The sequence below is a fragment of the Leucopleurus acutus genome (assembly GCF_964270905.1).
Source record: "Leucopleurus acutus genome assembly, chromosome: X".
In the NCBI taxonomy this organism is placed as follows: Eukaryota; Metazoa; Chordata; class Mammalia; order Artiodactyla; family Delphinidae; genus Leucopleurus; species Leucopleurus acutus.
Window position 1 is genome coordinate 14,566,652 of NC_139148.1, and position 144,179 is coordinate 14,710,830.

The 144,179-nt window shown below is 39.3% G+C and overlaps 1 protein-coding gene and 1 pseudogene across 2 annotated transcripts; one reads left to right on the plus strand and one right to left on the minus strand.

The window, feature by feature from the left end:
• The first annotated feature begins 28,222 nt into the window (after window positions 1-28,222).
• LOC309978078 (protein kish-A-like) lies at window positions 28,223-28,481 on the plus strand (annotated as a pseudogene). Its single transcript has one exon. The product of its transcript is annotated as a protein kish-A-like (transcript).
• A 7,614-nt stretch (window positions 28,482-36,095) lies between these two features.
• On the minus strand, window positions 36,096-102,435 carry SCML2 (Scm polycomb group protein like 2; the record flags this gene model as incomplete). The annotated part of the gene is made up of 14 exons (XM_082864111.1): window positions 102,396-102,435; window positions 99,338-99,406; window positions 94,736-94,806; window positions 93,697-93,931; window positions 90,067-90,155; window positions 78,760-79,003; window positions 54,107-54,324; window positions 50,268-50,394; window positions 47,539-47,742; window positions 46,641-46,823; window positions 41,640-41,753; window positions 40,690-40,944; window positions 37,319-37,470; window positions 36,096-36,224 (listed from the first exon to the last, which is right to left on the minus strand). Exons 1-14 carry the CDS (start codon window positions 102,415-102,417, stop codon window positions 36,096-36,098), a joined length of 2,112 nt encoding a protein of 703 aa, XP_082720237.1. The 5' UTR covers window positions 102,418-102,435.
• Between the last annotated feature and the right edge of the window lie 41,744 nt (window positions 102,436-144,179).

Sequence of the window (144,179 nt, forward strand, 5' to 3'; positions counted from 1 at the left end):
TCCTATTAATATCATGAAAATAAGTGAGTCAATGCTTAATATCTCTAGGAGCCAAATAAAGCACTAGAAATATATATTTCCCTATTTTAATTGTTTTTCTTTTTTACCTACATTCCGAAAGGATTTCAGATGTCTACAAAATAAAGCAGAGATAAAGTAAAAGCAAACCTCACAATCATGAGAATGAAAAAGATAAGAGCCGATTAAAAAAAGGACTAAAGGAAGGAAGTTACTATATAGGAACCTAAGTTTAAAAGAAGCTCCTGAATATCAGTATGAACACATAGTTTATAATATATATAAAAATAGATATATAAATATAAATATATGTGTATGCCTGGATTAGTAGACATACACTTATTTCCTAGCTCTGTCCACTAAGAGGGACTAAAATCAATGACACAAGAGTAGCAATGAACACACCTAGTGTCTAGATCTTGGTTTCTAAATACCACTCTCCAATAAAAGGAACCAGAACTCCTTGAAGAGAGGTGAATTCCAGAGCTGGAACAGGGAAAGTATAAATGAGACTACAACACCTTGTGATGTCAGAAAAAAAGGAATTGCTCAAAAAAGAAGTGGGGGCATGTCAAAAGGTCACACGAGGCAACTGGAAGGAGCTCCTGATAGCCAAAGCTGGAAAATTTGATCAATAAAATAGTGATGATATTGGATTATAATTTATATAATACAATAAATGCCCATGCGTACATACTGATATAAAATATGTAATTGAATGAATAAATAAATGGGGAGACAGGACAGTTATTTGTTACTAATCAATTCCAATTAATAAATACAAAGGAATAAGGGAAATAGAAAGTCACCATTAGGCAAACACCACAGTGCTGAATGCTGCAGGTGAGATCCATGAGCTAACTCAACACAGGGCAAAAAGTTGAGGACAGGATATTAGCATAGTCTCAAAGTACACTCCTACCTACGATATTTATTAATTACAAAGGGAAAATAGTAATTTTACAGTGAAAAAAATCCAGAAGACACCAGATGATTGATGTTAACATCACCAGTAAAAAGATACATGGACACCTCATACTCCTGATACGATTCAATGAGGAGACAACATGGTTTGTGTGGCGTTCTCGCCAAAAATGCATAATCTCAATCTATTCAAGAGAAAATATCAGACATATCAAAATCAAGAGACATTTTACGAAATAACTGATCGGTACACGCATCAAAAATGTCAAGGTGGGCTTCCCTGGTGGCGCAGTGGTTGAGAGTCCGCCTGCCGATGCAGGGGACACGGGTTCGTGCCCTGGTCCGGGAAGATCCCACATGCCGCGGAACGGCTAGGCCCGTGAGCCATGGCCTCTGAGCCTGCGCGTCCTGAGCCTGCGCGTCCGGAGCCTGTGCTCCGCAACGGGAGAGGCCCATGTACCTTAAAAAAAAAAAAAAGTCAAGGTCACAAAAGAGAAGGAAAGAATAAGGAGTTGTCACAGATTGGAAGAAACTAAAGAGACACAACTAATTTCCATCTGGGATACTGGATCAGATCCTGGAACAGAAAAAGGACATTGTGGGGGGGATAGTGTAATTCAAACAAGGATGCAGTTTAGCTTATTGTAAGGTACCAATGTTAATATCCTGGTTTTGAAAACTGTACTGTGGTTAAACAATTGCCATAACTTTAAATTATACAGGTCAGTTAACATTAAGGGAAGGGAAGTGTATACACAAGAACTCTTTGTAATATATTTGCAACTCTTCCATAAACCTAAAAGTATTTCAAAAATTAGAAAAGCTACTGAAACAGGGTACAAAACTGCTATGAATTTCTATCAGATAAGGAAAAGAGGAAAATAAAATGGTAAACCGCTCATGTGAGAGAAATATTTCCTTGGGCTCACAGTTCAGAGGTACTCCATAGTCAATGAAGGCTGAAAAAGAATTTTAATCATTGTCTTTATGATAGTAAATGTAAATATATTTGGCAATTATAAATTAATATTACTTAAATATTCAGTCTGATGTACATTCATTAATGACACTTCCACCTTCTTTACAATGAGGTGTTCATGTTTTTGTATAGGAAGGATTTATTAATAAACCAAAAGGAAATATAAAAGAAGGAACTGAAAGAAAAGTTTTAGGACTTGAATTTCGCTTTCAAGAAGCACCAAAGGGGGACTACCCTGGTGGCGCAATGGTTAAGATTCCACCTGCCAATGCAGGGTACACGGGTTCGAACCCTGGTCCAGGAAGATCCCACATGCCGCGGAGCAACTAAGCCCGTGTGCCACAACTACTGAGCCTGCACTCTAGAACCCGTGAGCCACAACTACTGAAGCCCACGTGCCTAGAGCCTGTGCCCCACAACAAAGAGAAGTCACCGCAATGAGAAGCCCGCACACCGCCACGAAGAGTAGCCCCCGCTCGCCGCAACTAGAGAAAGCCCATGCACAGCAATGAAGGCCCAATGCAGCCAAAAAATAAATAAATAAACAAATTTATTATTAAAAAAGAGGAAGCACCAAAGGCCTAAAGGACCTCTGCCCGCTGCAAATACTACAACAACATGGAAAGATATTTGCAGAACTATTTTCTCATTAAGTCAACTACACTTAAGATAACATTTTCCATCAAGCTTAACCCCTTATGTACTTCAGGATGGAAAGACTAGTCTTCCAGTAATCTGGCACCAGAACTGCTTTAAAAGCAAATATTTCTAACCACGAAGAACCAAATGTTATATGGCTTTTAATTTTCAAATAATCCAACAGTGACACTCTGTGGACAAAATAGGAAGCACATAAGCACCTATGTTTCTTAATAGATTAACCTCTAAGACACCTTAAATCCTTTTCTGGAATAAAATAGAGTATAAATAAATAAACAGCAAATAACCATTTGATTTAATTATAATAACTATTTTAAGGATGAATTATGGACTATAAGGATAATTTTAATAGAAATATACCAAGTAGTTATCAATGTCTTTGTTTTAAAAAATTATCTGAATTAGCCCGCATTACAAACTTATTAGGCAGTAAAAATTATATGAAATTATAATATAGATTAGTAATAATAAAAACAATGTTGTCATCTTACCCTTCTATTAATGCTTTATGCTTACCAAAGTGCTTTCACATAATTATGTCAGAAACCATGGCTCTTGGGAGGCAAATAACATTATCCCCCCAAAGATTAAAATATTGGGGCTGATAGAAGTTAAGAGAATTGCCTGTACTGATTAGGTGGTATTACTATCTTCATCCTTATGTAAGTAAATAAATGCATTTTCTGTTAAGTTTAATTATATATAGTTTAATAATCTATTTTATTCAACTTCAAAGATTTAGAAGCATAGCAGAATATGATGAGAATGTAAAGCAACACAACCACTTCAGAAAACTGTTTGGCAGTTTCTCATAAACTTTAATCTACCCTGTGACCCAGTATTTCCACTCCTGAGCATTTACCCAAATTAAACGTAAATATATGTTCACAAAGAGACTTCCATAATAATGTTCACAGCCACTTTACTCATAATAGCCGAAAACTGGAAACAACCCTAATGTCCATCAGAAGGAGAAGGGATAAACAAATCATGGATATTCATACAACAGAATATTACTTAGCAATAAATGGGAATGCTACAACCAGATGAATTTCCAAACATTACTCTAAGGAAAAGAGACCATGACACAAAAGAGTGCATACTATATGATTCTATTTACATAAAGTTCTAGAATAGGCAAAACTAATCTATGATGGAAAAAAACATCCAAATGGTATTTCGCCAAGGTTCAGGGGGTGGGGACTTACTGGGAATAGGCATGAGGGAAATTTCTGGGATGATGGAAATGTTCTTACCTTGATGAGGGGTGAGCGTACATATTTGTCAAAACTCATTGAACTATATACACTTAAAGATCTGTGCATTTCACTGTATGAAATTAAACTCAATCTATTAAAAAGAAATAAAGCAGAATGAAAAACAGAAAGATTTTCACTTTACCATACAATCCATGTTATCCTCTCCTGGAATAGATAATCGCGCTTTTTTGCGCAACGGGATGAACTCCGTTTCCGCTGAGTAGGGGTCACGTCTTCTTAAATTTGCTAGACGGTTCATTTGTGAAACTGGTTGGTCACCTAGCTCTGCTAAACCTTCAACTCCTGAAAAGCAAGGCATAAAAAAGTTACTTCACCCACTTACTGCCTTAATAAACTTAACATGGATATGTTCTCAGAATACCAACTCTAGTTGAACTGGAGTCCTGGCTGAAGTTTAGAGAGCGACAAAATGAGAATTCTTCCATTAGTGATTTAGAATAAATCTTTAAAAAGTGAAGGGTTTTATTGCCCACGCGTAGAAATAAGAATCCAGATCGAACACATTTCCAAATTGTGAAGCGGATGCTCCACAACCTAAAGGCTACAGAGTAAGTGCTGGAGACAAATGAACAACAGAGCATGAGTCCTAACTGCTTTGGTCAAGGAGCTCAGAAGCTTTTTACTCAGGGAGACTGCGGGCCTCCAAATGTGAGTCAGGAGTCTCTTGTGGCTTGGGCCGCCCACCACGGTGCGGCCTGGAAAGACCACTAAAGACATCGCCTCCTCCCCTGCTCGGTGAAAACTGGGTGAGATTACGTCTAAGGTCATTTCAGTGCTAAGATTATGATTGCTTCCGTAGTTAAATTTTAAATTAAACTTAAAGGACTGTATGTGAAAAATAAGCCAAAAACTCTTCTAGAATTATGTAGGCTCGGTTATAGTTCTGAGTCATTCATCTCTGCCACCAGGAGGACATTGAGTGCAATGCTGTCATATCATATCTCGTAGTAGATTTGAACGCTGGCATCACAGTACTGGGAAGGGCGTTAATGAGAGAGCTAGGTTCCCTTTATCCATCCTGAGCCAGGGCAGGAATGAGGCGGAATGAAGGGTTTCGAGTTTTACCTCCTTTCCTGTCTCCCTTTCATTCTATAGTGGAGATACTAAGGAACAAAGGCTCAGAAACGAGAAATCAGAGGAGTTAAAGACTCTTGGGCTTCCCTGGTGGTGCAGTGGTTGAGAGTCAGCCTGCCGATGCAGGAGACATGGGTTCGTGTCCCAGTCTGGGAAGATCCCACATGCCGCGGAGCGGCTGGGCCAGTGAGCCATGGCCGCTGGGCTTGCGCTTCCGGAGCCTGTGCTCCGCAACGGGAGAGGGCACAGCAGTGAGAGGCCCGCGTACCGCAAAAAAAAAAAAAAAAAAAAAAAAAAAAAAAGTGTGTATATTTAGTTCTATACTCTTCCTGAGTTATGTCCTTTTATAATAAACTGTTATTCTAGTAAGTAAAATGTTTCTCTGAGTTCTGTGAGCTGCTCTAGAAAATTAATTGAACCCAAGCAGGAGGTTGTGGGAACCTCTGATTTATAGCAAGTAGGTCAGAAGCACAGGTGACAGCCTGGGCTTGTGACTGGGGTATGAGGAGGGGTGGCAGGGGGCAGTCTTGTAAGACTGAGCCCTCAACCTGTGGAATCTGACACTATCTACAATAGATAATGTCAGAATTGAGTTGAATTCTCAGACAAGCTGCTGGTGTCCAAGAATTGCTTGCTGTTGTGTGGGAAGCCCCAACATACACATTGGAATTGGGTTCAGGAACCTAAAAGAATAGTGTATAATTCAATTGAGCTAAAGCTCAATCTAAAGACAGGCAAATATAATCAATGGTGGGAGATGTCAGGATAGCGCTACCTTGCAAGAGAGTAGTGACTGAAAGGGAGGTGAGAGCTGATTCTGGGGGGCTCAGTGTTGGTTATATGTGTGTATTAATTAGAAAATTATTTAAGCTGCATATTTATGATTTGTGCATATTTTTGTATGTGATAGATTTCTATAAAAAGTCAACCTAAAATTAAGCTCTTTATAAAAAATTCAGAATCTAAATAAAGTAATCCATCACTAAGAAATATCATAACCCTCAGATATATTTCCTTCTTGTTTTCTTACTATCTATATATTTTATTTTTTAATTTTTGTGTTTTTTTTATAAATTTATTTATTTTATTTATTTGTTTTGGTTGCATTGAGTCTTTGTTGCTGCACGCGGGCTTTCTCTAGTTGCGGTGAGTGGGGGCTACTCTTCGTTGCGGTGCACGGGCTTCTCATTGCGGTGGCTTCTCTTGTTGCCGAGCATGGGCTCAAGGCATGCGGGCTTCAGGAGTTGTGGCTCGCGGGCTCTAGAGCACAGGCTCGGTAGTTGTGGCGCACGGGCTTAGGTGCTCCGCAGCATGTGGGATCTTCCTGGACCAGGGCTCAAATTCGTGTCCCCTGCATTGGCAAGCGGATTCTTAATCACTGCGCCACCAGGGAAGCCCTCTATATATTTTATATAGTAGTTTGACTCATATTGTACATGTATTCTGAGCAATTTTGTATGTCATTTATAATTTTTAAAATATTTTAAATGCCTGCATAATATTCCATCATGTATATGTCCATAGGTTATGTTATCTGTTTTCTGTTGTAGGACATTAATACGGCTTCCAATTGCTCATTATTTTGCTATAATGATGTGTACACATTCAAATGTAAATATTTATGTACATCTCTGAATAGTTCTTTATAATGTATATATAGAAGAGTCAGTAGGTCAAAGGCTATGAGCATTTCAGGGGCTCCTGACAGGTGCTGCCAAAATGTCCAAAAAGGTTGTACTAATTTACATTCATAGAAAACTGAAGTACAATGGTTTTTCTCCATTATCACTAAAATGAATCATTTAAAAATTTCTAATTTGATAGATGAAAGTTTTTCTATCCCATTTTAATTTGCATTTCTCTTGCTACTAATGCAGTTGAATATTTTCAGGTGTTTGCTATCTATTAAGATTTCCTGTTCTGTGACTTGTTATTTTTCATGTCCTCTGATCATTGCCCTATTGGGGTTTCAGTGTTTCCTGTTTGATTTGTGTGAGGTCTTGCTATCTTAAGGATAATAACTCTGGAAAATGTATATTTTCGGCAAATACTTTTCCCAGGTAGCGATGTGATTTTTGAAGTCTGATGCTTTTGAGAGAGGGAGTGGTTCTTTATTTTAAATTTCATCAAATTCATTAATACTTTTGTGACTTCTCGAACTACTTCTATACTCAATCTTTCACTAGGATTAGGAAAAACATTCAACTATATTTTCTTCTAGTTTTCCATACTTTCATTTACTAGATATTCAGCTCTCTAATCCAACTTGAAATTATTTGTGACGTGAGGCAAAACCCAGTGGGCTTCCCTACTCCTAACAGTTAACCATTTGTACCAGCATGATTTACTATGTAATATGTTTCTCATATTAATATACTGTAGTATATTAACTCTAAATTCTTTGTTCTGTTTATGATCTTCCTATTGCATTAAATCTGGCTCCCCGTTTCAAAACTAGTATCATAGTATTTCGATAATTGTCCTTTTAAACTTTTTGTGCATTTGATATGGTAAATTACCACTTGTCCCTTAAACAGGTTTTCCCAAGGTTTTTTTTAAAGGTACACTAAAGTATTTTTTCTCATGCAGGAACACTTTGTGTCTCTCCACTTAAGCCTTTTTTTATGACCCTCAGTAAAGTATTTTCTTTCCTTTCATATAGGTTCTGCTATTTTTTATTTGTTTATTCCTTATAATTTTAAATATTTGTTTGTAGCCATTATCAATTGGGTTTTTTTCCTATATATTTTCTAAATTGCTTGATGCTGGTATATGAGAAGACAATTTGTCCTTATAATTTAAAAATTTATCTAAACTGACTCAAGAAAAAATAGAAAATCTCAACAGACCTATAACAAGTGAAGAGATTGAGTCAATCATCACAAACCTCCCAGTAAAGAAAAGGTCTGGACCAGAGGGCTTCACTGCTGGATTCTACCAAACATTTAAAGAAGAATTAACACACCAATCCTTCTCAAGCTCTTCTAAAAAACTGAAGAATTACCGTGATATCAAAGCCAGATAAAGACATTACAAGAAAAGAAAAAGACCAACATCCCTTATGAACATAGATGTAAAAATCCTCAAAAAAATATTAGCAAGTCTAATCCAACAGCATGTTAAAAGTATTATTCAGGGACTTCCCTGGCAGCCCAGTGGTTAAGACTCTGTGCTTCCACTGCAGGCGCTGCAGGTTCAATCCCTGGTTGGGGAACGAAGATCCCGCATGCCACGTGGCACAGTCAAAATGTAAAAAAAAAAAACCAAAAAAGAAACAAAAAAGGATTATTCACCATGACCAAGAGGGATTTATCCCAGGAATGCAAGGGTGGTTCAACATAAGAAAACCAATCAATGTAACACATCACATTAATATAATAAAGGGGGAAAAAACACATGATCATCTCAATTGATGCCAAAAAGGAATCTGACAAAATCCAACATCATTTCATTATAAAAATTCTCAGAGGGCTTCCCTGGTGGCGCAGTGGTTGGGAGTCCACCTGCCGATGCACGGAACACAGGTTCGTGCCCCGGTCCGGGAAGATCCCACATGCCACGGAGTGGCTGGGCCCATGAGCCATGGCCGCTGAGCCTGCACGTCCGGAGCCTGTGCTCCGCAACGGGAGAGGCCACAACAGTGAGAGGCCCGCGTACCGAAAAAATAAAATTCTCAGAAAACTAGGAACAAAGGGAAAATTCCACAACTAGATAAAGGGTATTTATGAAAACCCACAGCTAACGTCACATTCAATGGTGAATGACCTGAAAGCTTTTCCCCTGAGATTAGGAGCAAGACAAGGATGCCCGTTTTCACCACTGCTATCAATATTGTACTGAAAATTTTAGCCAGAGCTATTAGGCTGTCAAATGCTACTTTGAACACTTACAAATGATTAAAATGATAAATATAATGTTATATATATTTTACCACAATAAAAAAATTACCTAGCCGCCTTTTCTGAAATCTCCTATTCTGAATTTTTATGTCACTTAGATAGATAAAAAGGATCCGACTATAAGTACTGCTCTGCAACCTCCTTTTTCCACTAAACATGTATTAGTCTTTCCAAACTAATACCTTTAGGTATACTGCAATCAGTTTTAACAGCTTCTCAGTTTCCTATCATGCAGATAGGCCATGCATGATTTATTTAACCAGTCCCCAATTCATGGATATTTAAGTTACTTCTAAAGTTTCCCTCTTGCAAAGAACGCTGCTGAACAGTCATGTACTTCTGCAAGTAGTTGTATGGGATAAGTTCCTAGAAGTAGAAATGAGATGTCAAAGGGCATCCACAATTGAAAATTCTCCTCTAGTTCTTTCCCTACTATCAAGGAGTCAGTCAGATGTTTTGTAATACACTAAGAAAGCATCCTGTTGGTCTTGAATATAGTTTTAAAACCAGAACTGATAACAAGTGATATCAAATGACTTTTGGCATCATTTAGACCAGGGGTTGGCCAACTACAGCCTGTAGACCAAACCCACCCTGCTGCCTGTTTTTGTACAGCCCAGGAGCCAAGAATGGTTTTATTTTTTGGTGGGTTTTTTTCACATTTTTAAGTTTTAAATTTTAAAAAACACAAAGGAATATTTCATGAAATGGAAAAATTATAGGAAATTCAAATTTCAGAGTCCATAAAGTTTTACTGGAACACAGCCATACTCGTCTGCTAATATAATGTTGTTTTCACATTTCAACAGCAGAGCTGAGTAGTTGCAACAGAGCCCTTACAACTGCAAATCCTAAAATATTTACTATCCGGTCCTTTACAGAAAAAGTTTGCTGACCTCTAATCTAAGCAACAATACTTCAATGTTTTAAAGAGTAGGAAACTCAAGTCTCTAAGCAAATGGCAAAGAGCATACTGTCATATAGTTACTGAAGGAATGTTCCCAAGGGGTAACGTCTCTTGGCTCTGTGTATAAGTGAGGAGGTGAATGGCCTCCCATTTCCTTCTTATTGTGGTTGAGAAGCAACCACTGAAAGGACAAGTAGCTAGAGCTCTGGTTGCAGGATTCTACTTTCCAGGGACTCTTTTTTGGGTGCTAATGTAAATGATGCTGTGTTTTTAATTTCAAGTTTCATTTGTTTACTGCTTGTATATAGGAAAGGGATTGACTTTTGCATATTAACCTTGTATCCTGAGAATCTTGCTATAATTGCTTGGGAGTTTTTTGTTGATTCTTTGAGATCTTCAACAAAGACAATCATCTCGTCTATTCCACGGACTCTTGGCCCAAGATGTTTCTCCCATAACTTCAGTTTTTGCTTTGCCCCCAAATAGTTATAATTTTAGTTGCCAGGTATAAATAATTTTTCAGAAACAAAATATATTCTCCCGAACACTTTCCAAGGCTACCTCCCCACTTCCCGTAGAACAAAAATAGAAAAGAAGACATGACAAAGCTTAAATGAAGGGAAAATGAAAGCACAAGTAAACACTGTGCTATTAACACAAAGCTTCGCCCTCTGATAATAACTAATTAATGTAAAAATTAGAGGAATATTTAAGCAATTTACTGGAAATGAGGACCAGGGAGCAAAATTTCACACAGGAGGAAATTTAACAAAATTACCATATGACAATTGGGATGGTTCCTCAGAGGTATCACTGTCGCCTTCAAAATCTGGTTGTAGAGTCAACACTTCATCACTGGAAACTATGTTCTCAGTAACCTCTGTATCAGAATCTTCTACTATCACAAGATCAGCATCATCATTGGCATCACTGTCCTCTTCAAGAGCTATAGTAATATAAGCTAAGAAGAAGCAAAGAGAAAGGGTATATTAGATACCACATTAAATTGAAAGTTTCTAGAGGAAACTACCTTATAAAGTTATGGAGTGTTTAAAAAACATTTTAGCTGAAAAAAATTACATGAAGCATTTTCATATCTCTAATTTCAAGTTAGCTAAGACATCAACTGCTTAGTATGAAGCTTTGAGATATATGTGTATGTACACACACACAAATAGTATTATTTCTAGGACTTCCAATTCTATAGAGCAATAAATTTCTTCTCCTTTAAGGAACTGGACCACAGAAAGATGAAAAGGCAGAGGGCTATGTACCAGATGAAGGAACAAGACAAAACCCCAGAAAAACAACTAAATGAAGTGGAGAGAAGCAACCTTCCAGAAAAAGAATTCAGAATAATGATAGTGAAGATGATCCAGGACCGCAGAAAACAAATGCAAGCAAAGATTGAGAAGATGTAAGAAATGTTTAACAAAGACCTAGAAGAATTAAAGACCAAACAGAGATGAACAGTACAATAAATGAAATGAAAAAAGCACTACAAGGAATCAATAGCAGAATAACTGAGGCAGAAGAATGGATAACTAACCCGGAAGACAGAATGGTGGAATTTACTGCTGCGGAACAGAATAAAGAAAAAAGAATGAAAAGAAATGAAGACAGCCTAAGAGTCCTCTGGGACAACATTAAACGCAACAACATTCGCATTAGAGGGGTCCCAGAAGGAGAAGAGAGAGAGAAAGAACCCGAGAAAATATTTGAAGAGATTATAGTCGAAAACTTCCCTAACATGGGAAAGGAAATAGCCACCCAAGTCCAGGAAGTGCAGAGAGTCCCATACAGGATAAACCCAAGGAGAAACACACCGAGACACATAGTAATCAAACTGGCAAAAATTAAAGACAAAGAAAAATTATTGAAAGCAGCAAGGGAAAAATGACAAATAACATACAAGGGAACTCCCATAAGGTTAAGAGCTGATTTCTCAGCAGAAGCTCTACAAGCCAGAAGGGAGTGGCATGACGTATTTAAAGTGATGAAAGGGAAGAACCTACAACCCAGATTACTCTACCCAGCAAGGATCGCATTCAGATTCGATGGAGAAATCAAAAGCTTTACAGACAAGCAAAAGCTAAGAGAATTCAGCACCACCAAACCAGCTCTACAACACATGCTAAAGGAACTTCTCTAAGTGGGAAACACACGGGAAGAAAAGGACCTACAAAAACAAACCCAAAACCTTAAGAAAATGGTAATAGGAACATACATATCGACAATTACCTTAAACGTGAATGGATTAAATGCTCCAACCAAAAGACACAGGCTTGCTGAATGGATACAAAAACAAGACCCATATATATGCTGTCTACAAGAGACCCACTTCAGACCTAGGGACACATACAGACTGAAAGTGAAGGGATGGAAAAAGATGTTCCATGCAAATGGAAATCAAAAGAAAGCTGGAGTAGCAATACTCATATCAGATAAAACTGACTTTAAAATAAAGAATGTTACAAGAGACAAGGAAGGACACTACATCATGATCAGGATCAATCCAAGAAGAAGATATAACAATTAAAACTATATATGCACCCAACATAGGAGCACCTCAATACATAAGGTAACTGCTAAAAGCTGTAAAAGAGGAAATCGACAGTAACACAATAATAATGGGGGACTTTAACACCTCACTGACACCAATGGGCAGATCATCCAAAGAGAAAATTAATAAGGAAACAGAAGCTTTAAGTGACACAATACCAGATAGATTTAATTGATATTTATAGGCCATTCCATCCAAAAACAGCAGATTACAATTTCTTCACAAGTGCACAAGGAACATTCTCTAGGATAGATCATATTGTGGGTCACAAATCAAGTCTCAGTAAATTTAAGAAAATTGGAATCATATCAAGTATCTTTTCTGACCACAACGCTATGAGATTAGAAATCAATTACAGGGAAAAAACCGTAAAAAACACAAACACATGGAGGTTAAACAATATGTTACTAAGTAACGAAGAGATCACTGAAGAAATCAAAGAGGAAATCAAAAACCACCTAAAGACAAATGACAATGAAAACACGACAGTCCAAAACCTATGGGATGCAGCAAAAGCAGTTCTAAGAGGGAAGTTTATAGCAATACCATCCTACCTCAAGAAACAACAAACATCTCAAATAAACAATCGAACCTTACATCTAAAGGAACTAGAGAAAGAAGAACAAACAAAACCCAAAGTTAGTAGAAGGAAAGAAATCATAAAAATCAGAGCAGAAATAAACAAAATAGAAACAAAGAAGACAATAGCAAAAATCAATAAAACTAAAAGCTGGTTCTTTGAGAAGAAAAACAAAATTGATAAACCATTAGCCAGACTCATCAAGAAAAAAAGAGGGAGAGGGGGCTTCCCTGGTGGCGCAGTGGTTGAGAGTCTGCCTGCCGATGCAGGGGACACGGGTTCGTGCCCCGGTCCGGGAAGATCCCATATGCCACGGAACGGCTAGGCCCGTGAGCCATGGCTGCTAAGCCTGCGCGTCCAGAACCTGTGCTCTGCAACGGGAGAGGCCACAACAGTGAGAGGCCCGCGTAGCGCAAAAAAAAAAAAAAAGAGAGAGAAACAGGACTCAAATCAATAAAATTAAAAATGAAAAAGGAGAAGTTACAACAGACACCACAGAAATACAAAGCATCCTAAGAGACTACTACAAGCAACTCTATGCCAATAAAATGGACAACCTGGAAGAAATGGACAAATTCTTAGAAAGGTATAACCTTTCAAAACTGAACCAGGAAGAAATAGAAAATATGAACAGACCAATCACAAATAATGAAATTGAAACTGTGATTAAAAATCTTCCAACAAACAAAAGTCCAGGACCAGAGGGCTTCACAGATGAATTCTATCAAACATTTAGAGAAGAGCTAACACAGATCCTTCTCAAACTCTTCCAAAAAATTGCAGAGGAAGGAACACTCCCAAACTCATTCTATGAGGCCACGATCACCCTGACACCACAACCAGACAAAGATACTACAAAAAAAGAAAATTACAGACCAATATCACTGATGAATATAGATGCAAAAATCCTCAACAAAATACTAGCAAACAGAATCCAACAACACATTAAAAGGATCATACACCATGATCAAGTGGGATTTATCCCGTGGATGCAAGGATTCTTCAATATACACAAATCAATCAATGTGATACACCATTTTAACAAATTGAAAGAGGAAAACCATATGATCATCTCAATAGATGCAGAAAAAGCTTTTGACAAAATTCAACACCCATTTATGATAAAAGCCCTCCAGAAAGTGAGCATAGAGGGAACCTATCTCAACATAATAAACGTCATATGTGACAAACCCACAGCAAACATCATTCTCAATGGTGAAAAACTGAAAGCATTTCCTCTAAGACCAGGAACAAGACAAGGATGTCCACTCACACAACTATTATTCAACACAGTTTTGGAAGTCCTAGCCATGGCAATCAGAGAAGAAAAATAAATAAAAGGAATACAAATTGGAAAAGAAGAAGTAAAATTGTCACTGTTTGCAGATGACATGATACTATACATAGAGAATCCTAAAGATGCCACCGGAAAACTACTAGAGCTAATCAATGCATTTGGTAAAGCTGCAGGATACAAAATTAATGCACAGAAATCTCTTGCATTCCTATATGCTAATGATTAAAAATCTGAAAGAGAAATTAAGGAAACACTCCCATTTACCACTGCAACAAGAAGAATAAAATACCAAGGAATAAACCTACCTAGGGAGACAAAAGACCTGTATGCAGAAAACTATAATACACTGCTGAAAGAAATTAAAGATGATACCAACAGATGGAGAGATATACCATGTTCTTGGATTGGAAGAATCAATATTGTGAAAGTGACTATAGTACCCAAAGCCCTCTACAGATTCAGTGCAATCCCTATCAAATTACCAATGGCATTTTTTACAGAACTAGAACAAAAAATCTTAAAATTTGTATGGAGACACAAAAGACCCTGAATAGCCAAAGCGGTCTTGAAGGAAAAAAAACAGAGCTGCAGGAATCAGACTGCCTGACTTCAGACTATACTACAAAGGTACAGTAATCAAGACAATACGGTACTGGCACAAAATCAGAAATATAGAATAATGGAACAGGATAGAAAGCCCAGAGATAAACCCACGCACCTATGGTCAACTAATCTATGACAAAGGAGGCAAGGATATACAATGGAGAAAAGACAGTCTCTTCAATAAGTGGTGCTGGGAAAACTGGAGAGCTACATGTAAAAGAATGAAATTAGAACACTCCCTAACACCATACACAAAAATAAGCTCAAAATGGATTAAAGACCTAAATGTAAGGCCAGAAACTATCAAACTCTTAGAGGAAAACATAGGCAGAACACTCTATGACATAAATCACAGCAAGATCCTTTCTGACCCACCTCCTAGAGTAATGGAAATAAACAAAAATAAATGGGACCTAATGAAACTTCAAAGCTTTTGCACAGCAAAGGAAACCATAAACAAGACCAAAAGACAACCCTCAGAATGGGAGAAAATATTTGCAAATGAAGCAACTGACAAAGGATTAATCTCCAGATTTTACAAGCAGCTCATGCAGCTCAATAACAAAAAAACAAACAATCCAATCCAAAAATGGGCAGAAGACCTAAATAGACATTTCTCCAAAGAAGACATACAGATGGCCAAGAAGCACATGAAAAGCTGCTCAACATCACTAATTATTAGAGAAATGCAAATCAAAACTACAATGAGGTATCACATCACACCAGTTAGAATGGGCAGCATCAGAAAATCTACAAACAACAAATGCTGGAGAGGGCGTGGAGAAAAGGGAACCCTCTTGCACTGTTGGTGAGAATGTAAATTGATACAGCCACTATGGAGAACAGTATGGAGGTTCTTTAAAAAACTAAAAATAGAACTACCATATGACCCAGCAATCCCACTACTGGGCATATACCCAGAGAAAACCATAATTCAAAAAGACACATGCACCGCAATGTTCATTGCAGCACTATTTACAATAGCCAGGACATGGAAGCAACCTAAATGCCCATCGACAGATGAATGGATAAAGAAATTGTGGTACATATATACAATGGAATATTACTCAGCCTTAAAAAGGAACGAAATTGGTCATTTGTAGAGGCGTGGATGGATCTAGAGACTGTCATACAGAGTGAAGTAAGTCAGAAAGAGAAAAACAAATAACGTATATTAATGCATATATGTGGAACCTACAGATGAACCGGTTTGCAGGGCAGAAATTGGGACACAGATGTACAGAACAAACATATGGACACCAAGGGGGGAAAGTGGCCAGGGACGGGGGGGTGATGGTGTGATGAATTAGGAGATTGGGATTGACATATATACACTAATATGTATAAAATGGATAACTAATAAGAACCTGCTGTTTAAAAAAATAAATAAAATAAAATTCAGAAAAAAAAAAGAAACTGGACCACCTGGCCCATGTACTATGTGTTCAATGATATGCTTTTAACTTTTAAAGGATACAACTGGTATTACACAACCACACTTTGTGGTGACCATGAATTCCCAAACTTGTTCTTTAAAAATCAATATCGCGCTTCCCTGGTGGTGTAGTGGTTAAGAATCCGCCTGCCAATGAAGGGGACACGGGTTCGAGCCCTGGTCCGGGAATATCCCACATGTCGCAGAGCAACTAAGCCCGTGTGCCACAACTACTGAGCCTGCGCTCTAGAGCCCAAGAGCCACAACTGCTGAGCCCGCGTGCTACAGCTACTGAAGCCCACACACCTAGAATCCATGCTCCACAACAAGAGAAGCCACCGCAATGAGAAGACTGCACACCACAAGGAAGAGTAGCCCCCGCTCGCTGCAACTAGAGAAAGCCCTCGCGCAGCAACGAAGACCCAATGTAGCCAAAAATAAATAAATTTTTTTAAAGGTGACATTTAAAAATAAAAAAATAAAAATCAATTATCAATCCTTATGATAATAAATAATGCAGAAATAATGTACAAAAGTAAATGTTGTTATCAAACAAATTAAATTCAAATTGAATCTCACAAAATGTGAAATAGATGACTACAGGTAAACTAGATGTGAAATATCAACTTGGTAAACCATTCTAATGAATATGAAAAATAGCACAATATGCCAAATGTATGGTCTCTAAATGGGTTTTTTTATTTCTTAAAGTTGATCTGAAAAAGAACATGTTTAAGCTTGAAGTATTAACTCGTAGATCACATTTACATTGCATATCTTGGATTCAGTACATTTATTTGCAATAGACCAAAGTATTAGAATAAAGTAACTAGCTAGTATAAGGTGGTGTGAAAATGTTACTAAATTAGGAATCACATGGTGTAGGCTCCAATTCAGGCTCTCTAGCTATCCAGGGGTATTAACTTTGGGCCAGATACATCTACTCTTTTGCCTCTGTTTTCTCATCCATAAAACTTTGGGATTGAGTTTGGAGAGTCCCAACTATTAAGTACCAAGACTTAATAGTCTTCATGGAAAAAAAATAGAACATTAGAAACTACCTAGTTATCCAAGCAAAAGGAAACTGGTTAAATAAATTATGGTATTTTCATATGATGGAATGGTATATTGCCAATGAGAAGCACATTCTCAAAGAACATTTATTAATATTAGAAATGCTTGTGAAATACTTGCTTCTTAAACGGGGGTAAGATTCAAAGCAGAAAAATACAGCATAATCTTAACTTTGAGAGCAGAAGGAAACATACCAATGGTTATCTCTGGGTGGCAAAATTATCTTCATTAGACTTCTCTGTATTTGTTAAGATTCTCTACAATAAAGCTTAGACTTTATAATCAAGAGAAAATAACAAAGGCAACTGAAATTTTATTTTTAAGACAAGTTTTTGTATATCAACTGATCTTTCAAACTAGTATGAGTAAAGCTACTGACAACTCCACTAAGATTTCTCAGTTAATTGGCAAAATTCTAATTAATTCCTTTAGGTATATGCATAGCCTTCAGAGGCAATTTTTAAGACATTATAATATTTAGAAGTTTTTTGAAGATTATGGTCCCAAGGTGCAAGGAACTAAGTTGCCATGAACTTACCAGATAAGGCATTAGTTCACAATGGTGAGGGCTGAAACCTGCGTTTCACATGACAACTAGTGCAAAGAATATACACAGCAAAACAGGGCAGATTACAATGGCCAGATCATTCCGATGTTTTTAGCAAAACTGTGCGTCAGTACACTGAACAATCACTTTCTAAATCTTCTGCCCAGGACTCTAAAAACCAGCCCTTCTACTCTCCTAGTCAAACTTTAGAGACTACGAAGTCGGCCCGTTGGGGGATAATACCACCAAAATGTGTCCCATCGCCCAGCACTTGCTGCAGGCAGGCTTGAAACTGAATCGAGCCCATGCCCTGCTTTATAAAAACAGTGCGTAGAAAAGTTGCTTGTGAAATCTCTACTTGTAAACATTGAACCAGTTGACCACTTCGTGTCATAAAACCCCAGAGCAGTCCTAATTCGGGGAGAACCGGGTAGAAGAGTGAGGGAAGCGATCCCCAGCAGACTAAATGAGGATCTTTTCTACCGAACTACCATGCTCAACCATACTGTCGGCGGGATGGGTCCTGGAGCTTGCACCGAAGCACTCCCCTGCTTTACAGTGGTCCTCACATTTTGCAGTGTTCTGACTCCCGCATCTGCCCTCTTGAAGCAAAGAACAGGCTCTATGCGCGGGAATTTCTCCACACACACATCTTTATTTTCTTTCTCCTCATTTGCATATTTGCTATAAAACAACGAGGCTGCCCAATCTGTCTTTGGTCAAACGCAGTTACGATCTAAGCCTCAAAATCAACGTCTCAATCTCAAAAGATGTTATAATGAATCAACTCGCTTGTTTATCAATTCTTTAAACTCAAAATTCTATATAAAATTTTGGTGGTGAGCATGCTGTAGGGTATACAGAAGTAGAAATATAATGTTGTACACATGAAACGTATAATCTTATAAACCAATGTTATCTCAATGAAAAGCAAACCCAAAAAGAAATAAAAATAAAGTTGTAACATTAAAAAAAAATTCTATATAACGTCGGAGAGTCTTGGTCCTTCCTGGACCCCTACCTCCTCCGACAGGGAAAGAGAAAGGATAATGGATCAACTTGTCCCAGAAAGTCAGCACCAAGTACTGAAAAAATAAGTAGCCAAATCTCAAAAGCTCACAGGTTCTGGCATCCTGCGAGAGACGGTGGGAAACACACCCCACCCCCCGCAGCGCTGCTACAATTTGAGGTTGCCAAAGGCAGACTCACTCTTCCAGCAAAGCAAATCCTCTCCTCCAAAGAGTTTCCCAGCCGCTAAGCCAAATCGCTTTCCTGGAGCAACAAGCAGTGCTCAGCAGCTGCTTGCGGTGCATGCGCATGAGGCCTTGAAAAAAAGTTCAAAGGAAAAACCGCTGCTGCGCAGAACTCCTCTGCAGCTAAAGCGTGGCACGCCGCCCTCTGGGGGGCGCAGGAAACAACCGCGGTCGCCCACCCTCTCGCGAGAGGACGGCTGTTCTACTACGGCCGCTAGAGGTCCTGTAAGGAAATACCGCCCTCATGCAGGAAACGAGGCCGGGCCTCGCCACGTGCTGGAGCCACGAGAACCCTGGGGGCGGAGCCAGCTATGGGTCACCTCAAGTCCCAGGGACGCCATGAACCCTGGAGACCTGAAAGCCCCAGGATCCCCTCCATCCCTCAGGACACCATGAACTCTGCAGACACCTCGAGCCCCAAGATCCTCTCAAGCCCCTGGGACGCCATGAACCGTGGGATCCCGGAAGCCCCAGAGTCCCTCGTGCGCCTGGGATGCCACGAACCCTGGGACCCGGAAGCTCCAGATCGCCTCAAGCCTCAGGGACACCAGGAACCCCGGGGACCCCAGAAGCCCCAGATTACCTCAAGCCTTGGGGATGCCATGAACCCTGGGACCACACAAGCCCCAGATGGCCACCAGCCCCTGGAAGCTATGAACCCTGGGACCTCGAAAGTCCCAGAGCTTTCAGTCCCTGGGACACCATGAACCCTTGACCCCAAAAGCCCCAGGACTAGCTTCAGCCTCTGGAACGCCATGAACCTCGGGTACACCCTGAGTTCCTGGGATGCCTTGAGCCTCAGGGACGCCCTGGACCCAGGGCTAGACTCTGCCCGCAACACCCGGGTTCCCACGCGCGCCCTGACCAAGCTGGGACCGCAGCCGAGAGGCCACCACCTGACGCGCTGTGGCCGATTAACAGCCAGTCCCACGGTCACGTGTGCAGCCCTCTAGATGGGCTGGGGTCAAAACCTGTTAGAGCCTTTCCCCGGGCGGGGTGAAGAGAGGCAGAAACTATTGGGAAAGCTTCGGGGAGGGCCCCTTACCCTTTTCCTCAGACATCGTGAGGCAGGGAGCCCAGCTCTGACTGCCTCCGGCTCAGCGTCTGCACTGCATCCGGGTCGCGGCTGTGCACACCGGAAGACAGACTGTAACGGACCGAGGCGGTAACGGAAGGCGCAAAACCCGCCCAGGTTTCTGCGGCTGCGCAGTAGCACGGGGCGTGTGCAGTCGCCTGCAAGGGAGGGGGGGCCGAATGCGCGACGGAAAGTGTGGCGCCATGCCTCCTTCACTTTATACCTATATGCAGATGTTTTTAACTGTACTTTTTTCCACACATACAAAAAGCAATACAAACTGGTAGCCACCAGCGTAATTCCACCCCTTACAAAATGTTCTTCACATACAACACACCATAGAAAAAGTGTAGAATGTAAGAGATTTGAGTTCAGACTTTGTCTAAGGTTTTCCGGGGTTTGTACTCATATCCAACACCAGCTTTGGGAACAAATCCGGAATAATCCAACTTTAGAAATGTGCCCTTAATAAGGCCCACTAAATCTGTGCCACCCTGCCCTTCAGCTGCACCACTCTCTATTTGCCATTCTCCACTGTAAGAAGTCAGTATTACTGTCCCATATTAAAGATGAGAAAACTGAGGCTTAGTTTCATTAACTTGCTCAAAGCCACAAGACTAGTGGCAGAGTTATCATTTGAACACACGTATTACCCCCACCCCATAGCACATGCTCACATCCCGTGTTATTCTACCTCTTGCTCAATTGCTTCCAGAACTTTCTCACATCCCTTGAAGCCTGTTCCAGTAGGACATCTGTTCTAATAAAACCTACACCAAGACACTTTCCTACAGCCCCCTGGTAAGGAATGAGTAGCTCCTTCTCTAGGATTCCACAGTGGGTTCCCATCACCTCCTTTTAGCACTTAAGTCACTTTGCCTGTTATTAGAAATCTTTGTAGACAGTCTTCTCACCTAAGTTCCTGGAGAGAAGCACCACATCTTATTTATATTTAAATGGCACTTTCTTCACAAGGTTCTAAGAATTAAATATTATAAAATATAGAGCACCCACCACAGTGCCTGGAATTTTGGTTCCATTTCACTGTGGCAGTTATACAGTGACTCTTGGCACTGTGCATCTCCTCATTTGGGGGGAAAAGTGAGAGAGAGTTTCTTCACTAGTAAGTTTCTACCTTGGGTAGAAATGTAGAGTTGCTTCACTGGGGTATGGGAGTGTAAATATGTGTAAGAGGGTGCACAGGGAAGCTGAGTAATAGAAAGGATGCACTATGCTGGTGTTAAAATCAAACACAAACAGAAACCAGTCTTGAAAATTCCCTGAGCATACAAAACCAGTTTAGTCACACAAGCAAAGTTTAATTTAGTTTATTTTGCAAAGCAAGTGAGGCTAACTTAACCTGGGTCACTTCTTGCTTATGCCTCTGAAAATCACAGGTGAAACTTAAGTTATTCCCCAAAACTGATGAGGTGACCACTAACCAATTCCCTTTCATTTAAGAAAATTCTAATATTATAACCAATCACTGTGAAGAAAATCACTGCGTCCACACTATATAAGCTGCTTTATAACAATATACTTCTGAGTCTCATTCCATGTTTTAGTTTCAGTGCTCCTGGTTTGCAAACTGTTCTTTTGGTGTGTGCAAAATAAATTTTCTACTAATTACTGCCTCACCGATTCATCGGTTTCACTTTTTTTTTTCTGAACTTTTGACACTGGTACTCCCTTTCAACCTCACATTCACCCTTTAGCCTGCTCTGTGGAAATGGATATGGACCCTTAAGTTTTCCCTTTGCCAGTAGCACAGTTTAAGCTTCTTTCAGTAGGAGGTGCTGGAGAAAGATTGTAGAGGGAACAAGTTTTATCCTACAGGGCATATTGCCAGCAAGTTCCAGAGGGTCGATTTACAGCAAGTTCCACCAGTACAGCAGCACAGTGATTTGTATCATTCAGTCATAGTTGTGCCCTCTTGGGCCCACTATCAGCCCTAGAGGTAGTAACTGTTCCTCACAGCTGTTATTCCCATTTTCTTTTTTTCTTACTAGCCAGTCCCTCATTACTCCAATCCACTGTTATACTTAATACGTCTTTGTGTTAAACTTTCTCTGTTCCAATTATTGTGTGATTTTTTTCTCTTCATCGTACACACAGACTGATCCACTCACCCAGTGTACCCAATGTCTGTTCCTGGAATGTAACTGAACATCCAGCAGATGCTCGACAACCCCTTCACTTTCATTTCTAGTCAGACCTCTCCCTTCTTTCACTTGACCCCTCTTCTCCATGAAGGGGCACAGAATGGAAGGTGGAAACGCTTTCTTAACTGTGGTTCTCTCCTAAGGCCAGCTTTCTTCTCCTAGTCTACCTAAGCTGCATCAGCCTGAATGAGTAGGGTGGAACATAGTGCCCAGGAGACCTTGCAGATATGGGAGAAGTGGGAGGAGATGCTGGTAGTGCCATCAACCTAGGCTTAGGTATGAGCTGAGCCACCATCCCTACAGAAGAGGATGTCTTTCTGTCTTTCTTTCTTTCTTTCTTTCTTTCTTTCTTTCTTTCTCTTTCTTTCTTTTATTTTGGCTGTGCCAGGTCTTAGTTGCAGCACACAGCATCTTCATTGCAGCATGTGGGATCTTTAGTTGCGGCATGCGGACTTCTTAGTTGCAGCAAGCAAACTCTTAGCTGCAGCATGCATGTGGGATCTAATTCCCAGACCAGGGATCGAACCTGGGCCCCCTGCATTGGGAGTGTGGAGTCATACCCACTGGACCACCAGTGAAGTCACCAGGTTGCAGTAGTTTTGATGGAGTTGGCTGGATGGAGTTTTGATGGATGGTTTGATACCTGGTCTGGGAACTAGATCCCACGTGCATGCCGCAACTAAGAGTTCCAATGCCGCTACTAAACTTGCCACAACGAAGATCCCACGTGCTGCAACTAAGACCCAGTGCAGCCTAAATAAATAAATAAACTACTGCAACCCTGATGACCAACCAGGCACATGAAAAGATGCTCAACATGACTAAGCATCAGGGAAATGCAAATCAAAACCACAATGAGATATCACCTCACACCTGTCAGAACAGCTATCATCAAAAAGAACACAAATAGGGCTTCCCTGGTGGCGCAGTGGTTGAGAGTCCGCCTGCCGATGCAGGGGACACGGGTTCGTGCCCCGGTCCGGGAAGATCCCACGTGCCGCGGAGCAGCTGGGCCCATGAGCCATGGCCGCTGAGCCTGCGCATCCGGAGCCTGTGCTCCGCAACGGGAGGCCACGGCGGTGAGATGCCCGCGTACCGCAAAAAAAAAAAAAAAAAAGAACACAAATAACAAATGTTGGCAAGAATGTGGAGAAAAGAGAACCCTCGAACACTGTTGGTGGGAATGTAAATTGGTGCAGCCACTGTGGAAAACAGTATGGAGGTTTCTTTAAAAACTAGAAATAGAACCACCATATGACCCAGCAATTCCACTCCTGGGTATATACCCAAAAGAAACAAAAACACTAATTCAGAAAGATACATGCACCCCAATGTTCATAGCAGCATTATTTACAATTGCCAAGATATGGAAGCAACCTAAGTGTCCATCGATGCATGAATGGATAAAGAAGATGTGGGATATAGATAGATAGAGAGATAGATAGATAGATAGACAGATATAGATGAATACTCTTCAGCCATAAGAAAGAATGAAATTTTGCCATTTGGAACAATATAGATGGACTTGGAGGGTATTATGCTAAGTGAAATAAGTCAGACAGAGAAAGACAAATACTGTACGATGTCACTTATAGGTGGAATCTAAAAATACAACAAACTAGTGAATATAACAAAAAAGAAGCAGACTCACAGAAATAGAGAACAAACTAGTGGTTACCAGTGGGGAGAGGGAAGGATGGAGGGGCAATAGAGGAGCAGGGAATTAATGGGTACAAACTATTATGTATAAAATAAGCTACAAGGATATGTTGTACAACACAAGGAATATAACCAATATTTTACAATAACTATACATGGAGGGTAACCTTTAAAAATTGGGCATCACTATATTGTACACCTGTAACTTACATAATATTGTACATCAACTATACCTCAATAAAAAATTAAAATTAAAAAACCAAAAACCAAAAATGAAATAATTGATTATATTCAATTCAAATTATTCAATTTTAAATAAATAAATTTTAAAATTATTGATCCAGCAAAAAACAACAACAACAAAAACCAACGCAACCCGGGGACGGATTTCACAAGGCAGTACTGAAGGCTGCCAATCAACCTGAAACGCTGGGGGCTGCAGAGCCCAGGTGTGGAACCTCACACTTGACCAAGACCTCTGTCCCTGCGTCCTTGCTGCCCCCTCCCAACTCCCACCGCACGGGGCCACGACGGGGCTGTTGGATCCAAGGCCTTAAGAACACTTCCCAGTGTGGGGGGCGGGGGAGGGGTGGCAACAACACAGGAACAAGTTTGACCAACTTACATTCTCTTCGTAGAGACAGGGAAAAGCCCAGGAGAGGCACAGAGCACAGCCTGCGTCCCAGCGGTTGTGAAACTGCATCCCATTGGGTCATTAACGCCGAGATGTGTGTGTGTGCGCATGCGTATACGTGCACGTCGGGGGTGGATGTGCGTGAGAGAGATTGAGGGGAAGATAGGGCTACGATGGGGGCTGAGAATAGGAGACTCTCGAGGGAGGACACAGGGGTAAATAAGAGCCAACCCCTCTCCACTGCTGTGTGAGCTACAAAGAGGTGGTGGCGTCGGGCGAGGAAAGTGTGACAACAGCTTGTGTGCCTCCCAGGCTGAGCCTGGGCCTGGGACCCCGGCTCCGGGCAGCAGTGCGGCGCCCTCCCCCCCCCGCCCCAGGTGGTGGCACAGGACTCGGGACCTCTCCTCACGTGCCTTCTTTCTGGCGGCGACTCGAGTCCCACGTGGCTTCCTGGCAGCGGTGCGTGGCTCCTGGGTGGGGTGGGGAGGCCCGTCCACACCCCATCACACTTTCGTGCCAAGAAGCGGCCGCAGCGCCCGCCGCCCTCCCCGTCGGGCCCAGAACTTTCTTCTCCTGAGGGAGGTGCGTCCGGGTCGGCAGCGTGGAACCCAGCTGGCCGGCGGTCGAGGCTTCTGGTTGCCTTCCTGGGTTCTTCCCCGGCCCAAAAGCTCACCTAAGACCCCTGCTACAAGCTGGCCTTCCCAGACCTCGGGCGATCTGGAAAGTAACCGCTAGTATCATTTGAAAGGAAAAGGTGGTTGTGCTGGACCGTCTGCGGGCTGTGCTGAACCCAACAAACAACTCGGGCCACCTACGCCTCTGAGAAGAGCTCAGAAAAGGTGGAATGAAATCGTTGGAGTCGCCCCCAAGGACAATAAGTGGATGGGATACAAGGAGGGCACAGCGCACCATGGACGAACAGTTCCCTTTGCTGAGAGCTCTCCTCCCTGCCCCCGATAGCTGCCAGAATGATCCATCCAGAATCCAGGTCTGCTTGTGTGACACCGCGCCACCCCCCAGTTTATAATGAATAGCTTCCAAAGCACAGCCCTTGAGAGCCATCCAAAGCTGACCCAAGGGCCTTCCTGTTCCAAGGCTCGTTCAGCTCTCCAGAACCCATGTTGAAATTCATTTTAAGAATGAATTAAAATCTTCTTTAATATCAAGGCCACATGGCTGCTTTCCTGGGGCTCCAGTATATCAGGAGTGAGCTGTGAACAGGATATGGAAGAGGGAGCAGCAGTGGAGGGAGAGGCGATGCTGGAATAAAGGGACAGTTCCTGCACCCATTGTGTCAAGCTGCTTCCCATCCTCCAACTCCCTGACTTCTCACACCCCTGGAAGGAAGTCGTGATCCTCGCCTCTGAGACTTTAGCAAAGTCCCACAGACAGAAATCAGCAGAGGAGGGGAATCTAACCCTGAGTCCCTTGGGTACATCTTTCTCTCTCCAACCTCTCTGTAACATATCTGGAAAGAAACTGATGCTTTGGGACCAAGATAGTGCTTCAAAAGCAGAGACCAGGAAAACACCAAGGGGTCCTTTGTGGACAGGGTAAAGCCAGGAGGAGCCTGCCCTGAGGATGTTAGGCCCCAGCACACCCAGCGGCCTGCAGAGACCTCCGCATCAGGGCTCCCCACAATGGAGCACTGGAGATTCTCCACTGGGGCTCAGGGGAACACTATAGAAGATTATCTGCTATTTAATGTAATCCTCTTCTGTTAAGTTTCAGATCTTGTACTATTTTATAACATGCACAGGAGTATGTGTATTGACCTTTCCCTGAGGGGCAGCCCCATCCTGGACTCTCGTGGCTTCCCAGGGCTGAGCCCTCACTGGCTGCTGCCCCATCACACTGCAGGCTGTGAGGATTGCTTCATAAGCCTCTGAACCAGCTCTTCAAGCTCCATGAATTATCCCACACCACAGCAAAGAGAGGCTGACGACAACTGGACCCTCCCCCAAGCCGGCCCAATGGCAATTTCTAATAGTCTCCATTTTTACTGGTCTCTAGAATCCCACCGGGAGCAGCTCAAGCCCTCCCCCTTTTTCTGAGCCTGAGGTCCTCACACATACATTCCACCCCAGCCAGTCCTCCCGCCCCTAGCTCTCCCTCTGGGCCAGTTCTCCTCCAGACACCGCCCCTCCCCTTCCTTCGTGTCTGTATCAAGAGAAGGGCTCCTTGTGTCTGAGGGCAAGCTCTCTGTCTACACACCAGAAACCCCAGGCCCTTTTCCCTATCTGGAATGCCAGAGCACAGCCAACCTACCCCAAAGGAAAACAACCACCCCTGGCCAAAGGCTTACTTCACCCCTTTAGGTACCTTTGATCGTCTTTGGCTACCCAATTACGCCAGTTGCTGGAGGAAAGATGTGACAGTGTGGTTCTGAGGCATTTCTCATCCCTTCTGTACCCCACTCACACTTCTGCTAGAGTCACTCCTGAAATATCAGAATGCCCCTGAGATTCGCTTGCTGTCACTCTACAGTTCCCATTCTAACTAATGAAAAATTATGTCCACTCTAACCTGGGGAGGCTTTCAAAGAAACAGGTCAGTAACCAAAGATAATTGAAAACAAATTCTAATATTTACTTGTTTTTACATATTCATTGAAGGGGCCACAAATCATAAACTGCTCCTAACTCCTCTAAAATTCCCGTCCTTCACAGCTCTCAGCCCTCACGTCTGCCCACTCCCAGCCTCTCATGCTATGAAGCCACTGATATAACGTGTCCTTGTCACGTTCTCTACCTTATACTTTTCATCCCATGCCTTAAGCTTCAACTATCATCTTTACATGCATGATGATCAAATATGTGTGTGAGACCAAGAATGCTGGTTGTCTACAAAATCAGTTCTCCTTTTCTTAGATTAAGAGCCTTTTGACTGGGCATGCAGCCGCCTAGTTAAAAGACTCCCCAGAGCCTAGGAGTGGCTGAATGTGAACATGGATGTGATGGCAAGAGTTAGAACAACCATACTGGGCCAGGAGATGGAAGCCACATGCCGAGGAAAGCAGAACAAGATGAGAGGAGTGTGGATCCCTGATAATATGTGGAACACCTCCTACTACCAACATGAAACAAGACAGGAGTACGTTTGTATCTTTTTGAAAGTCCTGAGATTTGGGGTCTCTCTGTTAAAGTACCCAAACCGATATCCTAACTAATGCAATAACTGAAGGAGAGAGGAGGAGGCATTTTTACTCCTCTGTGCTTTTCTTTCCTTGCAACGCCCATCCCTCCAGGGATTTTTTTTTTTTTAATCATTCTTGGAACAGGGGCAGCAGAGGATGGAAAATCCACATCCTGAGAAGACTTCTCCCACAGAAGGACCTGGCTTCCATGCAGCTCCCCAAAGGGCCGTGCAAGCTGCTCCGCAGCTCTGGGCTAACCAGCTTTTCCTCATGCTCCTACAGGCAAAAGGCCAGGGGCGAATGGATCTTTCTCTAACTATGCCACTCCCCGTGTAGCTCCCTCTTCCTTTCTCTTTCATGTTCTTTCTCTTCATGATTACAAAGCCCTCTCCCATCCCCACCAAACCCTACTACCTCCATTAAAAAACATCCTCTCTGGATGTGGCTGGGGCTTCGCCGGCCTATGTTTGCCATTTTCAATTTTTCAGAGTCTGTTGACTGTAATCTTGCTGCTTCTATGTACCTGTGCTTATATTCGATCCTAGGCACCCAGCCTCCTGGACAGAAATAAAGCTGGATTCTTGGGTATATTTTGGAAGTGTGCTAGAATTGGTGAACGGAAGAGTCCTTATGTGGCAGCATGCTGTACTGTGATGGCCTTCAGCATCCTCTTCATAAAGGAGCTTGGAAAAATGCCAGAATTCAGTTACCATGAGATTTAAATATTAAAAAAAGGACTTATCTGCTGAAAATAATGGAAAGAATGGTTAACCCTGTTATCTCTGAACATTGAATGAGATAAAGTTCCAGCGGCTGTTCTCTATTTTTGTTATTGGACCAATGTTCTATATAATTAGGATGTAACCATTTAATACTCAGACTTTCAATATGTCTGTAACAGTCAACCTCAGTACCGTCACTACAATATTACATTCTGCATATGTCATTCTGTTGTGTCAGATACCAGTTTTTAGTGAGGTATCTTTAAGGCACATAGTAGAAAACAAAATTGGTAAATTACTCAAGTTCCTTTCACTGTGATTTGGAAACGATAAACCTTTACAGAATAAGACTTCTTTTTGGACTAGCTTTTTTATTAAAAAAAAAAGGTCCAATTTGTGTTGGTAAGGACTGCATTCATATTTAATAATGCCTGCTTTTCCTCTGGTCACACTATTTTCAGCATTAACCAGAGTACCTCTATTCTTAGCAAACTGTAGTTTATTACAGGTGTTTAAACTATTTAAAACAAGCCTATGCAGTTCTTAAGGAGGAAGATAAATGAGATGTGACTTGAGAGTACGATTGAGAAGATGTTCCTATTTAACATAAAAGAATTCAGAATACTTGATTGGTGTTATCATCTCTGAAACCTCTGATTAAGTATGGATGTCTTAAGCATAAATTTGACCAGCTAACAGTCATTCTCTAAATAAGACTATATGCTTAGAGTAAAAAGAGCTAAACAGAACAATTACATAATGGTAATCTTATATGTGTTTTTCACTTTTTTTGTGTTAGATCTCTACATTTTAGTTACTCCAAAATGCAAACTCTGTTTTTGTTTTTAATACAGTACTTTAAATCTAGTTTATGTTTCGTCTATCAGCTTGAACAGGAATCTTGTGTAACTTAGTAAGTGATGACAAAGTTTTCAAATCTACTTACCATATACCATGGCATAAATGTCTTTGAGCTTTGATGATAAAGGAAGACCTTCAGTAATTTTCATCAAGGCAAGAGGAACATTGGAAATGTGACTTGTAAATTTTGTAGTAGGGCAGTTATTACACATTTATGGTTAACATTTCTTAAGGTTCAACCAAAATTCAGTTAAAATTTCAAAGCGAAGGAGAACTTCTTAGCTAAAAATTGCCATGATAAATAGTATTAGATATTGTTGGCAGCTATTAATTCCCCATAAAAAGAATAAACCTTTTTTTAAGAAAAGCAAACAAACATCCTCTCTGTCTCTAAATTCCATATGGCTCTTGTCCTAGAAGATAGAAACATATCCTTTTATTTCTAGTAACTCATTGGTTGCGTCAGACCAGCATTTAAATTGTCTTCCAATACCCAGCAACGCTTCTCAAACTTGAGTGTACCAGAACTACCTGGAGGGCTTGTTAAAACAGATTGCAGGGTTCCACGCCTAGTTTCTGATTCAGCATGTCTGATGTTTCTTTCTAACAAGTTCCCAGATGGAGCTGATGCTACTGGTCCAGGATGGCACTTAGAGACCCACATTTGATCTGTCTTTCAATACTGTGGCCACACTTGGCTATTGAGCACGTGAATGGGGCCAGGGTGAAATGAGATGTGCTCTGAGTGCAAAATACACATCCGGCTTTAAAGATGGCACACAAACAAAAAGAATGTAAACTATCTCTTTAATAATTTCATATTAATTACTTGTTGAAATGATCATAGTTTGCATAGATTAAATAAACTATTATTAAATTGATTTTACCTGATTATTTCTACATTTTATGTGGATATTGGGAAATTTAAAATTACATATGCTGCTGGCATTACATTTTTTTTTCTTTTTTTTTGAGGCAAGGAATACGACTTTATTTGGAAAGCCAGCAGACTGAGAAGATGGCAGACTAATGTCTCCAACAACCATCTTCTGGCATTACATTTCTATTCGACAGCGTTCTAACAGACAATTACAGGGAGATATCAGATGGTAAAAAAGAAATATTGGGGATGATTAGGAATTTGAATACTGTATGAATGTAGGATGATAGAAGGGAATTGCTAATTTTTTAAATAAACTTTTAATTTTAGAACAGTTTTAATTTACAGAAAAGTTATTAAGATAGTGGAGACAGTACCCACACCCATTTTCATACATTATTAGTATTTTATATTGTGGTACATTTACCACAACTAATGAATCAATATTTGTACATTATTATTAACTAAAGCCTACACTGTATTCACATTTCCTTTTCACCTTTCTCTGTTCCAGGATCCCATATTATGTTTACTCATCATGTCTCCCTGGGCTCCTCTAGACTGTGATAGATTCTCAGACTTTCCTTGTTTTTGATGACCTACAGTTTGGAGGAGGACTGGTTAGGTATGTTGCAGAATGTTCCCCAGTTGGGATTTGTCTGATGATTTTCTTCGTGATGAAACTGGTGTCATGGGTTTTGGGGAGGAAAACCTCAGCGATAAGGGGCCATCCTCATGCTATCATATCAAGGGTACATACTATGAACGGGACTTCTCGCTGTTGATGTTGACCTTGACCACCTGGATGAGGGTGTCTGTCAGGTCTCTCCCCTGGAGAGTTCCTCTTTCCCCCCCTTTCCATACTGCCCTCTTTGGAAGGAAGCACATACTTCTCTGCACAGCACACACTTAAGGAGCGGGGAGTAATGCTCCACCTCCTTGAGGGTGAGTGTCTACATAATTTGGGATTCTTCTGCACAGATTTCTCTCTTCTCCCCTATTTACTGATTCGATCGTTGATTTACAGCAGTATGGACTCAGGGATATTTGTTATACTTTGGGTTATAATCCAATACTGCTTTATTTTGTTGCTCAAACCGTTCCAGACTTCCTGGCCACTGGAAGCTCTTTCAGTTCGCTCCTGTGTCCCTTTGACATTCCTCATTGTTGTGCTTTCTTGGAGCACATCCTTCGACACTTACAAGATGCTCCAGGCTCAACTTGTATATTCCCCGTCCCAGTCCTAGAATCGGTCATTTCTCCAAGGAGCCCTGCTTCCTCTCATTACAGCATGGTGTTAGAAATGAATTATTAATTTTTAAAGTATGATAATGGTATGGTCACTTTTTTAAAAGTTTATCTTTTAGATATACATACTGACCTATTTATACATTAAATGATCTATCAGATTTGCTTCAAAACAACGTGGAAATGGGAGATCTGAGTGGGAGTGTGGATGAAACAAGATGGGTTATGAGCTGATAATTATTGGAGCTGGGTGGTGTCCCTTCACTCTCCTTATTTTCACATGTACTTGAAATGTACTACAATGAAGCTTTTTTTAAAAGTAGCTGATAGAGCTAATATTTGCTCATTGAGTCAGGTGTTTTACAGGAGCCGTCAACAGCGAGCACAACTTTGACCTTCTATATTTATATTTTTAAATTCCAACTCCAAAGCATGCAAAAGGTGGCCCCAAATAGGAGAGAAGAATATTAGCCTGGCTCAATCAAAATGGAACCACCCAGCCAACTGGTTTGCAGACATAAGATATAAATTGTCAGTAGGACATGGGACAGCTTTGTTAAACTTAAGGGTTTACAGCTCACAGTTACATCTTCAAATCCTAGTTAAACAAACACACACACGCGCGCGCGCGCATGCAAAACACCAACAGATTTATTGAAAGCACTTCGTTTGTGTCTCTGACAAATCTTTCAGTATATTCATAAAGATGAGGGATTTTTTCAGTTCTCCTACAACAAGCCCCAAATCTCTGGGCCTAACTGCCTTTGCCCTCAGAGTCCTCTGGATCGGCCATCTCCCATTACTGTTCAGACACATCTGAGCTGCTCCATGGTGGTGGCGGGGAGCCACACTGCATTAATGAAGTACAAGCATCAATAAAAATGATTTTCTTGTAAACTGGGAGAGGTACTGGAAATGGCCGTGTTTTTAAGAAGAAAATTTGCTTTTGTGTTTTTTTCCGTCAACCAACATCTAAGTATCTATTATGTAGGAGATAGTATGCTAAATCCTGGGAATACAATAATAAAAGTATCAGCCCTGGAAGTGCTCATAGGAAAGAAACTTAGCATTTCTGAAGTGGCATCTGGCAGCAAACTCGGGAAACAACAGACTGGGGGGCCCAGACGAGAGAGAGCTGTGAGAGGTAGGATGCCTGGGACCAGGTGACGTCAGGGCTGCGGTGGGCTGTGGACGATGAGGAGTTGAGGCCAACACTGGCAGGCACTGTGTCAGGTGCCCAGATGCATCAGTGGGTGAGGCGCTGTTAAGGCAGGGACTGGAGAGGGGCACATCAGCAAAGGAAGGTGGGGAAAGATTCAGGTGTGATGAGGAGGTGCTGTGGGCTTGCAGGTGGAGACATCAGTAGACAGTGACATACCCAGGCCTAGAACTCAAGGAGAAAGTTCAGGAAAGAAGCTGTGGCTACAAAGGTAGGGGTGCTTATTGTTTTTCTTGTTAGCATTTCAGAAGTATTTCATTAACTTCTGAATTTTATGTCCCAGACTGTAGCCTGTACTAACTTTGTTTCCTGGGATTCAGAGTGTTCTATGTAGCTTAGTATGTACTCAATTTTGTGAAAGCTCCATGGATTCTTAACAGTGAATTTTCTCTTTGAATCTAATGTCTATCAATAATGCCTTTTTAATTATACCAGTATCTGCCCTTTAATTTTGCTTCCTTATGTCAAAGACTGAATGATACAATAAAGTCTTTTTGCTGTTGCCTTTTGTACTGCAGGGAGAGTGGGCAAGCTTGGTCTTAGTATGCGATCATTGTGGAGAGCTGCTTTCAAGGTTCAATTTCATCAATATGCTGGACAAAACAGGGGAAACATCAGGAGGGATCAGACACAAACTGTCCACCATGCGTTCTGAAGGTGGGCCCTGGCTTACATGTCCTCCCTAAGAGCTCTCTCCATTCCCTGGATCAACGTCAGAGCGCTTAAAAATATAAGCAAGTCCTCACATCACACTGTAGAAACAGCCCCAGAAATTTAAACATACTTCATTTACTCAACCAACTGTGAGTACAGTCCCTTATGTAGCTTGAAAAAGCAGCACTTTTCCTCCCAGAATCACTGTTGCTAGTCATGATGTTTAATTTTTAATTTCTAATATTACAGAAGGGCATGGTTTTTTCATGTTTACGGAGGGAGTACCAATTTAAAAGTCTGGGAAATTCTATTCTGAACCATGTACCATAAGACTCTCCAACAATTAGAAATCACGTAGACAGAAGACAGAAAAAAGCACATGCTCAATGTACCCAGAGGGCTTTAGAGCTCAAGTTGCAGAATCCTGCTGCCTACAGAAAGTTGAAGAATGGACTGAGGGGGAACACTAGAGCAAAGATAATTAAGTTCACAGGTAACCCGCGCTAACACGGCATGACAGTCTCTGGACAAAAATTTACAAACCAGATAGTGAAAATCGACACCTCCATTCCAGTTACTTGAGATCATCATCCCTGGAGCCTCAGTTACGGCCCGGTTGTCTCCAATTAACAGCAGTAACAGTTTCTGGGTTCCAAGGCAGCAGCTCCTGGTGCGGGTGGGCTGAGGGGTCGGATCTTGAAGGTGATTCAACCACAACCCTGAGCCTCTAGGGCTTTTCCACCAGTTATGGTGGGAGAGCTGACGGCTGAGTAGCAGTATGGCTTCTGGCCCCCAGTGGTAAAAAAGCAGCTAGAATTGCCAGCCAGATACATGAACTCAGGTGGGATGAGATATATGGGGGCACTGGCATTTTCTAGCACACTTGCATCACTGCCAACTAACTTGAGTACAGATAAAACTCATTGATTTAACTTCTTACTGCTTCCCCGGGGTCTCATTTAAGGCCCCTGCAAAAGATCAGCCCTTTGCTCCTAGGAATGGCAAGTGTTAAAACCAAGTATTTGGACATATAAAGCCACAAACTTACTAGAGTGCTGCTTTTTCAACTATAGCTGATTCATACATTAATATAATGTGGTGAAAGCAAGTAAAATCAAATCTGAGGCTTTGACATTAATGGCTGTGGTTATTAAACTTTATTATATTTTAAAATCTGAAAACTGTAAAACAGTATTTATACAAACACCTGAGGACTGTTTAACTGGGCACAGCATCTTCACACAAACAATTTGAGAGAAGACCAAGTTTAAATTAGAATTTTGTCTTATAACACAAAATGAATAACATAGATGAAACCACCCTTTAAATAGAAGCATTCTCATATAAAGTATATTTGGTTTTCTAAAAAAGAAAATGTACATTCTTGCCCCTGGTGTACATTTTATTGGCATTTATAACAAATGGCTAATACTTTTAGCACAGATTCTCATAGCTTATTAACATTACACCAAACTTATACAAACTAATTAACAATAAACATATAGCACCATTTCCCCTTGAAAGTTCTAACTTTAAAAATAAAGCCCAAAATGATAAGGCTGAATTAATGCATCTTCCAAAATTTAGCAGAATAAATGGCTCAGAACTAAGCAAATTAACTAGCAACATTGCATAGGACAGAGAACTTCCCTGTATGGAAACCAATCTATGGATTGTTTCTTATCCCCTGAAGACTAAGCTGAGAGGTACTAGTGATAGCAAATGATGCACGTATATTTTTCAGAATAAAAACATCCAACTATATAAATAGTTCACCATTACCTCTGTGGCAGTGCAAAGTGCCATATTAAATTCAAAAACAACAGATTTGTTTGAATACCTACAGGTATAGAATAATATATAAATATGGTATAGTATCTGTATGAAGAATAAACAGACAATAAAATATATATATTTTAAAAATTTGGGCACAGGTGTCCTCATATAGAGATATGAGAAATGAATGCCTAGTTAAATGTCTAAGCTTAGAGAAAATATGTAAAGTTTTGAAATAATGGGTATTTCACTGAAAAATTTTAATCAGACTCCATCCAAACCACACTTGTAGTATAATATCTCCTGCATAAAACAACCATTCTATCTTACAATTGTTTGAAATTTATCAAAAACTGATAAGAACACTTTATGAAAGTTTATAAGCTTGTTTTTTTTCTTTAAATATGAACAAACACAACATACAGAGAAATAATAACGAAAGGAAAATAATTTATATGGCTATTCCCTTTCCGGAAATTGGTAGAACACAAACAGAACATTGCAGTAACAGACATAAAATATTTGAAAAAGAGATGATATCTACAGTTGCATCTTTAAATTCTTTTCTAAGGAAAATTTCTCATGGATTTCACTAGAGAGCCTGTCAGTCCCTGATACTTTCCCCCCTTTGGGATGTAGCTGTTTTGGTTTTATATATAAACATTAATCAAAATCAATGGTGTTTCTCTGTTTCCTGCATTAAGTATATTTGTAAACTGTACAATTAAATAATAAATTGTAAAGTGTAAAATAATAAAAAGACATAAAGGACTGCCAAGTTGAATATGCTAATACTAACATGTTAATGTGTTTTAAAGAAGTAGACTGGACTTGTAATGTAGTTCTGCAATTCTGGATATAACGTAGTTTTAGAGGAACTGTCTACAGAACAAAAACTGCTACGAGAATAAAAATATTTTTAAATTAAAAAGTTATCAAGACAATTGAAAATTATGTCTAAACTTACACATTTTTTTCAATTATATTTTCCTTCTTTAAGTTTTTCAATATAATAACATAACTTTAAGGCTGGCCCCAACTTCAGCCCCATATACTTCATCATCACATCACTTTTGAGTAGTAGCAGAGCCTTCCCATCAATCTCCTACAGAGAGAAAGAAATTATAATTACTAATACTGATTTCATGTTTTGTCACATTACGTACATATAAGAACATGTAAAACAGGGAGCAGCTGTACATTCTCAACATATATTCTCTGAATATGCATTTATTTCCTGAAAACTATTAAAAATATAACTTATATGTGAAGCATCATTTGAAAATTTCTAAATTCACTTCAAATTTTAAGAAAAAGGAAATTTAACCCAGTATCTTTGAAAAATGGCCTTAGCATCAAACTCTGATTTTAAATACTATATGTTGAATAAAATACCACGTATTTATGACAAAGAGTAGAAAACTGTGAACTGTAGAAATGAATTTCAGACAGTCATTAACTTTCTTAGAAAGGTTGAAATATGAGTATATCAGTATTAACGCAAACTGTAAATGTGCTATACAGTGTTGTCATTATGTTGAAAGCTATTCAGTTAGTTGTGTGAAGCTAATTAGATACGAAAACTTATTACTGATTTTCTTACAACGTCAAAAAGGATACATAGATATTTGGTCATGAATTTGTTAGAAAAGACTATAAACATTATTTAACAGACACAAGGCATCCTCCTAAAATTCTTTATTTCCTTAATTAAGCAATTTATTGTCGTGGAAGCATATTATTTGGTTTTCATGAGTTCCTATTTAAAATAAAGCTGCACTTAATCTTTTACAGTTACTGGATTCATCAGGCGTCATAACAAGGAGGACACCCTGTCACAGCTGTGGTCACCCCTCCTACTCACGGTCCTCGGGCCGAGCAGGGAGCAGGTGGGGAGGAGGATCCTTGTAGCTGTTGTTAGAAAGGAGAAGAAACCTGAGAGTGGCCATGCCGAATCATCTTCTCTTGAGAACTTGAAGACTTGTAGTATTTTAGGTACCCGGGTACCCATTTAAAGCACAGATCCAGCCTCCACCCTTTAAGGCTTTAACTTTGGGCAAAGTAAACTTTCTCGCATATGGAATAATCAGTTGATAGGGTTCCCCCACCATCCACACTAATCAGTATCCAACTGAAGGGCCTGCACAGAGGTCATTCAAAGTCATTACGGCAGGAAAACCGGATCAAAAGATACATTACATGTTGCATGAAGAGGTCGACGAGGGGGCCTGATATCTGAGGATCTTTATGTTTCATAAACTGTATCACTTCATCCACAGACCAGGTTGAAGGGTCCTTAGAGAAGCCTTGTTTCAGGACACTGGGGTCAGGTACAGCTATATAACTTGGAGCTTCAATGGGGGGAAAAAAGACAAATCATACTTGACCTGATCATTATCCTGAAAGAAGAGATGTTAGGTAGGGAGTAATTGTCTCATTCCTGGAACCTTGTGTGAAGTACCCCGGCATGGACCCAGGACTCCAAGGTAAAATCCAGGGAAAGCCTAGACAAAGATGACCTGAGGATGGCTACTCAAGAATGTCCCACCTGACCTCCCCCAAACAACAAAAGCAGCTTCGGAAGACACCTTACAGTTCCAAAGATCATAAAAGAGACTGAGCAATCCGAGGCCACTTTGGCCACAGGAAAATACAGCAAAAGATCTGTTACTTGGGTTAAATTAGGCTAATCTAAGCTAACTTATTGCTTTCTTACTTTAAATATTTCAAAGAATTTCTCTCAATCTTTCTCCTCTTGATATCTCCAGATTAGGTTTATTTTACTAGCTAATTGCAGTGGAAATCCCCAGAATTTACAGTTTGATAGTTGCTTAAATTTATTCACTTTAATGTATTCAATATGGATGGTTTTTAGCATCACTTTATTCTTTAAATTCCTGTTTCTCAAGCCTTAATGCTTATCTGAATTTTGAAGAAAACAAGATTATTTTGTGCTTAGCTAGGTCAGAAGTAACTTTAACATTATACTGAATGCCTCTTTCAAGTTTCACTGCATAGTAATAGATATTTTGGTTGAAGGTTTATATGTTTAAAAAAGAAGTAACTAAGACATGAAACAATTTAAGTGCTCATACCTCAAAAAGTTATAGCTGTGCCGTTCACTACACTGTATTGAAATTTCTTTGTGTCCAGACACGCATTCATTTACTCAACCAGAGTACTTGACTCTCTAAAGTTAGTGTATGATAAGAGAAGTGGGTTTTGTAATTTGCTAGGAGGATTTGTTTCTCTAAACAAGGACCGTCAATACAAATTTAATATTTTTGTATGTGTGAATTAGCCAAAAGTGCACCTTTTCTTTCCTATCCTCTGGGCTCTGGCCATTTTATGAGTATTTTGAGTATTCACCCAGGGAAAGGGCAAAGAAAAACAGAAGATAAAAGAACTCACAATGGTAAATCTTATTTATTTTCTTTTTAAATAGCGTAACTTTGATATGAAATAAAAACTCTTTAGTAAAATCTATCCTACTTTCTACTTGTCAGAGATAAAAATGTTGGTCTACCAAGAAATGCTGCTGGGCTGTATCAACCCAAGTAAAAACGATGATGGTATAGACCATGCCATGCCTAAGGCATTCTAACAATCCAGACAGAAAAGTCTTCTCCTTTAACTCAAAACAGACTCAATTTAATACTTAAAAAATTACTGGTGAGGCTTCCCTGGTGGCACAGTGGTTGACAGTCCGCCTGCCGATGCAGGGGACACGAGTTCGTACCCCGGTCCGGGAAGATCCCACATGCCGCGGAGCGGCTAGGCCCCGTGAGCCATGGCCGCTAAGCCTGTGCGTCCGGAGCCTGTGCTCTGCAACGGGAGAGGCCACAACAGGGAGAGGCCCGCGTACCGCAAAAAAAAAAAAAAAAAAAAAAAAAAAATTACTGGCAAGGCTAACCATACCTCTAAATTAACTTATATTTGTGTGGGATTTTTGGTTTCTGTCATCAGAATCTGGTATAGTTATGCTTTGAATAACATATAACTACTTTTACGGATTACTACAAATAAACTATATGTAAAGATATGATTTCTGGTATAAAATTATAATTTTATATTAAAAATAAAACGGGCTTCCCTGGTGGCGCAGTGGTTAAGAATCCGCCTGTCAATGCAGGGGACATGGGTATGAGCCCTGGTCCAGGAAGATCCCACACGCCCCGGAGCAACTAAGCTCTTGCACCACAACTATTGAGCCTGCGCTCTAGAGTCCGTGAGCCACAACTACTGAGCTTACATGCCTAGAGCCCATGCTCCGCAACAAGAGAAGCCACTGCAATGAGAAGCCCGCGCACTGCAACAAAGAGTAGCCCCCACTCGCCACAACCAGAGAAAGCCCGCGTGCAGCAACGAAGACCCAACACAGCTAAAAATAAAATGAATAAAATAAATTTATTTAAAAATTTTAAAAAATAAAAAATTTAAAAAATAAAAATAAAACAACTGTGAGCTCATCTATTTCTAATCTATCATGGAAAATAATTTAACTGGGCCCACATCTTCAAAATAATCAGAGAAAGTTATGAACATTAGTGTTATTCAAATAATTACATGAAATAAATAATTATGTGAAAAATAATCAAAGTCCAGTCATGCTCTTCTCCTTAATGGCTCTGTCTTATATACACTAGGAGATCAGAAGGCCTGTCTTCATGAACTCATATATTGTGAAAATATCTAAAAATTCAGTGACCCCTTTATAAAATGAACATCTATCTTCAGTCTCTCTACAAAAATCACTCCAAAACCAGAGACAATCTACACCGAGTAGGAGATGGGGGTGACGATATTAAATGTATCACAGCATGTGTACAGTGCAGTTGCCCATAGATAATATCCATTATGAAAGGCAGGGGAGTTAGTTGATTCCTACTTCCTTTACTCCTCAACCTTGCCTAGATGCCTATCTGGTGACAAAAGACAAAACACTTATTCCTCTCACCACAGCACCCTTAACCCTTAAAAGGGTACAGGATAGTAGCTATCTTTGCACTTGGAAGGCTGCTCTGGCTCTTTCCAAATGAAGAGTAGGATGCTGTCCTGTTTATACATATCATGTTCTCCTGCGGGGTCTGAGGGAATGACTGGGAGTGTGGAAAATGGGGAAACGCCTGCAGCAACAGAATGCCAGAGGCTAGATCTGGGAACCACACACAGGCTGGGGCCAGGAAAGGTCTCAATAGGGACAAGGAAGAGAGGACGTCAGAAAGAAGAGGGAGTGCATCCTTCCAGGCCTCAGAGTCATGTGAGGGTTGTGAGTCCAGGCAGTACCCAAGGAAATGATAAATTACAATGGATAGAAAAGCACTAAACTGAGAAGTCTCCATCAGAAACATGGTTGGTGATCCAGATTCCCAGAAATAGTTCTGTAATGCCATGAGGATTAGAGCATGTGTAGCAGCTTGGCCCTGAAAATGATGTGAAGGGGAGGACTCGACCTCCTCACTTTTGGCACTTTCTCCAATGCGATAAACTCTCAGGGGATGTTGTGGGGCATGGAAACCTTAAGGGGAAAGACAAACACACTGGCTGAGAATCACTGTTTTTGAATATACCTTCACTTTTCCTCTGCATCTGGAATGTAACTTCATGGTGACTGCTCTTGGGAGGTGATTCGGTCCCTACCAGTGTTGAACTCGAGGTGCATGGCACACTTTGAGAAACACTACTGGAGACCGGAGTATGAGTGCTTATAGGATTTGTGCTGGCAGGATTCAAAGAACTTGCTGGATTTAGTGGTGAGTTTTTGGACTCTTCAGAAAGCATTTCCCCTTTGGGCATGCCATTTCCCTCAGAAGATAATACTTCTTCTACAAGAAAAAAAAACACAAAGGCAATAAGAAAAAAGACAAAGGCAATTATCTTCAACAGACTTACAGCTCGAATACTATTAAAAGGTCAAAAATCCCCTAACTGCCAACAATAGTTCACTTAAGCCATGCTATACTGAACCACAAACCTCTAACACAAAGCACATGGCCATCCCCTTCTTGGTGTTTATAGTAATGGACACTGTCCTGAAATTCAAATTGATTCTAATGATATCACCTATTTTTCTCATGGCAACTAACCCTTGCCAGTCTTGCCACCAAAACTATGAACACCTCACTAAAGCATTTATTTTTAGGAATGCAGTTCTTCACAACTCTTTGTTACAATATGATCACAGAGTTGGTTTCTAACATTTGCTTACTCCTTGGGCACTTAAAACTTTCACTGGAGAAATGTACTAGGTTTTTCTATTCCTCTTTCTATCAGCTTTTAGCAATACAAAGCTGAATGGAAAATATGGCTATAACTGTTTTTCTTTAATCTAAGAAGAAATGACAACTGTGCACTTCTGAAGGGAATGAAGTGCTCAACAAAGCTGCCAAAGTAGTAGCCTAACTGCCAAACTGATTAGGGGGAATATATTCCCCAACTTCCAGCATCAACACTCAAGAGCATATAAGTGATAGAAGAGTGACTTTTCTCCCCAGTCTTGCAACATGTAAATACTATTTACCTTCAGAGGCATGCACTTCTGTTTTGGGGCGCTTAGGAGAGAGAGTAGCAACATAAGGCAGAGGTTCCTGAGAAGGTCGTTTGGTGCTTTTCTTTTCTGTTGTATCTTCTTTTACTGTTTTCAAAAAAAGAAATATCTGTTATAACTAATTAATATACTCAAGCGTTTTCATATCATCAGCATAAAACACTTTTGTTTCTAAATCATTTGCCTACTATAACTTCATCAATAATTGATCAATTATTTATGAACAAGATGTGTTCATTTCATCCTATTAAATATTTCAGTGATACTATATTCAAGGGTTAAAGGCACTATGTTTAGGCTTCATTTATTCTAGGGTCATCACATCTTTCTAACTCTCACAGGCCAACAGTGAGGCAACCAATTGTAATGTGTCTAAAAAGACCTGGGAAAATTGCTCCCATGAGCAAGAAAAGTTAAGAATTCAGAGAAGTTAAAGAGAAGATAGGGTACAATGAACACTCCATTTTATAGGCAACAATCCTGGCCTAGGGGTACACTTACAACAATCCTACTGGTTACTTATCATCAACCAAATGCATTTCTTCCTAAAGGACCACACTTTAAGGCATAATCCTGAAAATAAAGACATTTCAATTTATTAATTACACTATTACACTACATTAGACTACGTTACACTACATTATCGATCAATATTTTGATTTAATCTCCAACTAAAAGGAAAAACAAAGTGCAATAGAAATCTATAAAGTAGGATAACAGACCTCCAGAGAGAAGAAAGACTGCAATGAGAAAGTACCAAAGTCAAACTTCATCTAGTTCAAAATGGCTGGGGGCCAGGCATGCCTCTCAAAATCGTCTGATGAGCAATCTTTAGCCATCCATTTACTGACTGATTACTAATGAGTCTAAGAGAGCTCTCACCATTTGATTTTATTTTTAATCATCAACTACAAAACTAACAGGCAAAACATACTTCAGTGAATGAGAGATATTTCTACAATTAGGACAGTTAAATTCTAAGAAGAGAAATAATTGACTTTTTTCATACCCATTTAATGATACAGAAAATTAGAGTACTAAAATATACAGTTTCTATAGTTTTCTATAGATATTTACCTCAGAATCATAGGAAGATCAGAAAAAGTCTTTACTTATCTTTTACTTGTAATTTTATAATACATTCTTTATGAAAAGTTTATGAAGCTGGTATATGGTCTACTATCTGAGGTTGATACAAACATAAAACTGATTCTTGACTTCTGCTTCTGGGTATCGTAGTGAGCTCAGGCATGAAACTGTTCCTGCAGAGATAACTAGAAAAGGCCAGATAATTTACAAAGTACTTCAGAAGTCATCATAGAGAAGCACTTCCAGGACGACTGATTAAGGACTTCAGAAAATCCACTCCTTCATAAAAATAATGACAGCGCTGGCAAAATTAACTTTTTCAAAATTGTGGACGTTAACTAAAGGATTACAACAACCCAAAAAGCATTTTATTCAAGAAAAATGGCTGAATCTCAGAAAGAACAACAAATTCTGTGGCATTTTACCTTCCCTAATATAATCCCATTCACCCCAGTTTTGCAGCAGCCTTGCAAACCAACAGCTTCGCAACTACAGTAGCTGTGAAAGCCAGCAGCCAGCCTAGCACTGAAGGGGGCACAAAGGATTTGGAACTCTCCAAAAGCTCCACCCACAGAGAAGTGTCACTATTTGATCAATCTTGCAGCTCACTGAAAACCTCTGATCTCTGGGCTTGTTCTATCTGACCTAAATCAGAGCCTGCTCTGTGTGAACAGCCCTATCCAAAGCACTGGTCAAAAACCAAACCAAAACCAAACCAAAAACCCACAACAATGGCAATTGTTTAACACTGCAGCTTCCAGAGGTAGTATTACCAGTTGGGGCTGACAAGATGCTGACCAAGAAGCTTAAAAGGAAAAACTGGAGAATGAGATGTCCATTAGGGGACTCTGAAAAGCACTGAGATATTCCTGGGAATCTACAAGGCCATATGTATGTACATGGTTGTATGAATGCTCAGGAAGACTTTAGAAGGCCCTAATCTTTCATTTTTTGCTGACCTTGAAGCTCTGCACAAAGCAGATTTGTAAACTGCCTCCTGGAATGTTCAAGGTAAGTCCCAACACACACTAAGAACCCCTTCGCAAAGGCTGGGAGACATACTGGTTCCAGGCACTTAAGAAAATCCCTGTCCAATCATTAGCTGACCACTAAGCTAAGTGAACAGACTTCAGTAGCCACATATAACAAAATTAGACCTGGAAAAGTCATTACATTAGTCCAGGAGAGTCACTAAAAATCCAAACAGCACCAGCAACAACAACAGAGCCTAGGAAGGGGGAGGGAACCTAATTTTCAGAGTTGCTGCGTTATATTACTTTTAAATTTCAATTAAAAAATTAGGAGACATGCAAGGAAGAGGAAAGTATGACCCATACACAGGGGGAAAAAAAGTCAACAGAAACTGCCTCTGAGGAAGCCCAGACACTGGACTTACTAAGCAAAGATATCAAGTCAGTTATTTTATATATGTTTAAAGAACTTAAAAAAAAATCATGTCTAAAGAACTAAAGGAAAGTGTAAGAACAATGTCTCACACTATCGATAAAGCAATAAAAATTATAAAAAGAACCAAATAGAAATTCACGATTTGAAAAGTATAATAAATGAAATTTAAAAAACAAAACAAAACCCTAGAGAGGCTCAACAGCAGATGTGAATTAGCAGAAGAAAGAATCACCAAATTTTTTAAGAGGTCAATTGAGATTATATAGTCTGAGGAACAGGAAAAAAAAAAGAGAGAGAGAGAGAGAAAAAATGAACAGACTTCAGAGACCTGTGGGACACCATCAAGCATGCCAGAATAAACATAATAGGAGAGTCCTGGAAGGAGAGGACAGAGAGAGTAAGGAGCAAAAAGACTATTTGAAGAAATAATGTCTAAAAGCTTCCCAACTTTAATGCAAAACATTAATCTGCATAATCCAAAAAGCACAAGAATCTCCAATTATGATAAATGCAAAGATATTCACACCTAGAAAAAACAGTCAAACCACCAAAAGCAAAAGACAAAGAGAATCTTGAAATCAGCAAGAGAAAAGCAAATCATCACATACAAAGGATCCTCAATAAGATTAGCAACTGACTTCTCATCAGAAACTACAGAGGCTAGAAGGAAGTGGGATGACATATTCAAAGCACTGAAACAAGACGGTCAACCAAGAATTCTATATCTAGCAAAACTAAACTTTAAAAACTGAAGGAGAAAATAGGAAATTCTCCATAAAGAAAAACTGAGAGAATTCCTCACTTATAGAGAGCTACCCTATAAGAGATACTAGAGAGACTCCTTCAAGTTGAAATGAAAATAGAGAATAACTTAAATCCACATTAAAAAAAAAAAACAGTACCAGTAAATATATTTGTGTTTATAACTCTTTTCTTCTCCTTTCTCATTTAAAAGACAACTACATAAAGCAATAATTATAGGACTTCCCTGGTGGTGCAGTGGTTAAGAATCCACCTGCCAATGCAGGGGACACAGGTTCAAGCCCTGGTTCAGGAAGATCCCACATGCCACGGAGCAGCTAAGCCTGTGCACCACAACTACTGGGCCTGTGCTCCAGAGCCTGCAAGGCACAACTACTGAGCCTGTGCTCCAGAGCCCGCAAGCCACAACTACCGAAGCCCACGCGCCTAGAGCCCGTGCTCCGCAACAAGAGAAGCCACTACAATGAGAAGCCCATGCACCACAACTAAGAATAGCCCCCGCTCGCCACAACTAGAGAAAGCCCACACGCAGCAACGAAGACCTGACGCAGCCAAAAATAATAAATAAATAAAATAAATAAATTTCTTTTTTTAAAAAAGCAATAATTATAAAACTGTATTTGGGAGCTTATAACGTATAAAATATAATTTGTATGACAATAATAGCACAAAGAAGTGGGCAGAAAACAAAGCTATGCTGGAGCAAAGTTTTGGCATAATATTAAAATTAAGTTGGTATTAATCCAAACTAGACTGTTGTAAATTAAGATGTTAATTGTAATCCCCAAGGCAACTAACTAAGAAAATAACTCAAAAAAATAGTAAAAAGAACAAGGAAAATAAAATGGTACACAAGAAAACATCTACTTAAAACAAAAGAAGGCAGTAATGGAGGAAAAGACTACCCCCCCCCGAAAAAAAAGAGAGACATACAGAATGGTAGATGTAAATCCTACCTTATCAGTAATTAAATTAAATGTACATGAAATAAACACTCCAGTAAAAAATCAGATTGGCAGAATGGGTTTTTTTTAAAGTTGTATTACAAACTTACACTTTAAATTCAAACACACAAATAGGTTGAAAGTACAAGGATGGGAAAAAATATACCATACAGACAGTACTTAAAAGAGGACTGGGGGGGCTCCCCTGGTGGCGCAGTGGTTAAGAATCCGCCTGCCAACGCACGGGACACGGGCTCGAGTCCTGCTCCGGGAAGATCCCACATGCCACGGAGAAACTAAGCCCGTGCACCACAACTACTGAGCCCGCGCTCTGGAGCCCGCAAGCCACAACTACTGAAGCCTGCATGTCTAGAGCCCATGCTCCGCAACAAGAGAAGCCACCGCAGTGAGAAGCCCGCGCACCACAACGAAGAGTAGCCCCCGCTCCCCACAACTAGAGAAAGCCCATGCGTAGCAACGAAGATCCAACGCTGCCAAAAATAAATAAATAAATTTTAAAAAACAAAAAGACCCCACAATGATACACGTTTCAGGTTTTGATTCTCAAGTTAATTATGAATACAATAAGAAATTACTTTTCCACTTTGAATGAACAAAAACTATATACTATACATGTCTAATTAGTTCACTGTGGCTAAAAGGTTTACTTTGAGGAAGACGCAGGAAAAACTGAACTATGTAAGATTCTCAAGTTAATGTAGAATCTAATATAAAATAGAAGCACAGTATAAAATTTTACATTTTCTCTTACCTGAATTATTTTGATCATGCTCTGCAGGACTATGACCATTACCTCTGTAAGAGCTAAAAGGCTGGCTACTCAAAAGGTTATCACACTGCAGGCTGTGGCACAATTTCTCAAGAAAGCGAAGAGCAAATGATGCACTGTTCACTGGAGGGAGCTGGATGGAATGAGTTTCCCCATCAAAGGAGGCTATTATAGGGAAGAAAAGATGTCAGAGTTACATCACAGAAAGATGAGAACCACATCAAAATGAAAGTCATCAATTTAGGAAATGTATTATAAATCTAACGTGTGGTTTTTGTAATTTATAAAGGAATAATCTTAAATTATAAAAGTTCCTCTCATTCAAACACATAGTCTGAACTAATAAAAGCATTCTTGTTTAAAAATATTCATAAAGTAAACAACAACAACAGAAACCCACTGATGTACAATAGTTTCTGCTCTTCCAAACATTCCATGGGTACAAATGCAGTATCTGATCATACAATCATGAAAGCCATGTGTATCTTACCTCTTACTCACTTCTTGAATCACATTTTTTACTTAGAGATTCTTACAGATTAGTCTGTTTTCTAAAAATATTAAAATATATTAAGCTCACTTTATCTATAGTGAGCTTAATACAGCAGGTAAAAGGAAAAATCTGTACCTCTTACCTCAATATACAGTATTACTCTGACATTATTTGTCTATTTTGAAAGTTAAACTTTCCAAACCAGGGTTAAAAGTCTATAAACATATAATTATTATACATATTCTATTACATTAATATAGTATTCAAATATTATAGTTAACAGAATATAAATTTATAAAATAATCTATGTATTATAAAATCCTTGCCTTCTTGAAACCTAAAAACAAATTAGGGAATAAAAGCTCATAAAGGATTAGATGAGCATACCGGTTATCACTTCTCCTCCACGATCATCTGGCTTAAGGAATCCAAAAACAGTCTTACTTTGAATGGCACAATCCACACAGGCCTGCACCGTCCGCCGGAGCACCACATTGACAGGGCCTGGGCCAAAGTGATCGGGCAGCTGCTGGATTTTATTCTGATCCAGGTAAGGGCCAGAGCTTCCATATTTGTTTACATAGACACAGACTTGATTAAAAATGTGTATATAGATATAACAAACAATGAGATTGGTTAGAAGGAACATAAACACTACATAATCAATCACTGTATATCCCATTAGCCACGCTTCACTCAAAGATAACCTAAACATAGTTACTATCGGTGATCATTTCTGCTACCTAAAAATATGTATGTAAATATATTTTCACATTTTGTAAATATATGAAATCTAGAAATAAATAATCCAAATGCTTATTCAATTTTCTAGAATTCTGCCCAAACTGATTATAATAAAAACAATACAAGTTTTAGTAACATCATAAAACAATTCTTCACACATTCTCAGGTTATATAAAATGGCTTAAAGTCAAGAATATTTTCACTTTTTAACAGCAATCACAGTATAAGAATTTTCTTTCAAAACTGGTCATATTAGCACACTCCTTTTGGACTGAATTTATTTTAAATCAACAATATTGCACTCTCGTTATATAGTATTTTCTAAAGTAACCAAATCATTTCAGATATGTGTCACAGTAAGTTCTAATGACCTAGAGAAATTTTTTTCATTAATTTTTTTTTTTTTTTTTTTTTTGCGGTACACACGCCTCTCACTGTTGTGGCCTCTCCCGTTGCAGAGCACAGGCTCCGGACGCACAGGCTCAGCGGCCATGGCCCATGGGCCTAGACGCTCCACGGCATGTGGAATCTTCCCGGACCGGGGCACGAACCCATGTCCGCCTGCATCGGCAGGCGGACTGTCAATCACTGCGCCCCCAGGGAAGCCCTTTTCATTAATTTTTAAGAAAATAAAAATGTTCTTTATATACATGCTGAGGTTCATGGAAGAAAATTTTAAAAATAAATGCTTTCCTTCGTATAATAAAAGCATTTAGAATTTAGAAGCAAATAATCTATAATCACAATCAGTCAAGTTTCTATAATTTTTCTTCACTGAGAATCAACAAATACAAATTAACACAGGTAATCAACGTAATATGATTATTAACAGAAAATATATTGTCCCCCTAAATCAAGAGGCACATTATTTTTATCCACTACTCAATTTATTGCAAAATTTTCATGTATACAGTCTATATTTAGTACAATAAAAACCCATTAAGGGCTTCCCTGGTGGCGCAGTGGTTGAGAGTCCGCCTGCTAATGCAAGGGACACGGGTTCGTGCCCCGGTCCGGGAAGATCCCACATGCCGCGGAGCGGCTACGCCCATGAGCCATGGCCGCTGAGCCTGCGCGTCCAGAGCCTGTGCTCCACAACGGGAGAGGCCACAACAGTGAGAGGCCCGCGTACCGCAAAAAAAAAAAAAAAAAAAAAAAATTAATCTCACTTTCACTATGTTGAAATATATGATACTTAAGCTTTGTGGCAATAGCCAGAGGAAGGATAGACTCTGTCACAGAAATGAAACACCTATTAAAAACTTAACCTGAGATGCTGATGGCATGGACAAAGTTCTACTGAACACAAGTGAGCTAAACAAGGATTTCAATGTTTATACTCATTTAGCTAGGCTCCCCTCCTAATGGACTAAAAATCAGAAATAATAAAGAGACAAAATGAGGTATGTAACGGACTTCCCCGGTGGCACAGTGGTTAAGAATCCACCTGCCAATGCAGGGGACACGGGTTCGAGCCCTGGTCTGGGAAGATCCCACATGCTGTGAAGCAACTAAGCCCGTGCACCACAACTACTGAGCCTGCACTCTAGAGCCCGTGCTCCACAACAAGAGAAGAAACCACTGCAACGAGAAGCCTGTGCACCACAACAAAGAGTAGCCCCTGCTCGCCAAAACTAGAGAAAACCCATGCGCAGCAACAAAGACCCAACACAGCCAAAAAAAAGGGGGGGGGGGTATGTTACAATAATCATTTTTAAAGTGATTTCTATTTCAAAAAATTAAATTATAATTTCTTTTTAATAAGAAAAGAAAAATTGAGGGGAAAAGTCCAAGGAACAGAAGAATGTAAGAGAGATAATTAAGGATCTAGGAGAGGGAGCAAAAAAACTTGCTTTAAGTAACAGGAAAGGAATAAGGAAATTTGCAGGAAATGACAAATAAAAGGGACTGACTAGTTTGGGTGTCTGTCATTTCACACTCTTCACATAGCAAAAAACAATTTAAAGTCATCATGCCCCCTGACAGGCAAGGATCTGTGAAAATTTTATAAGGCATTAAAATAAGGTTTGAGGTACCTTAAAAATACATACAAGACAAAAAAGACAAATTGTGAAATGAGATCATGGGAAAACAAGAATAGATTTGACAATAATGTAAATTTTATAAATCTTACCAAGAGGGATATCTTAAGGGTGTTGAATTTTCAAGTGACTTATGTATTTAAACAAACTTTTTCCTTGACATCAAAATGAACAATCAGAATTTCAAAATATTTTAATATGAAAAATGCTATAAGAAATGTTTACTATCATCTTTTTTCCCTCTTATTTTATTTCCAGGACTTCAAAGACACTGAAAATAATACAACAAAAGATAACTAATTTTACGTTCTTTTAAAAATATTAATTTACCTGTAGACATCACTATTTTAGATGATCCAGGAACAGTATCCTTATCATATAAAACACCACCACGTCCTCTGGCCAGCATACTGACAGAAGCTGAAGATGTGGAACATACAACAGGAATACGTTTTTCCTATTAAAAAAAAAATATTCCTAGATAAGGAGGTCATAAAATTATTGGCATCACTGGTTCACAAATGATCAGTTGTCTGAAGTCCTCTGGGTTGGAAATCCCTGTGTCACAAACTGCAGCACTTTTCAAACTGTGCTCCTAAAAGGGGCCCATAAGCTGGTCAGGTAGGAGAGGAAGAGACCAAGAGGCTGGGATTCCCAATGCTACCCCCTGTTCCAACTAGTCACACTTCAGCCAAAATAATTCACTCTGTAAAACTTGTTTTATTTTTGAGGTTCCCAGTAAGTTTTTTACACTGCTGAAGTAGTTTGGAAATCTAATCCAGCAATTCATCAGATGAGGGTGGGGGACCTCAACAAGGCAGAGGACAAAGTTTGTCTTCAGAAAGCAGTCACTCATCTGGGTTTTTACCATATCTAGCCTGCAATTCTCCATATTACATACGATAATTATGACAAAATTGTCAGTGGCTTGCTAAAGTCCATACAAAATTATGCCTATTGTATGTAAGAACCAAATGTCTCATGGGTATTATTAACATCACTAGTGTTTTGTTTATTTTATATCAACTCTTGGGGTTTTCTAGGAGCTATCTTCTAACACAACTCTTCAGTATCAGAGAAGGGGATCTTGTGCCTAGAAAAGGTAATAATAGAAGATATTTAAAAGGCAGGGAAAAAGGAGAAAAACACAAACAGTGTTGTTGGATTTTTCTTTATTTGTTTAAATTAGTGACTGTCATTTGGGTTCACAGTATCTTAGTAAATTATTTTGAAAATACTAAATTACAATTATTGTGTCAATATATTCTCGTTCTTTCAGTATTTTAAAAATCTAAAATCTAAATCCTTTGACTTAAGACATACCAAAATAGTGTGTTTGCACTAACAATGTAAATTGAATACATTTATTTGGAAAATGTGCTTCCACACTTCCATACTTCTAGAATGCTTAAGGAAGGGAAGAAAATAATTGACAAAGGAGAGTACAGCAAAAACAATTCTTACTCTAGTTCAAAGAGTTGAATCTTCATCTTTTTATGATGAAATAATGAAGCTAAAAAAGATGAAGGTGGATTGAAATGCTTCCTTTGCAACAAAAAAGTTTATTATCAAAAATATTACATTATCTTTCCCTTGCCCCTCCTCACCGCCATACAACAATATTTTCAAAAAGATTTCTTCAAAATTGTCAAACCAGCATTGGAATTATTTGAAAGTAAAAGAATGAAGAGAAACTTTTTGCAGTTATCATACCTTGACCATATACCAGCTAATCACAAAGACTTTTTCAGCAACTGGAAAATATGTACTAAATATATGCATCAATGACACCCTTGATACATTTTAATTTTTAAAATGCATTTAAAATAAATGATTTGCCTTTAAATTTCATTAACTTTCCTTAAGTTTATACAATTTATTTTTTTAAAATATTTATTTTATTTGGTTGCACTGGGTCTTAGTTGTGGCAGGAGGGCTCCTTAGTTGTGGCTTTCCAGCTTCTTAGTTGCAGCAGGTGGACTCCTTTAGTTGCGGCTCGAGGGCTCCTTAGTTGTGGCATGCGAACTCTTAGTTGCGGCATGCGTGTGGGATCTAGTTCCCTGACCAGGGATTGAACCCAGGCCCCCTGCACTGGGAGTGTGGAGACTTAACCACTGTGCCACCAGGGAAGTCCCCTTATAATTTATTTTTAATTTAAAAAATTTCATCTGCTAAGAATTTACATTAGAATAATCTGCTTATTTGATTTTTTCAATATTTATGATTTTATATTTGAAAAATATTCAGTTTTATTGACTTTTGATTTCTTTTTTTTCTTTTCTGCAGTACACGGGCCTCTCACCGTTGTGGCCTCTCCCGTTGCGGAGCACAGGCTCCAGACGCGCAGGCTCAGCGGCCATGGCTCACAGGCCCAGCCACTCCGCAGCATGTGGGATCTTCCCAGACCGGGGCACGAACCCATGTCCCCTGCATCGGCAGGCCACCACTGCGCCACCAGGGAAGCCCTGACTTTTGATTTTTATTTTATAAATTTTGAATGCCTTTTAAAATAAAATACCAATGTAAGTTTTTAAAATCAAAATGGTATTGTCATTTTGCTCCATACTGCAAACATTAGTTGTAACAAAATAGAAACGTTATATATATTGATATCAGGTGGCTGAACTCAGAAATGTTTAAGGTAATACTGCTGAAATTTAACTCAGTTCTAACAGATCTAGAGAGATTCTATGTCTTTATATTTAGAGCGTATTTCTTGTAGACAGGATGTATTTGGATCTTTTAAAAAATCCATTTTGATAATCTCTGTCTTCTAATTGAAAAGTTTAGTTTACTAATTTTTAAAGTAATTATTAATAAGTTTGGGTCTGGGTCTACCACTTATTATTTGTTTTCTGTTTGTTTCCTCTGTGTTTTGTTCCTCTGTCTTACTTTCCTCTTTTTTGTTGTTGTTGATTACCTGAATAGTCCTTAGAATTCTATTTTAATTTTCCTATTGGCTTTTTAGCTATATTTCTTTGCATTTGTATTTTTACAATATGCTCTGGGAGTTTCAATGTACAATCCACACAAAGTTAATATTGTACTACTTAACAGAAAATGTTGAAACCTTGCAATGCTACAAATCCATATCCCCAACCCCTAAGCCTTTATACTATAATTTTTTAAAGTATTATATCTATGTATGTTATAAACCCCACAGGACTGTATTATATTATAATTATTGCTTTAAATAGTCCTATTTTTGTAAGGAAATTAAGAGGAAAAAAGCAAAAAGAAAGTCATTAGTATTTTTACCTAGAGATAACTTCCTTCAGCATTTCTTATAGTGTTTGTCTGCCAGTGATGAATTTTTTGTATGCTTTTACCTGAAAATGTCCTTAGTTCTTCATTCTTGAAGAGTATGTTTGCTGAATATAGCATTTCGTATAACACCCCTCCTCCTATGTGTATTCCCCCCAACCACAGTCTGTCTGCTTCCATTCATTCTCCAGTGTCTTCGGGTAGCTGCTTTTTCTATTACTTCCAGGTATTAGAGTTGTTTTCTTTGGGGGAGAGTCAGTTAGGTAGGATGTGACTTTAGCATCACTGAATTTATCACACTGATTTCCCCCTCACCCCCATTTTACTGAGGTATAATCTATGTACAGTAAAATTCACTTCACATTGATTTTTAAAGTATACTGAGTTTTAAATAAACTGGCTCGAACATAAATACACCCATGCAGTATTTTCAATGTGGTTTTGAAGAGGTCGAACACTATTCAGTTTTAAATTTATCCAAGAAAAGAAATAACAATCTTGATTGTTACACAGGCCTTAAAAAGCCTTATATACTTATTTTTTAATTTTAATTAGGTATAGTTGATTGACAATGTTGTGTTTAATTTCTGCTGTATAGCAAAGTGACTCAGCTATATATCCTTTTTCATATTTCTTTCCATTATGGTTTAAGGATATTGAATATAGCTCCCTGTGCTATATAGTAGGTCCTTGTTGTTTATCCATCCTATATATAGTTTACATCTGCTAGTCCCAAACTCCCAATCCTTCCGTTCCCCTCCCCGCTCCACCTTGTAAAAAGCCTTATACACTCTTGGTACATTCCTAAAAGGCATCATAACACTCTTAGTAAGTCCTAAACTGTGTGTTTAATAATAAGGCACTACAGAGACCTGTAATGCAAATTAGTAGGAGATACAACTAACCTTTCTTCCTGAGTTTGGGCCTTTTTTCCTTGGTGTGATATTTTTAACAGAACTCCCCTTCTTGGGGACTGAAGTATGTGCAGGTGGTTTAGTACGACCTGATTTCCTGATCTGCTGTGTTGGTAATATTACAGCAGTTTTCTGTAGAGACTGCATTGAACGCTGGGTTGCTTTGGAAGGAGAAGGCTGTGTTTTTGCTATATTCTTTGTAACAGGAACTGAGGGAAAAAACACACAACACAAAAATACAATTAAAATAAATGACATAATTAAGGTATTTTCTTCTTATGATTCAAAAGAAATTTAACTCAATCTTTAAAAATATTCCAAAGGTCATTCATTGAAAACCACTTAAAATAAAGGTACCATTTAAAATGACGTTTTTGGTATTTATTTAAGATTTCAGATTATCAGGAAATAGTCTGATTCTCCAGAAAAAATAAAGAGGCTTTTACAATAAGAACCAGTAACTTCCCACTTAATTAGCACAGTGAAAATTTCTGTCAATTTACCTTTTGTCTGCTTCTCATATTTTTAGTCCTTGGCACAGAAAAGAGTTTTTCCTTCAGAAAATTATGCCATAAATACAGGAATCATTTTGGCCACCAATATAGAAAAACAACAAAGCAGCTACCAACGGCTCCTGCTTCATCTTTTAAACGCCAGGGGAATCCCCCTAACTAGATTTTTTTAGTGGCTAAAATACATTATGTTCCTATATGTATGTTTAATAGTAAAGCTTCATAAGCTATAATATAGACTCTACATTAACATTGTCATGGAAGGACCACTATCATGCCCAAGTGATTTGTATCTATTAGTTATTTGTAGCCCAATCGAGACAGTTTTAATATTCCAAATGAAGATTACCTGCCAGGTTACTCTTGTATATATTCATAGTTAAGTAAAGAGAGATATTTTTAGTATTAATCCCTTAATAATTTCATTAGTACAAAAAAATGAACTTTACTTTATAGTAAATAGTACTAACGTCAAAAAGTCTTTACACGAAGAGTTGTATAAGTAACACATTTATACATCTGTGCAAAAAAAAAAATCAACTACTTTTATTTTGAGGGCTTCATTTTACAACTTGAAATGAATCTACCACCTTGCTTCTCCCATCCTCAAAGACTATGTGTAAATGTGACCTCCAAAAAAAAAAAAAAAAAGTGACCTCCTATGACCTCCCACATCTTCCCTGCAGCCTTTTTATCTACCTCTATCAATTACCTAGTCCAGAGAATGGAACAGCTGCCAGGGCAAATGGAAGACCACTTAACTGCCACCATCACTTTCCCCCTCCCCTTATTTATAGTAATTTACCTACATACACCAGCCTTTGTTTAACTCTTTACCATCATCTACCTCATACTCCATACCCACTTCCACTTTCTTCAAATAACTCTAGTAACCTAATTCACATTATTTCTTCTTACTGAGTCTCCCTGTTATCATCTTCAGGAATTTAAATATCATACTTCTGATGCTCCATCATCCCGATCTCATCAATAGACAAGATACCTCCAAGATAACCAACTACCTCCAAGATAACCAACTGTGCTTCCCTTCTCCACCTCCAACTTCCTTACCTGTCATCTTTGCTTTATACCAACTGATCATGCTTTTCATTCTCATTGTGAGATGTAGCCACAAGCCCTCTCCATTTTCATCCAATCTGTTAGCTTTCTTCTGGCTTTACTTTACCCCCTTATCAACCTGCACCCAACTGTCCACCTCCACCAAAGCCCTCATAACTAGTATCCCTTACGTTATCACCCCCTGATCTTCGATCATGTCCAACATGTCAGCTCCAACCACTGAGTCACACTATCATTTGCTCTCTCTGGTCCTGAGCAAGGGTCAGTTCTCTCCTTAAGGGGCCAGAGAGTAAATATTTTAGGCTTTGAAGGTCACACATGGTCTCTGTCATACAATCTTCTTTGTCTTTCTCTTTTTTTAAACCCTTTATGAATATAAAAACTATTCCTAGCTCACAGGCTACATGGGCTAAATGTGGCCCTCAGGTTGTAGTTTGCCAACTCCTGCTACAGAACATTGGGATACTGTAGATCACTGTAACATCCATGCTAACCTCAACTGGGGTGTCACTGCTTCAACTCACTGATTTCCAAGTATGTTTCAATGGCAGAACATTTTCCCCTTTTTAAGCTCCCCTCTCCCTCTCACCCCATTCCATTCAGCAAATGACCCTACCATACTTTATGAGAAGATTAAAGGCTATCTTTTGGGAGTGATCATAACCATCCCATTCCTCCATCTTAAAATACTTTTATTTTCATTCATTCTCATCTCTTCCTGTTGTATCAAATGAAGTTTTCTCCCTACTCTTCTAAGCCAAATCCCCTTTCACTTTTGTCCTAATAACTATCTTCTCTGGTTCCTCTGGAACATTACAGTTTCAATTATCTCCTCTCTTCATGGTATTTAATCACTTGATCCCCAACTCCTTGCTCTCTCTTACAACCCTCATATATCCCTTATTTTGAAGTCTCCTTCCCTAGTTTTTGGTACTTTCAAGCCCTTGCATGAATCTTCCTTCTACTCACTACCAAGATACAAAGAAGAATCGCCTATACTTCATACTTCAGTTTCCTTATTATTCTGGGCTTCCTTAGTCTCCTATAATAAGCTTTTCTTCCCCCAACCATTCAAAAAGAATTCTTTCCAAGGTAATGTCCCCTTCCCAGTAACTAAATCCAAATAAATCCTCATTCTCTTGTCCCCACCTTTTAATATATGGCATGAAGAAAAGGAAATAGATTGCGCTCTGGACCTGAGTTTAAATTCCTGTACTAAGTTAGTTTAAGACAGAACCTAGGCGTATAGGAGGTCCTCAAAAAATGTTTACTAAATGAATGAAAAATATTTTCAACCTGCAAGCCAATGTTAGACCTCCAAAACAAGTATATTTTATATAAAGAATTGTAATAAAATATTACTTTGTGGAACATGGCAAATGTAATGAAATCACTATTTGATCTAAAAAATTTGACGTTTGATATTAATAAATCTTGGGACACAAAATATTTGAGCCATAGCTTCAAATATTCCCCCCAAATATAATATTCTATTACAATAAAACTCCTTGATGCATGGTATATATATATGTATGACCAAAGTAAGAAAAATGCATTATAAAAAATTAAAAATTTTTCACTTTAGAAAGCAAGCTTTTCAACGGCAAAGACTCAATTTGATCCACTGCCATATCCCCAGCACCTAGAACAAAATACTTTTTTAACTACTTTAAAGAGGAATGAGTAATCATTCAATACACTGAACAGCAAAATTAAACTATATACATTATACATGTATTTTTATCTCTCCTCCAAAGAGCAATCATATAACATACACACACCATGCTAAAACTCTATTCAGTATTAATTAAACTATTGAAAAAGAAAATAGATTTGTTTAAAAGATAAGGTGAAAATTATATATAGCACTACAACCATGTGTTCATAGTGGTTACAAAGTGAGTAAAAACCTCTTTGAAAAAAGTATGTAAAATATACAGAAGGATGTGCTAATCATCTTTAATAAAAGTTTTATGTGAACACCTAACACAAAAGATACCTGGTTCCTCAGTTTATCTTCAGGTAGAACAGACAATGTTTGGGTAAGAAAAATGTCCAGGAGATATGAAGTTACTCAATTATGAAAATGCAAAAGAAATGAATAAATCTTGGGAAACAATCAGAAGGCAGGAAATAAAGTCAAGAGTAGCCCTGGAAGCCTGGAACAGGGGGAACTGAAGAAAGAAAGGAGGTAGACGCCAACATGTACTGGCTACCCGTTACATGCTAAGTGCTTCAATATCTGTTATTGCATGTAATCCTCCCAAATGTCCTATGAGGTAGGTATTATTCCCCACTTTATACCTGAGGAAACTTAGGCTCTGTGCGATTAGGTAACTTTGCCAAGATCACCCATTTGGCTAAGAGACTTTTATCTCTTAAGCGCATGCTTTTTCTAATATGCCACCTTGCTTTCTGTCCTCTAACAAAAAAGCCTATTAAATTCACTCCCCTGAGTCAAAGTGCATGTGTTTTAAAAAAGAAGAAGAAGGCCCAAAAGACAACCCTGTGAACTCCTATGATAATTCACTAGTTGCTAGGTGCTCTCTGACAGAGGATGTCTTGAGTTTTTTTAAAATCAGATGTGGAGGCATACTTATAATGAGAAAACATTAACAAGTACAGACAAAAACATGCTGGTAAAACGTTTCATGCCTGGAGATTTAACCTTATTTAGTACTTATTGCCAAACAGTACTCATTAAATGTATGTTTCTGTTGACACATGAAGATGCTTTATTATTGAAAGATACTGCTTGCATTCTCTGAGCTATGAAAAGAGAGTAGCACATACAATTACCATAGAAAAGGAAATACACTTAGAAATGAACAGCAACCCCTATTTCCAGTTACTGTTATACATGTGCTGGTTTGGCTTACACATGGCTGACTTGAAGAGGAACTAAAATGGATTAGAGATATAAATTAATATGTATCTTGCTTTTGATCTAAAAAGACATGATAGAGGTATGGCTGCTTACTGTTCTCCAGATTTTTCCATCCACCATTTACTTAATACCTAGTGTGTTCTTTTTACCAATCTAGGCAATTTAGGAAATCCAGAAGAAATAAATATGGTCCCAGTCATACAGTTCATATTTTATATGTATATTTGTGTGTGTGTGTGTGTGTGTGTGTGTGTGTGTGTATGTATATATATATATATATATATATATATATATATAATTCCTATCTCCTTAAGAAGACAGATTTATGATTTCCTTCTCCTCAAACAGATTGAATGCTATATATATAACCATATGACAACAAGGGCAGAAACTACTGTAAAAACAGATGCCTTGAATTTGAGGCTAGAAATAGACAAAATCAAAATATGATAGCCAAAAATAGAAAAGTAAAATACGGTTTGGAAAAAACAAAATTGAGTAAAAAATCTGTCACTGTAAACATTTGACTTTGGAAACTTTTTCAGACTGAGGAATTCTTTGCAAGTCATCTTCCTTATTTTAAAAATGCATGTACAATGAAACTGTCATTATTCTAAGGATCTTTCATACTGGTAACTATAAAACCAAAGAAGCAACACAAGCCTCAATTATGAAAAACATGGAGATATCAATAGAGATGGTTACACCTAAACTATCCAACCTGGAGGCCTGGCATTCATAGAAACTCAGTCAAGGTACCCAATGTCCCTACCCGGAACTTTGCTCCCTGTTCCATAGAGCCCATGTTGCCACAAACTGATGGGTCACGGGCAGCAATAAAAGCCAAGGGGAGGCAGAATCAAGTGTAAACCCTATGAACTTCGTTCCTTCATTCCTGCTGCCATCCCACACCATAGCACTGGCCTCCTGGACTGGTATCTTCAGACACTACCCTATTTCTTCTCTCCTCTCCCTACACCTGTACCAGAGAAGCCACAATCCTATCCCAGAAACCTTGCTTTAGGAATCAAACGTTCATAACGGACAGAGTTTGCTTTACCTCGGAAACTAGCTTTTTGAATAGTTTTTTTTTGAAGGACTATTATTGTCACATAAGAGTGACTTCACCTTTTCATAAGCATACTGACAGTCTTTTAAATGCACTTATTTCCTTATTTTTTGCAATAAAAAATCCTTTTAGAAAACCTCAAATAAGCTAAGAAAAACTCTTGAAGGAAACCACAAGGGGTAGTTACTAGTGGAAAAGGAAACAAGGAAGCATGTTCCTGACACTTATCACAGCGGGCGTTTTGGAAGGCAGGAACTAGCTGAGGACTATGAATTTTCTCGGAAGAAGCAGGGTAGAGATCAGATGGACATGGAACTCTGGTACGAGCCACTCTTTACACCTATTCTCTCCCCTGCTTCTTACTATCTAGTGCAGAGACACTGGCTCCAGATTAATTACATTCAAATCCAGCTTTACCACATAATATCTATGAGAAATAATAGCTTGGGCAAATTAACTGAAATCTGTACGTGGCACATGGTATACACTCAATAAATGTTAGCTGTTATTATCAACACCATCACCATCCCTGTCTCTATTCTCACTCTCCCTTCCCAGATTCTAAGGGTGCTCCTTGCCTTCTTCCATCAATGGGTTGGATAATGGGGAAACACTGCTGTCAATGCCTAACAAATGGAAGAAAGAAGTTTCCTCCAAAGAAGGAACTCCTATTTATCTACATTATCTACAGCTAATACCTTCACTTCTTTTATAACCAAACTTCCTGAAAGACTAGCTCATGGTCACTATTATTGTCATTTTCTCATTTTTCAACCCTCTGCAAGCACACTTCATGCACCTCTTTTTAGGGAATCTGTGTGCTTACATCACCCATAACCTCCTAACAGCCACTGACAATGATGCTTCTTCCTGATCTTATTTGACTTCCAGCAAGCACTAAACACTTCTTTTTAAAATTCTTTTTTGGATTTCACATGGCTACTCCCTCCTTGTTCTCCTTGTACCTCTGTCACTTTTCCTATGGTGTCCCCCAGGATTAGCTATCTTCTCCCCACCCTCATCTCAGTTTTGAGCACTTTGGTTCACACCCTTGATTTCAGCTACTGCCTACACATAATAATGATTCCCAAATTGTTCTCTTGCTCATTCAAGCATTCACGTGCCTACCTCCCCCCACCACATCCCCAACAGGCCTGTCTCAAGTTCCAGAGCTGTGTTTTCAATAGCTAACAGATAATCTAAATAGGCATCTCAAACTCAACATGTCCAAAAGGAGAATCATCACGCTTATCCTATATGCTCTATCTTGATGAATGCCATTACCTTTTTTTCACCAAATTACCAGAAGTCAGAAATCTTGAAGTCATCTTTGTACTCTTCCTCCCTTCACATGTCTAACCAAGCCTACCTCCTTTAAGTACTTCCTAGTTGTGTTCTTCTTTATGCCTGTCAATGACTTGGTCCAAGACCTCATGACTTCTCACATAAGCTACAATACTAGCTTCTTAATTGGCATTCCCAGCTGCCCTTTCCAATACATACTCTATAGTACATCAGCATGACCTTTCTAAAATACAAATTGTATGTCACTTTTCCACTTAAACATCTTCAGTGATGCCACATTACCCATATGCTAAAATCTGAACTCCTTGGCCTGGTATCCAAGGCCCTCTAGATATCTTCACAGCCTCATCTCATCTCTTCCCCATCTATCATTATAGATTCAGCCATAATCATCTGCTTCAGATCCCCAAACATTCTGACCTTTACTGCCTTTGCAGAGGCTGACCCAAGAAAAGTTTTCCCTCCCTTGTCACTAGCTAAACTACCATGCATTATTTGAAATTCTGCTCAATTACCAGCTCTGTAAAACTCTAGCACTAAGCTCCGAGGCAAACTGTAGGATCTTAATGGTCATATACCACACATACGGCATTTATCTCTACTGGCACAGATCTTACAGCATCTTATCTTTACTTACACATCTATCTGTGTAGACACACTGTGAGCTCCTTTAGGGGAAGGAACCATGTAAGTTCCATTGTTATATCTCCAACATCTGGTCTAGGGTTCCACTGTTATATCTCCAACATCTGGTTATATCTCCAACATCTGCCACATAATGGGCATCCAATAAATGCTTGTTAAATGAATAAATGTTTAATATTCAAGTTTTGTCTCTGATCTTATATTATTATAGAGACAATTCAGGTAGTTTATGCATTAAATAGATGACCACAGCTTGATCACAACATTACAGATTTCTTGGAAAAATACGCTTCAAATACTAATCAACCAACTTAAAAATCAACTTCTAGAATACATTCCATTCAAAAATGAAGGAAGGACTGCAAATCAAAACCACAGTGAGGTACCACTTCACACCCACTAAGATGGCTATAATTTTAAAAAAAGGAAAATAACAAGTGTTGGCAAGGATATGGAGAAATTGAAACCCTCATACACTGCTGGTGGGAATGTAAAGTTGTACAGCTCTGTGGAAAACAGTCTGGTGGTCCAAGAAAAAGTTAAACAAGGACTCAAACAAGTACATGTATGGGCATGTTCATAGCAGCACTATTTTTTTTTTTTTTTTTTTTTTTTTTTGCGGTACGTGGGCCTCTCACTGTTGTGGCCTCTCCCGTTGCGGAGCACAGGCTCCGGACGCGCAGGCCCAGCGGCCATGGCTCACGGGCCCAGCCGCTCCGCGGCATGTGGGATCCTCCCAGATCGGGGCACGAACCCGTGTCCCCTGCATCGGCAGGCGGACTCTCAACCACTGCACCACCAGGGAAGCCCCATAGCAGCACTATTAAAAGTAGCCAAAAGGTGGAAACAGCGCAAATGTCCATCAATAGATAAATGGGTAAACAAATGTGTGGTATATACATACAATGGAATACTATTCGACCATGAAAAGGAATAACCGATACATGCTATGACATGGATGAACTTTGAAGACATTATGCTAAATGAAAGAAGCCAGACATAAAATCACATACTACATGATCCTATTTACATGAAATATCTGGAACAGGTAAATCCATAGGAACAGAATAGAGATTGGTGATAACCAGGGGCAAGGGGGAAGAGGGAGTGGGGAGCAACTGCTTGATGGGTATGGGGTTTCCTTCTAGGGTGATGAAAATGTTCTGGAACTAGACAAAGGTGGTAGTTGCACAACACTGTGAATGTACTAATAAGTGTTTCTGAATTTGTGCATTTTTAAATGGTTAATTTTATATTATGTGAATTTCACCTCATTTAAAAAAACACACTGGGGGAGAAAAGGGAAGAGAAATTTGTATACTTCAAATGAGCCAGAGACTTCACATATATTATTAAAATTTGTGTTTACAATTTTGTAAAGCAAGTATTATTCTCTCGATTTTACATATAAAGAAATAGAGGCTCAGCGAGGTAAGTAACATCCAATCCAGTATCACACATCTAGTCTAGAAGTGGTAGAAATGGGATTCAAATTCAGGTCTATCTCACCCCAAAGCCCACACTCTCTGCTTAAACCGGGTACTATTTTTAATTAGTGAGGGAAAAAATGAAAAGACACGGTCTTTTAATTAAAATATTTTCTATAAACTTAATGAACAAAATGCAGAATTAAGTGGTTGGCTTAAACATTTTTTCAGGTTCAAATCTGAGGAAGCTTACATGTAAACAACAAAGAAAAATATTTAAAGTAATACTGAAAACAAACTATCAACATGCCCTTAATAATCCAGTGTTTTAGGTGCTTCAGTTTTTTCAATTCTCTTGGCTGAATATAAACCCTTAAGGAAAAAAACTGCATCAAATATTGGAGCATCTTCTGATAGTCTTTCTTTACTCTTTAAATTTTCTTGTGGATTTTCTCTAATTCAAATATTTACAATCATAACACATTTTATATTTATCTATTAATTACTAGAATAACAGAGTAAGACTACTTAAGTAGATGGGACCAAACCAATACAATTCTGTATACATGGAACAGAATACAATATATGCTGTCCTCAGTTGGTCTCAATGACTCTTGGCAATGAACATTACTGATTTTTTAATTAAAGTTTCCTAATGTTTATACACCAAAAATATTATCAGTGATTATATCCAGATGGCAGGAATATAAACAATTTTTAGATTTTACTCATCACTTATCTTTGTTTTCTAAATGTTCTACAATAAATACCAATTTTTTCATTAAAAATATAAAATGCCCCAACAAAGATAAACAACCTAGCCACTTTTTGAATAAGAATATAACCAGTCACTCTAAATATTTAGATGTCTCTAGAGAAAACAATTATTCAACATAAGCATTATAATATTCTGTTTTGATAAAAAGCCATACAACTTTTAGACTAGCATATATGTATCCACTAAAAATAACATTAGAAAAACCTACACAGGTTCACTGCATACCTATAGAGACCTTTAGAATCTACAGCTCAGTCTCCAGCAGTTTCAGAATTAAAGAGCAGATCCCCTCATTACCAAGGCAGAAATCTTTCAGAGAAGCTTACTCAGCAGAACATAGTCATAAAAGCATCTCTACTGCCCAAGCAGTTGACCATCAGAGACATATGGGGCCTACCATTCATAGTAGCAGGGGCACTCTGTCCTGGTCAGATACCTTCCCACACCTCAATCCTGCCTCCCACAGGTCTCTGCTTACCATTCTTCCTTTTATCATTACTTAAAGACTTCTCTACCATACCACTTTTTTACTCTATCTCTTACTTGCCCAAAACAAACACAGAAGTCCTTTTTTGACCCTCACCCCTTGTTCACTTTAAAAGGTTTATTTGTTTTACCACTCAACACTACAAGGGAAAAAAAGTTACAAAGGAAAACAAGATCTCTAATTTTTAGTGGTAGTTATCCTGGTTTTTATGGAGACAGGACCTGTCTTTTCGAATTTAACCCTTGTTGGGCCTTGCAGCCAGTTATCTATTCTGACCTGAGGGCTCTGCCCAGTTCCCTGCTCATTGACCAAGCAGAGGTGGTTTGGTTGGCGTGGTGAGAGTCCAGTAGTGTGAACAAACCCTTAGCTCCTCCACTGCCCCTCCTGATTCTCCTTCATGAACCATGCAGATTTCTCTCATCACCAAGAACCACAGTTTTACAGTATTAAAAACACCTTAAACATATAATAGAAGGTAACTTTCACATAAAAAGAAATAAATCATTCACTCGGAAAAATAAAGATCTCATTTAAAAGAACTTGCTTTTGGGGTCTGATAGAGCGTCTCCATTTGGGAAGTGCTGCTATGTCTCTTCCAGTAGCCTTCAAAAATTATGTCTGGACAAGTAAACCAAAACCAAATATACTGAAAGGATCTGCAGCTTTGAGTCACTCTTTCCCCCGTTTCAAAACAGGGCTTGGAGATCTAAGGTAAACAGATTAAAGAAGAGAGAAGAAATTCTTCATACATATACCTTATAAAACATACGTTAACCTGCATAGAATATTCTATCTTAAGGTGATTTAAAACTTGTAAAAATGTTACTGGGAAAATTTTTCCAAACAAAATTGAAAGGATAGCTCTCTAACTTAAACAAATTACAAAAGTCCAGTTATTTATCTCCATACCTAAGTGACAAGGCCTTTTACCCTTGGCATACATACAAAATTAAAACAAGAAAATTGGGGCTTCCCTGGTGGCGCAGCGGTTGAGAGTCCACCTGCCGATGCAGGGGACACAGGTTCGTGCCCCGGTCCGGGAAGATCCCACATGCCGTGGAGCGGCTGGGCCCGTGAGCCATGGCCGCTGAGCCTGCGCGTCCGGAGCCTGTGCTCCGCAACAGGAGAGGCCACAACAGTGAGAGGCCCGCGTACGGGGGGTGGGGGGAAGAAAAAAAAGAAAGAAAATCTAATTTAGTAGAATTTACATTATTTTTCTACCCTGTTATATAATTATTTCTCATATGTATTTAGTCTAGAAAGGAAATCATAAAAATGCAAGAACAAGCTACAAATTACAATTAGAATTTAGAAGGGCTTTAAGAGTGTTGTTTTAAAAATATACTTGTTTTCTACTTTCGGATCATAGATGCTTTGTAAACCACTCCTGTCAGCTTCACTGGGGGTGCTTCCCGTGAAGATCATTTTATTTCACAATTACTACTCATATCTGGCTCAGTTCATGAGAAACCAAGATTTTGGTTAAAATGACATTACTAAAGAAGATGACAGTTTCCAAAATCTTTAATATTTTGAGAGGAAAGTTCACACAAAAAGAAGCAACTTCAGTTGTTTCAGGTCAATTCACAATTCACCTAACAAGACTAGCTTTTCTTTTTTCTTTATTTTATTGAAGTATAGTTGATTTACGATGTTGTGTTAGTTTCAGGTATACAGCAAAGTGATTCAGTTATATATATATGTATTCTTTTCATATTCTATTCCATTATGGTTTATCAAGACTGAGCTTTTAAAAGTCACTCAATTTTTAAACCATAACGTCTTTTTTCTTATGGAATGACTTCTATAGAGTGACTTCCATTATGCTCCTAAAAAAAAATATAGCAGTCACCACTATAATTTCCACAAAACACATTAAATGTATTGACACAATAATTAGTAAAGTATGTTATCCACATTTCTATATCATAAAAGTCCTTTTAATAAGTCTCACGTAATACCAGTGAAAAATCATGTTGTATTCCTCAAAGCTATAGAAAAACACTTGGCAACGTTTGATTATAAACTGGAGATTTAAGTGATCAAGTTTGACTTACAATAGGGTTGTTCCTTTCTTATTTTAAACCATTTTTATGGTGGAAATAACCAAAATCTGACTTTTCCCTTGTACTGTAAAACAGTTTTTAGAAGTGACTCATCAAATAATAGTGCCAACAATTTCAGCACGTAATATTTAGAACAAAATAGAGGATTTTTTTTTTTAGATAACAGAAATGACTGGGATATTTAATATACAAAAGCTAACAAAGCAGGCAATGAATTTCTTTAACCAAACTTCAACTGCAATAGAAAGAAACTTTTGGGGTAATTCCTACCTTTAGAAATATTCCAGAGAACCAAACTGTTGCTGTATTTACCACAAGGGTGATTTAGGTTCCATCTGATAGCCTTTCTCCTCTACCAGGAATAAAACTGCCTTTCTGAAGAAAGCGAGTTAACAACAAAGCTCATGTTGCCGGAGCAAGCCTGAATTTCTAGCAAATGGGATGAAGCTATTTGCATTTGTTGGTTGCGGGGGGGGGGGGGGGGGGGGGGGTTAAGAGGGCTGCTAAAGTAATTCGCATATTGTCTGTGGGCTGTATAGACAGTGATCATCAGTCACCTGCTCAAACTTCCTTCACTCCTGCCTTCAGAAAAGAACCAAAGGTTACCCTGGGTCAGAGAATCTGGAAACAAATGAGAAGACATGCAAAAATCTAACTGCCAACTCACTGCGTATGTAGACAAAGTTATTCCCGCTGGACCACATGTCCTAAAAACCAAGACACTTTAATAGTCTCAAGAGAACTTGTTAAAATATATCACAGAACCGAAACAAGAAAGAAGCTTCAGGCTCTGCTTGCAATTACTGCAGTATTTAGCTGAAAACAGAAAAAGGACATTTGTTTTTTTCTTCAAGATACTTCTTTGCATCATAATAGCTGTCTCATTTGCACAAGCAAAACATTTGTTCCAAGCTGTACGTATGAAAAAGAAAATATCAGCTGTTGAAAATTTCTTGGCTTTTGAGTGAATAATTTGGGTTGATAGCATTTCTACCTATTTCTTTTATACCAAACAGGAAAAGTACTAAATATACTAAGCATTATTAGTCTGTATTTTATTTTGAGCTACATTAAGGGCAAAAATCTAAACAAATACTCGAATTTTTATTCAGAACCTTTCGGATGGGACTGATACACCTTGAACTTTTTACAGCCTTAATTTTATGTACCTCTGCTACTTTTGACCCACTATAACAGAGAGAGAGGAAAAGTGCTGCTTTATGTGGTGTTTACTGAACACACACAGTCATATAAAAAGAGGGAAAAATTTGGTAAAGGTATGTCTGAAAAACTATAAAATCTTAATTTTAAAATTTAAAGAGGTGAAGCACAAGTTATAGAAACCACATACTCCTCTGGTTACCCAAACAAAGAGCAAAAGCAACCATAATTTCTGGTTTTGTTTTTTAAAAAAATGAGAATGAGATGGCGGTGGGGAGCAGGGCTATTTCTTGTTTGCACATGGAAACTTTGAAATATTTCTCAAAAGACTAACTCTGAAAAAGAATATATATATGTATAACTGAGCCACTTTGCTGTATAGCAGAAATTAACACATTATAAATCAACTATACTTCAATAAAACTTTAAAAAGACTAACTTTTAAATAGTTCCAAAGGAAAATGTTACATAGGAGAAAATAAGACTACAATATAAAATGACTAATTACATTTTTTTAAAGATCAAAAGTTTAGATTTTAAAACCCACTCCCTTAAAATTTTAATTAAAAGCTAAACCATACACTTGTGCGCGCAGACACGATGTAAAATAAACCACCATTCAAAGAAGCAGCTAACAGTGCCCAGGATAATTATATTTAAAACCTATTTTTCACTTTAATCTTAAGAAGAAAGTTCCTATTCATACAATTTATGTCTGAATTACCAACAAAGAAAATCTAATATGCCAGTTCTATCAATTATTCATAATCAGAAATGTTTTACAAAGTTGTGAAGGAAATGTCATGTCACCATTGAGTTCCACCTGGAAATTAAAGCTGTTTCCATGAGAGGCAGGTGGTGGGGGACCCAAATAAATTGAAGGATTTTTATCAAGAGAAGAGTTAAAATGATCACTGCCAGGATATGGTGCCACTAGACAGGAATGCTTGGCTACACCTTTCTGATTCTAGGTTTTCCCCTCCTTTGCATTTCGCTTTGGACCAGAGGAATTCCTCTATACCCTTGGGATCCTGCAACTTTATACTCTAAGCATCTGGAAGCTTGCTGCCCTCTTTCTTGGTTTGTATGGTCACAAATGCTTAAATTAGACTACAAGACGACACTTCACACTAGTATGGGTCATTAATTTGTAATCAATGATGCATAAATCTGAAACTACGTTAAATAAAACTAATTCATTAATGTTTCAGAAATTATATAAATTTAAAGTTTAATTTATATAGTTAACTTTAAAAGTATTTAAGTACCTTTAAAGCCAGGTAGAATGGTTTATAATATAGCTATATTTATAAAACAAAACAAAAACCTTTGAATATCCCACAATATTAGAAAAAAATTAACACTGGGTCAAATTTTTAAAAGAATCCTCTGCTTCTGAATTTCCCCAATTTCTCAGAAGACTAAAAACCTACATTTATTGTGTTTATAAAACAAAATAGTAACCTATTTGTTTACAAACTTTCCCAAATAAAGACAGGGAAAAGAAAAGTTTTTTTAAAAAATCATACATAGCCTTTAAAATAACAGGTGTCCCAGTTCTGATGCTAAGTTGCTGGATTCCAAGTCTTGTCCTTCATGTATTAAACATGTGGACTTTAATGAAATGACTGGCTATAAATCCCTATGACTGTATATGCCAGAGACAAAGGAAGGGCAATATGAGAAGAAACCAATAGTTAACCAATAGTTTACTGGGCATTCCTAAATTTCTATCATTTATTTAGAGAGAACTAAGTATGAGATACAAAGGGAGGGGGAAAAATCGAAACAGAGAACAGCAAGATCAAATAAATTTTGCAAGAAAAAATCTACAATGAACTTTGTTTTAGTTTACTTGACTCAGCCTTAAGTTGCCAAGGACACAGCAGCATACATAGTTCTTTCCTCTTTCTCACCAGACACCCTGTGCAGGTCTCTAGAATAAATCTGATGAGCTGTGACAGCACCAACCAGAAGTAAAGAGCTTTGAAAGACTGTAGAGTCATTAACAAGAGCCAAGAAAGGAAAATCTAAATAAACGAGGAAAAAAAGCCACTCAGCTTGCTTTATTTTCTATTGAAGGTATGTTTCTCAGTGGATTTTTATACCAATGATAGGCCTATAAGAACTTAGCTGTTTCTGATTATAGAAGTGTTAACACCAGCAGAAAAACTGTTAGAAAAAGTTTTAAAGTAAATTAAACCTTATTACTATTCTTGAAAGGAAAACCAGTAAAGCTTAAATAAGGTTTTTAATGTAAAGTCAAATAAAGTAGCACTCATGGAAGCCTCACTACATTTCTTTAAGAAACTATGCTAGTGAGTTGTCTTTAGTCATTAATTATTTGAAAAGGTTTTATGTGCTGCAGTCTAAAAAAAAAAAAATTGGAAAAGCAATTAAACAAAGGTCAAAAAATGAACATTTCCAATGTGTTCAAGAAATACTCAAAACAAATGAAAAAATAGATTTTTTAAATTCATAAAATTCAATTGATTTAATATTATTTGTGCCTTTTGAAATTAAACTCTAAGGCCCTTGAATTATTTAATATTCAAGTCAAAAAATTTAATATTTCTGTACATTTTCCTAAAAGGCCATAAATAACATTAAAAAGCAAATGACCAAGAAAAGGTTTTTACTTTTATGACAAAGGGTTGATATGTGCAATAAATGAAGCACTCAAACAAATCAACAATGAAAGGAACACTCTAAGAAAAAAATGGGAGAAGACAATTAGGAACATGATAAAGGAATATTAATGGCCAAAATACATGGAAAGAAAAAGATTCAACCTCACTAGTAATCTAAGAAATGAAAATTTTTAAAATAACATTTTTTAAATTAGCAAAACTAAGAAGATAATGCCCAAAGTTGACCAGAGAAGAAAAAAACATTTTCACCCACCACTGAGGGGGAGTGGAAGTGAGTATAGCTTTCTGAATGACAATTTGTCAGCCTTAGAAACGTAGCCTCTGACACAGCAAACTTATTCTATGTAGATAATTAGAAAGGTATGCAAAGATATATCCTTCATATCATCTAGTTTAATAACATAAATGTTGAAACATTCTAAATGCCAAACAAAATAGATGTTTGGTTAAATAAATTATGGTATAGCCATATGATGGAGTAAAAAACAAAACTGAATTTGTAAGGATATATTTCACATAGGAATACAGTCACAAGACAGCATGAAAAAGTAGACAAGAAAGTGGAATATGAAGGATAATCTGTCTTCAAACTGAAACTGTTAATTAAAGATACAAATGTAACATACCAATACATTCTTGTTTAAAAAAAAAGGCCACAGATAAAAGCAAAAGTCCCCATTACCACTTCCTTTACCACCCTATACCCCTTTTCAGAAATTATCACTATGACACAGATTTGATATACTGTATAGCCTTTCAGATCTTTTCTGTGTATTTATATACATATATCTACAGTTAAATATAGAAATACATAACTACTTGTTTTCTCTTAACTTAATAGTATTATATTGTATGTATGGGGGGGTTGTTTTTTTCAATTAATACATCTTGGAGAGTTTTCTTTCTTAGTAAACAGGAACACTTTCATTCTTCTAAACTGTTCTATACGATTTTAAAAAATAAATACACCATAACTTAACATTTTTCTACTGATTTGGCTGTGTGCGTGTTCTTAAGGTGCATGTGTGAAACAAAAAGAAAAAAAGGCACTATGAACCCAAATATAGATAAAACTGTTTGCCATGGTTATCTCTGCACGCTTTTCTCAACTTTTTCCTTTGAACATTACTTTTCCTATTAGAGTAAAATGAGTTAAAACTAATAAAAAATAATTTTAAAATATTTGGCTTTCAAGAATATATCACATTATATCTAAGAAATGATACTTATATATTATAGCTGCCATTTAATGAATGATATATTGGCTAAAGTAAATGTTTTCTCTACTCAAAAAGAGTATTTCACCTAGTGTAAGAGCAAGTACAGTACTAACCCTATTAATCTCTCTGCAATTAATAAGCAATGCTTGAAAAAAATCAAAATGAATCATATATGCAACGTTAAGTATCAACTAACAATCTTTAACCATACTTTTCCCAGAATCCTAAGGTTCTTCTGGGGACTTCTGTGAATCTTTACAAATCAGAATGTGGCACCAGTGGGCACATCTTTGTTTCTACTCTACTGTTTCCAAATTCTACCTTGTCATGGGTTGATTTATTTGTATTCAAAAAGTAGTCATAAATGATACTACAAAGCTAAGGTAACCAAAACAGCAATGGCAGGGCACAAAAACAGACACACACCAATGGAACAAAATAGAGAGCCCAGAAATAAACCTACACACCTACGGTCAATTAATCTATGACAAAGGAGGCAAGAACATACAATGGAGAAAAGTCTCTTCAACAAGTGGTGCTGGGAAAGCTGGACATCTACATGTAAATCAATGAAATTAGAACACTCCCTCAAACCATATACAAAAATAAACTCAAAATGGTTTAAAGACCTAAATATAAGACATGACACCACAAAACTCCTACAACAGAAGATGGGCAAACATTCTCTGACATTAATTGTAGCAATATTTTCTCAGATCAGTCTCCCAAAGCAAAAGAAATAAAAGAAAAATAAACAAATGGGACCTAATCAAACTTAAAAGCTTTTGCACAGCGAATGTAACCATCAACAAAACAAAAAGACAACCTACAAAATGGGAGAAAATATTTGCAAATGATGCCACCAACAAGGGGTTAAGATCCAAAACAAACAAAGAACTCATGCACTGAACATCAAAAAAACAAACAACCCAATCAAAAAATGGGCGGAAGACTTAAATAGACATTTCTCCAAACAAGACATACAGATGGCCAACAGGCATACGAAAAGATGTTGAACACTGCTGATTATTAATGAAATGAAAATCAAAACCACAATGAGGTATTGTCTCACACCAGTCAGAATGGCTATCATCAAAAAGTCTATAGGGACTTCCCTAGTGGTGCAACTGGTTAAGAATCCGCCTGCCAATGGAGGGAACACGGGTTCGATCACTGGTCTCCCACGTCCAGGAGGCTGCCACATGCTGTGGAGCAAGTAAACCCCTGCGCCACAACTACTGAGCCTGTGCTCTAGAGCCCATGAGCCACAACTACTGAGCCCACTTGCCACAACTACTGAAGCCCACGTGCTCTAGAGCCCGTGCTATGCAACAAGAGAAGCCCACGCACCGCAATGAAGAGTAGCCCCCACGTGCCGCAACTAGAGAAAGCCCGTGAGCAGCAACGAAGACCCAACATAGCCAAAACTTAATTAATTTTAAAATCTATTTTTAAAAGTCTACAAATAATAAATGCTGAAGAGGGTGTGGAGAAAAGAGAACCCTCCTACACTGTTGGTGGGAATGTAGATTAGTGCAGCCACTATAGAAAATAGTATGGAGGTTCCTTTAAAAACTAAAAATAGAGCTACCATATGATCCAGCAATCCCACTCCTGGGCATATATCCGGAAAAGATGAAAACTCTTAATTCGAAAAGATACATGCACCCCAATGGCAGCACTATTTACAATAGCCAAGACATAGAAACAATCCAAGTGCCCACCAACAGACAACTGGCTTAAGAAGATGTGGCATATATATATATATATATATATATATATATATATATATATATAAAAAATATTACTCAGCCATTAAAAAGAATGAAATACTGCCATTTGCAGCAACATGGATGGACCTAGAGATTATCATACTAAGTAAGTCAGACAGAGAAAGACAAAAATTGTATGCTATCCCTTATATGTGGAATCTAAAAAATAATACAAATGCATCTATATACAAAACAGAATACAGACTCACAGACATAGAAAACTCATGGTTACTAAAGGGGAAAAGGGGGGAGGGATAAATTAGGAGTACAGGATTAAGAGATACAAACTATTATATATAAAACAGATAAGCAACAAAGATTTATTGTATAGCACATGGAACTATATTCAATATCTTTTAATAACCTATAATGGAAAACAATCTGAAAAAATATATATATATAACTGAATCACTTTGCTGTACATCCAAAACTAACACAGTATTGTATATCAACTGTACTTCAATTTTTTTTAAAGTACAAAAACAAAATGAAAAAAAAAGTAGTCATAAAAAATGCTTCACAATGTCAAATTACTTGTGGCATTTGAAATCCTTAATAATGATAAAACAGTTAAATTATAATATCCAACATTTAAAAATTTTCAAAATGAAAGTAAACAACTTATCATTTGTATCTGTGTGGTTTTGCCAAGATTCAACAAAACCCACACCTAGAATTATCAGAGTGAAAATAAAAAACATCAAAGATGACATGAAAATATTAAAGTAGCTAGAGGGAAAAAAATGACATTACAGTCAGAGGAAAAATAGAATGACAGCTGAACTGTCAACAGCAATGAAAATCAAAAGGCAAAATAATGATACCTTCAATGTGCTGAAAGAAAACAGCTGTCAACTTAGAATTCTACACCCAGAAAAAATGTCTTTCAAGGAAGGAGGTGAAATAATGACATATTCAGATGAACATAAACTGAGAAAGCATGCCACTAGCAGACATTCACTAAAGGAAATTCTCAAGGATCTACCTCAGGCAGCAGAAAATTAATCCCAGATGAAAGGGATTAAGGAGGATTCCTACTAAGAAGGAATAAAGAGCAAAGAACATGTTGAATATGTTGGTGAATATCAACAAATATTGATTACTTAAACAATAATAGTAATAGTTTATAAGATTACAAAAATATATAATTAAAATATACAACAGTAATAACATGAATTTGAAGGGAGTAAATAGGTAGAGTATTCTAAGTTCCTTTTATTGTCTTAGTGCAGAAGAAAGATATTAATTTCAGACTTCCTTGAAGAAAGCATGTTAAAATTCCTAGAGCATTAAAAGAACGGAAAATACAGTGTATAACTTCCCAACAAGAGGAGAACAAATAGAATAAGAAAAAATAATCCAAAAAAGGATAAGAAAGGAAAACAAAACAAAGAAAAGGCAAGACAAATAAAAAGCACAAAATAAGATAGCATATTGAAAACCCGATATATCTGTGATTACAATAAATAGAAATAGATTAAAAGCTCCAGTCAGACTGGATGACTGGCAAAAAAATAAAAATCCGACTATTTGCAAGAAACGCATCTCTTTAGATTAGGATAGATAAAGGCTGAACATTAGAAAGAGAAAGAGAGAGAATAAGAACACCAACCAAATAAAAGCTGGTATAACAACAACAACAAAAAGCTGGTATAGCTACATTAATACAAGATAAAAGCAGACTTTAAGCTAAAAAAACATAAAGAGGATTACTACAGAAGGTTCAATGGACCAGAAACTTATGAGAGAATTCAAATTTGTACACACCTGATAATGGAGCCAGAAAACAGATAGAGCATAATGTAAATACTAGAAGAACTACAAGGAAAAACAGACCCATAATCATAATGGAACCTATAGGGGAAAAACAATTCGAATAAAAGCAAACTTCTCATCAGAAACCATGGAAGCCAGAAGGAAGTTGCACAACATTTTTAAAGTGCTGAAAGAAAACAACTGCCAACCTGGAATTCTATATCCAGCAACCACCTTTCAAGAATGAAGGGGAAATAAAGACATTCTTAGATGAATTTGTTGCCAGCCAACATACCCTAAAAGAATGACTAAAAGAAGTTCTCTGAACAGAAAAAAAAAAATGATAAAAGGAGAAATCTTTGAAAACCAGGAAAGAAGAACGAACAACTGAAAGGACAAAACTGTGCATAAATACAATAGATTTTCCTTCTCTTCTTGAGTTTTCTAAATTATGTTTTATGATTGAAGCCAAAATTATCACACTATATAATGCCACTCTCAATGAATATAGAGGAAATATTTAAGACAACTATAAATGGTAGAGGGTAAAGGAATATAAATTGAGGTAAAGGTTCTAAATTTCACATTAACTGGTGAACTGTCTAGTGGGGTAAAGGACAGAGGAGGCATATTTCAGAAAGTATTGAAGTCACTTTTTTTTTTTTTTTTTTTGCGGTACGCAGGCCTCTCACTGTTGTGGCCTCTCCCGTTGCGGAGCACAGGCTCCGGACGCGCAGGCTCAGCGGCCATGGCTCATGGGCCAAGCCGCTCCACGGCACGTGGGATCTTCCCGGACCGGGGCACGAACCCGTGTCCCCTGCATCGGCAGGCGGAACTCTCAACCACTGCGCCACCAGGGAAGCCCTGAAATCACTTTTTTAAAAACACTTTGCATCTCCTATTTACTCCTCAATTTTCTAAATCTGGTTTTTCAAAGAAGTCTAGCAACCATGCTTTTACTTAAGACCACTAATGAGCCCTCTCTCTTGAGTTTTATGCTGCATTTGATAGTGCTGAATACTTATTTGCTTAAAATCTTTCCTCTCCTGTTGTTGGGGGAATCAACCTAGTGCTTTTCCTACATTTATATACTTTTTCCTCACTGTCCTAAATTGAATTCTATCATCTACCCATCTCTTTTTTTTTTTTTTTTGCGGTATGTGGGCCTCTCACTGTTGTGGCCTCTCCCACTGCAGAGCACAGGCTCCAGACGCGCAGGCCCAGCGGCCATGGCTCACGGGCCCAGCCGCATCCGCGGCATGTGGGATCTTCCCGGCCCGGGGCACGAACCAGTGTCCCCTGCATCAGCAGGCGGACTCTCAACTACTGCGCCACCAGGGAAGCCCTACCCATCTCTTATTCTTGTGTTTCTCAAAGTTCAAACCATGTACAGTGGAAACACCTGAGCCCCACTCCGGACCTACTGATTCAGAACCCCTAGATGTGAGCATCAGGATATCAGCCTTTTAACAAGCTCTCCCAGGTGATTCCAGTGTGAGAATTATTGTTTTAAATGTTGATGCACAAGGTTCTGTGGTTGATCCACCTTCACCTGTTACACATGTATAAATAAAATCACACCCACTGCTATCAACAGGATGTGTAAGCTGCCCACCTCCACACCAACTCCCCCGCCAGCACCTATAATCCCACCTGACACAAAACGTATTTATTTGAATGAACGTGATGATTCTCAAACCTGCTTTGTCAACCAAGACCTCACTCTTTTAGGCTTCATACCTGCATGTACATCCATCCAATGGACATGTCTACCTAGATGTCCTAAATTACCCTGAATCAGTTAAGATTAAATTCAGCTAACAGTAACAGAAAAGCCTAAAACAGTGGTTTATATAACACAGAAATTTTTCTCTCTCAAATAATAGTCTGGAATAGGCCAGTATAAAAATTCTGCTCCACAAAGTTCTCAGGGACTCTGGCTCCTTTCTGCTTTCCACTTCGAAATGCCTAGAATGTGGTCCCCATTTCATAATCCAAGATAGAGCTCCATCCAAAACAACCACATTCCTAGCAGCAGGACAGAAGCAAGAAGAAGGAAGAGAGAATGGTACATTCGCTTCTCTGTAACACACTACCTGTGCTTTTATCCCACTGACAAGGACTTAAGTCTCACAGCTGTAACTAACTGCTAAAAAGGCTGGAAATCTAGTCTTTATGTCAGGCAGCCAAACTGCGTTATTAAGGAAAAATATAGGGAGACCAGATACTCAAGGACAATATCATTCTGGGCTACACATTCCAAAGTTACCATGTCCCAAATTGAACTCACCAGTTTTCAGAACACACTGTGCAATTTCACACCTTTGTGATGTGTCCACCCTACCTTTATCTCCATTCTGCCTGGCAAACTCCTTCTCCTCTCTTAATACTCACATCATGTGTCTTTTTGTGAAGCTTTCCTTTACCCGACCACCCTTCCGCCAGCCTAAACAGACCGGAGGTCTTTTGGGCACCTTCATATCTAGCATACATCTCTAGTTTTACACTGCTAATTCTGTACTGTATTTTTTTTTAAAGTCTATCCCTCCATTCATCCCTCTCCCACTAGAAGGTAAACTTCTTGAGGGCAGAGACTATGCCTTACTTTATTTATTTATTTCTTGGCCACACCACAGGGCTTGTGGGATCTTAGTTCCCTGACCAGGGATTGAACCCGTACCCCCTGCTGTGGAAACATGGAGTCCTAATCACTGGACCGGGAGGGGATTCCCATGTCTTATTTTAGTATCATATGCACATAAATCTGTATCACACTAAATTTTACAAAAATCAACCATTAACATCTCTTTCCTAAAATTATGGCAGCAGGGAACCAAAGAGGTACCTAACAAAAAGATCATCATGGTATGTAGTATTGTAGTATAATGGGATGTGTTAAAGTTCCAAATTACAGAATATTCTAATAGTAGTTACAAGAATAATATGGCTATGTGCTCATACCTAGCCACTGCCCTCCTCCACCACACTACCTACTCATTTGCTACACCCATCTTTTTTTTCTGGTATAAATAAATAAACTTAGTGGGGTAAATTTTAAGTATGTTTACATTTGATTCCACTTATAAGTTTACATTTAACTTAGGCCAAATGATTGCATTCTGTGCTTAGACTCCACTTAAATCTCAGCAGTTATTCCATCACAGAAGACCAGGTTAGGCATGTCTACGTCCTTGGAAGAGTCAAGCAAGAAGCTTCAATATTTTGATGACTTTTCTTTGAAAGAAAATATCCAGACTAGATGACACTATATTCAACTTAGGAAGCGCAGCATTACAACTGATAAACACATGACGGAAATAACATACTGATCTATGATGGCTTCCACAGTCAAAAATTTTTACGGACATGTAGATTTTACTTAACACTATCAAAGTATCAATTTAACTTGAAAAAACAACCAAAATCATGTAAAACATGTATATAACACTTGTTATGCCCAACCTTTAAAAAACTATCTTCAAGATACAAACAATGGAATGCCATGTGTAATTTTAAATAGAATATCAACTATAAAGGTACCTGAGCACCCCAAAATGTTTCTAGCAGCAAGGCTTCAATAGTCTAAGTGTGACTTGTAGCTTTGTCCATATTCCCCAGTGTGGACTGTCAATTCAGACCACGATGTTGTGTTGGCCCTCAAAAATTCTAATTGTAAACTTTTACCTCCAGTTCTCTAACCTGGACAGTACCCTTGCTGTTCTGCCTGATGCTCCTCAGTTGGACATGAAATCCTACTCTCAATGCCAAGAGCAGTTAGATCTAACTTCAAGAAAATAAAAGAACATGTATTAGTTAGTTATTATCTTACCATAAGTTCCTGGTGGTTGTAATACATCTCCTGTCAGGCGACACCACCCAACTGGGAAAATATCTCGACAATCATACTTGCACCAATAATCAAAAGCTCCACTCCAGCCATCGAATGTGATATAAACTTCATCTCCTTTAACATTTCCAATAGTTGCAGGGCAGATCAGATAAGGGTTCTTTCTGTCTATAGCTTCAAGTTTCATTCCCACTTTAAAATTATTTAGAGGTGGCTTTGGTGGTTCCTACCAAAACATTAAAAAAAGTTTTCATTGTTAAAATGTATTAAGAAGCATTTGCTCAATTGTATTCTTACAACCTTCAGCAATCAAAAATTAAGCTTCATGTTTATCAATTAAATACAGGAAGAAACAGTTCTCACAGATTCCTCTGAAACTCTGCTCTACAATATCTCACTTACTCTGGAGCAGAGCCAAGAACCTAGAAGAAAACAAAACCAGCCTGATAGTAATTCATTCATTCATTCACTCAAGAAGTATGTATTATATACTATGTACCAGGAATTTAGCATTCGTAAGTGAACAAAAATATCAAGATCCCTGTTCTGGTGGAGCTTATATTCTAGTAGTGGTGGTAGCAGGGGTAGGGGAGCCAGATAGGATGAAGGGGAGGAAGCAATAACAAGAAATTTTAAAAGAGAGTCAAACAAACCTAAAAATATAAAAATTATAGGGTATTTTGAAAGATAGTAAGTCCAAAGAGAAGGAACAGCAGCAGGTAATATCTAAAAAAAACCTCAAAGTATAAAATGCAGATACAAGAACATGAAAGTCACACAAGTCTGGGGTCATTTATGATAAGCAATCCAGAAACAAATATTTAAAAGTATTCCTTAAGGACTTCCCTGGTGGTCCAGTGGTTAAGAATCCACCTTCCAATGCAAGGGACACGGGTTCGATCCCTGGTCAGGGCACTAAGACCCCACATGCCGCGGGGCTTGCCCTGCTCTACAGCCCACGTGCCACAATTAGAGACAAGCCCACACGCCACAAGGAAGAGCCCGCATGCCGCAATGAAAGATCCCACATGCCACAACTAAGACCTGACAGCAGCCGAATAAATAAATAAATGTTAAATAAAAATAAAAGTATTCCTTAGTTACAGAAAGTTAAAGCATGCAAATGCTAACAGGATTCTTAGAAAGACCAAGTGCTATGTTAAAAGCAACATCTTTTTTTTTTTTCAATTTGCTTTTTATCCTAGTAAATGGCACCATCAGCAATCCAATCACCCAAGCCAGAAACGTGGAAATGGTCCTAGACCTGTGGTTCTCAGCCTGACTGAACATTAGAATCACCTGGAGCCACACTGCCAGCGCTACTGATTAAATCAGTCTAGGTGGGGCCCAGGGCATGTTTTAATTGCCCAGATCCAACGCTGAGAACCACTACCCTAGATGCATCCTTTCCCCCTAACACAATCAAAGACCACAACCTGCCAATTCCACCCCCTAGATCTTTAGAATAACGATATTGAAAGTTAAACCTTCAGGGGACTTCCCTGGTGGTGCAGTGGTTAAGAATCCGCCTGCCAATGCAGGGGACATGGGTTCGAGCCCTGGTCCAGGAAGATCCCACATGCCACGGAGCAACTAAGCCCACGCGCCACAACTACTGAAGCCCGCACTCTAGAGCCCGAGAGCCACAACAAGAGAAGCCACCGCAGTGAGAAGCCTGTGCACCGCAACTAGAGAAAGCTTACGCCCAGCAACGAAGACCCAACGCAGCCGTAAATAAATAAATAAATAAATAAGTTAACCTTAAGGAGTGCTTATTTTATATATATATATATATATATATAAAAAAATATAAAAGGTAACCTTCAATTGTTTAGTATATGCCAGGCACAGTTTAAATATTTCCCACATATTAATTTAATTCTCACAACAATCCTATGAAGTCAGTGCAATTATTATACCCATTTTACAGATAAAACTGATGCACAGTGGCCTAAGACTATACCATAAGTATCAGAGCTAGATTTTAAACTTAAATAGCCAACTTTGTGAAACACCCTACACCCCATCATCTGCTGGGCCAATTCCAACTCATCCACACTTCAAAGCCCAATTCTCCTGGTCTCTTTAAGCCCTCCCTGACCAATGCCTGCCCACTCCAAGGCCCACCAAAGAGGTGATCTTGCCTTCAACTGTGAAACTATTGTTAAAATGTGTTCACTCCTCTGGGACTTCCCCAGCGGTCCAGCGGTTGAGACTCTGCCTTCCAATGCAGGACGTGTGGGTTCAATCCCTGGTTGGGGAGCTAAGATACCACATGCCGTGGGGTGTGGCCAAAAACTTAAAAAGTAAAATGTGTTCACTCCTCTATGAGACAAAGGGATTCTTAAAACCAAGTATCACATCTTTTACATATTGTTATTTCCAGCACAGTACCCAACAGTAAGCATTTTTTAAATGAATGAACCAAGGAATCACCTGGAGAACAGTAAATGAGCTCTCAACTAACTCTTTCACCAAGATATAATTTTAAAAACCTATCTGGTAGATTGGTTCCTTTTAAAAATTCCTCCTTTACTGTAAAGCAATTATACTCCAATGAAGATGTTAAAAAAAAAAAGAAGCCTCCTTTAAACCCATCTCAACATCCCATGCTTTCTCTGTTTCCTTTAGCCTTGCAATCTGAAAATTCCTTAATTCTTAGCCTTCAAAGTCCTTTTAATTACATACTCTTAATATGATTCTTAAAACCACCCTGAAGGGCTTCCCTGGTGGCACAGTGGTTGAGAGTCCCCCTGACGATGCAGGGGACACAGGTTCGTGCCCCAGTCCAGGAAGATCCCACATGCCGCGGAGCGGCTGGGCCCGTGAGCCATGGCCGCTGAGCCTGCGCATCCGGAGCCTGTGCTCCGCAACGGGAGAGGCCACAACAGTGAGAGGCCCGCGTACCGCAAAAAAAAAAAAAAAAAACCCACCCGGAAAGTCAGCAGGGCAAAAGTTAGATTGATCAAGGATCAAAGTATTTGATAAATAGCTGGTAAGTAAGAAGCAGAGTCACATACTGACACTTCATGAAAGGGCCAAAGGTCCGTTATCAGTTATTACACATGGAAAGAAGGGGGGGGCAGATTTTACAAAGTATAACCATGGAGGTTGATATATTTGTGCTAGACATTCACAGAATGCAAAAAACATTCAAGACACATATAAGGATCACAGGGCCTTACACTGTCATTCAACAGAGTAAGAGTAAGTCTTTCCATAGCAAAGTAAACTAGATCAAATGGCAATATACATTTTCTGCTACAAAACAGATTTAAGACAGTCAAGACAAGAGAAACAGAACTAATTTTAAAATTCAAATGTATAATCTAAAAAGAAATCCCAATATGACAGTATGTTATCAATGTCACTATTGGCTGGCAAGTAACAAAAACCAGAAAATGATTACAGACAAAATGCAATTTATTCTCTAAAGATTTTCATACTGTATTAATTCTTCTAAATTTCATGAAAACTCTATCAAATTTTCTTACATAAGTACAGCCATACAAATAAATATTAATAAAGCTCTAGGAGAAAACAAATTTTTATTTTAAAAAAATCAAAGGAACTACTGTTTTAATAACACAGTAAATGAAAGGACTTTATCTCAAAACAACCTCCTTCCAGATTTAGGTAACTGGCAAAATGGTTCCCTCTGCTGTCCACAAAAGGTAATGATACAAAGTTGCTTTAAAATGTGTTGTTTTTTTTTTAAATAAATTTATTTACTTATTTAGTTATTTTTAGGTGCATTGGGTCTTCGTTGCTGTGCGCGGTTTTCCTCTAGTTGCGGCGGGCAGGGGCTACTCTTCGTTGTGGTGTGCGGGCTTCTCATTCCGGTGGCTTCTCTTGTTGCAGAGCATGGGCTCTAGGCACGCAGGCTCAGTAGTTGTGGCTCACAGGCTTAGTTGCTCAGCGGCATGTTGGATCTTCCCAGACCAGGGCTCGAGCCCTAAAATATGTTTTTAAAGAATATAGTTCATGGGCTTCCCTGGTGGTGCAGTGGTTAAGAATCCGCCTGCCAATGCAGGGTACACAGGTTCGAGCCCTGGTCCGGGAAGATCCCACATGCCGCGGAGCAACCAAGCTGGTGAGCCACAACTACTGAGCCTGCGCTCTAGAGCCCACACGCCTAGAGCCCGTGCTCTGCAACAAGAGAAGCCACCGCAGTGAGAAGCCCGTGCACCACAACGAAGAGTAGCCCCCACTCACCGCAACTAAAGAAAGCCCACGCAGCAACAGAGACCCAATGCAGCCCCCAAATTTAATTAATTAATTAATTAAAATATATATAGTTTGTCATCATCCATTCTTGAATGACTTCCTAAACACAAAGATATAATTTGCAAAAGCAATAGCTAAAATAAACAAGGGATCATTCTCTTTTACTGTAAGAAAATGATTCTGTTCTAGAAGGTGGCTAGCAAAGAATGGCCTTTTAACCTCCATCCTTGCTTACCTACAATATGGTCCTCCTTACAGGCTACTTTTTTACATATCCCTGTGATTGAAGCCAGTCTCAGCATTACCTACATTACCCTTCTGCCTGGAATATTTTTACCCTTGTAGTCTCAAGGTTCATTCTCTCCCTTTCTCCACATCTTCACTCAAATGGCAACTTCTCAGCAAGACCTTCCTGGCCAACCTATCTAAAATGTCACCCTCCCTTCTCCTTAGCATATACAACTATCAAACATAATACACATGTATTTATTATGGCTTACTATAAATTTACCAAGCTAGAAGGTAAGCTCCATAAAGCCTGGAGTTTTTTATAGCTTTGTTTACAGCTACATTCCTAGAGTCTACCTGTGATCACAAACTCCTATCCTTAATTTCTACTTCCTTACTTTTAATCAATTACTTCTTTGACCTCATCAAGAATTGTAGTCCTTTAACCTTCATTTATTCATTTACAAATATTTACTGAGTGCCTACTAAATGCCAGACACTACTGAAGGTTCTTGATATATATTAGCTAGCAAAATAAAAATCTCACCTTGCAGTGCTCACATGCTAGTAAAGAGAAAGATGAGGAACATAATAAGTAAAATATATTCTATGTTATATGATAAGTGCTTTGCAAAAACAGAGAGAGAGAGAGAGACAGAGAGAGACAGAGACAGAGACAGAGACAGAGAGAAGATCAGAGTAAAGGGAGATCCAGAGAGCAATGTAGGGGAGGGGTTGTGCAACTGTAAACAAGGTAATCAGGACAAGCCTCATCTGGAAGGTGACATGTGAACAGAAGCCTGAAGGAGGTGATTATTAACCATGCAGTTATCTAAAGGAAGAGTGTTCTAAGCAGGGCCAACAGCCAGGGCCAAGGCCCTAAAACAGGAGATGTGTCTGAAATATTCGAAGAACAAGGAAGCAGAGAGTGGCTAAAATGCAGTATGCAAGTGGGAGGGCAGTAGGAAACAGGTCAGAGAGAGAGTGAGGGGTCGTATCATGTAGAGCTGTGGAGGCCACTGTAAGAACTCTGGCTTTTACTCTGAGTAAAACAGGGAGCCCCCTGGGTGGTTTTGAGCAGAGGAGTGATATAATCTCACTTTTTTTTTTTTTTTTTTTGCGGTACACGGGCCTCTCACTGTTGTGGCCTCTCCCGCTGTGGAGCACAGGCTCCAGACGCGCAGGCTCAGCGGCCATGGCTCACGGGCCCAGCCGCTCCGCGGCATGTGGGATCTTCCCGGACCGGGGCACGAACCCGTGTCCCCTGCATTGGCAGGCGGACCCTCAACTACTGCGCCACCAGGGAAGCCCCTCGCTTATGTTTTAAACGGAATACTCTGCTTGCTGTGTTGACTACAGACTGTAAGGTTATAAATAAAGAGATCTATGAAGAGGTTACCACAGTAATCCAAGTGAGAGATAAAGGCAGCTTGTTCCAGCCTGATAGCAACGGAGATGGCAATAACTGGTTGAATTTCAAATATATTTTGAAGGTAGAGCAAATAGGGTTTCCATATGGACTGGATGTAGTATGTGACAGAAATAATCACCAAGGTTTTTGGCAGAAGCAAATGGAAGGATAGTTGCTACTCGCTGATATGGGAAAGGCTGCAGGTGGAGCAGTTTGACATGTCTGTTAGACATCCAAGTAGGGATACTGAGTAGGTAGGCTGGATATACAAGTCTGAGATGGGAGCAAAACATCTGGAGCGGAAATATAAATTTGAAAGTCACCTGCATACAAACTGTATTTAAAGCCAGGAATTAGATGAGATCACCAAGGAATTAATACAGATCAGAGTTTCTCGAACATGACACTACTGTCATTTGGGACCAGAACATTCTGTTGTAGGGGCTGTTCTGTGCAGTGTAGGATGTTTAGTAGCATCCCTGATCTTTACTCACTAGGTATAAGTAGCACCCACATACACACACAGTTGTGATAACCCAAAACGTCCCCTGTTGAGAACCACTGTATAAAGAAGAGAAGAGGGGACTTCCCTGGTGGTGTCCAGGGGTTGAGACTCCACGCTCCCAATGTAGGGGGCCCAGGTTCGATCCCCGGTCAGGGAGCTAGATCCCACATGCATGCCGCAACTAAGAGTCCGCATGCCGTAATGAAGATCCTGCACACAGCAACAAAGGTCCCACGTGCTACAGCTAGGACCCGGCACAGCCAAATAAATAATTAATTTAAAAAAAAAAAAAAGAAGAGAAGAGGACCAAACACTCTAACATTCTATCACACCCGTTCACATCCAGGTTACAGTGCATCATATCACCACTTTCTTCTCAGCACCCCAAACCAACTTATCCCCTTGTCCTTGTTCTGTTACCTCCAAACCTTAGTTCAATATCACCATCCACTTTACTATTTATTCTCAGTTTCCAAGCACTGCTGGAGAAAAGTCCCACATGCTTATTACATGTAGTGCTACACATATTTAGTCTTCATCCTCAGGTGAACCCTCCAAAATACTGTCATATGTCCCTAGGTCGATCCCTCTCCCATCCCACATGGCACCTATTCCAAACTTTTATCATTTGCCTTAAGACCAATAATGTTTCCTCACTATACATTCATTACTTCGTTAACTGACCTTCTCCTAAACCACAGAGTAAGCTCTCTGCCTTGGTGTTAGAATATAGTAGACTTTCAATCAATGTATGAATCCTTCCCTCCAGCCTTTGTCAGTTTCCTATTTCACAGTAAATCGAGGCCATCAGGAATGAACTCTATCAATATTCTGCCCCCACAATTACAAATTTAACTCTATCTGGGGACACTTTTCAGCTGGTCTTCAGTTCTTGCTAATGTAACTGATGAACTTCCTATCTACCAAATAGTCAAGAATCAGCTTTCCTTTTAACTGACCTCTACTAAGTACCTGATATGGGTACTTATACATCATGAAGGTGAGTGGGTATTTCTCAAGGTTCTAAACTTGGCACTCTTCTCTTCTCCTTCTATATATTCTCTTTGGACTAGCTCATTCATGCTCAAGGCTTCCACCCCTACCATTTAAGCTGAAAACTCCCAAATCCACGTACCCAAGCCAAACCTTATTTCTAGGTTCTAAATACTTTATGTCTAATGTCTGGTGGTAGTCATTCCTCCTCAAACTTCCCAGAGGCACTTCAACATGTCAAAAACTAAACCTATCTTCTCCCTCTCTATGTATTCATCTTCCTGTACTCCCCCATCCTTTCTTTATTCATCGAACAAACAAGTACATACCAGGACGTATGATAGGCACTGCAAATACAAAGCCATATTAACTTTTCAAAACGAACTCACAGTCTAGGAACCAAGAGACAGTGAAAATAATAATATAATCCAATAACCACAAAGACTGACATATGGGGGACTTTCCTGGTGGTGCAGTGGTTAAGAATCCGCCTGCCAATGCAGGGGACACAGGTTCAAGCCCTGGTCCGGGAAGACTCCACATTCCGTGGAGCAACTAAGCCCATGCGCCACAACTACTGAGCCTGCACTCTAGAGCCCGTGAGCCACAACTACTGAAGCCCGCGCGTCTAGAGCCCGTGCTCCACAACAAGAGAAGCCACCGCCATGAGAAGCCCGCGCACCGCAATGAAGAGTAGCCTCTGCTCGACGCAACTAGAGAAAGGCCCGCATGCAGCAATGAAGACCCAACACAGCCAAAAATAAATAAAGAAATAAATAAATTTATTTATTTTAAAAAGACTGACATATGCACAAGGCGCTACAGAAGTATAAGAATACAGAGGCAAAAATAGGGAAGGTATCCTGGAGGATTTAATGCCTGAAATGAATCTTAAAATAAAAATAGGAATTAACCAGAGATAATCAGCCTAAAAAAAGGAATATGGTATGGACAGGCTATTATAAGCAATTCAGAACATAAAATCCAAAGCAAGAAGTGGCAACTGTAAACCAGATAGATCACAGAGCACCTTAAAGGCCATATTAACAAACTTATACTTCATCCTGAATGCAAATGGTAACTTCAAAGGAGTTTTAAGTATGGAATGATGTGATCTGGCTTCTGTATCAGATATTTCTAGCAGTTGTGTTTAAGGGTGACAATTATAGGCAGTTATAAGGCTAGTTGAACAGTCTAGGCAAGAGGAAAGCCTGCACAAGGGGCAGTGGTATTAAGGTTAGAAAGAAGAGACACAACAAAGAAATAATTAGCAAGCTAAGTAGGTGGGCCTTCCTAATTAATTGGCTATCCAGAGGCCAGGGCAAGGAGGAGTGAGGATTTAAGATGGCTCCTGGCCAAGTTCCAAGCTTGGCTGAAAAGAGCACCCCACAAATCAGTAAGAGTAAGAAAAGAAATCCAGTAGAAAAAAGGCAAAGGCTATAATCAGGTGATTCACAGAAAAATAAAAGGCCATTAAACACATTTTAAAAGTTCAATTTCACTGGTAATCACTTCAAGGCAAATTACAATGGGATACCATTACCATTCCCACCTCCAAAAAAAGATTTACAAAATTTTAAAAGATAGATAATATTCATTGCTAGTAAAGGTGTGGGAATATGAATATATCTATACACTAATACTGGAGCATAGTTTGGAACACCCTTTTAAGGTGCAATTTAACAGTATATTTCAACACTTAAAGCATACATTCCCTTTGAACCAGGAATTCTACTTCTAAGAATGTAGGCATTCACACTTATATAAAAAGTTCTATATGAACTATAGAACATTCTATAAGAATGTCCACTGTAGATGATTTAAACAAGAATATGGAGACAACCTAAACATCAATCCTTAGGGAGAGGTTAAATCACTTACGGTAATCCATACCACAGAAGAGTACAATACAACCTAAAATATATATGAAACGAAATGGAAATTTCAAAAAAATCCATATTTTAGGGGAAAAACTAAATCACAAAATATATTCCAATTTATGTTTAAGAAATAAAAGCCCATATATGTTTGTGAATGCACAGATAAAGGTCAAGAAGAACATTTTGGAGAGAACAGTAGAACGGAGGAATGGACGGGATAAATGGACACTCATTTTTCACTTTAGTTAAGTATATAGTTTGATTTTTCCCCCCACACAAAGGTAAATTACTTTTATAATATTAAAAATGAAAAACATAATGTGACATGTGGCATGTGACTAGCTGATAAAGCAACTTAATAAGTAAAATAGATCCAGTGGCTTTTCTAAAGCCACAGCCTAAGCTAGTAAGTATTTAATAAAGACTACTACTAAACATCTCTTTTGTTGTTAGCTATCCTCATATATGCTTTCACAATGCCCAAAGGGATTGCATTCACCTGTGCCCCTTGCTGGTAGGGCAAGCCCACTTACAGCATTCATGCTGCTCAAAGCTATACTCCAAGATTTTTTCTTTGCAATGCAGGAATCATGTCAAATGACACTGCACATCTTTATATCTTTAATCTTCTTGAAAAGTTTTTAAAACGTACAATCAATGTTTACCACTCCTGATATGAATGGTTGTAATAAAATTTAAGTGACTGAGAAAACAATGAGGACAGAGAGTGAGAAAAATATTTTGACCCGTAATTTAACTAAAACTTGGCTTTCATTCATTGTTTCTTAACACAGTGTACTCTTTCAACATTTTCTCAAGAGCATAAACTATTTTTGGAATTTTCCCTCTTTGTTATATAACAAGTATTTCCTTGTAACAAATTCTTTCTGATGACTGTTTATAACATTCTTTTACTTCTGCAACCAAATCTCTCCAAGTAACTTTCAAGTGAAAGTTTCAACTTTCAACTTTCAACTTTCATTTTCTCCAATATCAGAGAGACCACTAACATAGCAAACTGAGGCGAAGCTTCACTTCTGAAGGTACATAAAAAATAATAACAAACATTTGCTTCCAGTAGAGTACCCCTTTTTGTATCTGAGGTCAAGAAGGAAGGTACTAATTCATTTTGACTACTGGATGATTAAAACTGAGCCTTTTTTATGACTTGCTGTTACGGGCTGAATTGTGTTTCTGTGTCTCACCCCCCACCCAGCCAAAATTCATATGTTTAAGTCCTAACCCCAGTACCTCAGAATGTGATTGCATTTGGAGATAGGGTCTTTAAAGAGATAATTAAGTTAAAATAAGGCCATTATGGTAGGCCCTAATCCAATATGACCAATGTCCTCATAAGAGGAGGAAGTTAGGATGCAGATACGTAGCTCATGTATCTTTTCCTCCCAAAGAGGAGAAGACGACTATCTATAAACCAAGGAGAGGGGCCTCAAAAGAAACCAAGCCTGCTGACACCTTGATCTCAACTTCTAGCCTCCAGAGCTGTGAGAAAATAAATTTCTGTTCAAGCCACTGTTATGGACTGAGTTACATCTTCCCAAAATTCATAATTTGAAGCCCTAACTCCCAATGTGACTATATTTAGAAACAGGACATTTAAGGAGGTAATAAAGGTTAAGTGAGGTCCTAACGGTGGGGCCCTAAGCCCATAGGACTAGTGTCTTTTCTAGAGAAAGGGAAACCAGAGATTCCTCTCTTCCACGCATGCAGAGAGAAGAGGCCATGTGAGGACAGAGCGAAAAGACTATAAGCTGAGAAGAGAGGCCTCACCAGAAACCAACCCTGATGACACTTTGATCTTGGACTTCTTGCCTCCAGAAATGTGAAAAAATGAATTTCAGTTATTTAAGCCACCCAGTCTGTGGTACTTTGCTACAGCAGCCCGAGCAGACTAATACGCTTGCCAATCAAGTAATTTTAAAACCATTTTTGCTTTCCATATCAGAGAAGACAAAGCATTTAAGCACCCACTGAAACAATAAAACCACAGCCCAGTTGATGGAAGCTTTTCATAACATTTTTCTCACCTTCTTAAAGAATGTTGCAGGTGCCATTTCAGATCCACTCAGTGTTCGCAAGAGGAACATTGGCCAAGATGATGTGTTCATCTGGTACCCTATTTTATAAAATAAAGCAGAAATCAATTTTAAAAAGCCTCCCTGTGATACTACAGCAAGGTGGTATTAAAAAAAATGTTTCATTTACCATTCTCCTTCAGAGAATGACTTTCTTATTGACGAACTCAGGAAATGGGCAAGAGGAGCTGGTGTACCTTCCAATCAGTGCTACTGTATCCACTGTACTATTAAACAAGAATGCTACAGTGGGGGTAGAAATTCTCATCTTAAAGAAGCCACTAGCTAGGGTTCACCAACATACACATGTATGTTGGGAATGGGCAATACTAGGAGAAATCCAAGCCAGAGCCCAGGAGAGCTTCCATTCCCCACCAACAATCTCACACACACGCAGGGTAAAAAGGCCGCAAAAGACTTCCAGTCCCTCTTTTTCCTCAGAGCCTCTGCCTTATTTCCTTTCCAAAAGACAGTTTTCTGTCAAACTCAGCAAATGTACACTTATGATGGTGCATTTCACCATATGTAAATTTCGCCTCAAAAGGAAAAAACCTGTAAATAAACAGTGGACTCTAGTTAATGATATGCATGCGAACGTATTTAGGAGAAATGCACTGATGTCAATAACTTATCCTGAAGTGCATTTAAAAATATGATGGACTGATGAATCGACAGGAGGACAGATGGACAGATAAGTGATAAAGCAAGTATAGTAAAATGATAACCGGTAGAGCCTAGGTAGTGGGTATGTGGGGGTTCACTGCAAAATTCTTTCACCTTTTTTGTAGGTTTGAAATTTTTCATACATTATATTGGGAAAAAAGACAGCTCTCACTTTAGTAAACTTTGCTCACTAAATGATCTTATCTTAGAACTTTTATCAGATACTATCAAAATAGACTCAACAGGTGTCTTCTCTAGAGATCTCATCAATTAATGGTGAATATCACAGCATCTGGCATGTGTAGCAGGGAGCAGCGATCTGCTAGTTTTAGTATTTTCTGGGGGCAATCTGTTACATGCAACACTTGCCTCCCTTGATGCCAGAATTGGTGAGAACTTGGCATGCATCCCTGATGAATACATGCATTAAGATAGGGAGGCACATGAATCACATTGGCAATGGGTCCATCAATAGGATAAAATACGCAAGGAAGTTCAGACAGAAAGTCATCCTATAATAATCATGTACCAAAACACCCTTAATCTGACTAGGAAAGTAATTGTTGCTAGGGAAAAATGGGGGAGGGTTGTTACACACTCTCTTAAAATAAATCAGTATTATTAGTGATATATAATAAATAGTTATCCACAGCATGGATTCTCCACACTGTGGTTAGAATAGTACATAAGAATCATTCTCTGGTCCTTATGCCTTTCTCTTAACCCCCATCTTATCCTATTACATGATGTACCACGATTTTCTTTTTTAATTTAGCATTTTTCTTAATTCTTTAATGGCCTAAAGTCAAACATAGATTAAAACGTCAAAAAAGATCAAAGTGCACGTTAAAAATTCAAACATAGATAAAACTAATCCATGATATTAGGAAGTCTGGACAGTAGTTACCTTTGGGAAGGAGGAGGATATGACTGGGGATCAGCAGGAATGGGGCTTCTAGGGTGCTGACAATGTTCTATTTCTTGATTTGGGTGTTGGTTATACAAGTGTGTTCATTTATAAGCTGTACACTGTTCTCCATGTATGTTGAAACTTTAAAAAAAACCTTTTAGGGACTTCCCTGGTGGCGCAGTGGTGAAGAATGCACCTGCCAATGCAGAGGACATGGGTTCGATCCCTGGTCCAGGAAGATTCCACATGTCACGGAGCAACTAAGCCTGTGTGCCACAACTACTGAGCCCACACGCCACAACTACGGAAGCCCGTGCGCCCTAGAGCCTGTGTGCCGCAACTACTGAGCCCACGCACTCTAGGGCCTGTGTGCCACAACTACTGAGCCTGCGTGCTGTAACTACTGAAGCCTGGGTGCCTAGGGCCCGTGCTCCACAACAAGAGACGCCACTGCAATGAGAAGCCCATGCACCACAACGAAGAGTAGCCCCCGCTCACCACAACTAGAGAAAGCCTGTGCGCAGCAACAAAGACCCAACGCAGCCAAAAAAAAAAAACAAAAATAACACTTTTAAATAATAACCTTTAAGGTTTAAATAAATAAAGCTTTTAAAAAGGAAAATGAAATAAGTTGTGTTATATTAAAATGGAAACTATTCAAAAGCGCCTGATGAGCAAATTGGCAAAAACTGTATTTTTTTATTATGTGCTGTCAAAAAACACACTCATCAGCATGTATTGCTATTTATTTCATATTTTTAATTAATAAACTCTAAAAGTAATTTGAAAAAAGAATGATTATAAACTTGGTTATGTGTTTGAAATGCTGACAATCACAATAGCTATGTTTCCTTTAAACAAAATACAAACACATAGTATCATATTGTAAACAGAGAAATAAAATCCAAACAGGGAAGAACTAAGTCTCAGGTTTATATTATGTCTCTTACAGAATTCTGTATGAATTAAGAAATACTATAAAAATAAACAACGAAAAATGTGAATGATATGAAGAAAGAAAAGGGGAAAAGCATAAAACACATACACCCTAAACCATCTTCTTGGAATAACACATCTCTGATTAGTTTTTTCAAATATTTTAAACCAAATTAGGAATAAGTAACAATTACAGCAAGGACAGTATAAAAAGATATTGCTAAAAGAGTAGTTATTATTATCTTACATTTTTGGTTCTCAGGGAGTTTTTCACTAGTAGGAGACAAAAAAAATCCATTCTCTCACTGTGCTTTATAATAGAGAATTTTCATTTTTAGCATTGTAAAGAAACAAAAGCCAATACCCACCATTCACTCAGAATGTAGAAGTAATAAACTAAATCCTTATATTCTACAGAATACCATGGTACTCTTATTAAAAGAGAAAATTTTTGCACAAAATTAGTGTCACACACTTCTTACCTTTTAAAAACCTGGTCAAAATTGAGAGCTTTGTATTAAAAATCTTTGCTGAAGAGTTCCATCCATCTCCTCCTTTTCAAAGATCTATAGGTACTGACTCCTACCCCTCTCACCATGACTTCTTCCCACATAGGTGTAATGAAATTTCCAAGTCTGAAACTGGAGTCCCGATGTAAAATCATACCCTTCTGCTGTGCTCATCCCCATACCAAAATTGATGAATGGCTCATTAGACAATATTGAGAGAGGAAGTGACTCATATCAAATGCTACAAACTTCTCCCCCAGAAGGGTTTCTGAATCTGCATGTGTAATCCAGTAGAGCTGCTTTTGACATTTCAAGTTTTAAGGCAGAATGAGTCTTGCTCTGGAGTGGGGAACCTTTAGCACACAAATGCCAAATATGTACTTAGGTGAAACTCTGTAACATATGGTACTGAGTTACTTTCTCATACATTCTCCACAGTAACCACCTGACTATCTATATGTAAGAATGCCCAGAAGAAGAGATTTTTAAAAGGCCAGTTAAAATTATTTCTATTGAATATTACATTAACAAAAATATGTTATTTTAAGAACTGTTTATCCTTACCCAGTGGAGGCCGAAGTAAGTCCCCCTCCTTTTCACATGTCCCAACAGGCTGTATGTCCGGAGAATCAACAAGCCGCCAAAAGTCATTTCTGTTGTCACTACCATCCAGTCTTAAACGTAGCCTGGCACCAGTAATTCCAACGACTGTGGCGATACATATTGAAATCATATTGCGAGGGTCATGGGCTTCCAGTTTCATACCAACTTTGAAGTCATTAGCTGGTGGAATCTGGGACTATATATATACATACATATAAATAAAATTTTGTTAAAACGCATCAACTATAAGAAAATCAAATGGTCAGTTTGATTTTTAAGTACGTTTTAAGTAACAGTCACAGCAGTTGGTGAACAAAGTAAGAGCTATAAGGGTTAAGAAAAAGATCTTCTCCAAACCCTCTCCTTGGCTTGACATGCAGCCTGACTTGGCTGCCCACTGCTGGTCTTGCTAATCTGCCCACTTCCAGGCAACCCAAATACAGCCTCAAAAATGCATCCTGAGTGGCTTTCTAAAATAAGAATATGATTAGGCCATCCCCCTTAAAATAAGCCAAACGGCAGCTCACCACTGCCTAACATAAAGTCCAAATCCTCAGTACAGGTTAAAAGCCACCACACCTTAATCTCATTCCCATACTATCACTTCTATCCACTTTGTGCTTCAGCCACTCCATACCATCCCTTAACACTCAGGTTCTTTTACACCCACGTGCCTTTGCTTTGGATGTTCTCTCTGCCTGGAATATCCCTCCCCTCATCCCAATCACCTCAGATAACCACCTCTTCTGTAAGCCCTCCCAGTATAGTTATCACACTTTTCATAATTAATTATTTACATGTCTGTCTTTCTCTCCAGATCCGACATAAAGTAAATTCTTAATGAATGGATGCAAAGAGACCATCTGGTTCTTAAGCAGCACTAACACAATCCCACTATCTCCTCACACTACTAGAACCTAACAATCACACAGGCACCCTTCAACAAGTTAATAGTTTACATCAATATATACAACATGACATCTACAGAATTTTGGCATACCTGTCTGAAACACTCTGAAGGAGCACTTAAAGATCCAGTCTCTTTCAAGTAATTTTCCCAGTTAAAATCATCTGGAAAAAAACACGCAAAAATAGTTCTGTTGTTTCCTTTTTTTGGCCATGCCATGCAGCTTGTGGGATCTTAGTTCCCCGACCAGGAATCGAACCTGGGCCCACAGCAGTGAACGTGCCAAGTCTTAACCACTGGACCAGCAGGGAATTCCCATTAATACATATAATATGTATACTAACTTTCAGGAATAAAATGGGTTTTAGTTCCATATCTCTTCAAAGAAATACTTCTTAGAGAACAGATTCAAATTTCCTGATCTACATTTGACTACCAGCATGGAAATAAAAAATAAGACAACTTCCTAATAACAGCTCTGATATAAATTACAATCCAGATCATCATGATGAAATGAAGACTGCAGCACAGTGATTCCAAAAATGTGAACTCTAGAAATAACTAAAGGACTTTTTATAGAGTAATAGCAAATTCTACTCATATGTCTCAAATATAAATTTACTCAAGACGTGTTTTTACCATTTCATCCCATTACTGTGAAGGCGTTCCTTTGTTTTTCACAGGGATCTAAAGGTGTTTAGATGTGTGGTATAGCAGAAATAAAGCAATACTTTATGGAAAGAAAAACTCTGAGAACCAGCATTGTTTCTCAATTGACTATTAGATCCCCATCCAGGGTGTTAAGAATATGGTAGCAGAACAAAGCAGAAACCAGTCGTCAGTGCAATGACTGATATGCATTGTTGTAATTATCTATATTTTCTACAAACTCTTGCTGTCCTTTCTCTCACTCAGTCTTCATGATATATTATAATGCTAGAAGAGAAGGTCAGAAAGCAGTATACTTTGCCTGGACACTTCAATTCACTGTGCCAGTCACACTGCCAAGACACTGAAAGACTTGATAGCAGTATTAAAGGTACTATTAATTCATACAAAGTTGAATTCTCATCAACCATGACGTTTTTTTCTATACTCTTGTCTAATTTCCTCACTATAAAAATATTGGGTTCGACAGTTCCCTCCCTAGGGGAATCTGTGTTACTAGCCTCTTATATATCCTTCAAAGGATATAACAGTTCCACTTACATACTGCTAATAAATGTTTAACAGCCAACTTTCCAGAAAATACAAACAAAAAGCCTGACTGGTAGTGTTTGCAGATTTCTGTGGTATAAATACTACCACCATGGCTGACTGATTGCAAGGTGCCAAGGTAAAGTCACCAACCACAAAGTTGGGAAGAAATGTGTACCACTGGCTCTCCCAAGCTGATGTGAGCCAGCTTCAGAATACCACTGTCACCTGAAAGTATGCATTTATATGTGTATATACACATATTATATGTGGTATTAAGCATGTCATATGTAACACTGTATACCCTTTTAGAGATTTTTCCACTAAAAGAAAAAATACTGGGTTTAATTCTTCTTCCAGATAATGTAAAGCAAGCACTACCACAGTGCTGAAAGGTATGCAGCAGAATGTCAAGAACACAGGCTCTGGAGATGAACCTGCCGCCTTTCAGTCGGACTCTGCCTCTTACTAGCTATGTGACCCTGAGCAAGTCATTTCACTTTCTCAGCCTCAGTTCCTTCACCTATAAAATGAGGAAAGTAATACATATGATATAAGGTATTTTGAGAACTAAGTGAAGTAGTACACATGCAAGTAACTCAATAAATGGTTTATGTTATTATTCTAAAACTAAATGTCATAGTTGTGCCTAAACTTAAGAATACTGGATAGCTTTATTAAAAGTGAAAACTGAGATCTGTGGTTCCAAAATTTAACTGACCAGGTTATTTCAGTGACCTCCTAAGCACTAACCTGACAATCAAGAGACCCAAGGTTCTAACTGAAGCTCTACCACCATATGACCTTGGAGAGCATTACAAAAGAAGAACAAAACAAAACATGAATGGGGGAAAAAATCTGACTAGGATGTCATTAAGGAGCCACCATACCAGGAAGAAAGGAGTATAAGTTGAAAATAATGACTGAGAAATCAAAACCATTTCACAATTATACCTCAAAGAACTTAATTAAGACTCTTCCACAAACCAGTTACATTTGTAAAATTTTTCAACGACACTGGAAAATACTTTATCCAACACAATTTTTAAAATATTCTATTACCATTTGTGTCTTAATGGGCTATAATTTGAACTAGCAAATCCTTTATACCAGTGCTCCATAATACAATTATTTTCTATTGCACTGCTAGTTAATTTAACCTTTGGAGCCTTAATTTTTTTCTTTATTCATAAGGCAAAAATTTTTAGTCCACAGAACCGTTCAGCTTGGTTGTCCATATGATGAGAGAATGCCAATAACATGGGGGAAACACACATAGCAAAAGGCTTTACTAATTTAGATTTGATACATCTACAATATCACAGCTGGAATTGCTGACCAGGAGCCAAAACAGTCAAAGTCACAGACAAGCATGAAGTTCCCGTCTGCCTCTGCATCTTATCCTCACTGACAGATTTGGGTGGGGGGGGGGTTACCCTCTCTCAGAAAGGAGCCCTGGGAACTCATAGACCTGTTCATGAGACAGATGTACATACATAACTTTGTGATCTGTTACCTGCACATGTTTATGGTCCTTCTTGTTTGATTTGTACTCTATTCTAGTCCATACATTAACCCAAACACATTTCAGCAAACTGAACATAATCTATGAGGCCCCCCCAGTCTTCTCCAGAGTAAATCAGAATCATAATGTCTTCTACCAGTGCTGGGTTTGGGTTCAGAGGCTATGTAAAGAAAATGGGCAAAATATCTAGAGCTTGAAGCTTCTCAGCTGAATGATCAGCACCCAATACCTCATAGCATTTATCACAACTGTAACTGGGCATTTGTTTAATGTCTACTTAAGCTCAAAGACAGCAAGAATCATGTCTGTCTTATTCATCAATGGATTCCCATAGAAGGTCACCAGTATGTGTCAGGCACTGTACTAGGTACTGCAGATGCAGCAGTTAATAAAACAGACAAAAATCCTGGCTCTCTTGGAGCTTACCTTCCAGCAGTCACTCACTGATTTCTAAAATGAGATGTTAGAGTGAGAGCCCTGAGAAATATCTGCAGATGTCTGTCAATTTGATTAAGTAATATCATTTTTAATCAGAATTTCTCAAACATAGAGTTTGAGAATTTTGAAAAGTTAACTAGTTTCAACCTTTAAGAATATATTTTTTCAAATTTATTTTCATGAAATTTCCAGAATAGGAAAATCTATAGAGACAGAAAATAGATAAGTGGTTGCCTAGGGAGAGGCACTGGGAGGAAATGGGGAGTGGCTGTTAATTGGGTACAGGATTTCTTTTTAGGGTGATGAAAATGTTCTAAAATTGATTATGGTGATGGTTACACAACTCTGGGAATGTACTACTGAGAAGGACTGAATTGTATATTTGAAATGGGTGGATTGTATGATATACGAATTATATCTCAATAAAACTGTTATATTAAAAAAAATGGAAAGGAATTTGTAGGGATAAGGAAGAACATTCTAACCTAATGGCCTCCATTTCCTTTGGAGGGTTTTGGGGGTTGGAAGGAAGACCTGAGGAACAAAACAAGGCCAATGAGAAAGAGAGCTAAGGAAACACTGAGGACACAGCTACAGTGAGAAAGAATGACTCCATGGGGATTACCTCTATAGGCAATCTTCCTGTAGGAACAGAAAGTCATGGGTGAACTACTTACTCCAAGAGTAGGGCTGGCAGGGCAGCTACAACAGAAAGACAAGGGGCAAGAGGTTTGCCTGGAAATCTCTGGTAAGTTTGCTGTAGTATTTTTTAAATTCAGCCTTTTGTCTATGTATGACTTATTTTCTCATTTTCCTTAAGAGCAGGTGCAATGAGTCAGATTCTATCTCCTGAGTCTCTGATGTAGTGCTATATACATGCTGTTCACAATAAAAAAAACTTAAAACATGAATTAATAACTCAGACTTCATAAACAAAGTTAACATTTACTGAACATTTACTATAAGCCTAGGCATTATAATAGGTGCTTTACACTCATTTTCTTTAATTCTAATAGTTCCACGAGATAAGTAGTATTATCCCTGTGCTACACAGGAGAAAAAGGAGACTAAGAATGTTGAGTAATTTGCCCAAGGTCACAAGGCCAGTAAAGAATGAGGCCAAGATTCTAGAACAGATCTGTCAGACCCCCTCAATGCCTAAGCTTTAATCCACTGGACTGTCTTTTGACCATCAAAAAAGGACTTTCACATTGACTCTAGTGTTAGAAGAGTTTTTATTAATAATCAAATTATTTTAAATTGGTAATTCATGGTAATTAATAACTATATATCTTTAATTTGGCAACATTTGCACTGAAATACAGGGTTATCTTTTAACTTAATCCCTCTCTACGTGAAACCAAAGTAAAATTTCCAAAATTAAACACTATCTTTTTGACCTTTCCTATTGCTTAGATTTTATATTTGCAGGAGCTTACTATACAGAGATTATACCAAAAGCAGTAAGAGAAGAGTTTATATCAACACTGAGTGAGGAAGAAAAATATGTTGTACTGAACTAATTTAAAACCTACCATCTTGCACAGAAGATGTGCCTGACTGAGGAGCCTTCTCTTGATTCTCCTTCTTTGCATCCATTGACTCTTAAAAAAAAAGAAAGAAAATAGTGAGAAATAACAGAAGGCCAGAGAAACAGTTTGAAAGAGTACTTATAAAAACCATAAACTAAAACTATTTTCTAATAGAAGCCAGTTTTAATTTTATAATTAATATCCTCATTTTCTGCATAGGACTTCACTTTCCAATATACAATGTACCTTTTTTTAAATTTTATTTATTTATTTATCTATCTATTTATTTTTATTTTTGGCTGAGTTGGGTCTTTTGTTGCTGCGTGCAGGCTTCTCTCCAGTTGCAGCGAGCGGCGGCCACTCCTCGTTGCAGTGCGCGGGCCTCCCCTGCTGCAGAGCATGGGCCCTAGGCATGTGGGCCTCAGTAGTTGTGGCACGTGCGCTCAGCAGTTGTGGCTGGAGGGCTCTAGAGCACAGGCTCAGCAGCTGTGGCACACGGGCTTTGCCGCTCCGCGGCATGTGAGATCTTCCCAGAGCTGGGCTCGAACCCGTGTCCCCTGCATTGGCAGGCGGACTCCCAACCACGGAGCCACCAGGGAAGCCCATAATGTACCTTATAATTTGCTTATTTGTTTACTGTATGTCTCACTTCACTCAAATGTAAGCTCCAAAAGATCAGGAATTTTTAAATTTTACTTTGTTTCCTTTGTTCACTGCTGTATCCTCAGTGCCTAGAAAAGGACCTGGCATACAGAACACCCTTGAGCATTTGTTAAATGAATGAACGAACAAACCAAAATGAGCTAGGCTGATCCTTACAATGTTCAGATTAATGTGCCTCAGAAATAAAGCGCATGCTTTTGAGAATTTAAAACAAAAGGGGGGCTTCCCTGGTGGCGCAGTGGTTGAGAGTCCGCCTGCCGATGCAGGGGACACGGGTTCGTGCCCTGGTCCGGGAGGATCCCACGTGCCGCGGAGCGGCTGGGCCCGTGAGCCATGGCCGCTGAGCCTGCGCGTCCGGGGCCTGTGCTCCGCAACGGGAGAGGCCACAACAGTGAGAGGCCCACGTACCGCCAAAAAAAAAAAAAAAAGGAAGCTAAATTACAATGTAATTCAATGGACTAGGCAAAGTTTTTCTCTGTGCTAGGCTGAGGAACTCTAACAGTACTGGACCTTGGGACTTCAAGTCTAAGATGTATTTCATCCACATTTATTACAGTATATATTTCTTAAATGACTCATTTAAAAATTAATCATAATACTATTATTATGCTGAAAAATTAACCAAAATTCTTTAATATTATCAAATAAGCAGTCAGTATTCTCATTTTCCCCATTGTCCTAAATATTTTAAATGTGTCTGTTTCAATCAGGACCCAAATAAAGTCCATACAGAGCAATGGCAGATACATTTCTTAAATTTCTTTTGATCTATAGACTCCTCCTCCTCCTCCTTCTTTTTCCCCCTTCCCCTAGCAATTTTTTTGCCGATGATACCAGTTCAGATTTTTCCAACCTGGAGTTTGCTGACTACTTCCTCATAATGCTGGGTTCTTCTGGTCCTTATATTTTCTCTTAATTCGTATAGCTATTTCGAGCCAGAAGAGCTTAACCAGATTCAGGTTTGGCTTCTTTGGGAGGAAGAGAGAAGATGACTTCATAGGTACTTCTCACAGGGGGTTCCTAATATACCTAGTTCTCTCTCTTTTTGTGATATGAGCTGCCATGGATGATTATTGCCTAGATCCATTAGTTCATTAGTGGCTGCAAAATGGAGGGATTCTAATTATCGTCCTGTCTTTATTAGCCAGAAAACTTCTATAGAGAGAAACCTCCCCTCTTCAACCATTCAGTTACCTTGAGGTAGAGCTCACAAAGGGAAGTCACAATCAACACTTTGTTCTTTTCCTTTATTTTCTAGTTTTCAAGATAATGAATTGTATCCGTGGGACTTCCCTGGCGGTCCAGTGGTTAAGACTCTGTGCTTCCAATATAGGGGGCATAGATTCGATCCTGGTTGGCGAACTAAGATACCACATGCCGTGCAGCCAAAAAATTTTAAAAATTAAAAAAAAAAAAGAGTCGTATCCCTACCATTCTCCACAGATGACAAATAAATTTTGTTTTGTTTTTTAGTATCATTATGAACTAACGAATTTAACCACACTTCATGTGTTTCTATCTATTGCTGTTTTACCCTTACTGATGCTTGAATTGTCAAGTGACAAATTTCTTAAAAAAGAATGTATGAATGATGCCAGGTGTACCATTTAAGGTAACAGATCTACTTTCTGGTTATGACTGAGTGACTCTTCAAGATACGTGAACACTCGACAGGGATGTATGGGCTGCTCTCTATTTAAATAATTTGGATAGTATGAAGACAGTACACATTTATATTTACTAAATAGTTCTACAGTAAGATTTTCTAATAGGAAAGAAAGTGAAATTATAAAGGCCTGGTTCCTGCTCTAGGGAAGCTAAGAATCTAGGTACAGAGACTATACTAAACTAATACACTTGACAAAAATGGAAATAGCAAAGCACAACATTCAGCATGCAGCCAGAGAAAAAGTCATGAGAGACAGAAGACTTAAACTGGGTCTTGAAGGAAGAACAGGATTTAGAACAACAAAGGTATGAAGAATGTATTAACGGGAAAGAAAACACAACTCAAAACAGAGAGTGCAAATGAGTGTGGCATATTCATGGGACAGTGAGCAAACTTCTCACTAGAGCAGGACAGGATGAAGCATTTTTTAAATCACCCATATTAGAGTAAGAAAATCTGGACTGTGATCTTGGCTGTCACAGATTGTTATATGACCTGTTCACTTAAACTCCCTCAGTGTCAGCTTTCTCATTTATAAAACTAAGAAGGGAAGACAAGATTACCTTTAATAGCTATTCAGTTCTAAAATTCCAATTCTAAGCACCTAACGTCTTCTATAACTTTACTTTTAAAAAGGCATTTTTCCCCCAAACATTCAATCTACCAAAAGATACTCATTCCCAATGAATAAATAAAAACATTTATCATCTTTAGACAAGTAAATCTTACCTTCATTCACTGTTTGCCCCATGGTATCCCTCTCTGGTGTCCTTTCCTACAAGGTGAAAAATCAATTACTACCTCCTCTTAACGTAATACATTTCTGAATGGTGGTATTATTACAAATCAGCTATAATGGGACTACATCAAACTAAAAAGCTTTTGCACAGTGAAGGAAACTATCAACAAAATGAAATAGCAACCTACTGAATGGTGAAAGATGTTTGCAAATAATATATCCAATAAGGGGTTGATATCCAAAATATACAAATATCTCATACAACTCAACATCAAAAAAACAAACAACCCGATTAAAAGATGGGCAGAGAATGTGAACAGACACTTTTCCAAAGAAGATATACAAATGGCCAATAGGCACATGAAAAGATGTTCAACAACACTAGTCATCAGGGAAATGCAAATCAAAACTTCAATGACATACCACCTCACACCTGTCAGAATGGCTATTATCAAAAGACAACAAATAGGGCTTCCCTGGTGGCGCAGTGGTTGAGAGTCCGCCTGCCGATGCAGGGGACATGGGTTCGTGCCCCGGTCCGGGAAGATCCCACATGCCGCGGAGCGGTTGGGCCCATGAGCCATGGCCGCTGAGCCTGCGTGTCTGGAGCCTGTGTTCCGCAACAGGAGAGGCCACAACAGTGAGAGCCCCACATACCGCAAAAAGAAAAAAAGAAAAAAAAAAAAGACAACAAATAACAAGTGTTGGTGAGGGTGTGGAGAAAAGGGAGCCCTCGTGCACCGTTGTTGAGAATGCAAATTGGTGCAGCCACTATGGAAAACAGTATGGAAACTCCTCAAAAAATTAAAAATATAACTACTGTACGATCCAGCAACCCCACTCCTGAGTATTTATCTAAAGAAAACAAAAACACTAATCAAAAATATATATGCACCCCTACGTTCACTGCAGCATGATTTACAACAGCCAAGATATGGAAGCAACCCAAGCGTCCATAAACAGATGAATGGATAAAGAAGATGTGATATATATACACAATGAAGTATTACTCAGCCATAAAAAATAAAATAAAATCTTGCCATTTGCAAACAACATAGATGGACCTGGAGGGTATTATGCTAAGTGAAGTAAGTCAGACAAAGACAAATACTGTATGATTTCTTATACGTGGAATCTAAAAAAACAAAACAAATGAACAAACATAACAAAACAAAAACAGTCATAGATACAGAAAACAAACAGGGGGTTGCCACAGGGGAAGGGGTTGGGAGGAAGAAAGAAAGGTGAGGGAGATTAAGAGGCTCAAACTTTCAGCTACAAAAAATGAGTCAGAGGTATGAAATGTACAGTGTGGGGAACACAGTCAATAATTATGTAATATCTTTGTATGGTAACAGATCATAATTGTAACTAGACTTACCGTGGTAATCATTTTGAAATGTACAGAAATATGAAATCACTATGTTGTGTAACAGGAACTAACATAGTGTTGTAGGTCAATTACACTTTAAAAACAAAGAAACAAACTCATAGAAAAAAAGATCAGATTTAATTATCAGATCAGATAAATAAATAATTATCTAACAAAGCAGGATAAAATACAGGTTCTTTGGGAAGTTAGGAGGTACTGTGAACTGAGAATATATAAGAAGCCTTCTCAGAGGAAATGGTAGGTAAACTGGTACTTTAAAGGTGAGCATTTCAATGAACAGAGAAGAATGAGAGAGGAATTTCAGGCTGAAGGTACAAAATGAGTGGACACTAAAGAAGAGCCTGCCTCCTCTACTTGATTATGAAATGCTGGAGTTGCTCAGATTCCTTCTGGGCTCTCATCTCCCTCTATAGTCTCTCAGGAGCCACCCATACACAGATGACTTGCAAAGCATTACCTTTCCTTCCCAGACTTCTCCTCTGAAAGTCAGACTGAAATAATTAAATGGATTGGCTATTTGATACCACTGGGAAGATGCTGTCAATTAAGGACTATAGCCTAGCAGCAAAAGAAAAAGTGAAATATATAGAGAGTGCTGAATCGAAGCAGAAAGTAAAGGGAGACGAGCTGTAATCCAGGTAGGGAACAAAGGCACTTAACCAACTCTAGTCAGAAAGTAAAAAGCTGTGAATTACATTAAAGTTAAGTCCCATTACTACACAAAGGGATTCAGTTCAAAAAAACTCAGGGATGGGTCACACACAGAAGATATACCCAGGTTCCTATGTCCTTCTCTAAAATCTCTAACTCATAACTGAGTTCTGAATCTCAACTGGTATCAATTCCTCCCATTAGTTGAGTAAGTGATTTTGTAAATCCTAGAAGGTGAAAATATATGTTTAGAAATAATTAAAACCAAATCTTTTTTATCTTTTTTTAAACTGAAGTATAGTTGATTTACAATGTTGTGTTAGTTTCTGCTCTACAGCAAAGTGACTCTATACACATATATACATGTATATATACATATACATGTGTATATACTCTATACACATACACACACTTTTCCTGAAGACCTAAATAAAGAAATCCATGTATCATGTTCACAGGTTGGAAGATTACTTGGATAGGGATAAAAATGCACTAATCACAAGAGAAACTGGATTTAACCATGATTAAATTTTCTGTTTATCCAAAGGTACTGTTTAATCAAGATGGAGTAGTATTGGCATCAGAGCAGACATACAGATCAATGGAACAGAACAGAGAGTCCTGAAAGGTGCACCTATATAGGGTCAATAGATTTTCAACAAAGTGCCAAGGTAATTCAGTGGACAAAGGATGGTTTTGGTTTTTTGCTTATTTTTTCAACAAATGGTGCTAGAACATATCTACATACAAAAAAAAAAGAAAAAACCTACAATGAGGTACCAACTCACACCCGTCAGAATGGCCATCACTGGAAATGAAATCATCTCAAGGAAATAACTGTACTCCCATGTTCACTGCAGCATTATCTGCAATAGTGAGGGTATCAAAACACCTAAGTGTCCATCGACAGATAAACAGATAAAGAAAATGTGGTGTGTATATGTCCAATGGAATATTATTTAACCTTATAAAAGAAGGAAACCTTGCCATTTGTGACAATACAAATGAACCTGGAGAGCATTATACTAAATGAAATGAGCCAAAGACAAATACTACATGGTATTATTTACATGTGAAATCTTAAAAAAAAAAAAAAAGGAAATATGTGAGGTGATGGATATGTTAATTAACTTGCTTGTGGAAATCCTTTCACACTATATATGAATATCAAATTATTACTTTGTGCACTTTAAATATACTACAATTTTATTAGTCAATTATACCTCAATAAAGCTGGGTGAGGAAAAAAAAGAATGGCCATCATTAAAAAGTCTTCAAATAACAAATGCTGGGGACTTCCCTGGTGGTCTAGTGGTAAAGAATCCGCCTTCCAATGCAAGGAACGTGGGTTCGATCCCTGGTCGGGGAACTAAGATCCCACATGCCGTGGGGCAACTAAGCCCGTGGCCATAACTACTGAGCTCGCCCACCTCAACGAGAGAGCCCGCATGCCACAAACTACAGAGCCCACGCGCCACAACTAGAGAGAGAAAACCTGCACGCCACAACCAGAGAGAAGTCCACGCACTGCAACAAAGTGCCTACATGCCACAACAAAAGATCCCGCGTGCCTCAACAAAGATCCCACATGCCACATCTAAGACCCGATGCGGCCAAAACAATAAAGAAAAAAAAATGCCACACTGGGAGTGTGGGATTAGCAGATGTAAACTACTTATATAGGATGGATAAACAACAGGGTCCTACTGTATAGCACGGGAACTATATTCAATATCCTGTGGTAAACCATAATGGACGGACTTCCCTAGCGGTCCAGTGGTTAAGAATCCGCCTTCCAATGCAGGGGAAGAGGGTTTGATCCCTGGTTGGGGAACTAAGATCCACATGCCGTGGGGCAACTTAAGCCCGCACGCCGCAACTAGAGAAGCCTGAGCACCACAACTAAGACCTGACGCAGCCAAATAAATTTAAATAAACAAACAAAAATGGTCCACACCAAAATATCTTAAAAAAAAACCATAATGGAAAAGAATATTAAAAAAAGAATGTCTGTATGTGTATAACTGAGTTACTTTGCTGTACAGCAGAGATTGGCACAGCATTGTAAATCAACTATACTTCAATTTAAAAAAAAGAAAAAAAACACCTCACAACAGACAAAAACTGCTACCTTGAGATAGATCATAAATGTAAATGTAAAGCCTAAAACTATAAAATTTCTAGAGGAAAACATAGAGCTCTTGTGACTTTGAGTTAGGCAATGATTTCTTAGATATGACACAAAAAAGCACAACACATAAAACAAAAAATGATAAATTGGACTTCAAAACTAACAACTGCTCTTCAAATGACACTGTTAAGAAAATAAAAGGATAAGCTACAGGATTGGAGAAAATATCTGCAAAACACATATCTGATAAGAGATCTGTACCCAGAATATACAAACTACTCTGACAACTCAATTTTAAAAAGGCAAACAGAGCCCAATAAAAACATAATTGGCAAAAGATTTGGACAATCACTTCGATAAAAAAGATACATAAACGGCCAACTAGCATGTGAAAAGATGTTCAACATCATTAGTATTCTGGGAAGCACAAATTAAAGCCACAATGATATACCACCACATAAATGGCTAAAATTAAAAAGACTAACACTACCAAATGCTGGTGAAGATGAGGAACTGGAACTCTCATTCATTGTTGATGGTAATGTAAAATAAGTACTCCTATTAAAATAGAACCTTCTTAGAGTTAAATGCAAAGCAAATATTCTTAACTTCAAAACCAGTGTTTTGGAATCCAAAGCACTTACTTTAGAGGTAGAACCACAGACCAAAGAATCAAATATTCTACTTATCCCTAGATAAAAACAGAAAGAATTCCAGACCCCTTTAGTTTGAGATTAGCCATATTAGATAAAATCAACTCTTTCGGAGTTTGGAAACGTTTCCTTTTCAATTATCATAGTCATTCAGCACCACTGAGCAGACATATACTCTTATGAAGTCCGAAGTCATGTCAAAAAAAAGACTTCAACATAAAAAAAGAACCCAAACTCTTTAGGAAATGAGTCAGTGATTCAATAAGCCTTCCCTTTCAGTCATTATGGTGTTACAGTGCAGTGAGTTTTTAGGAAGACATCATCAAAAGTGAGCTTGTGTCCACTGTGGTAATTTAAGAGTTCTTGCAGGGTCACGATAAAGTCAAAATCATTTGCCCTAAACACTCTTCTTCACTATAAACAGCCTTTACTGTCTTCCCTCTTGAGCCATGTAGCTTCCATGTTCCACCGCACCAATCATTCCAATGTAAAATGAAATCGTTTTCCCTTTAAGAGAATATGATCCTGCCCTGTTTTATTTCCTTTATATATATTCCACACCACCTAGAACAGCACTACGCACAGGTAGATTCAAACTGAACACCTGAGTGAATATTCACCAACCTTTAATAAAACTGTTTCTTTTCAAATATTTTGAAATTCATAAACTTCACTGGAGACTTATTTTATTTCCTACTCTCTCCAATATTCCTACTATCCAAGTTCTATATTTGGCATATGCAAATGTATAAATTCTCATTCAATTTATGTACCAAATGTACAACCAAAGTGAATGCTTAAACTTACTTTTGAGCAAATAGAGTTCTGTCTTAAAAAGTATCACTACTTAAACTATCTTAAACTTCAAAGTGTCATGCACTATACAGACAAAACAGTACAGCAAAATATTACAGCATCCTCCTTGTTAGAAAAATGCCCAATCAAACTCTCTGATGGGAAAATGGGTAATTCCATTCCAAAGGAACAAAGTAAATATACCAACTGTCTCTCTACTGGGCTCTCAAAACTACAAAAGCTAATCCATTTAAACCTGCAAAGAGAATAATCTTTTTTGTTTTACTTGAACACATGACTTTTAGTTACAGACATTTATTTACAGACATGTGGGCATAATCCCATGTGTCAAGGGTTTATGCCCATAAGAATCAACAAGACAAGGCCTCCGCCCTCTGGGAGCTCCCCGGCAGGGCTCCCAGGCTGTGGAGCAGATATGGAAGCAAGTCTTATATAATACGAGTTGTTTACCTGCTCACCTCTCCTCACAGACTGTAAAGTGATTGAGAATTACTCTTCCTTGTAGCTCTCCCACAGCTAGCACAAAGCCTTGCACTTAAAAAAAAGTACTCAAAGGTTCTGTTAGTAACTAAAATCTCACTCTAAATGTATATACAGGTCTCTATAGGATTATATGAGTAAAAGATTATTTAAGCATGGAGAGAAACATAGGACATATACTAGGCTGTTAATAAGGCTTACCTGGGAGGGTAAAGATGATGGGGTGTGTGTGGGAGAGGGCATTATAAATATATTTTGTGTGATATAATTCTATTTGTATAAAATTTTGCACAAGCTTGCATAAAGTAATGCAAAAATATTTTGGTGATCCTCCTTTTCTGCATCACAGGGTGGTGAGATTTCAGGTGACCTTTATTTTCCTCCTTATATTTTTATGTATGATTTGAATTCTTTACAATGGTATATATTAAATAATCAGAGAAAGTTATTTTCATTTGTGGGGGGAATGTACCCTGACAGTTTTTTTTAAATAATCCCTAAATGTTGTTATATTATTAAGAAGCTCTGTATATGCAATCCTGGCTTATCACATAAGTTTTAACAAATTATATGGTTACTGTGATGGTTACTGGCAGCCATAACAATTACACAGAAATATTATTTCTAGTGCTTAAAGCCATTACAAATTACTTCATCTCCCTGAGTCTTGGGTTTTCCCATGTGTAAATTAAGGCTAATACCATCTACACTTCATAGTGTGGTCATGAAATTAAATGTAGTCATGAAATTAAACGAGATAGTATAGGTACAGCATCTAGCATAGTATCCTGAACAACTGGAAGCTCAAAGACTGTTTTCTATCCCATCCCAACACCCCAAGGTGAGTGAGTTTTAGCATTAACACAACATTAATTACATTGTAAAGTGGCACTACATTCCTACTTTGATTCCTGAGCATTACTTATTCTCTTCCAAAGTATAAACTAAAAAGGTGTTGTTTAAAGAAACAAATGCTAACTTTAAGGCACTCTTAAATTAAGCAGTAATATACATACATATATATAATGCCCAGACATATAATTACTAAAGAAAGCAGCCACCATCTCCCAACCAGCATTATCAGAAAGCCTATATAGTCTAGCTAAAGCCAAAAAAAACTCGATGTCACCCCATGTTGGATGACTCTGAGGTATAAGTATTCATGAATATATTATTTCCTTTAGGGTTGGTGAGTATTGGAAATAGCTTTAGGTTCTCTGTGAACTAAAATGGCCTTTGTGGGCTTCCCTGGTGGTACAGCGGTTGAGAATCCGCCTGCTAATGCAGGGGACACGGGTTCGAGCCCTGGTCCGGGGAGATCCCACATGCCACAGAGCAACTACGCTCACGAGCCACAACTACTGAAGCCCACGTGCCTAGAGCCCACAATCCACAACAAGAGAAGCCACCGCAATGAGAAGCCCGCACACCGCAACGAAGAGTAGCCCCTGCTCGCCGCAACTAGAGAAAGCCCGCGCGCAGCAACGAAGACCCAATGCACCCAAAACAAAAAAAAAAAAGCACATACAAATTGAATGGGAAAGATAGACGTTTTCCTAGGACTGAATACTAGGAGAAATTTGTACAGATTCTGATGTAAAGGAATACTGGCTAATTTAATAGGAAGTATCTCTGACTATAATTTGAGAAAAAATAAAATTTGCATTGTCCCCGTTATAATGCCCCAGCATTACAATGTAATTCACCTATGTCCTTCAGTCGCAGTAGAAGGCCAGAGATTATAGGAGTTAAGGGACTACACCATGATCTGTTGGTAAACCCTGGATAGCATCAATTCAGAATGCTTCAAATAAAGATATACTGTGGAGTTAAGACTTACATACCACATACACAGACAGCACAGCTATTACCTTTCTGGAAAATATTAGGAGCCTGACCTTTTAGAAATAAAGACGTACCTCATTTCCACAATGGTGGTCTGCAGAAGAAACTACAGAAAAGCTTAGCTTTGCTCTCAATATACTCTGAACTGCCTCAGCACTTCAAGAAAAACTCAAATAAGACCCCCAAAGTAGTTCTCCATGTTACATGGGAGAGAAAAATTAAAAGCTTTGTTTTATTTTTGCCAGCACTAAGAGAAGTTGTTTCACTAAATGTATATAAGGAGCAACTTCACTGCATTTAAAAAAAAAAAAAAAAGCCAGGGACTTCCCTGGTGGTCCAGCAGTTAAAACTCCACGCTCCCAACGCAGGCAGCCCGGGTTAGATCAGGAAAACTAGATCCCGGCACACCGCAACGAAGATCCCACATGCCGGAACGAAGACCTGACGCAGCCAAATAAATAAATAAATATTTTAAAATAATAAAGATTACCTGGTACTGTGTGTTTGAATCACATAACAGCTCTTGGCACATCCACTGTGCTCAAAAATATTTTAAAAAATAAATCCAAAAATTCAAGTATAAGCCCAAAAATGTAGTAGGTTATAGTGTCTGACATTGACATTTATTTCCTTTACCACAAGACCACAGTTACACTAAACCTAGTAGTTGTATCCAGCAGGCTTTGAACAAGGATAGATAGACTGGGGTCTTTTACAAAACCATTTGTTTTGCAGACTGTATCTTATAACAGAATTAAGGGCTGATAATAGATCAACAAATGCTTTGAAAGTCTTGCATTGTTTTAAAACATTTTCTCAGTATGATTAAACAATGTAAAACACTGATTAAAGTGAAATTATTAAACCTAAAACTCCTATTGCTCTTATCTGATTCTGGAGAAAATTCTACAATTTTTTTTGAGAAAGACAGTTTTAAAGGACTATTTAGCAAGTTAATGGGTCCATAATTCTAAGATTACAGGGCTCTTCCATTATTTGTTTGCTTTTTTTTTCTTTTTGCCTTTCCATTGCGTTTTGTTTTGAAGATGAAGTAATACACCTTGAGTCTCTAATTAGAGACCACTACCTGAAGAGTCAATAAGGGGCAACATTTTGACAAGGACAGGAACTAGCAAGAAATTTCCCAGGGCCCTTTTCGACTTTAGGCCATTAGTCAGATGTTATAAAATGGATGGAATTACAGAATCTCAACCTGAGAGAATATAAAAATAAACAAAATACAGATGCTAAACTGAAAAAAATAAATTTGTTCCCTCAGCAACAGCAAGGTTTGCTGCCATATGTGCCAGACAGAAGTCCCATAGGTGAGAATAAAGTCCAAATTTAAGCATTCATTATTCACTTGTTCACTCAACCTCCCATTTGACAGACATTAAAATCCACATTTTTTGAAAGAGTAAAGTGACCTTAAATTGAGACAACACTGAATTTTTTATCGGTGTAGAAAAATTCTCAACTATATTATACATTTACCAGACTACCGTTTCCTGATAACCAGGGTTTTGGGTAATAAATATAATAACACCCATAACACAAAGAGTTGCTGGGCTACCTCACTTCCTGCAATCTGGCCTCTACCTCCCCACTTCTATAACTGCTTTCCAAGGCCCCAATTACCCCCCAGACAACAAACCCAATTACAGTGTTTCAGTCCTACTTCCCCTTGACATTTCAGGAACCCTCTGTGATAGATCTGTCAACCCTCATCTTAGACACCGCTCCTCTCTGAGCCTCATATGTAGGTAGGACCTGGTGGTCCTACCTCTATTATCTCTTTGTGTCTACTTCCTCTTCTGTCCCAGCCATTGATCTTCTGTAGTCACTCAGTCTCTTCCTCTATATTCTACAAATTTTTAGAATCTCGTTCTATTCCACGGTTCATGCAACATCCCTATGTGCATAACTCCTATATCAGCACCTCTAGTCCCAATCTCTCTCCAAAATTTCTACTCTAGCCAAATGAACATCAGTCTGAATGCCTCACAACTCCTCAAATACTACATATTTTTAAAAATCAAACTCGGGAATTACGTGGTGGTCCAGTGGTTAGGACTCCACGCTTCCACTGCAGGGGGCCTGGATTCAATCCCTGGTTGGGGAACTAAGATCCCACAAGCCGAGTAGCACGGCCAGAAAGCAGAAAAACAAAAAAACAAAACTCTTTTGTCCTCCAAAATGAGCTCCTCTTCCTCTGCTTCCTATTCTAGACATCACAAACTCCCAATTTTTCTGAATTAGAAGTCATCTTTAAGTCCCCTCCTCCTTTGCCCAATATCTTATCAGTTACCAAGTTCTGTTGATTCTAGAAGCTCGGAAAGCTGGTAGTGAAAGAAAAATGATTCAAACCTAAGTTTGTCAGACACCAAAAGACAGGAATACAATACACTGTTCAAGCTTTGAAAGGGAGAAGTAAGGAGACATACACACCATGTACCCTGCACAGAATGGATCCTTGAAGGCAGGAGAAAATAAAGATTATGGTCCCTGGGGTCTACTGATGGTGGTGCTGGCAGTGGTAATAATAAATACTAAGAGCTGTCACTTACCGACCTCTTGCTAAATGTCTGGTACCCAACTAGGGCCTTTATAGTCATTTTTCTTATCTAAAGCCTATTACGAGCCTGTAGGGTTAATACTGTTATTAATGGCCATTTGAAAGTTAAAGATGTTGAAGCTCAAAGACCTGTACAATTATTACCCAGATGGATTTAAACCTAGGTCCATGAATGCTAAGCCATTATGCTAAAATTGCTTCTGTTGTGTTTCTGTGCATGCCTTATCTCCCCTACTAGATAAGCTTTTGGGGGCAGTATTATGTCTGGTTCACCTTTGTATTCTGCAGTGGCTATCCACCATGTCTATCACATAGTACGGCCCCCAAAATGTTTGCAAAATGAGTAAATCTGTTGTGCTACAGTATATTTATACCTAAACCATATAGTCCCAGAACATTGTGGTTTTTTAAAATAATTTTGGTGAGGTTTTCTTTTGGCTGTCATTGTTCTCCATTCTTTTCTGCAATGTCTACTCTGCTGTCTTAGTTTACCCACAAATCTAGATCGGTGGGCCAAGGAGAAAGTTCTGTGAGATATGAGATAGTCCCCCAGTCCCCACATCTCCCTCCTTCCCAACATCTAATACACCTTCATTTTTCTTACTCTGAATTTGATTTCTAGGATGTTTGAAGTCTCAAAAAGACAGGCCCCAGTACAAATGTGTTATTATTACAGGCATTTTTCCAGGGAGAAGATCTAGATATACTATGCTGTACCAGAATTCAGTTTATAAATTGCAACTACATAGCAGTTTGAACTAAAATATGCGTTTTAAACCAATATTCACAAAAAAAGGAAAAGACACAGTCCCTACACACAAAATAATTTAACTGCAAAAATATTTCATTATATCCCCTTGAGCATAATCAACAGTATAAGAAGTTTCAAGGCTAAAAGAGGTTTACATATATGTCTGTTGGTAGTTTTAAAGAAAAGGTTGAAAGAAGTGACTGAAGTTATACACACACATAATTCACCACAAACTATTGATGAAATAGCACAGGTAGAACTTTTTTCTTTTTTAGTCTATCTTGTTATAAAGACACTGTTTTCAAATTTGAAAAACAAACAAAAAAGTTCTTCTTTATTGCTCAGTCAATATGCAAGAAAATGATAGAGAAGTCTAAATTAACTGCATAAAATAACACCTTTAAGTTTTTCATTTTGACTTGAAAATAGTTTATTACTTTCATTTCAAGAAGTACTTCACATTTATACCTAAATGCAAAAGCACTTGACTTAATTGAAATATATTATAGCTATATGTTTTCCTTTGACAAAGAGAAGCTGGCTCTTCTAACTAAAAATTTGATCCTGGTAAGATGATTATCTTAACAGGTTTACAGAAGTGTATACAGTTGGCTCTCAGTATCCATGGATGTAGAACCCACAGATACAGAGGGCCGATTGTGCTAAGCCATTTTATATAAGGGACTTGAGCACCCATAGGTTTTGGTATCCGAGGGGGTCCTGGAACCAATACCCCACAGATACAGAGGGACACCTGTAGGATATCCATTGCACAGCTATACATAACTTGTTGAATTGGACATGATTCATCATTTTAAGATTTCACAAGCATCTACTCTATTTACTTAGTATTCAAATTTCCCCATTTTCTGATATATTTATAAATATAATCAGAAAAAATCTAAATTCTAATGTTGTAATTACTTTTAAAAATAAGATCCCATCTCTGAACTGTGAGTAGTCAATAGTAAGAATGAACATTTTTAGGGACTTCCCTGGTGGTCCAGTGGTTAAGACTCTGCGCTCCTAATGCAGGAGACCGAGGTTCAATCCCTGGTCAGGGAACTAGATCCTACATGCTGCAACTAAAAGATCCCGCACACCGCAACTAAGACCCAGTGCAGCCAAATAAATAAATATAAATATTTTTTTAAAAGAATGAACATTTTTAGTAGTGAGGATGTATCAAATCAAGCCTTCTGGAGGAGCAACTTTACTTATGCTTTAGTAAAGTCTACCCCCAACGACTTAGAAATTAATCTTTTTCTGTGTTAAAGCAAACCCAAGAAGAAAACAACTATTTTAAAAAAATTTTAATTTATCTAACAAATTATAGTCTCCAGGGCTTCCCTGGTGGCTCAGTGGTTAAGAATCCACCTGCCAATGCAGGGGACACGGGTTCGAGCCCTGGCCCAGAAAGATCCCACATGCCGCGGAGCAACTAAGCCCATGCACCACAACTACTGAGCCTGCACTCTAGAGCCCGCATGCCACAACTACTGAGCCCGCGTGCCACAACTACTGAAGCCCACGCGCCTATAGCCCGTGCTCTGCAACGAGAAGCCACTGCAATAAGAAGCCCGCGCACCTCAACGAAGAGTAGCCCCCGCTCGCCGCAACCAGAGAAACCCTGCGCACAGCAATGAAGACCCAAAGCAGCCAAATAAATAAATTATAGTCTCCAAGTTAAATAATTAATCCCTTACAATTTTAAAACAATATATGTGAATGCTATGCATTTAGTTAAGAAGTGAGTCATTCAGAAAACAGATAAATGAAAAAAGTCAAGGGTTGCCAAAATCCCAGTTTATAGTTGTAAATTCCTAAGGTTTTAAAGCACAGCCACAGGCTAATTGCCCAAAGACCTGTTGCCCACCGACATTTGCAGAGGACTGAAATTAATAGCAGGGCATGTCAATTTACCACAGGCAGCTCTCCGGTGCGACATTTTGACAAAAGAACTGGGTCAGGTTACAGCCTGTTCCTATTATCACAGCAGTCTAGATTTATAGTTTCTAACACTGGCCCTACAAGAAATAATGGAAATGATGACAACAACAATCCCTGCTAGACAACAGATTACAGAAAAGCATGCAATAAACCACAATCTGAAGTGACCAGAAAACTAAACATCCCTGACAATGCTTAAAACATGAGGCAGGTGTCAGTAAATTACCCATTTAAACATTTCTACAACCTCTCAAAACCTCAGCACAAAAAAATCTCAAATCAGAGTTTCTAATCTAAAGCCAAGCAATATACAAAGGTATTTAAATTATTGAGTACTATAGTTTAATTCTTTTAGTAACCATCAAAGACAATGTAGTTCATTTGAACAGATTTATGAAACTCTACCAAATTAATAAAAAATAGAGAATAATGAACATTACTTTTCAAATAACTTTAAAGTATACTGGAAAACACTCCAAATAATACTTAACATCTTTCAAAAGAAAAAAAAAGGCAGTTTCACAGCAAAGGGCACAAGTTTACAACTGTATTCAGAGAGGCAAGAGAACTGCAGAAAATAAGCATGTGATTCATTCACTGCTTAATTTAAAACTAAAAGAAGTTTGTCAATACATTTGCTTAAAAGACTATGTCAAGGTTACAAGGTACATACCACGCAAACGGAGCTGTTTGTCTGGAATTCAACACCAGTTAATCCTTATGAGAAACAGAGGTCGAGAAAAATCAAATATGTATTCTAAACCCAAAAAGCGAAGAGAGTTCCACCACCTTTCCCCTGAGAAAAGAAAGCATCCTCAAGATATGCCCTAAAATTGCAATATATCTGTCCCTCCAGAAGTTTACAATGGCATGTTACCACAAAAGGTGGGTACTCTCTTTCCGCTCTTACAACAATTTGCTCCTATAAACTTAGGAAGGGGCAGAGCCACAGCCATAAACACAGGTCACAAGTAGTAGGTAGTCAAATGCTCTCTACCTTCAAATGTTTCCCAGCTCATTACTCATACAAAGCTTATCTTTTTTTTTTAACTCCTTGGTTAAATAATGAATTCACCTAGTCTATGTCAGACAAGTATGAAATTCAGTTGAACAGCACCATCATATAAACTGCTTATAGGAGCCTCAAATCTTTCACTGTTAACACAGTAAGATATTCTCATTTCTTAAGCTAAAACCTTTCCATCACATGCCTAAAAAATGAAAGTAAGAGAAAGGTTTAGGAATATATGTTTAGTAGAAATCATTTAGCATAAAAATCACAAGTATTATTATTTCTAAGGTAGCCAAGGTTTACTTATTAGACAACGTAAAGACAAAATAAGCAAAAACGCCTTACTCATGAAAACCAAACAACATATGCATATTTCAAATCTTAGATGGTTTCTGAAATTTTCTAAAGTTATCATGCTTTAAGAATGGTCACCTCGGGCTTCCCTGGTGGCGCAGTGGTTGAGAGTCCGCCTGCCGATGCAGGGGACACCAGTTCGTGCCCCGGTCCAGGAAGATCCCACATGCCGCAGAGCAGCTAGGCCCGTGAGCCATGGCCGCTGAGCCTGCGCGTCCGGAGCCTGTGCTCCGCAACGGGAGAGGCCACAGCAGTGAGAGGCCCGCGTACCACAAAAAAAAAAAAAGGTCACCTCTGCTATTTTTTAAAAAATGAGACGTTATCGCTACAGTAAAGTCATTTCTACTCTTAGAGTAACCAAAGCTCAAATTAGTTAGAGCCTGGAAAACTTATCACTAAATTATACCAACCTATTTTAATCTAAGAGCAGTGGTTTCTCTTATTTATTTCCCCAAGACGAAAGGATTATAAAGATTAAGACTCCAAGACGGGACTTACCTGGTGGCGCAGTGGTTAAGAATCTGCCTGCCAATGCAGGGGACACGGGTTCGAGCCCTGGTCCGGGAAGATCCCACATGCCGCGGAGCAACCAAGCCCATGAGCCACAACTACTGAGCCCACGCACCACAACTACTGGAGTCCGCGCGCCCTACAGCCCATGCTCCACAACAAGAGAAGTCACCGCAATGAGAAGCCCTCGGCAACTAGAGAAAGCCCGCGCGCAGCAACTAAGACCCAACACAGCCAAAAACAAAAAAAGATTCCAAGCCAAGGAAGGGTAAACTTTTCCTTTCAAAATGACCAACATTTGCCATTTTCAAAATTTCCACATCTTTGGTTCCTGAAATCATCAATCACTTCAAATTCTAAGATATTATATAGTAATTTTCAGACACTAATAATGTTCCTTAAATTCTTAGGGGCACTTGATTTGCTCACTCCAAAGTACAAAATATCTGGCAATGGCAGACCAATATTCATACCATAGCCTCATGGCTCTAACGTTGATGGCTAGCAGAGTTCACTTTGTTCATATCTTATACATCCTAAAAACCAGGAATATTACTAGGAGGAGACAATGAGACTCCCAGGGAGGTGACCTAATAGAGAACATGACCTCAGATTTCCATTCACAACTGGAATGAAAATTGCCCTGGCCTAAAGGGAAAAAAAGCAGCAGAGTAACCTGGCAAAAAAAAAAAAAAAAACTAGAGGTGACTAATAACTCAAATAGCAGAGGATCCTTTGCATCCTCCAGTGTTCCAGTTACCAAAGTTCCAACAGTCATTTCTATTAACCCAAACAGAGGGGCAGTAAAATATTCAAGTGAAGTTTTCCTCCTCCCTCCCTCTCTCCCCACCCGGCAAGAGCTCAAACTAAAATTGGGATTTGGACCTTCCTTAAGTGGAAAAAGGGGCTACATCATTTTCATTCAAAAAATTTGGCATTTACTCAGCCTTCTCAAGGCACTTTACTATCATCAATTATTTCTCAGTGAGAGAGTGCAGGATTACCCTGACCATTTCACTGATGCGGAAACAGACACCAACAGCAAAGGGAACAGGGGCAGGAAGAGGGGCGATAGGAAGCATCTGGGAGGAACAGGCAGGCAGCTAAAAAGGAACAAACCCAAAAGAAAATGAGAGTCACATCTGGCTTAAAGCTGACCATCATAACCCTTGTTATTTTTTTAGCTCAGAGAGATTTCTGAAACGTTCTGAAAACAGAAAGTGCTCTAAATTATCAGTTCATATCTTGTTACAGCCTAAACTTCTTGGTCATAGAAGTAAACTTACTTAGCATTAAAAACTCACTATCCAGAGCCCATACTGATTTCAATTTATACCAGTAATTCATTTTCTCTCTCAAGCCTAACCAGTATGTTACCTGTTTGACCCAGAAAACAATCTCTCATAAAAATATATCTTTATATCAACATAATCATAACAAAAAAGGCACAAAGTTAATATCACATAAGTCAGAAATAATTCACAGTTCCACTCAAATTTTGTTTAGAGAATTATGACCAAAACACTGACTCCCTGAATTTGCCATTGAAATAAGAGGACTACTTGTTCTACATTCGTATTGATTTTCTTAACTATAACCTTGAAATTTTCAGGAATAAACTACTAATGGGAAGCCTTAAACACCCCAGAAACCAGCACACATAGCAGTAGGTTGAACTGAACCCCATACTACAGGCAGCACAGATAGCTAATAAAAATGTGTTGACTGAAGCATAAATCAAAAAGACTGACCAACTGCCTCATGAGAAACACCACCTCTTGAAGAGTGACTCCAGGGGCTTCCCTGGTGGTGCAGTGGTTAAGAATCCGCCTGCCAATGCAGGGGACACGGGTTCGAGCCCTGGCCCAGAAAGATCCCACATGCCGTGGAGCAACTAAGCCCCCGTGTGCCTCAACTACTGAGCCTGCGCTCCAGAGCCCGTGCTCCGCAACGAGAAGCCACCGCAATGAGAAGCCCGCGCACCTCAACGAAGAGTAGCCCCCGCTCGCTGCAAATAGAGAAAGCCTGTGCGCAGCAACGAAGACCCAACACGGCCAAAAATATATAAATAAAATAAATTAAAAATAAAAAATTCTATCCGACTGTTTTGAAGAATATGGATAAAGACATAGCCAAACAAATACAAGGCATCAGGTGAGAACTCAAACTTTTCTCAAAATCCCAATTGGACTCAATTCCAAAAGCTATTTTCACATTCCTGCCATTAAATATACAAAACCACAAACATAGTGAAAGAACGTTCATCCTTGGAAATACATTATTTAACGCGTAATTTAAAAAAAGAATGGCAAGAAAGGCAGAACTGTCATTACTGAAGAACATTGCCAAGCAGTGTTACTGAGAAAAATTAAATATGAGTCTATGAACTATTGTTATAATACAACTGCTTGTCATAGGAAGTTGTACTCCATAAATGTTATACATCTTATAATACTCTTTCCCCAAACTAGAAATATGAATAGCTCTGGGAGCATTAAAAATGCAGCAGCATCTGCAGTTGTTTTCGGGAAGAAAACCATCTCCAATAATTTCGCAAATCATATGATCAGAAGGAAGTATTCACTTTCCCTGCCTCAGTTTTCCCCTCCAAACCGACCCATTCACTTTTAGAGATGTCTGTCCTAAAGTCACCTTATAGGTACGTCATAAATGTTAATCTTCTAATTCTTCAAAGAAGAGGCTAACACCAAATTGTAAATCACACTTTATAATGAACGACAAACGTATTAAAACCTCTTTTTAAAAAAATCAAGACCTTAAACGGGAACCTGTAACTAAATACCTGTGCTGCCCTAACATTTGGGGGGGAGCGAGGGGAAGGCGGCGCGAATTTTCAGCTCAGCCCTCAAAGCAACGTATAACCTCAAGACGCAAAATCTATTAAATTCGTCTACTCGCTCTTCCCCTGGCGATTCACACTAGAGTGTAGCACAACCAATATCCAGGTGGAAAAAGCGAGAACGGTATCTCAAAGTGAAGACAACAGTGGTCCTCTGACCCACTCATGCCGCGAGTGCACGGCGGCCGCCTCTCCGCTCCTGGGGAGAGCTGGAGCCCGGCTCTCCGGCCCCCACTGCCACCCGCACCCCACCCCCAGGGCGGGCCACGCCTTCCCGCCCCGCTTCTCCCCCGAGGGCGAGCCACCGGCGCTGCCCCCCACCCAACCGCCTGGCCCCGGGCCGCGAGTCCAACGGACACCTGGCACCGGGACCCGAGCCCGCGCTCGGCCACAGGCGCATCCTTCCGCACTGACGTTTTACCTCCAAACTCCAAAAGTTATCTCACAAGTCCCCGGAAGGCTCCCGGGCGAGTTTCAGCCCAGACCACGCAAAGTCATCCCTACTCCTCAGCCCCGCCGCCCACCCGCGCTGTCCCGGGACCCCAGCCCGGCCCCATCCACGGCCGGAGGATGCTCTGGAGAGTGCTGTCCGAGATTCGGGTAAGGGGACGACTGGGGAAGAGAGGCCCGGCACCCGAACGCCGCGGGCGGGATGGGCCGGTGTCCGGCGACCGGGCCCCGGGTGAGTGAGGGGCGTCGCGGAGAGCGCTACGTGGGGCAGGGGAGCCCCGGCCTTGGGGATGAGGCCGCCGAGGGGCAGGGGAGCTCTGACCTCGAGGGTGAGGCCACCGAGAGTGGGTGACCGGAGTGCGGGGCCGAGCTCGGGCCGGACCCCGCGGGGCGGTGAGGGGGCGTTCCGCGCGGGAGACGCGCCGCCGAGGACTCCCACCCGCCCGCAGACAACGGCCGGAGCCCAGACGCCACAGCTGCGCCTCTCCGGTACTCACGGGGCCTGGAGTCGCCACGCACCTCGAGTCTCGTCGGCGAAAAGAGGGAAATTCTGTCACACTGGTCCAGCGAGCCGGTACAGGTCTTCACGCCGCCGCCGCCATGTTTGAGAAGCCGCGCGCGGAGCCGCGCATGCCCCGCAACCGCCACCGCTGCCCCGCCCCCCGCCCCGCTGACCGCGTGCCCTGGGGTTGCCGCAAGCTTGCCCTCTGACCTCGGCCGCGTGCGGGGCTCGAGCCCGGGGCTCAGCCGGAAGCCCGCGCGGGCGGTGGCAAGCGATGAGACTCTGCGGCTCGGGGAAAGCCCTAGGCAGTTCTCCCTCATCCTCCCCCCGCCCCAATCTGCCCTCCCGCCAAAAAAAAAAAAAAAAAAAAAAAAAAAAAAAAAGCCAGTCGCAGCCCATGCACCCAAGACCGTGGTGGGCCCCCAATTGGGAACACAGGGTCCGCGTCAAGTTTCATCCAAGGGGAACTCGCTCCCCTTGGCCATCGACTTCGACTCTCGGCCACCGCCCACCCTCGCCACGCACCGAAAAGGCAGGCGCTTCCCTAAGAACTCAAGCAAGTTCGATGAGCACGGAAAAAGCAGCTAGTTAGAGCAGCTTGAGAAAAGCCATTCCTTCGCGGGTTGCAGCATAGTTCTTGAAACAGCTTTTCTCTTTTTCCCGTGGGTTTTTGCCACGCATTCCCCTCCAGCTCCACATTCCGGATTTAGTTGTTCCTCTAAACCCTGGTTTGAGATAACGGGAACTAGATTAACCTGAAGAGTAAAATAATTTGCTCACAGGTTTCAGGGTGCTCGGGAGCGTGCTCGGGAGCGTCTTCGAGAGTGCATTTTGGGGTCTCCTCTGCCCTATCCCCCTCGCCCCGGACCAAGCGGTTGCGCAGGTGGAGGTCGCACCAGGGGGGAGGGGGAGGGCGTAAAAATAGCTCCAAAAGAAATCTCTCCGCACAAAATGTGGCAAACAGAAATCCAGAGAAAAACATCCCATTCTTCATTGTTAGGTTGGGTATAGGCAGATTTAAAACTTTTGTTTGAAAAATAATACAACATGCTGTGTTAGCCAAAAGTAAACCATTGGCAGGCCTTCTCTCTCTCTACAACTCTTTTCAAAAGTCGGATGGAGGTTTTGCATCCGTGATCTGCTTAACTTAGCATATAGGACATGAGTATTTTTTAAATCATAACTCGGAAATCGGAACCTAAAATTTAAAAAAAAACCCGCGGAATATAGCCATTATCTACAATGCAGAATAAAATTATTTTCATACGGCACAACTTTTGCAATGCTAAACAAGGGCCAAAGTATTTTCTATTGTATCTGAACACTGGCGAATGGCACAAGATCAAATTGCTCTAGTTGTTCTTGCATCCTTTAAAAATGAATAAGTAGGAAATCAAGAAAACACTCCCATTTACCATTGCAACAAAAAGAATAAAATATCTAGGAATAAACTTACCTAAGGAGACAAAAGACCTGTATGCAGAAAATTATAAGACACTGATGAAAGAAATTAAAGACGATACAAATAGATGGAGAGATATACCATGTTCTTGGATTGGAAGAATCAACATTGTGAAAATGACTCTACTACCCAAAGCAATCTATAGATTCAATGCAATCCCTATCAAACTACCACTGGCATTTTTCACAGAACTAGAACAAAAAATTTCGCAATTTGTATGGAAACACAAAAGACCCCGAATAGCCAAAGCAATCTTGAGAACGAAAAAAGGAGCTGGAGGAATCAGGCTCCCTGACTTCAGACTATACTACAAAGCTACAGTAATCAAGGCAGTATGGTACTGGCACAAAAACAGAAAGATAGATCAATGGAACAGGATAGAAAGCCCAGAGATAAACCCACGCACATATGGTCACCTTATCTTTGATAAAGGTGGCAGGAATGTACGGTGGAGAAAGGACAGCCTCTTCAATAAGTGGTGCTGGGAAAACTGGACAGATACATGTAAAAGTATGAGATTAGATCACTCCCTAACACCATACACAAAAATAAGCTCAAAATGGATTAAAGACCTAAATGTAAGGCCAGAAACTATCAAACTCTTAGAGGAAAACATAGGCAGAACACTCTATGACATAAATCACAGCAAGATCCTTTCTGACCCACCTCCTAGAGTAATGGAAATAAAAACAAAAATAAACAAATGGGACCTAATGAAACTTCAAAGCTTTTGCACAGCAAAGGAAACCATAAACAAGACCAAAAGACAACCCTCAGAATGGGAGAAAATATTTGCAAATGAAGCAACTGACAAAGGATTAATCTCCAGATTTTACAAGCAGCTCATGCAGCTCAATAACAAAAAAACAAACAATCCAATCCAAAAATGGGCAGAAGACCTAAATAGACATTTCTCCAAAGAAGATATACAGACTGCCAACAAACACATGAAAGAATGCTCAACATCATTAATCATTAGAGAAATGCAAATCAAAACTGCAATGAGATATCATCTCACACCAGTCAGAATGGCCATCATCAAAAAATCTAGAAACAATAAATGCTGGAGAGGGTGTGGAGAAAAGGGAACACTCTTGCACTGCTGGTGGGAATGTGAATTGGTTCAGCCACTATGGAGAACAGTATGGAGGTTCCTTAAAAAACTACAAATAGAACTACCATATGACCCAGCAATCCCACTACTGGGCATATACCCAGAGAAAACCATAATTCAAAAAGAGTCATGTACCAAAATGTTCATTGCAGCTCTATTTACAATAGCCCGGAGATGGAAACAACCTAAGTGCCCATCATCGGATGAATGGATAAAGAAGATGTGGCACATATATACAATGGAATATTACTCAGCCATAAAGAGAAACGAAATTGAGCTATTTGTAATGAGGTGGATAGACCTAGAGTCTGTCATACAGAGTGAAGTAAGTCAGAAAGAAAAAGACAAATACCGTATGCTAACACATATATATGGAATTTAAGAAGAAAAAAGAATGTCATGAAGAACCCAGGGGTAAGACAGGAATAAAGACACAGACCTACTGGAGAACGGACTTGAGGGTATGGGGAGGGGGAAGGGTGAGCTGTGACAGGGCGAAAGAGAGTCATGGACATATACACACTACCAAACGTAAGGTAGATAGCTAGTGGGAAGCAGCCGCATAGCACAGGGAGATCAGCTCGGTGCTTTGTGACCGCCTGGAGGGGTGGGATAGGGAGGGTGGGAGGGAGGGAGACGCAAGAGGGAAGAGATATGGGAACATATGTATATGTATAACTGATTCACTTTGTTATAAAGCAGAAACTAACACACCATTGTAAAGCAATTATACCCCAATAAAGATGTTAAAAAAAATGAATAAGTAAATGTTAATGCAAAATTCAAGAAAACTTGAAGGCAAAAATAGAAAAACTAGCCCATTGATGTGCAAATATTAAAGAGAGATTTGGTCCATCAGTTGTATAACATATAGCACATAGGAGGGAATGTTGAAATGGTCTAAGATGAAGGTTCGAAAATGTTTTTAAGAGCCAGAAAGGTACCTTTAACAGAAAGAAATTAAACAGATTTAAGTTTAATCTTAGCAAACCCTTAGTATGGGCTACGGTGGGGGGGGTGTCAAGTTTTTAATAACTGGCCATTGTCTTTCTAATCTGGTTGCAATGGAAATATTTGAAAGTCATCTCTACATTCTATGAAAGATTTGAGTTATCATTTATGCCTCTTTCACATGTACAGACCTTTTCTTAAGTTGTAGAAATACTACTCTGATTGTAAATTGCCTGTCTCAGGGATGCCTTGTCTACTTCCCATATTTCTTTCCTATATTTCCCATGAAATTACTGAAGCCCTTATTCTAAAAATGTAATTCACATTATCTATATTAGAACATCTTCTCAATGACTCTGTTCACCTAAGCATTTATAGAAGTGTCTCCTTGTTATATTAAATATGAGTTATTGATAATGATAAGAGCTACCATCTATTGAGCACCTACCATGTGCTGAGAATCAGGCTAGCCTCTTTAGTTACATAATTTTCAATATTCATAATGTTCTTTCACAGAGTTCTTATGAGGTAGGTACCCTTATTCCCATTTTACAGACGAGGAAATTGAATATTACACAGCAAATAAGTGGCAGAATCAGCTTCTGAACATATACTTGAAACTCTCCTAACTATCCCTTCCATCTTTGTCATCAATCATATGCTTTTGTCATAGATTATGTATAAGAACATTCAATAAAAATTCTTTTATTTACTTATACCTTGCTTTTTCCCCCTTTGCCAAAATAAACTCAAGACTGCTTTTTAATGATGTTAGCATAGTTTGAAACATCACTGTTTCTTTTACATTACATGGAAGCATCTTGCACACAGTAGGAACTTGGTAAATACAAGTTGTATGAGTGAATAGATGAATGGATGAATGAATTCCTACTATTATGATGTTTAATTAATTTTGCCTAGATAACATGAAAATGAGGAGACTGGGCTTCCCTGGTGGCACAGTGGTTGGGAATCCGCCTGCCAATGCAGGGGACATGGGTTCAAGCCCTGGTCCGGGAAGATCCCACATGCTGTGGAGCAACTAAGCCTGTGAGCCACAACTACTGAGCCTGTGATCTAGAGCTTACATGCCGCAACTACTGACCCTGCGTGCCACAACTACTGAGCCTGCGTGCTGCAACTACTGAAGCCCGTGCACCTAGAGGCCGTGCTCTGTAACAAGAGAAGCCACCGCACCTCACACCAGTTAGAATGGGCATCATCAGAAAATCTACAAACAACAAATGCTGGAGAGGGTGTAGAGAATAGGGAACCCTATTGCACTGTTGGTTAGAATGTAAATTGATACAGCCACTATGGAGAACAGTATGGAGGTTCCTTAAAAAACTAAAAACAGAATTACCATATGACCCAGCAATCCCACTACTGGGCATATACCCAGAGAAAACCGTAATTCAAAAAGACACATGCACCCCAATGTTCATTACAGCACTATTTACAATAGCCAGGTCACGGAAGCAACCTAAATGTCCATCAACAGATGAATGGATAAGAAGATGTGGTACATATATACAATGGAATATTACTCAGCCATAAAAAGGAACGAAATTGGGCCATTTGTAGAGACGTGGATGGATCTAGAGACTGTCATACAGAGTGAAGTAAGTCAGAAAGAGAAAAACAAGTATCGTATATTAACGCATATATGTGGAACCTAGAAAAATGGTACAAATGAACCAGATTGTAGGGCAGAAATAGAGACACAGATGTAGAGAACAAACGTATGGACACCAAGGGGAGAAAGTGGCCCGGCATCGGGGGGAGGGGGGGTGGTGCGATGAACTGTGAGATTGGGATTGACATATATACACTAATATGTATAAAATGGATAACTAATAAGAACCTGCTGTATAAGAAATAAAAATTCAAAAAAGAAAACCAGAAGCCACCACAATGAGAAGCCCGCGCACCACAACAAAGAGTAGCCCCCGCTTGCTGCAACTAGAGAAAGCCCACGTGCAGCAACGAAGACCCAACACAGCCATAAATAAATAAATGAATAAATAAATAAATTTAATAGCACATATCAGTAAGATATAAGTTGTTTTTAGAATTGTTATTGGTGGTTAAAATAAACCTCTTTTTCTAACTTCAAAATAGTAACTTCCTTGGAAAAATATCAAGAGGTGAAGTCTGTGACATGAAGAGAGAGAAGCCAGTCTAACAGAAAGGCTATGTCTTGTCAAAGGACAGAATCGCATCAGGAGGTCTGAGCCCTTGTCTTGAGTTCCTAGTCTATCATCCACTAACTAGATTTCTTTAGAATCTTTCCATACCTCACTTATCTGCCACACTCCACAGATGAGAAAGTGCTTCTCAAATCTATCAGAAAACCACATGGTCTTCCCTTAATGGATCTGCACACTTTTTAAAAAAACATAAATTCATCTTTTACCAACAAAACGTATGAGATCTAAGCTGACTTTGGCCATGTCAAATATTTTATATGTTGTGAAAAGTGGCATAACCTCAATAAACATTATACACTACACTTGGCCATTATTACATTCACTCTGTCCTTCATTCAAAAACCAAACATTTATTGAGTGCTTGTTTTATGGAGGTGGGGATACCAAAATGAATATGACAAACTGAACACTCCAGTTTACACCCAGAGTCCAGAAAAAGGGGCGGGGGCGGGGGCGGGGGGGTTGTTTCAACGTCTTTAAAAGAACATTTTTTGATGTACCATATAATCCTGTATAACTAGATGAATGGAATTGCAGCTGACCAACTGACATAATGTCCTTCGGACATTTAATTAAAACATTTATTCGTTCTGATTTTACACTTTTTGTGCTGGTTATTCTCCATTTGAGCCATCACCCCCCCATGCATTTTCACCCTTCTTTGTCCCTGGGGAGTTACTTCAGTAGTGCTGGCTCTTTTGTCAGCTGGTCTGGCCAATGGCAAGTGTGACTGAAGCGGGTGGCGGAGGCGGGGAGGAGTTCTTCCCCACTCCCTTCCTGCCTGGGACCGCAGTCTGGCAGTAGTGGCAGTGGCTCCCCTTTCAGGGCTGGTTCTCACTGGGTCCTCAGGAAGGGGAGGAGCAGGTACAGCTTCCAGCTTCCAGTTTTTACTAATCCCTGGGCAACCTCAGCATCCCTTGTTAGTTCCCCTAAACCTACCCATACTTCTTTAAATAATTCATTCAATGCTCTTCAAAATCATATATGACTGTACCTTCTGTTCCCGCTTGGACCATTATTGAAATGGTTTTATTCTCATATTTCGAGCAGAGCAATTGAGAGGATAGGGTAGGGGTTTCAGATATTTCTGTAAGCCTTTTGAGAACTTATGAACCCGAGGCACTGTGTCTATAGCACCTAAGGATTTTTACAGCCTGTTATATTGTAAACAAGTCACTATAATGCTGTGGATAAAACAACTTGGAGATATTGTCTTAGAGTGAAGGTTAAAGAAGATAATGTGTGGAAAGCACCTAAATGCTGTCTGTTTATTGATAATAAACATTCCACAATTACTAGTTCCCCATATGCCTATTTCTTTTTTTTTTTTTTTTTGGCTGCGTCAGGTCTTAATTGCGGCATGCAGGATCTTTTGTTGCGGCATGCGGGCTTCTATAGTTGCGACGCACAAGCTCCTCTCCAGTTGTGGTGCGCGGGCTTAGTTGCCCCGCAACATGTGGGATCTTAGTTCCCCGACCAAGGATCGAACCCGCTTCCCCTGCATTGGAAGGCAGATTCTTTACCACTGAACCACCAGGAAAGTCCCCCCATTTCTTTTTTTTTTTAATAGTTAAGCAGAGTTATTGTTATTGTTTCAAGTTTTGTTGAGGTACAATTAACATACAAACTGCACATATATAAAGGATACAAGTTGATAAGTTTTGGTATGTTTGCTACTATGAAAACATTGCCACAGGGGTCTTCCTGGTGGCGCAGTGGTTGGGAATCTGCCTGCCGATGCAGGGGACGTGGGTTCGAGCCCTGGTCTGGGAATATCCCACATGCCGCGGAGCAACTAAGCCCGTGAGCCACAACTACTGAGCCTGCGCGTCTGGAGCCTGTGCTCCGCAACGGGAGAGGCCGCGACAGTGAGAGGCCCGCGCACCGCGATGAAGAGTGGCCCCCGCTCGCCTCAACTGGAGAAAGCTCTCGCACAGAAACGAAGACCCAACACAGCCAAAAATAAATAAATAAATAAATAGATTTATTTAAAAAAAAAAGAGAGCAGGCTGGGAGACACACTGCTGGACCATCTCTTAGAGCACTTTCAAAGAGGTTACTCTGAGCCTCATTTTAAAAAAAAAAAACATTGCCACAATCAAGATAACACATCTGTCACCCCTCCCTTCTTTTGGTAATCCCTTTCTTCTGCCTCTCCCTGCCTCTCTTACCATCCACCATTGCCATTCCCTCCCTTTACCACTAACAAGTTGTTCCTGTAGCCATTTATCTGCTTTCTATCATTATAAGTTAATTTTCAACTATTTTGCATAGACAAAAAAAGCACATACTATATGATTCTAACTTCTTTCGCTGAGTAAAATTATTTTGAGATTCATCTACTGCACATCAATACTTCATTCCTTTTTATTGCCAAATAGTACTCCATGTGTTCCCCCTATTTCTTAAGAGGGTAAAAGAGATGACATTTGAACTTAGAGGGGAAGAATACAGAGTTTGCCAAACAGGCAAACAAGATCATAGGGAACAACATATGTGCAAAGTAATGAAAAGTCACTGCATGGTCTTTGAAGAGGGAAAGGTTCAAAAGGTTCATTGGGCTGAACAAAATAAGAAGGGGTCAATTTAGAGATGACTTTGAGTGCCATGCTAAGGTGTTTGAACCTTATTCAGTGGGTGGATGGGGAGCTATTGAAGGTTATCAAGCAGGGTAGTTGTAGAAAGAGAGTTGCAGATCCCTGCAACCCCTCTGGCTGTTGCCACAGTGCTGAGGGCTCTGCTCCCCTCTCCTAATGGAAGCCTGACCTCTGTGAGAGCAGCCGAGATGGGCATGCGCTGGCAGGACATCACTGGCCATCCAGCAGCAGCCCCAGAGAGCATGGGCTGGAGTGGGCAGAGGCTGGGAACTGTCAGAGCAATTAGGCTTTTATGGTCACAGGGAGGAGGATGAGGACCAGAGCAACAGAGCAGGCGGCCAGCAAGCCAGACTGACCACCTTACAAGGCCACTTCAACAAGTGTGCTCTCCTTCTTGGCTTTTTTTCAATTGAGCTTTAAGCTACATTCAATAAAGTACACATATCATAAATGTACAACTTGATTAATTTTTACATGTGTATGCACCGATGTACTCACACTGACATCAAGGTATAGGGATTTCCAGCATGCCATAAAATCTTATGACTCCTTCCAGTCAAGAATATCCCCTTCCAAAAAAGAAAAGAATATCCCCTTCCTTGCCTCCAAGTAACCATTATTCTGACTTCCATTGTTAAGGCAAGTTCGTGTGCCCGACGCACAGTGAGGGCAAACAAACTGAAACGTCAGAGTTTGGAGCAGAGAAAGAGAAAGGTTTATTGCCAGGCAATGCAAGGAGACAAGGTGGCTCATGCCCTGAAAAGCCTCGAGCTCCCCGTAGGGTTTTGGCAAAGCATTTTTCAAGGCCAGAAGAGGGTGGGGCGGGGGTCGCAGGGTACATGATCAGCTTGTGCACAATTCCCTGATTGGCTGATGGTGAGGCAGCAGGGTCTTGTCACGGGTTCACATTATCAGTCCTTAGGCTCTAGGAGGCCTGGGGCTCTGTGCCCATGGTCAACAAGTAGTTCTTCCATTTGATGGGCGGGGGGGGGGGGGGGGGGGGGGGGGGGGGGGGTCTTCACATCTGCAAAACAACTCAGGAAATTTGCATCAACTACTATTATCTAGGTACTTCAGAGAGGAGCTAAAGCAGAGGATATGGGGGAAGGCCTGTCCCAGGAAGGCCTGCTCAGTTACACTACACTATCATTATAGATCAGTTTCTTGACTTAACGTTTTGTCCCCAAGATTCATCTGTATTGTTGAAACATCACCCTCATTCTTAGCAAGCGTTGCAGACAACTTCACTGTCCCCCTCTTTCCCACAAGCTGTTCTTTTTTATTAAAGCTATTGTAATTTGTCTTCCAATTATTTTCTCCTTCTCCTTCTTATGATGATTTCTCTTTAATTAAGGCAGTAGTTTGGCCTCCAATTATGTTAAACTTTAGTTATCTTGATAGTGAAAGTTTTGCTTTATTCAAAGTCAAGGGCAGGTTTCACTTCATACCTGCAATGGGTACTCTGTAGGTAAACTATTGACCCTTCTTCCATTTTGGGTCCTCTGGTCTAAATACAGATTTGTAAACCTACACAGTGGTTGCGAAGACAAACACTTAGAGGCCCTTTGGATTCCATGTAGTCCATAGATTTGGGCAGCTGGGTTTCGTTTGCTATTTACTTCTTCCTGGTCAAAAACAAACAAGCAAAAAATAAAGCCAACTACCAAGAGAGTTTGATTGAAAAAGTAGAAAGGCAAACTAACATAAGCAATAGTGGAAAAGCAGGCAATGGCATCTGACGAAAGGAAGAGTATAATTAGGAGAGTCTGGGTTCAAGAGAAGCAGGAACGTGGTGAATAGAAGTGGTCACCTGCCTACCTTCAAAGGCCAAGGTGACTGGAAGCCTAAGAGATAGCACGTATCATTTTTTGCCCTGTGAAGCATGGAATGTTCTTTGTTCCTTGACTGGTTCAATTAATTGCATTTCTGTTCCTTTGTGCATATGGATGTCTGGGGATTTAACTCTTCCACTTCCCTGGGGCCTCCCACCATTCTTTCCCTTCCAGCCCCTGTTTTTCTGGGCCAGCCTCCTGTCCCAGCACCAGCTTGAATGGCCCCTTTCACTTCCCATCCTGATAATACTTTTACTCTGGCTATGTTACCATCCCTAGGTAAGTCCAGCTTGGATTACAACAACCTAGGTCTTTGGAAGTCTTTTAGGTCATAACACTTACACTTAACTACTTTTTTTCTTGTGTGTGTGAATGTGTTTAGTTTTTAAAATACACAAAAGTAGAATAGTGTAATGGACCCTATGCACCCATCACTCAGCCCCAATGATTATGGCCAATCCTACCTCATCCACACCCCTCTCCGATCTCCCCCATCCTCTATTATTTTGAAACAAATTCTAGACATCATATTTATTTTGTAAACATTTCATTATATATCTCTAAAAGATGACTCTTTGTATAACATAACTGCATCAGTATTCTATTGCAGCTATAACAAATTACCACAAACTTAGCAACTTAAAACAACAGAAGTTTGTTATCTTACAGTTCCGGAGGTCTAAGTCCAAAATGAGTAAGCAGGGCTGTGTTTCTTTTGGAAGCCCTATAGGACTATCAGTTTCCTTGCCTTTTCCAGCTTCTAGACACCACCTGCATTCTTCGGTTTACAGCTGCTTCCTCCATCTTCAAAGCCAGCAGTACAACATCTTCAAATCTCTCTCACTCTGACCTTTGCTTCCATTGTCACATCTCCTCTGACTCTGACTCTCCTGCCCTGCCTCTTTCCTTCATAAGGACCCTGTGATTACACTGGGCATACCGGATAATCCAAAATAATTTCCCCATACAAGATCATTAACTTAACCACATCTGCAAAGTCCCTTTTGCCACACATTCACAGGCTCCAGGGATTAGGATGTGGACATCTTTGGAGAAAGGCATTATCCTGTCTACCACAATAACACAATGAGCTAAGCAATTAGAAATAGTTTCTTAATATCATCAAATATCCACTCCCTGTTCAAATTTCCAACTATCCCATAAAGTATCATACTTCTTCCACAGCTTTAGAAAAAAAAAAAAAAGGATGCAAGTAAGATCCACAAGTTTGGATGGTAAGACTTTGGAGTCCCTTTTCATCTATAGGTCGCTTCTCCATCTATTTTTTTTTCCCCTTGCAATTTGATAGTTGAAAAATTCTGGGTACCTCCCTGGTGGCGCAGTGGTTGAGAATCCGCCTGCCAATGCAGGGGACACGGGTTCGAGCCCTGGTCCGGGAGGATTCCACATGCTGCGGAGCAACTAAGCCCGCGCGCCACAACTACTGAAGCCAGTGCTCCTAGAGCCCGTGCTCTGCAACAAGAGAAGCCACCGCAATGAGAGGCCCACGCACTGCAACAAAGAGTGGCCCCTGCTCGCCACAACTAGGGAAAGCCTGCACGCAGCAATGAAGACCCAATGCAGCCAAAAATAAATAAATAAATAAACTTACTAAAAAAAAAAAAAAAAGAAAGAAAGAAAAATCCTGGCTTCCCAAAACACATTACAGAAACTCAAAAACAAAGGCTTACCCTTTAAGAATATATAAATTTATTCCTTTGAAATAACAGGGTAAGTTAAGAATGCTTTGGGGGGCTTTCCTGGTGGCGCAGTGGTTGAGAGTCCGCCTGCCGATGCAGGGGACACGGGTTTGTGCCCTGGTCCGGGAAGATCCCACATGCCGCGGAGCGGCTGGGCCCGGGAGCCATGGCCGCTGAGCCTGCACGTCCGGAGCCTGTGCTCCGCAACGGGAGAGGCCACAACAGTGAGAGGCCCGCGTACCGCAAAAAAAAAAAAAAAAAAAAAAGAATGTTTTGGAATCCACACAATCTCTCATCAAGATTTAGGAAGGATTTTTAAAAATGGAGAACAATAGCAACAGCAATGTTGAGTTAATGAGCAAACTGATGGAAAGAATAAAAAGCAATACTATGGACACTTGGGCATTCAAAGGCTTGAATTCAGAAAGACATAACCACAATTCAAACATTCTAGACAGGTTTTATAGCAGTATCTCTATTCCAAAGGTACGTGATTTCCAAACAGGGTCTATCATGAGGGTATTAGAGAAAGCATGGGGAGTCAGGGGACGTGGGTTAAATTTGGCTCTGCTCCTTTCTGGGACTGGGACTGATTTAAAGTGCACCAGACTCTAAAGTGAATGGAAAACAACCCCACCAGCCGGCCATAAGCCCCTCTCGGGCTGGTCTAAAGCCAGTATCTGGCATTTTAATCCATCTGCACGATACCCTGGGGACATTCAGTCCTCATTCAGGAAGGAAGTATTTACTGAGCCTACTACATGCAGATCATGTGGTAGACGCATACAATCTGCAGACAAGTAAAGAAGGATCTTAATGTTAAGAGCTATCAGTGAAGTTAACACACCAATTATAGGCACCAACAGGTATTTATTCACTTGTTAAGCAAATGGACTCTTACCTGTGTTTATGTAAATGAATAAAAATAACCCCTCATACAAAATCCTGTAAACTTTGAATATAGGACACAGTGAAATCAGACAAGCCAACATGAAATTCACTCAGAGAATATTTTCCTCCTTTTCTTAAAGAAGTTCCTTAGCTCCTAGCTTTTGGAAATTTCCACCAAATTCTCCTTCACACATTCCCAGCAAGTTGTCTTTCCAAACCATGCCTCTAGGCATCTGGAGGGAGGGAGCCAGTCAACCACATGGTTTAAAGCCCAGGGTCCTGCAGACCGCTAACAGCACAGCACTCTCAATGGCCTCTCTTCTCCCCTCTAGTGCTGGGGACCTCAACCCAGGTGCTTGAGAAAAGAAGATGGAAAGTTGTGGTTTTGTGGGTTGCTTTGTGTAAACCCACAGTGTGCAAACCTTTTTTATTATATAGTGTCGGCTAGGAAAGGGGGAAAAAAATACCAAGCCTAAGTCCACGAACTTCCAAAGCACGACACAACACGTTAAAGGTTTAGTATCATGAACAATCAGGTCCTTGTCGTCTATCCATTTGCTAGCAAGTTTCCACAAATAACAGGCAAGCTCAGAACTTTCATAAAACGTTTTGGCAGTGCAGGATGGGCCAGCTTTTTGGCCGTCTCTCTAAGGAAATGACTGCAAATGTTTTTTGGTGTGAACAACCTTAAGTATTTTAAATCCTTGGTAAATAGAGTTGCCAACAGTCCCAAATATGTTTTACTATTTCTGAATTGGACATTCAGGATTATTTTAAGGGGATATTTTTCAACAACAAATATTTCAATAAATGAGTTATCCTAATTCCCTTTCTCAAATATTAGTGACTTTGGAAAACTTTGTAAATGAGAAACAAACTTTAGTAGCCAAATTGCAGAGGATGACATAAATAATAATTTCCTAGAAAGCATACTTAAAGAGAACATGATTCTATTGAGGCTTCCAAAAATAATATACACCCGCAGTTTTGACCACATGAGAACGCTGATTTCTAAATCAAAGGTTTGACACACCAGTATAACTTACTAACCTGAAATGATTCTAGAGTTCTTTCTGCAAGTTATCCTGAAGGACGTTTGTTCTAAATCTGGTTTCCAATATGGTAGTCACTAGCCACATGTAGCTATTTTTTAAAATTTTTATTTTATATTGGAACATAGTCGATTAACAATGTTGTATTAGTTTCAGGTGTACTGCAAAATGATTCAGTTATACATATACATGTATCCTTTTTCAAATCACGTGTAGCTATTTTGAATTAAACTAATTAAAATGAAATAAAATTAAAAATTCAGTCCCTCAGTCACACTAGCCTCCTTTCAAGTGCTGTATAACTACATGTGGCTAGCGGATGTCATACTGGATAGTGCAGAACATTTCCATCTCAAAGAAAATTCTATTGAACTGAGTTATTCTAAATCCTTATTACTCAAAAGGTGGGCCAGCAGCTTCAGCATGTGAGAGCTTGTTTGTCTTTTTCTTTTTTTTAATTTTTTGGCTGCACCGAGCAGCATGTGGGATCTTAGTTCCTCAACCAGGGATCAAACCAGCGCCCCCTGCAATGGAAGCGTGGAGTCTTAACCACTGGACAGCCAGGGAATTCTGAGAACTTGTTGAAAAGACAGAATCCATGCCCCACACCAAATGCACTGAATCAGAATCTCCATTTTTTTTAATTAATTTATTTTATTTATTTATTTTTGGTTGCTTTGGGTCTTCATTGCTGCACGCAGGCTTTCTCTAGTTGTGGTGAGCGGGGGCTACTCTTCGTTGCGCTGCGTGGGCTTCTCATTGTGGTGGCTTCTTTTGTTGCCGAGCACGGGCTCTAGGCACGCGGGCTTCAGTAGTTGTGGCTCGAGGGCTCTAGAGCTCAGGCTCCGTAGTTGTGGCGCACTGGCTTAGTTGCTCCACAGCACATGGGATCTTCCTGGACCAGGGATCGAACCCTTGTCCCCTGCATTGGCAGGCGGATTCTTAACTACTGCTCCACCAGGGAAGTCCTGGGAGTGCAGAGTCAACCACTGGACCACAAGGGAAGTCCCAAGAATCTTCATTTTTAACAAGTCTCCCAGGCAATTTGTGTACATAGTTTGAGGAGCATTGATCTAAATCAGTGTTTCCCAGACCTGGCTTGGTCATGAGAATCACCTAGTGCACTCATGAATCATTCAGGGTCCAGGGCCTTGCTCTAGATCTACTAAATTTGACTCTTCAGAACAGGTGCTTGGGAATCTGTATGTTTAATAAGCACTCTAAGTAATTCTTATTACTCTGGAATTGGGCACTGATATTTTTTCAGAACTCCCCAGGATTCTGATGGGCAGCCCAGGTTAAGAACCACTGCTATAAATTATTAGATCTCAAAACTACTTCCGGTCTTAAAATTGGGTATTAGATTTTTAAATAGATGAAAAATGAAATGACATTAAAAGTAAATCTAGGGACTTCCCTGGTGGTGCAGTGGTTAAGAATCCACCTGCCAATACAGGGGACACGGGTTCCAGCCCTGGTCCAGGAAGATCCCACATACCGCAGAGCAACTAAGCCCATGCGCCACAACTATTAAAGCCCATGTGCTCTAGAGCCCTTGCTCCGCAACAAGAGAAGCTACTACCGTAATGAGAAGCCCCTGCTAGCCACAACTAGAGAAAGACCACATGCAGCAACGAAGACCCAACGCAGCCCCCAAAAAACTAATCAATTAATTAATTTTTAAAAAGTAAATTTAACAGTCTATGCAGTTTAGAAACACAGCTAAAGAGCTTGTTCTGTATTCCATGAGCTAAAACAGGAAGCACTGATATAAAGTTTTGGCTACTTTGCCAATTTCTATGTTATATAATCAGAATTCTATATGGTACTTTTTTGGTTTTGTTATGTTTTATCTGTTTTTTTATGTCTTGGCTTTCTAAATAAAATGACTAGCTCGAGGATAAAAATAAGATTTTCTAATTTTTGGAGCCTACGACTCCTACTACAAAATATACACTTGTTGACTCATATTAACCGATAATGAGACCCAGATAAAACAAAGCCACAGTATTTTAATAGCAACAGCAGCAGATAAGAAAGCCCCAGAAAAAAGACTACCCACCCATGAAGAACTAACAGTCCTAAAGATATGAGTGGGTAACAAAAAGAGAAGTGTCAAAACATGATAGGGAAGTGTCCAGAATCAGAAAACAAAAGTTTGTTGTTTCTAAGATATTAATTTTATTATTATGCTTTATAACTTAACTTTTATAGGCCTAGATGCCTAGAGTAGAAAATAAGAAAGACTTAAAATTAATTAGTTAACTGTCCAACTTAAGAAGTTAAAAAAAAGAAAGAATAAACCAAGGAAAGTAGAAGGAAAGAAAAAATAAAAAACAAGTGAGAATATCAATGAAATGAAAAACAAAGAATAGAGACTAGCAAAGCTGAAACTTGGTTCTTAAAACAACAACAACATTAGAAATGATTCATATAGTCAATCAGTTTTCCCCAGATTAATCTGTAGATTCAGTGCAATTCCAGTCAAAATTCCAATGGGTTTTTTTCAAGAATTCCGATAAGCTGATTATAAACTTTCTATCAAGCTTTCTCACCCTTGACAGTGTTGACATTTGGGGCTGAATAACTTTTGTCCTGGGAAGTTGTCCTGTGTGCATTGTAGGATGTTTTGTAGTATCCCTGGCCTCTACTTACTATATACTAGTAGAAACCTACCCCCTACCCCATTGCAAGTTGTGACAATCAAAAATGACTACACGGGCTTCCCTGGTGGCGCAGTGGTTGAGAGTCTGCCTGCCGATGCAGGGGACACGGGTTCGTGCCCCGGTCCGGGATGATCCCACATGCCATGGAGCAGCTAGGCCCATGAGCATTGGCCGCTGAGCCTGTGCATCCGGAGCCTGTGCTCCGCAATGGGAGAGGCCACAACAGTGAGAGGCCCGCGTACCGCAAAAAAAAAAAAAAAAAAAGACTACAGACATTGCCAATGCGGTGGCAGGGGTGGGGGTGGGGGTGATAAAATGTCTTCCAGAAGAGAACAACAGCTTTATAGCTTTAAAGGGAAAGGACCAAAAATAGCCAGAATACTTCTACAGTAGAACAGACCTGGTCTCCCAGATCTCAGAACTAATTATGAAGCTATAGTAATTAGGACAACTATATGGTCCTAGAATAGACCATCAAACCCAGATATAGTCCTCCTTCCAAATTACAAACTAGGAGAAGATATTTTCAATCCACACAACTAGAATATATAAAGAACTCCTACAAATAAATAAGAAAAGCACAAGCAATCAAATAGAAAAATGGGCAAAAGGCATTGTTATGGACTGAACGTTTGTGTCCCCCCAAAATCCATATGTTGAAATCCTAACCCTCAATGTGACGGTATTGGGAAGTGGAGCTTTTAGGAAGTGATTAGGTCATGAGGGTGGAGCCCTCATAAATGAGGTTAGTGCCTTTATAAAAGATACCCCAGAGGGCTCCCATGCGAGGACACAACAAGAAGATGATCATGTATGAATGTGGAAGTGGGTTCTCACCAGACACCAAATTGGCCAGTGCTTTGATCTTGGACTTCCTAGCCTCCTAGGAAGTCCAAGATCAGTGGACTTCCTAGATCAGTGAGAAATAAATTTCTGTTGTTTATAAGCCACCCAGTCCATGGTATCTGTTATAGCAGCTCAAAAGGACCAAGACAGGCAAGAACATACATTTCACAGAAGACAAAACACATATGACCAATTAGCATGTGAAAAGCTGTTAAATATCATTAATGATCAGGGAAATTCAAATCAAGACCAAAATAAGATACTATTTTCCACATATTAATTGGCAAAAATTTCAAAGTCTAACAATATCAAGTGTTGAAAATGATATATTTCAAAAAAATTGTTGCTGTTAGGTGTGTATATTGATATAATCATTATAGAAAATAGTTTCACCTTATATCATGAAGTTGAACAGTCACATGCTCTATGATACAGTAATTCTATTCCTAAATTTATCCCAGAGAAACTCTTACACATGTATACTTGGAGACGTATATGATCATAGTAGCATTGTTCACTATAGCGAAAATCTGAAAATAACTCAAATATGCATCAATAGAAGACTGGATTGATCAACTGTAATATATTCATACAATAGAATATTATAGCCAGTCAAAATGAGTAAGCTATAGCAACACATACCAACAAGGACAAATCTTAGCAACATAATATTAAGTGAAAAGAGTAAGTGCAAATATGTCATACAACTTGATACACTTTTTAAAAGTTAAAAACAACTAAAATTAAAAATGGACTTTTAGGTCTGAATATAGATGAGATCAAGGAAAGCAAGAGGAAGATCTAAATAGACATTTCTCCAAAGAAGATATACAGATGGCCAAAAAGCACATGAAAAGATGCTCAACATCACCAGTTATTAGAGAAATGCAAATCAAAACTACAGTGAGGTATCACCTCACACTGGTCAGAATGGCCATCATCAAAAAACCTACAAACAATAAATGCTGGGGACTTCCCTGGTGGTGCAGTGGTTAAGAATCCGCCTGCCAATGCAGGGGTCATGGGTTCGAGCCCTGGTCCGGGAAGATCCCACATGCAGTGGAGCAACTAAGCCTGTGCGCCACAACTACTGAAGCCCGCACGCCTACAGCCCGTGCTCCACAACACGAGAAGCCACTGCAGTGAGAAGCCCGCACACCACAAGGAAAACTAGCCCCCACTCACCGCAACTAGAGAAAGCCCACACACAGCAATAAAGACCCAATGCAGCCATAAATAAATAAACAAACAAATAAATAAAATTATTTTAAAAAATAAATCAATGCTGGAGAGGGTGTGGAGAAAAGGGAACCCTCCTACACTGTTGGTGGGAATGTAAATTGGTACAGCCACTATGGAGAACAGTATGGAGGTTCCTTAAAAAACTAAAAATAGAACTACCATATGACCCAGCAATCCCACTAGTGGGCATATACCCTGAGAAAACCATAATCCGAAACAATACATGTACCCCAGTGTTCAATGTAGCAGTAATTACAGTAGCCAGGACATGGAAGCAACCTAAATGTCCATCGACAGAGGAATGGATAAAGAAGATGTGGCACATATATATACCATGGACTATCACTCAGCCATAAAAAAAGAACAAAATAATGCCATTTGCAGCAACATGGATGGACCTAGAGATTATCATACTGAGTGAAGTAAGTCAGACCCAGAAAGACAAATAGCATATGATAATCGTTTATATGTGGAATTTTTTAAAAAGGGTAAAAATGAACTTATTTACAAAACAGAAGTAGAGTTATGGATGTAGAAAACAAACTTATGGTTACCAGGGGGTAAGGAGGGGCAGGGATAAATTGACATATACACACTACCATATATTAAATACATAAGTAATAAGAACCTGCTGTATAGCACAGGGAACTCTACTCAATACTCCGTAATGGCCTATATGGGAAAAGAATCTAAAAAAATAAAAAAAATAAAAAGAGTGGATACATGTATATGTATAACTGATTCACTTTGCTGTACACCGGAAACTAACACAACACTGTAAATCAACTATAGTCCAATAAAAATTTTAAAAAAATAAAAGGAAAGCAAGAGAATGACTAACAAAGGATTCAGATGCTTAGCTCAGCTCAGAAGGAGCAGAGTGATGAAACAGCTGAAGACCACATAGCTGGATGTACGTTGTCGTACAAGTCCTAGCTTTCATATTAGATGGTAGGTTCACTGCTGCTTAATTGTAAATTTTATTAGATAGATGGATGGATAGACAGATAGACATAGTAGTTAGAAAGTGTCATGAATGGAATAATGATGAGAGTAGTCCTGAACCAAGGATTAAAATTAATCCAAATCTGTGTATCTAAGGTCCATTAAAAACATGTCACATATAAAATATTTCATAATTAAAGAAAATAAGAAAGCACACACTCACTTGAACCTGTGCATGTATTTCTGAAAAACTGTACACAACATTTTTTTTTGCCAGTGGAACAGAATCAAATTCCAAATGTCTTACTGGACCTTGTCTTTTGTTGCTATTTTTGTTTTTATGAGCAACCCTATAACAAATCTTTCTGTAAGGTAAATAACCACTCTGCTGTGCATATAGTTATCTCCTAATTTACATATTTAGTAAGTTTCCGCTTTCAGCCACGCTCTGACCTCTCTCTGTCTGTCTGTCTGTCTGTCTGTCTCTCTCTCTCTATATATATATATATATATACATATAAATCCTCTACATATATAATCTCCTTCATACAAATAGCTACCCAGGGGACCTCCCACAACTTTCCTCTCCCAACTTTGACAGATAGGGTTTCCATCCCCTCAACCCAGCTTACCCTTCTCCAGCCTAGCATCTCTCTCACACTTCACTGGTCCCGGCTTCTCATCGCATCTCATTGCCTGTTCAGGTCTATGCTTTTTTTTTTTTTGCGGTACGCGGGCCTCTCACTGTTGTGGCCTCTCCCGTTGCGGAGCACAGGCTCTGGACGCACAGGCTAAGCGGCCATGGCTCATGGGCCCAGCCGCTCCACGGCACATGGGATCTTCCCGGACCAGGGCACGAACCCGTGTCCCCTGCATCGGCAGGCGGACTCTCAACCACTGCGCCACCAGGGAAGCCTGGTCTATGCTTTTTGAATGCACAGCTCTTTCTCCATCCCCAACAACCACACCCCAGTCCCTATATCTTCACTCGAGACCAGGCCTATTCCTTTCTTCACTCAACAAATATTTACAAATATACTTTCACTATATTCAATGCACTGAATTAGGTACAATGGGAGATATAATGTGAACCAAAGAAGCCCTGCCTCAGGAACATGCAGACCAGTGGAGGAGATGACACACATACAGCAGAAATAATTACAAGGGAGAAAGTAATGTGTCAAGTCTTGGACACAGCTATAAAATCAACACTGATCCAGATCCCAGGATGAATGTGACCTAAGGCAGGAAGCACTTAACAGTCTCCAGTCACCTGCAAGGCTGGACATAGGCATTCATCTGCCTTTTCGCATTATTTGGTTCTGACTTTGTCACTGCACCCAAGGTCCTGTTCTAAAAACTTGCTTAACATCTCACTCCCCTACTAGGGGCTCCACACCTTACCATTCAATTCTACCTTGGCCTCCGCCCCTCGTTTTTGGTTCTAGTAACTTTTACAGTATGATATCTTTTCATTAGCCTGGGGTCCATGCAAGAACTGGGGAACTGCCCCTAACCTGCAGCTACTAGATGGGATATAGAGAAAGGTGGGATCAAAATCAGAATCAGGGTCCAGTCAGGAAACGGGAACCACACCAGCGATTTGAACAGGGAAAACTGAATATAAAGAATTGTTAACTTGGCAAAGGGTGGTTAACTACTGAAATATAGAGAATTGAAAGGTGTAACAGAAATAACACTGCGAGGATTCCCAGGTGGCACAGTGGTTAAGAATCTGCCTGCCAATGAAGGGGACACGGGTTCGAGCCCTGGTCCGGGAAGATCCCACAGGCCACGGAGCAACTAAGCCCTGCGCCACAACTACTGAGCCTGCGCTCTAGAGCCTGTGAGCCACAACTGCTGAAGACTGCGCACCTAGAGCCCGTGCTCCGCAACAAGAGAAGCCACCGCAATGCGAAGCTCACGCACTGCAACAACGAGTAGCCCCCGCTCGCCGCAATTAGAGAAAGCCCGCGCACAGCAACGAAGACCCAACGCAGCCAAAAATAAATAAATAAAATAAATTTAAAAAAAGAAAGAAAGAAAGAAATAACACTGCGGAAAGAGGCTACCACTTCCAAGGCTGAGGGAAAAGTAAACAAAGAAGGAACTTGGAAAATTCGAGGATATTCACCCCCCTCCACTCCCACTCCCCCAGAGCTGAGATTCAAACCTCTAGGTGATAGTGCGACGGCTGCAGGAACACATCAATCCACCGCCAGAAGGAGGAAGAAACCCACTGGAGGCGGCTAGGCAGAACTGTAAGAGCAGCGCCCTGCCGAGAGAACGCCACAGCGACCACTTGCTCACAGCAGTGGGAAGAAACAAATAAGCAAACCGGAAGCAGAAAAGTCCTCTGGCGCCCCCTATTGGCAGAGCCTAACATGGAGCCAGCTGCCAAAGGAGAAAATAGGGTTTGCAGAGACCAGCTCTGGTACTATTGTACAAAGTAGGAAAAAGAAGGTTGGATTTGGAGCCAACAGTCAATAAATTAGTAACTGAGACACTGGTATTCATCTAAACTTAGATGTGGGAATAAGGGAAGTTAGACAAGAAACAGGATAAGCTTGAAATCGCAAGTAGGAATCTTTGGCCACCAATCAAAGCCTGACAAAACTCCATTAACCTCATTGGCAAGCAGGGAAATGTAAATTAAAGCCACAGTGGGATACCACTACAAACCCACCAGGTTGGCAAAAATGTTAATTTGCAGTCTTTTAAAAGAATGCCAATTATACATCAATAAAAAAGGTGTTTTAAAAAAAAAGACTGACCTTATCAGGTTTTGAGAATAAAGTGGAGCATAGGAACTCTCATACACCCACTGGTGGGAGTATAAATTAGTACAAATGCTTTAGAGAACAGTTTGGCATTATCTAATAAAGTGGAAGATAAACATAGCCTATGGCCCAGCAGTTCTACTTCTATGTATATACCCCAGAAGAACTTGTGCATGCACATCATAAACAAATAAACTTTTAAGAATGTTCATGGCAACATGATTTGTAATAGCCCCCAAAATGAAAACCCAAGTCCATCTATAGTAAAATAGAAATATATATTGTGGTATAATCATTCAATGGAATAAATACTCAATAGCAACGAAAATACACAGCTACACACTGTGATGTGGATGAAGCCTCAAAAACATAATGTTAAAAAAAAGAAGTGGGACTTCACTGGTGGTCCAGTGGCTAAGACTCCGTGCTCTCAATGCAGGGGGCCCGGGTTCGATCCCTGGTCAGGGAACTAGATCACACATGTCACAACTAAGGGTTTGCATGCCGCCACTAAAGATCCCACATGCCACAACTAAAACCCAGCACAGCCAAA